Consider the following 140,604-nt stretch of genomic DNA (forward strand, 5'->3'; position numbering starts at 1 on the left):
AGGAAAACTTGCATTTTTGTGGATATTTGATTTCATTGTTTTGCTAGAGTCTGCATATTACTGTGGATTCATTTATTTCCGTGTGTACCAATTTTTTTATGCCCCATTTATGGGCATTATGTTTTCTGGTCTGTGCGTCTGTTAGTCAGTATGTTTGTCTGTCCCACTTCAGGTTAAAGTTTTTGGTCGAGGAGGTTTTTGATGAAGTTGAGGTCCAATCAACTTGTAACTTAGTACACCTGTTCCCTATGATATGATCTTTCTAATTTTAATGCCAAAGTAGAGATTTTCTCCCATTATCACGGTCTACTGAACATAGAAAATGATAGTGCGGATGGGGCATCCGTGTACTGGGGACACATTCTTGTTGTCTACTGAGGAAAACTTGCATTTTTGTGGATGTTTGATTTCAGTGTTTTGCCAAAGTCTGCATATTATCTTGTAGAAAAAATGTAACTCGTTGAACACTTAATTTCCGTGGATAACCTGCAAAATAATAGGTATCCCATGAACAATAATGAATCCACACTATCACATCGCAATTCACCAATAACTATATTCTACACATGATTGGATATTTAGAATCACATTTAATTTACTTAAAACACGGCCCAATAGATCATCTAAAGAATAGGGTAAGGATTTGGATATTTATGTCTGACATGTATGTAATTTAACACATAGTTGTATAGTTAGGCATGTATCTAATCTTAGATATGCAAAAAGCAAGCTGATTTACTAAATGTCCTTGAACATCATTTCTACCAAAAAATCTTTGATTTTGCCTTTTGACTGTAATGGGCATAAAAAAAAGAAGACAAATCCTTTACATTTTTGTATTGCACCTCACTGTTCAAGGAGACAAGTGAAGTAAAAATTATTCCGAAAATCTTAGATTTTTCGCTTAACTGTATCAAAGTGGCAAACACATGTTAGGTGTTCTTTTCATACAATGACAGCTGACAAAAAGTGACTTTTTTAGGGTGTTAACTACAATTAATGCTAAGTGATGACATAAACTCATATATACGTTAGGATCACAAGAGTTACTCCACTGTAAGTGTGACCTTGTATTGTAAAACTATATGTTCTAAAGTATTTCACCTTTGATCCTAGAGATGAAATTAAGTTAAAAAAATGTTTACAAATTAACCATATACAACTCATTTTAAAGTTCATATTATTTATTTATTTCTTTCTCTTTTTCTTATTTCCAAGTCCAGCAAACTCAAAACTTTTCAAAGGATCAGCTTTCCTTTTCTACAAAAGAGAAACAAAAAAAAATGTAATAGGTATAAAATCACAGGCTTTTAGTATATGATTTCTACCAGAATTCTTATAGAAAAAAAGCATCAAGATATTTCTATAAACAAATCATTGCATCTTTATACATAATTGCTTTGTATGTTATATTTTATTCTGTTTGAATTAAAACACATCTGACAAGATGATGATGATGGATGGCTGTTTAACATCCAGTGATAAATTAAAGGAGAAAAAAGTTATATGAACACTCCTATGTTCTAGGCCTAATACAGTGAGCCTGGTATTGAACATGCCATTTCACAAGCCTTACTAGAACACATTTCACATGCCTTGCTAGGACACATTGCTCAGACTTTGTTCTTACTACTTAATGCTGTGTTTTATTCTGAGAAACAACAAAATAACAATTTTAAAGTGTTTGGTTGTATCATACCCATAACCTCCAACACTGAGGGGAACACACTACCAAGCAACCACAAGGCAAAACATGAGAAGAAACAATACGTCTATTAACATAAAACCTTATTACTATACCAAATTAAAAGCAAATTCATACAAACAGGCTAAAAATTCTCTTTCATGGCTCACTACATAGCCATGTATTAATCTATATATTAACATAATATGAAGTTCAGTCATGGCTCACTACATAGCCATGCATCAATCTATAATTTAACAATATGAAGTTCAGTTTTAAATGAAACCTAATCTCACCCTAAATTTCTTTTCAGTCTGTGTAGGGCCTCTGCTAAACTGTTTATTTCCTGATCTAGCTTGTCTACCTCTCCCACTCAAGTTTTTAAGTGTCTGTGGAACTATGTAAACATATAATAAACACTGTGTTACCATTATTTCTTGATGTAATAGGGATTCATAGATTACATTGACACTTTGAATGAATTGTATAGCATGGTATGAGTACTTGAAATTTAATCATTGTGGTTACTGATGGAAGGACCTTGAATGACTAGTACAAATGTAATAATTTTTCATAAAAAATAAAGAAGGTAAAGTTGGGGTTTTTTAGCTTTAAAACTTCTGGTATATGACTCAATTGTGTTAATTATCAGCTCTTAAACTGAAAATGAATATAACAGAATAAATTGCTTAGCCAAGCACAGCTGGATACAACCGCAGATGTCCAACCCTGAACAGTTGGGGCAAAAATGGACACAATATTCACGCTTGATACAGGTCTTAATTTGGATTATAATTAAATATTTTGCACATAATAGGTTTCTGAAACAGAATAACTGTAGTCAAAGATCTTGGAATGGTTATATGATTTGAATTTATATTCAATTTTTTGATGTTGTGCAATACACCATGCATTCGTACAAAAATTAAGGTCATATAGAGATGAAGTTTTTCTTGCATGATCACAAGTCTATATTCAGTTAACAGATTAATTTCATATTTAAATTTATACATTTCTGATGTAAAAAAGAAAAAGTTGAAAGCTTTTGTCAGATTGTGATAATGAGCAATCATTTTTCTTATCACTGCGGATATCATCCATCAACTTTATATCAGACAGTTCACTGTTTTGTAGTGAGCTTTTCTCCAGTAATTTTAATTTTCAATATTTAATTTGTGAGCTATGATTTATAGTTTAAATCCTATGCATAGAAATTACTGGTAATTCATTACTTACTAAGATAATCAGGAACATCTTTTAAATGACTAGAACTTTTTACTGTGTGTAAACTTTTATCATGTCTTAAGACTTGTAAATCTCTTGGATTATCTTCAAAATAAGACTGCAAAGAAAACAAAGGAATTAATTCGTTACAAAATTCTAGTCTTATTGTCTCCTTAAAATATCCATGTACTTTCTTTTATTCCTTTTTAGGCATAAGTAATTCCAAACTTTACAATATGTATCATTATTATCTTCTTACAAACCAACCATTTTGATTTTGACATTGTAAAACTGGAAATAATTTGCTAAAATTAAATTGAACAAATAGTTTGCTTACTTTTACACCAGGCAATGTTTGAGCAACATGACATATTAGAATTAAAAGAAAATATTTGAGTGTGGAAATGTAAAACATGTCTAAATTTTGTAAATATCTTGAAAAAGTTTTTAGAAATCACAATACACTGCTTTAGCTTCTATGATGTGAGTCTCATGAACATTCATTGTTTTATATACAGCCAATTGCAATCAACTTGAAAAATTCTTACTAAAACTTTTACCACAGACTGAACATAATTGTAGATGTAACCGATGAATGCATGTAGGATCACTGTTTTCCTTCCGTGACAAAATGTAAACTTGACAAAAAAGCAAGATATTGTTAAGGTTGTACACCACTGAAGAAATCAATATATCTTTCATTCAATCGAATACAATGTGTCAAATGTAATTCCACTGTGTTGCAAAATAATCCTGTACAATTAAAACTATCAAATAATCTTTTTAAATCTTTTTTATAAGGTAAAGTAGCCTAGATTATTTTAAAAATCACAGAATAGACAATACTGTCACCTACCTTTAATTTCTGTGAAGTTAAAATTTCTATTTTAATTTCTTTTAATCTTGCTTCTCTTATGGCAACTTTGGTGACAGCCCTCATAGCATCCTGTAATATAAAACAAAATATTAGTTTATACTCATATAATTTAATTTTGGATGTAAGGTGTCTTCTGGTTGGCTAATGTCGTTTTGTTTATCAGCCCATAGACATAATTTAGTCATGTTACCATGACTTTATCAACGTTTTTTGTGGTTTACTCCGGTTTAAAATGGAATTTAGATATAAATTATAAGAAATTACTGTAATATTTTATGTCTATTCCAAATAACATAAAAAATGTGGTGCACAATTTAGAAAAACTCACGTATGTTATTTCAAATAGACAGAAAAAATATTACAGTTATTCCTTGAATAATTCTATAAATATATACAGTCCGCCAAAAGTTAAGCACCACCGAAATATAACTGGCAATATTTTTTTAACTATTGCAAAAAAAATATTAATGTTTGGTGTTATGAATTACCTTTAACATACACTAAAAAAATTCATTACGACCAAAAAGATTGCACTCCGATAAAGCAGTCAACCAACCTTTTATCAAAGGTCATATGTGCGTTTATAAATACACTGTTTCTCCAGGTGGTCGTGTAAGTGTTCGTACATTGGTCCGTCGACTTTATAGAGGCAAACGAAGAGCACGTCGTGGTGTATAGAGACCTGTACCTTCAAGCAGGCACTCTACCGTCAGGTTTAAATGGGATAATGAACATCTATGCTTGAACATAAGAACCTGACAAAACACTCATTGGTCAGATGGGAGTCAGTTTCCTTTACTGCCAGAAGACGCCATAATACGAATTTCGCAGGGGAAAAAAACGGCCTATGACCAAAAACAATATTTGCACAAGGACTGCATGCATTGCTGGTTGTGTTCCAGTACGGGGTTGCTTCTTATACCGTTATAAGCTGGGTATGCATATTCTGCAGGGTAACATAAACGGACAGACATACAGAGATTTGGTGCCTTAACATATTGTAGTCCGTCATTTTAGTAATCCCCCACTTGCGTCAACATTGTCAAGACACTTGTACCTGAATGACAACGCTATACCACGCAGGGCAAGAATTTTAACCGAGTCCAAAGAGCAACCAGCCATTTACACTAATTTTTGGCCTTCCTTGACTCCATGCATGAACCCTATCAAACATGTCTGAGATGCCATTGTCGGAAATCTCAATCGCAGAGATTCACCTTTACAAAAGTTTGTCGATTTAAAAGTGGCATTTGTTGTTTAATGCAACAGATTTCCTCAACTAAAGTTTCGAAGGCTTGTACCGAGAAAGATAGGTCGTGTTATGCAACTGTACCGGAAATGAGGTTGTTACACATGCTATTGACTCAAATATTGACATTAAATTTGCCAAACATACCAAAGATTATGTGTAGAAAATTTTAATGGTATTGGGTGATTAATTGTTGTAAAAAAATAAAATCACAGTGAAACTTAAATTCCATTTCTTAATTGTGTAATTTACACTATTTCTATGAACGAAAAACCTATATGCATAGAACCTTCATATGTGACCAAAATTATATTTGTGGTTTGTTTATGGTATACATTAGCAAAATTGCTATATGATTGTTTTCTATTTTTCGAGGAACAATTGATTTTTTAAATTTGAAAAAAAATCGATGCAATAAAAGTAGGTGGTGCTTAACTTTTGGCGGACTGTATATATTTGCACTCCTTTCTAGTAACTTATTTATTTATAGATACTATTTTAAAGATCTGTTAATTGTTGATTAAAACTTTGAATGTAAGATACAGAGCTAATGAACTATCTTACATTAAAATATACCATACATATTCAAGACAAACATAAAGTATTCTTTGAAATTAAACTTAAATAGGCCAAGGTCCTTGATATTGAGTTTCCATACTCGTCCATATATCTTTTTACAGCTTGTACTGTTTAATTGGTAAAAAAAAGTTTTCAAATAGAGAAGAAAATTGTCTGAACTAGTATGTTTTAGATACCCTTTTTAGCTTGCTGTTCGGTGTCAGCCAAGTCTGTGTTGAAGACCGTACTTTGACCTATAATGGTTTACTTTTACAAATTGTTTATTATATGCATATTTATGAAAATTTATATACATATTTATGAAAATTTATATGCATACTTATGAAAATAGTGATGTACTTTATGTATTGATATCAAACCTTTGCTCTGTATTTAAAACCATCAATCTCCTCCATTCTGAAATTGTATGGCTTAAAAACATTGTCACCATCAGCTGAAATACAATAAATTTCTCATTAATAAAATAAATGAAACACTTTTACATTTTACTTATCCTTTTAAATGTGTTTTCAAAGAAATCTTTGAAGTCATGTTTTGCATAAGAAATAACATTATAAAAGTATCGTATCATATACTGAGTCTATAAAACTTCATATCAAATATTTCCAAAAATCAATAAATATTAAACATAACAGTACATAATACATACGAGTTGACTCAGCTAGAGCTTCTTCGACTTCTGCTAATGATTTCATTTCTTTCATATTGACAAATGACAAAGCTGTTCCTTGGTTATCTCCCCTAGCAGTCCTGAAATAATTATAAAGAACTACTTTATATTTATAAGGGCACAACTAGTGAATGATTATAGTGACTCCACTAAAATTAAAACTTGATCTGTATTTTGTGGTAAAAAGCATTGTGTATAAGTTTCATAAGATTTGGTTAAGGCAAACTTAATAAGAAAACAGAAACTAAAAATTTAGCAATTTTTTCCATTTATAAAGGGCCATAACTAACGTTTCAAGTGACACCACCAAAAGTCAACTTGATCTGTGTTTTTGTGATAATAAGTATGGTATATAAGGCCAGACTTTTTATTTTATCTCTTTAACGAGAAAATTTGTAAAAAAATTAGGGTCGAGGGGGCGAAAAAAAAAAAAATAAAAGTGCAAAATTGGTCCAGTCGACACTAAAAATAAAAATAAAACCATTATAAGTGACTTTTTTTTTTTTTTTTTTTTTTTTTAGAATTTATCAAAATACAAGAACAATGAAATGAGAACAGACCAGCATATTAACCCAGAAGGGTTAACCAGAGACATATATAAACTATATGTTTATATATGTCTCTGGTTAACCCTTCTATTAATATAAACTTAAAAACTATGTTTTGATTCTGTATTTCCACTAATATAGATCCATGGCACCACTCAAATATATATCAACCTCGCTGCATATACACTATATATGTATATACCAGTCACCCAGTCAGGAACCTCTTAGTGTATGCAGAGACATATATATACACATGTGTATATATGTCTCTGGTGTAATAGTCCCAGAGTTAAGCAACTTTAACCTATAAATTGAAACAATGCTTATACATCATATGTACATGGAAATATATACATTAATCAAGAAGATCTAACCAAAAGTATGTTAATGCGTGTGGAATGCGTAATTTTCCCTTTTGGGATCAATTTTTGTCTGTCAGCAGTGCCATTCATGCGTCTGTAGTCATTATCGCAAGAATCCGGATTTCGGTCATAGCGGGTCCGTTTCCGATGAAATCCCGATTCCGATCCGTAGTTCTACAAATTCAAATGTCGGATGAAGAAAAATTTACAAAAATAAACGATGTTTGATACGCTATTTGGAAAGGAATATGACGTTTCTAATGCAATACATGGATGACAAGTTTACTTGTGGCTAATTTCATCAAGTTCTGATGAAGTAATAACTGATTTTGCCGAAAGTTAGAATGATTTGATGTACGCTCTCGTGTAACTTGACAAGTATGAAAAGCATGCCACCAGCTTAAAAATCTTTTAGAAGAAAATATATCGTTTATGCCTTGAATTTCTTTACTTTTAAATGAAAATTGCTGTTTCATTGACTTGGTAAAAATTAAATATTACCGATGACTAAATTGACTGAAAGCGAGTATCGTGAACAACACATTTTATTTTTTTCTGAGGATTTCGTAACAGTCGGCGGGAAAAATAATAATAAAAGTAAGAAGCACTACTTTTATTTTTATTCTAAAATCGGGAAAGGTGGAGTCGGCGGATCTCGTTAAACAGATAATAAAAAAAGTCTGGCCTAAGTGTCATAACCCCTAAAAGAAGGTTGGGATTGATTTTGGGGGTTATGGTCCCAACTGTTTAGGAATTAGGGACCAAAAAAGGGGCCCAAATAAGCATTTTTGTACTTTCCAGACAATGACTTGTGTGTAAGTGTATGGATCTTTCTTAAATTGTACCACAGGGTTCCAAAGCAAGAAAGAAATGTTGGGATTGATTTTTGGGGTTATGGCCCAAACCGTTTAGAAATAAGGGGCCAAAAACAATACTTTGTATAAATTTCTTATTCTTGACCAATTTCAATCGGGTTTTATTCTTGAATTCTTGGAGTTCTTAAATATGCTGAATATAAGATTAAGTTTTTGGAAGTTGGTCCCCGTTAGTCCACATGAGGTCAAAAGGGTCCAAAAATAAACTTTGTTTGATATCATTAAAAATTGAATTATTGAGGTTCTTTTTGTCGAATCTAACAGTGAATTAAAATTTTTAATTTGGGTCCAGTTTTCAAATTGCTCTACATTAAGGTCCAAAGGGTCGAAAATAAAACGTAGTTTGATATTAATAAACAATTCAATTCTTGGGGTACATTAATACGCTGAATCTAAACATGTATTTAGATTTTTTATTATGGTCCCAGTTTTCATTTGGTCCAAATTGGGGTCCAAAATCAAATTTTGTTTGATTTCAACAAAAATTAAATGTGTGGGGTTCTTTGATATGATATAGATTTTCGATTTTTAGGCCCTGTTAACAAATTGTTCCACATTGAGGTCAAAAGGGTCCAAAATAAAACTTTGTTTGATTTTATCAAAATTTGTGAATTATTGGAATTCTTGATATGCTGAATCCAAACATGTATTTAGATTTTTGATTATGGGCCAAATTCAAGTTGGTCAAAAATGGGGTCCAAATTTAACTTTGTTTGATTTCAACAAAAATTGAATGTATGAGGTTCTTTGATATGCTAAATCTAACCATGTATTTAGATTTTTGATTTTGGGGCTTTGTTGAGGTCAAAAAGGTCCAAATTAAACTTTGTTTGATTTAATCAAAAGTTGAATTCTTTGTATTCTTTGAAATGCTGAATCAATCTATGGCCATGTATTTAGATTTTGGATATTGGACCATAATAGGTAAATTTAAGTTCATTAGACCACATTCATTCTGTGTCAGAAACCTATGATGTGTCAACTATTTAATCACAATCCAAATTCAGAGCTGTATCAAGCTTGAATGTTGTGTCCCAAACTGTTCAGGGTTCGACTACTGCGGTGGTATAAAGCTGTACCCTGCAGAGCATCTGGTTTGATATATGCTGTTGTTAGTTTGTTGACTCATTGATTTACTCAATGAAAATATGTTTATTGTGACAAATAACCCAGATTTCATTGTATTAATACTTTTTGGTGAAACAATGACAAAGATCATGCATACCTCCCTACTCTGTGAATGTATGTATCAACTGTTGCTGGAAAATCAAAGTTGATCACATTTGACACATTCTGGAAGTCTATACCTCTGGAAACACCATATTCTTTATCTCTCTTTATTTGTCTAAAAGTATAGATACTTAAATATTAGTGTATGCTGTACAAGCTGTACACAGTACAGTAACTGTAGATTCCAATAATTCAGATCATTAATATCTTATCTGTTTTGGAGATGAATACATCCAATTCTTTATGGTAATAATCTTTACAAAGCAAAAAATGTTGGCATTTACCTCAAAAGCTTTCAAAACCTTCAAACAAACTTATTAAAATAGGATATAGTTAAGATACTTTTGTCAAGTCATTACAGAGTGCATATTTTGGCTATAATATTGAATCACTTATAGGGTCTTTGCGTCTTAAATAAACACATTAATTCTAAAACCAGTTGTTGGCATGATATGGGTTGTGTTCTTCTCATATATTTTATGATGATATAATACATGTACTAAACCCCTGACGGGAGGGATTTTGCTTGATATTCATATGATGAAGACATAACCTTTCATCATTTTTATTGAGGTCTGGAGCAGACATGTCAGTAACTGCTAGTAGTCCTTTGTTAATTTATGTTTCATTGTCATTTAGTTTAGTTTCTTTTGTGACCTATTATTACATCAGACTCTGACTTCTTCTAAACTGTCAGAGTTTTACTGTGCATATTATTGTGTGTTTTTACTACATTGGCAAGAGGTATAGGGGGAGGGTCCTGATCTCAAAATCATCTTTAGACCTGCCACATTTTTACGCCTGTCCCAAGTCAGGAGCCTCTGGCCTTTGTTATTCTTTAGTGATTTTTTAATTTTAGTTTCTTGTATATATTTCGGAGTTTATTATGACGTCCACTATCACTGAACAGGTATACATTTTGTTTAGAGGCCAGCTGAAGCAAACCTTAGGGTATTGGAGTTTCTCGCTGCATTGAAAACCCATTGTTGGCCTTCTGCTGTTGTCTGCTCTTTGGCACATTCCACGTTTTACTTTTTATTCAATCATTATTCATGACAAACAACGTTATCATCAAGTTACAATTTTTTTGTGTGAGCGCAAATGTGTGAGCTTTCACCAAGGAAGTAACACAATCTGATGACCCCCTTTTTAGAAGTACCAAGTAATAAGATTTTTTATTTGTTGCAGAGCATTCACTTTACTTGTGAATTCTTTTTGCTTTTTATCTTTTGAAATAGAATTCTTGTTGCCTTTTATTTTATGAAATAGAATTCGTTTTTGCCTTTTATTTTAGGAAATAGAATTCTTTTTGCCTTTTATTTTATGAAATACAAAACTTGCTTTACTTGGTTAATTGATGATGTTTTATGCAAGTTATCTTTATTGATGTCTTCCATATTGTGACTGCATTATACTTACTTATGTTTCTTTTTCGTAGGTTCATTTGGATTGGTTTTTGGATTCATCAGTAACGTTTCATCTGAGGCTACTATATAATCATACAATCCTTCATTATACTGGGTCACAATATGGCATCTGAAAAAAACCCATGAATATAGTATTGATCTCAGCATCAAATCATATTAAAGTTAAACTATTTGAGTGTGTTCACTGTACATTGGTGCATAAAAGTTACTTGCTTGTTTGTCAGGTGAACCATGAAGTCTTAAGAACTTAGAAGCTAATGCAAATATAACAAGAATGTGTTCATAGTACACAAATGCCCCATTCGCACAATCTTTTTCAGTGAAAACTCTAATTTGGCATTACAATCATATCATAGAGAAAATGTGTAATAAGTTTAGAGGTGATTGTTCTTCAACTTCATCAAAAACTACCTTGACCCAAACCTTTAACTTGAAGGTTAAATTCACTATTTTAGTATGCAATGCATTCTGGGTAATATTATCAAAAGTGTACACCAAAATGTTGTGATTTGTTAAAAATGTCATAAACAATGGAAATGCAACTAATCATGTGACATTTCTATTAGGGGTGCAAACAATAGATTTACCCATAGTTCTTCATATTCTGAAACGTCCAATTGACGTGCACTTGTTTCATAAATTAATAACCCAACAGGGATAACAGATGGATGAACAAACTAACAGAAGCACAGATTGGGCATAAAAACATATCCAGACAGGATTTTTAGTTATCCATTTATTACCCATTCTGTGTTTGATTGATAAGTTATAATATATGTTTTTCTATCAACAATTAGTAGCAAAGGTAAAATTCATTTTATGGTCCACCTAACAAACAAGCAAACTTGACTTCATTGTTCTATATACTATGTATTCATTTATTTTTGTGGGTACCAATTTAAAAGGATTGAGGAAACCGTTAGAAAGTTTGTAATTCTTTGAACATTAAAATTTGTGGTTCCCTTGTAAACATGAAATCGACGATAATTAGTGACCAAGAAATATTAATGAATCCACAGTATACAAGTAAAAATTCTGGAAATTAATTAATGCATATCATAAAAGTAAAAGGCTAATAAAGATCGAAAACACTGAGACTTTTCTACAAAATTACAATGGTAAAAGTTTCTTTTACTTTGATGCTAAATGTGACTCAAAGTAACACTCAGGAAAACAAGAATGTGTCCATAGTACACGGATGCCCCACTCGCACTATCATTTTCCATGTTCAGTGGACCGTGAAAATGGAGTCAAAACTTTAATTTGGCATTACAATAAGAAAGATCATATCATAGGGAACATGTATGCTAAGTTTCAAGTTGAAGCGACTTCAACTTCATCAAAAACTACCTTGACCAAAAGCTTTAACCTGAACTTTGCGCTATCATTTTATATGTTCAGTGGACTGTCAAATTGGGGTCAAAACTTTAATTTGGCATTAAAATTAGAAAGATCATATCATAGGGAACATGTGTACTAAGTTTTAAGTTGATAGGACTTCAACTCCACCAAAAACTACCTTGACCAAAGACTTTAACCGGAAGCGGGTCAAACATACGGACGAACGGACCCACAGACCAGAAAACATAATGCCCCTCCACTATCGTAGGTGGGGCATAAAAATAGTATAAGTATAAGTAATAGGTAATAAATTCAAATCTAGACTAACATCAGTGAAAAATGTGTTCTTAACAGTAAATACATGTATTATCATCTATACACAACTGGATAATGTGTTAAGAGTACAATGACTTTTTGATTATTTTTGCTGTTTTGGCTTTTATGTGTTAATGCAATAAGTCATCAGACCATAACTTTTCTAATATTATATATATATACATACTAATTGATATTACTGGCATGTTAATACTGGTATATGGATACAAATGGTTTTTTTCATAAACATTTTATATCAATATCATATAATTAAAATTACCTTGAGCTAACAGGAAGTTCTGAATTCAGCACACAACTTTTTATACCAAAATGGTCCAAAAATAACTTTAATCTGAAGAAAAGTATAAACCGTTAACATTGAATAAAAAATCTTCTAAATTCTAATAATGTTGGTACAATGTTTTATATTCATCAAGATCATAACCTATTTTTTTCTAACATCCTTTAGTGCCAGATGCTCTTTCTTGAACATGTTTTATGAGCATATTCATTTGCTATGTATAAAGATAATGATTGATTGATTGATTGTTGGTTGCTTAACGTCCAGTGGCAAATATTTCATGCATATTCAGGACGAGAACAAGTTCACAATAAATACAATATGTAGGTTGTTGTAATAGAGGAAATCTAGGATGATGGTCGGGGAAATTTGGACTGCCACTGGAAAATGAGGGTATATTGGATAGGGACAGAAATTTTGACTTACAACAGGCCACCTACGGACCCCTCAAAGAGTTGTTGCATGGGTTCTTAATGTGCAAAGAGCGTGGCACTCTCTTTACACGAGGCATCGGATTTAACGTCCCCTTCTGACGGACGTGACTGCCAACTTGATACATCCCGCACAGCCAAACGGACGCCCCACTTCAGCAAGCGTTTTACTGCCGGTCGGGAGAAGACCAAGTGACCATATTTCTATACCCCAGTGTGTATAAAGATAATGTATTTTAGTGTTCCTTTCAGCAAAAATTTCCTCTCTTTGATCAATTTTAAAGAAAACCAAATATAAGCCATGTCCAAACTGAATGGTAATTCTACATATAATTCAAAAACATAAAAAAAAAAAGCAGGTGCTCCACAGGGCACAGCTTTATACAACCGCAGTGGACGAACCCTGAACAGTTGGGGCAAATTTGGTCACAATATTCAAGCTTGATACTGTCTGAATTTGGATTGTGATCAAATTTTTGACATAATATAGGTTTTTGTCACAATATAAATGTGATCAAAGATCTAACAAATCTATTGCACAATACTGTGCAATTGAAAATTTCTTCTTTAAACTTTTGAAAACAAGCAGTGTAAGGGAGATAATCAAGTAATCAAACATATATATAACAGTATTCTTTAAATTTAAATCACATTACCTCCCTTACACTGCTTTTAATATTGTCTAAATTGTACTTTAACAAGAAAAACCCTTGTTTTCCCCCTTTTTGCCCCTAATTACTTAATTATTTGAGCCATAACCCCCATAACCATCCCTTTGTAGTATGGAAACTTGTGGTATAATTTCAGGAAGATTTATACACTTAAACACAAGTTATTGACTGAAAACTACAAAAATGCTTATTTGGGCCCCTTTTTTGACCCCTCACTTATTGAAACCCCCATTCCCACCTTGGAGCAAGAACCCCAAAACTCAATTCCAGCCTTTCCTCTGTAGTAAGAAACCTTGTAGCATAATTTCAGAGAGATCCATTCACTTAAACCCAAGTTATTGCCTGTAATCTATAAAAATGCTTCTTTTTGGCCCTTTTTTGGCTCCTTATTCCTAAATGTTCAGGAATATTAACCCCAAACTAAATTGAAGCCTTCCCTTCATTATATGGAACCTTGTGGTACAATGTCAGAGAGATCCATAGTTATACATAAGTTATTGTCCCGAAACTACAAAAATGCTTGTTTTTGGCCCCTATTTGGCCCTTAATTCCTAGACTATTTGCCCCATAACCCTTAAAATAAATCTCAACCTTCTACTATATGGTACTGTGAAAGTACTTTTATTCGTGGGGTACCAATTTTCGTGGTTTTCGTGGATGACTTTATCCACGAATTTAAGTGTCCAACGAAATAAAACAACCATTGTCCAAATCAAGACATGGAAAGATCCCTATTGGTAGGTTTGACTACTGATATGACCTAGAGAAAATATTGAATAACGTAAAATCTTTCATAGCAGTCACAGAACTACAACCCCATGCAGGATTATACCCATTTAATCTTTAATAACCTAAATTGTACAGCTTTTGATCTTTTAATTCTCTTAAAAATATTTTTGATCGATGAAAGTCAAATTTCCGGTATTGATATGCTTGTATTATAAAGTGTTCATCTTATATCCTCGTAGTTCTCGTACAAATGGGAAATTATCATTTCATGCTGGGCATGATTTTCATAAAAATTATTTGACAATTTAAGATAAGTTTATAGCATTTGTTTATGTTACTGTTTTCTTTAGGTGACATGTTTATGGCCTAATTAACACCTCTGATGGTCTTTAATCTGTTGATCACTTTATCATGGCTTAATTAGTGTTATCACAACGATTAACACATTAACACGGGTCAGTGTTTACTTTGCAATTTTTCTCAATCCACTCTATTTGTAACCTTCGTTTATAAAGGCTTTAATTTTTAATTTAATTTTTTTTTCAGAAAACAAAAATCCACGAATTTAAAAACCCACGAACAAGTAAATATTGCTCAAACCACGAAAATTGATACCAACGAATTAAAGTACTTTCACAGTATGAACATTGTGGTACAATATCAGATCAATTGAATTATTTATACACACTTATTGTCCTGAAACTAGATAAATACTTGTTTTGGGCCCTTTGGACCCCTAATTTCTAAACCGTTGGGACCATAACCCCCAAAATCCATCCCAACCTTCCTTTTGTGGTTACAAACATTGTGTTCAAATATTATTGATTTCTATTTACTTATACTAAAGTTATTATCTGGAAACCATCCGTCTTTGGACGACGACGAAGACGTGATACCAATATACGACCAAAAAATTTATAATTTTTGCAGTCATATAAAAAGCAAAATCTTGTCTTGAATCTTTATTTCTAACGAAGTTTATTTAAGACTGGTTTTACTGTAGTCTAATATGATATCAGTGCTACTTACTTATAACAACGATTTACATTATTTACAAATATAATAGACTTTCCTCGTACAAGTCCTAACTTTAATAAGGCACATATCAATGTAAATTTATCTTCTTCTTCACATCTACAAAAAGAAAGTTTATTCTATCAAATACATTTATTATTACGATTTTGCCATTTTAGACTAAATTTGAATTTTTTGCATAATTGAGAAAAACCCTGTTTAATTCCTTTAAAAAATATGTGAGTTTAAATTATTGCGATTATAACCCTGTTGCATTTTTCGCAACAATTTGTGAATTTACAGTAATTTTTTCTAACATATTTGAGGAATGATGTTAAATCAACAATCAACAAATGGGTTTTTCCTCATCTTTCTACAATCCCACAAACAAAAATTACAGCATTAATCATAAACATCTTTTCAAGAAAAATTTAATGCTTTAAAATGCATTAAAACTAGGAGCTGAATAACAATGGATCCAATATTAAAAGCTTTCCTTACAAACTTAATGACATACATTTTTAGGCCAATAAGTGAAAACACCCAAAAACTGTTTGTAAAGAGAAAACCAACATGGCTTCAATAAAATTAAAGACCGCTTAGCTTTTTTATAACAGAAATGATTTTAAAATAAATGATCTACAATATGGTGTTGCATATATGTCCTTGAAAGGTTTGCAGTAAGTTTGTTATAAATATGTATATGTAGATGATAGTTCTTTACTTAAATTGAAATATGGTATCATAAGAAATCTTGAAATTATAATTCTATAACAAACAACAATTTTCATTTCTATGTTTGGTGTTAAAAATTTCTTTAAAAGGAAATACTTAGCAAACCTATGCCCTATTAAATTTCTCAGGCCGAACTTGTCAGCTGTGAAGATTTAGACCTTTAATACTTACTTTATATGATACTGTGTCAGCTGTGATGATTCAGGTAACTGTGATTCTTCTAACTTCAAAATTACCTGAAACAATTCATTGTTTACTATAGCAAACACCAAACAAGTTCATCATGAAATGTGCTAACATCTTAATGTATATTTGGTGTCAGCCAATGGTTTTATGTTACTGTCTCAATGATTTAAAAGCCCACTTTTCCCTTTAATCATGACAATTCTATCTACGACAAATATAACATTAATATGGTCAGTTATGTAATAATGCATACACATACAAAAATTATCGTTTAATATGTCATAATAATTACATTAGATGCATGTTTCATTTTAATTAGTTATTCTGATTGGCTAACTGCACATCACGTGTTATTCCTTCAGCAATTGCATTACTCAATAAAACGTATCATTCATGTTAAGGAACTTCGCTTGTCATGTTTTGGTATTTTGGTCAGATTTTCGGAATTCTCTGGTTTTATCCATTTAAATGCCTTAACAAATTTTGCCCGGTGACCCCCATTTTTCTTTTTATAATTCTTTAACAAGATAAACTGTCTGTTAAAGTCTTATAATTTTTTTTATAATTTTTTTATAGTTTTTGAGGACTTAAACTTGTCAATGATAAAGCTATGAAAAGTCAAGAGAGAACATTTTCCCACCAAAAATTCAATGGCTAATATTTCGAAAACAAGCACGGTGACCTATATATTTTTTTTGCTCTTTTGATTCCTTTATTAATCCCCTATCAATATATGCTAGTGTTCTGAAAAGTTAATTATTTTGAAACTGAGAAGCCAACTCCCTTAACACAAGGTCCCACAATAAAGTGGCACAGGTGAATTAAATAAAAAGTTGATAAAATTCGTGTTTTCATGATCCTAGCTAAAAAATGTAATTATAAGTATTGAATGCATCTTTTTGTAACTTCATATGAAATATTGAAAAAGTTTTTTATGGGACAACTTTTTTGATTGCAGAGTTCAGCAATTTTTACATATGAAAATAAATTCTGCTTACAATTTGAGAACAGTTTTTTACCAAAGAGTACAGTTTAATCGAAAACAATGAAATTCCAATGCTTTAGGAAACAAAGAGTTAGAAACAAGAAGCTTGGTGACATAAAAAATATAAATTACATATCTACATTATACAACTTACTGCATTATGAAGAACTAATTTCTTCAAACTTAATACATCATCACTGAGCGTAGCTGACATAAGGAAAGCTTGATATATCTTTGGCAGTTGTCTGAAATACAAATACAATTTGTTTATTATTGTGTCTATATTACTAAGACTTCTGCAATGGTATATATAAATATTATAAAGACTTCTGCAATGGTATATATAAATATTACTAAGACTTCTGCAATGGTATAAGTGTCCTTTGAAATGATGTGTCCAATCAAAAACATATCAAAACATTATTATTTCCATGATGTTATCATGCCATTTCGAAATCAGTTTATTGAAATATTATTATTCAAAGACAATGAAGAAAATAGAGGAAACCTTACCTAACCTGTGGTTTAAAACTGTGAGATAGAGAGGCAATCATTCCATTTGTCTTAAAAAATAAGATTTAAAACAAATATTTGGTGTAAGCTATTACTCATTCCAGGGCTTATCGTATCAAAGTCCCCAAAAAGCATATGAGGGTTTTGGACAAATACATGTTACTAAAAATTTACTTTATGATAGCTTTAACATCATCCTCATAACCAAAAGAGAAAACCAGATCTGCTTCATCTATCACAAGCATCTCCAATGTGTCTTTGATACTGAGATTACCAGCCTGTATGTGTGCCAGGATACGTGTAGGTGTACCAACAACTATATCAGGTTTCTCCATCAATTTGGGTCTGTGAAAATACAAAAAAATAAATCTTACATTATTTTGAATGCATATTATATGTTATTCAGGTCTCAGACAGGGTATATACTGTGACATTCCCGGCTTAGAGTTTATATCCCCTGAGCCGAAGGCGAAGGGGATATAAGCCCTAAGCCGGGAATGTCACAGTATATACCCTTTCTGAGACCTGAATTACACATATATTACGGATTACCCCTGACTTAATGTTATTTTCCAGTGCAGGTATTTGTTGACAACACATATATATTGAAAAACCCAACCTGATATGTTCGGCATACGTGAAGGATTTTCTAATTTGCTGTGAACATAATTTTATCGTGTATGTAATAATTTATAATAACACTTTTAACATCAAATTAAAGTACTAAAAGTGTTAATTGCGTGATTTTGTATCAAAAATGTATTATTGACTGAAGCATGTCATTATTTTCCCTCTGTGAACCTCTGACAGTCTGATAGCTTATGACTACGTCACATAGTAACCGGTGTTATGATGACGTTTTTGAGGTTCCAATTGGGGATAAAAACGTCGTATATACCCCGGCAGTTTCCTGAATATATACTGACATCTCTGTGTTGTTAACCAATCAGAAACCTCGACACATTTGTAATCCGTAATATAAGTTTATATGTTGTGCAATATTACTTAACAGAGTGGACAATACAACAGATAAAATAGTTCAATGTTGTCATTATGTTTGCTAATACATGAAATCATGACTCTTTCTAGTAAGGGAACTGCTTAAACTTGCAGAGTACCAGAGTACTCTCTGTTCTTTTTTGTAGGGTTTGTGTAGTGTAATCTTAGTTTCCTGTGCAGCATTTTGTAGACTAATGTTTGTCTTTACATTTATTTTTTTTGATATGGTGTTGTTGTCGTTTTCAATTTATGATTTTTGATTGCCTTCTTCATATCTTCTTATTTTTACAAGAGAGAAAGAAGTAACTTATTCAACACCTTGTACATTGTAGATGTTCTAACCATGATAAAAAAAAAATTGTTTGTCAGCCAGGCATGGTGTTCAATGAACATATACAACTTGTTTTCATCAATGTGTACCTTTCCTTTACATATATGTTGCTGTTTGATAGAGATAGGAACATGTGGTATGAGTGCCAATGAGACAACTCTCCATTCAAGTAACAATTTATAAAAGTAAACCATTATAGGTTAAAGTACACTTAGTTTCAGATGGGTTTTTTTTTGTTACTCAATATGATCACTATCATTTGTGATGTTACCTTTGTGTAAGCAGTGGAACTTTTGGCGAAACATCAACACATTTTATTTCTCTGGAACAACATGATGTCAATTCCTGAAACAGAAAGTAGAAATCAATACTAATGAAATATTTCTATATCCAAATACTATAAATTAATATGTACCAACTGTAAATAAAACTAATATGAATGCAAAATTGACATAACAAGAATGTGTCCCCAGTACACGAATGCCCCACTCGCACTATCATTTTCTATGTTCAGTGGACCGTGAAATTGGGGTAAACCCTCTAATTTGGCATTAAAATTAAAAAGATCACATCATATGGAACATGAATACTAAGTTTGAAGTTGATTGGACTTCAACTTCATCAAAAACTACCTTGACCAAAAACTTTAACCTGAAGCGGGACAGATGGACGAACGAACGGACGCACAGACCAGAAAACATAATGCCCCTCTACTGTCGTAGGTGGGGCATAATAAAATTAAGAAAGGAAATGGGGAATGTGTCAAAGAGAAAACAACCAGACCATAGAGCAGACAACAGCCGAAGGCCACCAATGGGTCTTCAATGCAGCGAGAAACTCCTGCCCTGGAGGAGTCCTTAACCTGGCCCCTAAACAAATATTTATACTAGTTTATAATACAAGTTTTCATAAATACATGAACTCAATACTATATTCTTTTGCATAACATGCAACTTATTTTCTGGTTATTAGCGAGAACTTCTGAAGGTCAAAATTAAGGTAGAGATTTATATAAGAAATATCAATTCATACATTTTTTATCCAATCTTAAGAGTAGAATTTACTTGAACTCAGGTTAAGCTCTGTAATGTTGGTGTATCAAGAATGTCCAAGAAACCAAAACTGTAGAAACGTAATCTAATACATGTACTTCTCTCTTTTTCTAAAGACTTTTGTTACATGATTAGTTTTGTCACACCATCTACCTTATGTTGATTTTTGGTGCTATCTATGAATGGGTTTAAAGAAAGGTCTTCAAGATACATGTACATGTACACTAATGTTACATGTACATGTACACTAATGTTACATGTGTATGTACACTAATGATACATGTGCATATACACTAATGTGACATATACATGTATGTGTTCACTAATGTGACATATACATGTATGTGTTCACTAATGTGACATATACAAGTACACTAATGTTACATGTACATTAATTTTACATTTAACTCTATAAATACAATCTATACTAATTATAAGATTTTTATATATGTACATGTACACTAATGTTACATGTTACTGTATAAATACAATATATACTAACCATAAGTATGTACACTAATGTTACATGTAACTGTATAAATATAATATATACGTACCATAAGATTTTTATATGCTTGGTGACATAGTTCCTTAGAAGGGGTCAGGAAAAGAGCTTTTGTACACTGTTCTTTACTGGTCTAAAAAAGAGAAATTGAGAAAATGTACTGTCTGCAAAACTATTTGTAGTACATACAGTATTCATATCTGTAAAAAGATACTTGTAACACAATGCATTATGAAAACTTGTTTGATGTCCTTATGAAACTTCAAATATGGTTATAGTTTAATTTATCAATGACTAAAACATGATGATTAATTGGCCTTTGCTGAAAATAATTAATATTTCTAAATACATTACATACAGTAAATACAGTATTTGATCTATTTCTCAGTTCAAGAGAATGCAAAATGATTATGTTCCGTATTACATATTCAGAGTAAAACAATTTTCCAATTCAAAGAAAAATGGATAATATTCAGTGTACTAGTATGCATTGTTTTACTCACACTAATATCAGAGTATATATCTTATTTCATCACATTGTACATCAAAAATATTTAACTAGTCAGTTGTTATGCTTTATTTGCTTTGTATTTGAACATGTGACATGTTAAATTAAACTTATAGATTTCAAAGTACTGTGGATTCATTTATTTTTGTGGGTACCAATTTTCATGGATTGCCGAAAAACTTGCCTTTTCATAAATATGTGATTTCATGGTTTTGCCAAAGTCTGTATACCACCAAACAGAAAATTTGTTGAGATTTTAATTTGTGGTTCACCTGTTCCCATGAAAACTGGTATGAAAAGAATAATAAGAATTCCTAGTAGTATTATTTCTTACCTGTTTAGACTGTAATATTTTCTGCACCACAGGAATGGAGAATGCAGCTGTTTTACCAGATCCAGTCCTAGCCCTTGCCAAAATGTCTTTTCCTTCTAAAGCCAGAGGGATTGCTTTTTCCTGAATTGGTGTTGGTGTTGCCCAGCCTAAATTTGCAATTGCCTGTAGTGTAAAATATAAATTAATTTAATACTAACCTATTGGTAAACAATGGGATATCCCTCCAAACTCTATCTGCTGTTACACAGTGCACTCTTCATAAAAAATTTCATACAAAAAATCCATAATCAGTACAGGAACCCACTTATAACATGTATAATCTTGTGCAAAACCAGGATCAAACAGTACATAATTACAAAATAGAAAAAGCAAAAATTATCTACAATGTATAAATAAGGATACAAATGTTTTTCACAAACATACCAGCTCCAGTAATAATCATGATTATAAACTAATAAATTGGTCTATATAAGCTTATTTTTGGTATTGGTTCAATTAAAAATAAACATTGTGTGATAAATGACAAAAAATATTTTCTTTGATAAATGAAAATCTACAACATTGCAAACATCACAGAGATGCATTGTCAAAATATTTGGAAAGCTTTGAGTCTGAAGCTTGTGATGTTAAAATAATCTGTTGTATCCCAATGAACATGTAGCACATAGTACATGTATAGATAGAAAACACCAAAAACCTGACAGTTGCACTACAAAAATGCATAATTTTCAAACAGATCACAGTATTTTAAGCAAAATATTAAAATAAAGACAGAGATGTCCAGTCATATAGAATGACCAAAATAAGAGTGATTTATTTGATGTGAAGTGTTCTATAAGGTTTGTGAATATGGGAATGCAATGGTCACCATTTTGTATTACCCCATATACATTCTGTACCCTTCTGTGAATGTGATTATAACAAATTTGAAGTGAAAGATTACAAGTTTGATACACTGGCATCACTTTAAAACTTAGTTTCAATGACATTTTATTGATATTATCAGACATAATTAGGATAACAGCAAGTAGTTTTTTAACACATGTCTGTTTCTGTATCTTGTTTTTATTTAACTATGACTCGATGCTAAATTCTATACAACTAGGTTGTGTCAAGTCCCATCAATATATATGTTCAGAACATCCTGATTTTCATTAAAACAGATAACTTTGTGATTATTAAACTGATAAATTAATAAAAAGAAAACTAATCAAAACATCAGTCATAGAATGTTGAGAAAACCTGAAACAATGAGATATGTATTCTAATTTTTTTATATTTATCATGTTTATTATATCAAATATTATTGCCTTTTGGATGCCGAATTGACTTATTGACTTAAATCAGTGCAGGTTTGACCAAATGTCAATTTCACCAGGTGATGATTAGAATTTTTGTATGGGTGCCGATATTCTTTTTGTAATGCATATTTTATCTACGAATTATAATATTACTGCAACAATTCTATAATTTTTCCTAATAAATTTATTTTTAACCAGATGCTCCACAAGGCGCAGCTTTATACGACTGCAGTGGTCGAACCCTGAACAGTTGGGGCAAGTATGGACACAACATTCAAGCTTGATACAGCTCAGAATTTGGATTGTGATTAAATATACAATGTATATATAAAGTTGACACATCATACATTGTAGGTTTCTGACACAGAATGAATGTAGTCTAATGAACTTAAAAATTATTTTTTTTGCTATTGAGCAATACACTAAGCTGTTGAATATTAATATCTTAAAAAAAAAATATTTGTAGAAAAATTTGTTTTAATTTCTGAAATCTAGATTTTTTTAAATTTTCAAGCAATGTAAGGGAGGTAATCAAGTAATCAAACATATATATATAACAGTGGTTTTAAAATTTAAATTGGATTGCCTCCCCTTCACTTCTTTTAAATTTTCTAAATTGTCCTTAACCAAAAAAACCATTGTTTTCCCCCTTTTTTTGTCCCCAAATGCGTGATGATATGAACCATACTCTACCCCTAACCATCCCTTTGTAGTATGGAAACTTGTGGTATAATTTCAGAGAGATTTATACACTTATACACAAGTTATTGACTGAAAACTAAAAAATATGCTTATTTGGGCCCCTTTATTTGGCCCCAAATTCCTACACATTTGGGACCATAATCCTCAAAAGCAATCCAAACCTTCTACCTGTGGTATTAAACATTGTGGTACAATTTCAGAGCAATTTAAATGCTTACAGAAGTTGATATCCTGAAAGTAGAAAAATGCTTGTTTTGGGCCCCTTTTGGGCCCCTAATATCAAAACCTTTTGAGGTATTGAACCTTTTTATAAAATTTCATAGAGATCCCTTCACTTAAACTAAAAGTTATTGTTCGACACGAAATGTGTCTTTGGACGAAAACGCAGACAAAGCAGACGACGACATCATACTATTATTTTATTTTTTGCGGTCGTATAAAAACGAGTAGCCGGATTGTCTTGGGTCCAACTTGTTTCACAAAGGATAGGCGAACGGCGTATGCCGTATTTTGACTCAAAACAAGTAAACTGGCATATCATCCAACATTAGGAAAATAATAATTTAGCCTTTAAATCTGCATTACAGTACATTCCGGTTATTTGCATAGCCTATTAGTCAGACGAAATTATGCAATAAAGCGGAGTATGCTTATATCCGAAATGCCAAAATACGGAGTCAAATAACATCGATAGAGGAAATCCTGAAGAAAGATGAACGTCCATAATCCACTTACAACATATTGAATGATTATTTATTCTAATAAAAGTTATTTGTCTAGTGTTGTGCATTTTTATTTCATTGTTTATTCTTTCAATAAAGTTTATAAACACATTTAGTTTTAGTTTATTTATGTACCGACTTTTCATTTACCTGAGATACGAAAATAAAATTGTTCTAAAAATAGTTTTGTTTCTATAACCCGGATGTACAAATTATATTTTTACGCTTTGATTAAAACAAACTGTTGAACAATGCTACACAGTTTATTATCATTTGATACAATAAATGTGTAATGAACTGCCTTTAATGTGCAGTATTTACCGATTGCACAGTGATGTTACACTGTTACAATAACCTTGTTAGTATATGCAAAGCAGTAGGTAATGGGGCCCTGCACAGGTTATTTGCTGGACACGAGTGTTGAAAGTGAGAAAATATAATAATTTTAAGTTAATGTTCTTTTCAAAAAATATTAAAAATGAAAGATTGATGTATGAAATTCTTCAACCATATATAAATGCCCTGTAATATTTAACATAAATGTAGATCACCCAATGCCAAATTACGAGATTGCACATTGGATAATGATCGATAATTAGCAGGCGTTATTGTTTTAAAAATCCACCCAAAATGTAATCTATGAACAATGTTTAAAATGCAATCAATAATTAACACCTTTTGAGATAGAAGATCATAGAATGGTTGTGTTTTTACAACAATCAGCTGATTGACATCTTTATGACCTCGAGGCTTAAAATAGAATATGGGAAACTTTACCTGTGTACACATCGAGGCCTTTTTTATAATCATATAAACACGAAAGAAACTGTTTTAAAACTTTATTTAAATAACACAGAAGTAAATGTGAAATAATATAAAAAAAATATGATGCATTCAAGAAAAATATACTTACCAAATTGCTGTTTCCGGTCAAAAATCTCGTCAGTTTTAAATAAGCATATCTAGCTGGCGATTATTTTCTATGCAATTAACCCAAATGCCACTTGAGGGGCTATGCATATAACCGTACAATTTAACATTAGATGAATGGGAAATGGTTCTGTGCAGGAGAAAAGTATGCAATTAACCGAATTATGCTATTAAGCGGTATGCAATTAAGTGGAATCGACTGTATTGCATAATTACATATTTAAGGAGTTTTATTAAAACATTGACGAAAATATTCATGCTTTAATATTTTTATTATCTTAATTTAATTGTATTTTAGGTTGTCATTGCTTTGTTTTTAAAGAAATTTTCTGTTTCATAATAGGTTTAGAGATTAATTATTATGTTTTAAAAAAAAAGAACGTTTTCTCTTCACCATCTACGAAGTATGAAGATAAATTGCACATAACAATAATATTTTTTCGTTTACTGGTTGTTTTTCAGTATTTGTAACCTTTAGTTTTTCTCACTTACACTCTTTCCGCCATCTTGAAATGAAAATGCACCGCCTTCGCCTGAGTCCTGAGATAGGCGAGGGCGGCGTAAGCCGTTATTGCGCGTGCATCCAAAATTTTGTGAAACAAGTGCACCGGGCGTTCGCCACCGGTGAAAGCCGTAATGCATACGCCTTTTTTCAGAAACAAGTAGGACCTTGGTCCCGAAATGTCCAGATTCAGAAATGTCTATATTTGACCATCAAATTTTAACACCTCTAATGTCATTGTTGTGAATTAGAAGATGGGTATGGGTGTATTGAAACATCAATGAGACAGCAACTTTACCAATCATCATCGGCTATGCCGCTATGCTGTGGACTTTTTTTTATAAATAAATAATATTGAGTAACTTGTGTAAAAAAAAAAGCAGTAGAAAATTTTAAATTAATCATAGAGGTGCGATCTAATATTTCCTATCACATATAAACTTATTGAATATTATCATGTGCACCTTTAAAATTCTGTCATCCAACCCCATCTCATGAAAATTCAAGGTTTTGTCCTCATCTGGTTCTGACATCGTCTTGCTTGTTTTGATTTTACCGGAAGTACAAAAAACATGTGCTTCCTTTACCTTAAGTCTGACAGAACTTTTATTTATTCAAGCGTGACTATAAAGTCATTCTTTTCTCTCTTGGGTTTTCCTTGCATTTTGTTGTAAAACCAAATGTCCGAATGACGTCATTTGCCATACTGCAATATACAGGGTAACAACAAAATGTCGAAAAGACACAGAATCGACGTTGGCGACTCTTTGCCAAAACGCACAAGGTATGACAGCTGTGAAGTCATGCCAGCCTTTGCCTCATTCAATTTATTAAGACACACATTTGTCTTGGTTCATTTCTCTAACTGTAGAATACCTATTACACTATAATCTGAACATTTCCACAGTAGCGCACAACGCATGCCGAATCGGACATAATTTATCCCCCCTTTTCTTCATAAATCTTTTCAGTACTTGTCAGAGGGAGGGACTGTCCCTGAAGTCTTTTAGGATCTCCTGTAGTTGGTGATCGCAATACTGGTATACTAGTATTGTGCAGAATACTGGTATAAAAACTTTGTACCAGTATTGTATTCCAGTATTGTACCAGTATTTGTGTTTTTTTAAATAAATAATAATATGAATTTGGATACCCTGTTAAGCCTGCACAGATCATAAGAAGAATTTCAAATTCTTTGGCACCGTCCCTTGATGATCTTTGCTGGCTGGACACAGAATCTATTATCTTAAAAATATGTTTTTAAAATATATTTTCAATAATTAAGGAGCTTGACTCATCTGCATTAAGTACAAGTAGGGACTCCCCTTTAAGCACCGACTCTTGGTGCTTTCTGCAGATAAGTCATATTAAATATCCTTTATTAAATAAACTTTGTTATTTGCAGTATACCTCATAGTCAAATGTGGGAGTGCTTAATTGCTTTGTTTTTTATTGGGTTCTTTTTGTATTTTTTTGGTTTTTTTTGGGGTTTTTTTTATATATTGACATTTCTCCGCACAAACTACTAATGCCTCATGTTTGTCTTCTCAAAGTAAAGATACACTTACCGGGTGCACTTGAGTCATTTTCATCATAGTATTCATTGAATAATAATACATTGCTACTATTTTGTTGAGTGTATTTTCTGTGTTATATTATTTTATTTTATTATTTTTATAACACTTGTTACATATCTTTTACTGTGTGTGTATTGCATATGTTATTGTTTATAATAATATTGTCTGTATCATATGCCCTTTCTGGGGCCCTAATTTGGTAAATAAAAATATTCTATTCTATTCTATAGGTGATTAATCTTTAATTAAAGGTGTCACATATATGAATGCATAATGAAATTAACATATGAAATGACAATTTTATATGGAATGATTGTAAAAATCAAATCAAATCAAATATTTTATTATAGTCTCACCTCTCTACATGTATCCTCGTGTATTGTATTTTCGACCTACTAACATATTTTTCTGAATTTCCCTGTTATATGTTTGACCATAGACATACCTAATATTTTGAGAGTCGCTAGTATACGTGTGCATAAAATAATTGTATCGGAAATATATTTCGATCTTTAATTAATGTTTTCATTTGAGTTCATTAGATCGATGGCACCTTTGTTGACAAAAACAAGAGTCTTGTGTTTTCGACCTATCTAAAAAAAAACGAGTCTAAAGTCGGAAAAGACATCACGTACATATCCGGAATTGGTTATAAATTTGATACCAAAGTTTATATCAAAGTGTTAGAGGCGATCAAACTTATGACTTAAAGAATTAAATGGTTAAATATACAACTACATGTATAAGATATAAAATATTATTTTGATGTCTTTTTTGGACAAGTTGTACACATTTTAGAATGAGGCACTTTGGAAGCCTTGTATGGTCTTGTATACATTCATGTTTTTTTTAAATACTTTGGTTAATCCATTGTGAAGTGAGGTTGGTGAGTATTGTCTGTAATTTCCACTGACACTGTTTTTTCTGTAAATAAAATTTAACTGGGTATTTTTTCGGTAAAAAGCTGTAAGGAGCATGCGTATTTCTGTATTCAAATTAACTTTATTACAAATAACCACCTGACAGTCATGTGACTTAATGACCTTGAAGTTAACTTTGCATGCAAAAAGACCTCTGCCATAAGTTTAGAAAATTCATTTATTTTAGACCGATTCTTTTGGAAGGTAAAACTAGTATTAGTGAAAAGGGTACAAAAATGTGATATCAAATAAAAAAACGTAAATACTTCATATAATAACTTTATTTGAAAAATCTTCACCCCACATGGTATCATTTGCTATTGTTACTAAGTATAGCAGCCGAATATGACTTCATGCGGGCATGCGCAGCATACGAAAAGTGAAAGTAGAATTAGGTCGAAAACGTCAGACGGTCAAAAACACAATACGAGATGATACATTACAAACATGAATACAATATATACAACATGTTTTAATTAAAAGTACAAAACAATCTTAAAAACATTCGAGAGCCACTCTCAAAAGAGTTATGAGAGACTTTTACAGCTCGATAAAAATAAAAAATATTTTTTATCTATATAAAACATTCTTCCTTTGAATTAAAATATCATAGCAGATTTTGGCAGAATAAAAGCACAAATTTTCATTTGTAAATAAAAATATAAATTTTTCATCATCATTTAAGTCTAAAACATCAATATTAAAAGAAACTGCTCTAGTAAAAACCTCTTGTTTTGCCTGTGAATATAAAGGGCATTTGAGTAAAACATGTTTCTCATCTTCAATGAGTTTCTGTAGCATACATGAATCATTAAAACAAAATCTATTTTCACTTAAAACCCCTTCATATCTGCCTGTTTCAATTCTAATCGGCGCCACACCACATCGAAATTTAGCAAAGGCACTTTTATATTTTCCTGGCATATGAACACTTAAATAATGTTCTTTATAATATTCTTGTTTAAATAATCTATATGTACGCAGTTTACTGCGATCATTTGTGTTTAAATCTTTACACCATTTTCTCTTGTACATATCAAAAACATTACTTTCAATATTATTAATATCATTTTTACTAAAAGTACAGTTTATATTACAAAAATTTTCGATATTAAGTTCTCTAAATTTACTATGTACTCTAAAATTCCAGTTTTTGTCGAGCCTGCAACTTTTGTTGCAGAAAGCTCGACATAGGGATAGTGATCCGGCGGCGGTGTTAGCTAACTTCTTAAAAGGTTTATATTTTAGAAGGTGAAAGACTTAGCTTGGATGCTTCATACTTTGTATATAGATGCCTCATGTTACGAAGTTTCCGTCAGTCACATGTCCAATGTCCTTGACCTCATTTTCATGGTTCAGTGACCACTTGATAAAAAAGTTCAGAATTTTTGTAATGTTCTCTCTTATTATAAGTAATAGGATAACTATATTTGGTATGTGCATACCTTGCAAGGTCCTCATGCCCGTCAGACAGTATTCACTGACCTCGACCTCATTTCATGGATCAGTGAACAAGGTTAAGTTTTGGTGGTCAAGTCCATATCTCAGATACTATAAGCAATAGGGTTAGTATATTTGGTGTATGGAAGGACTGGAAGGTGTACATGTCCAACTGGCAGATGTCATCTGACCTTGACCTCATTTTCATGGTTCAGTGGTCAAAGTTAAGTTTTTAAGTTTTGGTCTTTTTATCTAATATTATATGCCAAAGGTCAACTATATTTGGTGTATGGAAATATATTATGATCTACAAATGTATATGTCAGTCCCGCAGGTTTTATTTGACCATGACCTCAATTGCACGGTTCATTGCACAGTGTTAAGTTTTTGTGTTTTGGTCTATTTTTCTTAAACTATAAGTAGTCTTTGACAACTTTCCAAATCCTGTTGAGAAAAAAAATGAACATGTTGAAGATTTTATATTGATTTCAATAATTCTTAATCAGTTATACACAATTACCTCTTTTTGTCTTTTCTGTCTTATCAAAATATATATTGCAAAGTTTATAATGACCCCTAAAATATGCATTAGTTAAGCTAAAAAACAGTTTTGATCTAATGTTTTTTTCTTCTGGATTCAAAATAAATTATAACAGCTACTGGTAGCAATGTTTTTTAGGTCATATGTAGGGTAGTGAGGGTTTTCTTAAGCTTTTAGGTTGGAAAAAAAATGCAATAAATCATGTGCTGATCTTGGCTTATATAATGTACTCAAATTTTTAAATGAGAAGATTTGATTTATTTATTAAGGCTATTTAAAATGACCCATTTAAGAACCTGATTATGACTTCAATCATTCATTCTTTATTTTACTTATTATTATTCTATTACAGGGAAGAAATGGATAAAAATATGTCCAAGGATGATAAACCTTCAAAAAGTATTTTTGAGGAGTTCAATATTCAAAAACCAACAATCAAGATGAATCCATTTACAGGTAAAAATAAAGATCCTAAACTATTGTATACTGTATCCCTTAGGTATATGTTTCACAGCATTTTGTTTGACAGCTAAGGTTTATAAAGTAGTTAACTATATATAATCCAGTGCAAAGTGGTAATATTGAAGAGAATTGATTACATTTTTACAAAGTAACTAATGGAAATAAATTATAAGTTATAGATTTAGAAACTTTGTTTTGTACAGAGATTACCAGAAAATTAAAATGATTTGAATGAAAAAGGTAATCATAATTATGATTTGTATGTGTTTATTACTGGCTTATTTATATTGAATAAAAATTGTGAATGGCAATAGAGAATGTGTCAAAGAGACAACAACCCGACCAAAGAGTTGAAAAAACAGCCAAAGGCCACAAATGGGTCTTCAGCACAACAAAAAAAAATATTGCACCTGAAGTTGGTCTTCAGCTGGCCCCTTAACAAAAATGTGTATTGTAAACTCGACATCATGATTAATGTTTCTTTTAACAGGAATGCCATATACACCCAGATACTTTGAACTATTCAACAAAAGATCTCTTCTGCCTGTATGGGAATACAAAGATAAATTTCACGATGTACTAGAAAAACATCAGTGTTTGGTATTGGTAGGGGAAACAGGTTCTGGTAAAACAACTCAGGTAAGATATTTCTAATAATCTATTATCAGTGAGTCAGTGGTGATATATGGGCAAAACAGAATGTGCTGATAATATCAGTGAGACAGTGATGATATATGGGCAAAACAGAATGTGTGTGGGTGGGGTTGGGTGGGGAAGTACCAACTAGGGTTAAACTAGGGTTGGTTTGGTAATTTGAACATGTGAATTAGAGTCTATCAGTTACATTTGAATTGTTTAATAATCAAAGGAAATAGAAGTCTTAAACGAATTGACTTTTCTGTGTTGGTCTCTAATATCGATTTTAATAGTTTCAGTCAAGTATGAAAAATTTACATGGAGAAAAATAGTGATGCCATAAATAAATTACAAGCAAATTTTTCTGGTTGCCAGACATGCCAGATGAATCCTGAAATCTTATTATTTCAAAATAAACACTGTGTATAAAATGATATATATTCATACAGATTCCCCAATGGTGTCTTGAATGGGTCAGAGCAAGATTCAATAAGAAGGGTGTAGCTTGTACCCAGCCTAGGAGAGTAGCAGCTATGTCTGTAGCACAGCGTGTGTCCGAGGAAATGGATGTGTGCCTGGGATCAGAGGTTGGATACAGTATACGATTTGAAGACTGCACATCATCAAGAACTTTATTAAAGTAAGAATTAAAGTGAAATTAGACTGGTAAAGAAACAGAAACAGTTAAAAAATGCATACTTATGCTATTTCTAAAGCAATTGCCTGCAGGAAAATATGATTGACAGATATTCTATTAAGCTCCTATTTACTGGACTGGATAGCCAATGACAGACAATATAATTATGTCTGAACTCATCATATCAACAAACGGCAGAGTTGAGAATGAGAGCAGATCTAGTTACCCCTTGACTTTCTGTCTTTCCGCTTGAAACGCAAACTGTACCTGGAACTTTACTAAGTAATTGAAGATTTGCATTCCTATTCATGTCTGCAGAAAAGCACATTAATTACTTTAATTATTCATAATCAAGCAATCCAATAAAAAAAAATATGTAAGTTTTATACTATACAGCCTTCATGATAAACTTTTGAATCCACTCAATTTTACAAAACAATTAGATTCTATTAGCCTGTGGGTATGATTTTTATAAGCCTTGATTTATGATAACTTGGTTTACGTTATATGAAAAAACTATGTAGTTTTAAATTGGATATGTATATTTACAGATATATGACAGATGGTATGTTGTTACGAGAAGCTATGTCTGACCCTTTACTTGAGAATTATGGGATAGTTATGCTTGATGAGGCTCATGAACGTACACTGGCTACAGATATATTAATGGGTTTGTTGAAGGAAGTCAGTAAACAAAGGAAAGACTTGAAGATAATTATTATGAGTGCTACGTTGGATGCTGGAAAGTTTCAGGTATAAACACCCTTTTAAATTTCTGTTTTAGAATATCCAAAACCCTAAAAGTGATTCTAGAAATTTATCACAATAAAAATATTAACGTTCTGTTAACCCTTAGACTGCTGCATTCATTTCTATTGTGTACTTTTGTGTATTGCTGAATAAAATTTTAATCACTGATGAAATAAACATGTTCACTTACAATTGCTGTATCTTTGTAAATATTGAATATTCATCAATAAAAGTTATATAAAAAAGTATTGTTAGATTCTGTATTTTTTATTTATTTTCTTTTTGTGTGAGTCTCTGGTCATTTTTTACCTGTACAGGTGCAAATAGAGAACAAAGGTAAACTTATTTTTTTCCTGTTTTATTAACGAATCCATCAATGTAAAAGTATCCATGACTTCAGAATTGAACTGATATATAAAAATCTCTTAAGAACTAGTTCCATTGTGATTATCAAAAAAAAAAAAGTTTCTTCTAGAACCAACAGCCTTTTTGATGCAAATATTTTCCGGTATTTTCCTCCGACTTTCACTGCGCCGACTTTTACTTCCATGTACAAATATATTTATACGACAAGTTCATTGTTATAGCTTTCATCAATAAATAATCTTGACAAACTTAAAGTTCAGATCTATCGATGTCAGTCAATATTGATTCACATTTGAAAGGCGAAATGATAAACATAGCAAATCCTGTTTCATGTCATCCATTTTGGACAAGGTCTGGGAATCCCGGTGGTTCTCGCTTTAAAAGTCTTCTGTTCGCAGTTTTGATAGAATATTTCTATTTCCATCTATTATATCTTCTGTTCTCGTCCAAATCCTTTTTATGGGCCGCCGCTGTTAAATCGTTATCATTGAAATACTTCTGAACGTGATGGCCATTTCTCCAAATAATATCCGCCATTTTGTCACTTTTTTCATCAAAAATTTTCACTTTCGGTTTTATCGCTTATACCTGATTTAAAGTCAAGAGACACTTGAGAGAACGCAGATTTTTAACCAATCAGAATCCATACAAGTTGAAACTGCCGCAATCTTATGAATATTGACTCCGCCCATTCCATGGTAACTGTGTAAACAAACGAGTTACGGAAAACGACTATAGTCGCGCATAGCAGTAGCGGACTGCTTTATCGGAACGACAATAGTCGCGCGTAGCAGTCTAAGGGTTAACAGTAATTATCAAAATTTATTGCAGGGGTAGTTACAAAACTACAATGGTTGTACTGAAATAATTGAAAATTTTCTTTGATTTTAGAAATAAATTACATATCTGCCTCCAGTTTTCTGAATAACATCTGTGAGAATTCAGAGTAACAAATGTACTTTACTCCTAGGCACTTGGTAAAGCAATGTTCAAATTTATCATGCAATCAGCCTTGTAAGCTATACACATAAAAGTTTACCCATATTGTCTCCTGTACTCTTGCTTCTATTGAAACAATTCAATGGGATTACTGTAATTGAAATCAAAACACAATTTTCAAGTAGTTTGAGAGTTGTTCTATTTATTCCTGACATTGTATACAAAGAATGAACTTTGGAAATGGAATTTTCCATCTCAAGAAGTTTTATTTCCCATACTTGTTCACTCTGAAAAGAACTTGTAGACAGTACCCTATGGATGTGACTTCAACAGATTTTCATTGTCCAAAAATTGATGATTATTCAAAGTCTGGTAGTTCTCATCTAAATCATCTCTGTTGGCAGATATGCTAATAAATCATGAACACACACCTCAGGGGCTCATTTCTTTATGAATATTTAATAAACGAAGTCCTTGTCAACTCTCTGCAATGATGCAATCAGATCATGTTGATAAAAGAACTATTTATATATAATGTCTATTTTATTCCAGCATTATTTTGACAATGCTCCATTGATGACAGTACCTGGCAGAACTCACCCTGTGGAGATCTTCTACACACCAGAACCAGAGAGAGATTACTTGGAGGCTGCCATCAGAACTGTTATACAGATACATATGTGTGAAGAGATGGCTGGTGATTGTCTGCTCTTTTTGACAGGACAGGAGGTATGTTTAATGCCTTGTTCATGATCTGGCTTTATTTCATTTTACATAAAGATATGATAGTATTTTAAAGATAGTTTCACACCTGGTACTTATGATATTGAAGTAAGTATATGAATAAATACCTAACTGCAATTTTTCAAAAATAAGATGGAGAGTTGAATTCAAAGGTTAATACTTGATTGGTTTTTTTTTTCCTGTATTTAGACTATTTTGAGTCTTTTTAAATTTGATTAAAGTTGAATTGAAAAATGCCAAATCTTTTTGATAATTGATTTATTTCAGAATTTTTAAACTGTTATTCGTCAGAAACATGAATGATGTTTTTATTATAAGAACTACACATAGGCTTTCCCTGGGAAAGCTAAACTGCCGGTTTAGAAAAGATTCTCATAAAAAAAAAACATACTGTCATAAAATATCAAGTGCTCCACTAATATTAGAAGAACTGTGGGAAATAATTGCCCATAAGAATGTAATAATAATCTACAAAGTCTTCAATAATTGTTATCTACTTTTTCTTTGCAAATCTGTTGCACAACTGGCTTAGATCTGGTGCTTGCTATAATATCGTGAATATTTGATATTTCTTCAATTGTAGGAAATAGATGAAGCCTGCAAGAGAATACAGAGAGAAGTTGATAATCTTGGACCAGAAGTTGGAGACATGAAATGTATACCTTTATATTCTACACTACCACCAAATCTACAACAGAGAATTTTTGAGCCAGCACCTCCTAACAAGCCTAATGGAGCCATTGGAAGAAAAATAGTTGTGTCAACAAATATTGCAGAAACATCACTGACAATTGATGGTGTTGTTTTTGTTATAGATCCAGGATTTGCCAAACAGAAAGTAAGTGTTTAATAGAAGTTCAGCAAATTGTTAAGATCCATTGTAATGAATGAAAGAACGAAATAGAAAAATAAAAATCAAAAATTGATGAATTATATTTATTTTATTTTTTTTCAAACATAAGAAATCAAAAAGTAACACAATGCTTACTGATAAATAATAGTGTAATCCTTTAATTTTTCTTGATTTGCAATAAAATCAACCTAAATGATTGTTAATGTGTGAAAATAGTTCTAAACATTGTAACTTCTATATATAGGTATATAATCCACGTATCAGAGTAGAGTCATTACTTGTAACTGCCATCAGTAAAGCCAGTGCTCAGCAGAGAGCTGGTAGAGCAGGACGTACAAAACCAGGAAAATGTTTCCGTCTATATACAGAGAAGGCCTATAAACAGGAAATGCAAGACAATACATACCCAGAAATCTTAAGATCAAATCTTGGATCTGTTGTTTTACAGCTGAAAAAGCTTGGAATTGATGATTTAGTCCATTTTGATTTCATGGATCCTCCAGGTAAACTTTTATTATTAAATCTTAGAAAATGTAACTTTTGCTTTTGCACATTATTAAAAGCTTTAATAAAAGTGCTGTTTCTTTGCTCTGCGTTTTTCCATGGATGAAGAATAAATGCTGTTATCTTTCCATACATATTTATTGCTTCAGCCTTTTCAATTTTATTCAAACATTAAAAGTTGATGAAATATATGGCTTGAAGCCAAGGATTATTATTTTTGTATTATATATACAGGAAAATGAGCAATAGTTTATTGACAGGGACTTTTTTTTTTTTGGCTATCAAAGATTGGAAAATAAGATGTTATGTAATAAATTTAGTATTAAATTGAAAAACTTAGTAATTTACCTAACAAAACTTTTTTCTTAAATTTCAGCTCCAGAAACTTTAATGAGAGCTTTAGAGTTATTAAATTACCTAGCAGCTTTAGATGATGATGGAGAACTGACAGAACTTGGGTCAATGATGGCAGAGTTTCCACTTGACCCACAGTTAGCTAAAATGGTCATAGCAAGTTGTGATTTTGGATGTTCCAATGAAATCCTCTCCATTACAGCCATGTTGTCAGGTAGTAGATGTTTTATAATTAATATATTTTATCAATTGAATTCAATGAATTTTATATCTATATTTTTGAATTTGTCTTTGAATTATCATTTTTAAAGCTGATAAAATAATGATATTTTAATTGATCAAAGGTTACAGTTTAGAGTTTTCACATTTATAATATTTCTGGATAAAATTTCGTCCAGGGCACCAAGTTAAATGTTAAAGGAAGCTCTTAGAAACCGGGTGCTCTGGATAACATTCTGGCTTGCTTTTAGTTTTGACTACATGTATGATGATTAATGGCGATGGGGATGGGCCGTCTGGCCCCTACCGCATCCACCCTGTTTAGTCCCACAGTGCTTTGTGAGACCCACTGAAGCTAAGAAGGCAGCTGATGAAGCCAAGATGAGATTTGCACACATAGATGGAGACCACCTGACATTGCTAAATGTGTACCATGCCTTTAAGCAGAGTAAGTTGAAAAAATAGATGAGTTATAATGTTCTTTAATTTATAATTTCATATGAGTTCAAAATTTAAATTCACTTTCACATGATGTATTAAATTTTAAATTCAAATTGTACGAATAAGGGTCAGGGAGAAGGGAGGTGGTTGAATGCCTTCAAATGCCTCTGTCTTGAATAAGATTTTAAGAGCCCTCTGTCGATTTAATTTATCTTTTTGTAATAATTTTTATTTAATTTCCTGAATACTTCAAAAGTTGTCTAAAATTAAATGGAAGAAACAAATCCTTTCTTCTGGAATGGCACATAGTTCACTTCTATAAAGAATCAATTATTTGTCATGCCCTATGTAGTCTCTCTTAATTTTCATGTACTAAATAGTTTGTTACATATTTTATTTTTTTGTTAATTCAACTTGATCTTAAAGCTTGAAATTCTTGTATATTAAGGTAACTTAAAATTTTATAATATACCTGTTACCAGAGCAATACATTGCAGGGAACATTCACACCTTCTTCTGCAAGGGTGATAATGATAATTTATTAAAAATGTTTTTGATGCACTCTGACAGCCCATAATTTGTATTTATTTACATCTTTCTTTTTCTTTAAATAATATTATGATAAGCCATGTGTTATAGCTTTAGATAAAATTGAGAAAGGAAATTGTCAACCTGACAAACAAACAGTTTCAAGAGGAAAAGATCTCTTTGAATTTTAATAGAAATTTATTTCTAAAAACATTTGTTAAGAATATTTGATACATAAATTTGATGGGATTGAATATATATTAACGATTTCAGCTGATTAGATAATTGTCTGTTGTTTCACTATAGGTCAAGAAGATCCACAGTGGTGTTATGACAACTTTGTGAACTACAGATCGTTGAAGAGTGCGGATAACGTGAGACAACAGTTGGCTAGAATTATGGACCGCTTTAATTTACGACGAACAAGTACAGACTTTTCCAGCCGGGATTACTACATCAATATCAGGAAGGCTTTGGTGTCTGGATTTTTTATGCAGGTATAAATTATTTTATTTCCTTTCAAGAAACAAGAGGCAGTTTTGGTTTGTTTATTTAAGATTGTAGTGAGAAATTACCAACCAAGTTTTAAGCAGAACCATTTTTGTTATGCTCCTTTTCCTTAATAGAAGTTTATTCAATTAAAAAAATAAACAAACACAATAGTCAGAAAGAATAATATATAAACTCAATTAAACGGCTTGCTTCGTGTATAATTTAGAACAAGAGTATTTGTAAATCTCATTCATGTATTTATACATTTTCTTCAGGTTGCACATTTAGAAAGGACAGGACATTATCTTACAGTTAAAGACAACCAAGTTGTCCAGCTTCATCCTTCAACATGTCTCGATCACAAACCAGAATGGGTGCTTTACAATGAATTTGTATTGACTACAAAGAATTATATACGTACAGTCTCAGACGTGAAACCTGAATGGTATGGATAATTTATATAGCAAAAAATATTTAACTGATATGATAAAAAATAGAAAGAAAGGCTTGACAATTGATATGAATTCAATGGTAAAATATTTGATAGTCTCAAAACTAAGATGCATATTTTTAAAGCAAAGGCAAAGATGTGACAATCTGTTTTAGAAAAGTATACTAATAGTAAGGAATAAAATTCCAAACAAAAATGCTCTCTTGTTTGGAAAGTGTTTTTCTTGAAAAACAGCACATTGAAATAAGAGACAGAGTGAAGCATTTACATTGAAGCCTTGCAAAAATGTGCCATCTGATCTTATTGGTGGAGATTCACCATAGCTGGTAAACAGTTATCATTGATAAATCTCATAAGAGCAGTTGCATTATTTTTCTTGTATTCTACATTATAATTTTTAAAGTACAATATATACTATTGTAGTGATTGTAATTATTACACAACTGATATTTTTGGTATCTAGTTGAAATAAATCAAGTTTCTTTTGTACTGACATTATATAATCTTATATGTTGCTTATTTAACAATGATTTTGTTCTGTTTTGTAGGTTAGTTGCAATAGCACCTCAATATTATGACATGGACAATTTCCCTCAATGTGAAGCTAAGAGACAACTAGAAAGAATTATAGCAAAGTTTGAATCTAAAAAGTTTCAACAGGAAGGAGCTGCAACGTATTGATAATATTGTGAAATTAATTTTGTTATATGTAAACAGTTATATTTAATGTCATCTGTGAAAGAATCATAGTTATCCTTCATTTTGTCTGGACTGTTCCTTTCTATAAGGGGAGACAACTTTTGAGGGTTGATATGATGCTTAATTGTTACGGTTAACATGGACATTCTTGTTGACTGATGTTTTAATGATTACTAGAACATTCAATGCTGGTTTATTTATCACAAAGTAACTTAACTGAAATAAACAATCATTACTGAAACAGCTTTGAAAGTTCTAGGTTGACATTGTACATTTCATCATATTTTGTCAATTTTATATGAAAGTAAATTATCAATATATCATGGTAAATGTCATTCTATAGTAAATGTATGAGACCAAGGATAGAGGGATTTTTTCTTTTGCATGTCATAAGACAACATTGCCTTTATTTTCTCATACAACCTAGTATGTCTTGAAATTCTCCTTTATGTCGTTTCTGAGGTAAGCCCCTATATTATACAGAAAATGGTAGTTGTGTGTTAATCACACTAGCTGACTCTGACTTTTAAATACTTGAAAGGTTAAATGACATATTCTGTCATATTAAGTCTTCAAATGTCTCAGTTTGCTCAGCATAGTTCGGCTATCATGATTTAGCAGTGTTATACATAGATAAATTCTTCATAATTGCATTATACAAATTTTATGTCGTATAAAAATTGGGGAAACTGCATACATTTGAGAGCAACAAAAACAGAAGAGCAATAGGGTCTCAGAAACCGTCAAAACATCTTAATGTCACCTGCTTTAGAGAGATTTGCAACATTAGTTTATTAAAAACGCCGACCTTGCAAGGGCTGTATAGCCAGTCAAGGTCGTTAAAAACTTCCATCACCATGCCAGCACTGATGCACCTGCAGATATACCATGTGTCAAATTTTGTATCACAAAACTCAAAGTTTAATGGTTTATTTACTTAATGGTAATTTTCCTGATGATTTGGGGAATTAAAGGCTGTAGTTTCAATAGTAAGTATAAATCACTGCAACTACACATTCTTCACATTATTACAGTAGCTAGCTGTATAACTGTTAACAGAAGTAAATAATATGGAAATTATGGCAGAAAGGTATTTGGGAACATTCAAATATCTAACTAGTAATCTTGAATTCACTGATTTAGTATGCAATGCATTCTGGGTAATATCAAATGGGTACACCAAAATGTTGTGATTTGTTAAAAATGTCATAAAAACAATGCAAATTCAACTAATCATGTGACTTTTTTTTCTATTTGGGATGCAAACAATAGAATTACACATAGTTCTTCATATACTGAAACGCCCAATTGATGTGTACTTGTTTCATAAAATAATCCAATAGGGATCACAACAGTGTATTGTATGGACATGCAAGGACATACATCAAAAGAACTTAGTCTAGTCCTATGCAGTTTCGTACAAGCATCTAGAAATTGACTTTTTATGTCTATCAATTTATACCACCATGGATACATTGAGTCTGAAGAAGCATAAGTGTCGGATATTAAGAGGAGGAAGTGATTAAATCTAGTACACTGTGGTGATTCCTGTCAAGGACTAAATAGAAATAAAAATGATAGTTGAAGATATTTTTTTTTTTTAAATATTATATTAGGCTGTGCAGTGGTTTTTTTTAAAACAGCTTTATAAAGAGTATATCCCAGTTCAAAGGTCAATTTTTACTGAAAGATTATGTTAACTCATTTTATATTGTTGTCTGTATGATTAAAATTGTTATAAAGAGAACATGTTCATATTTATGAGATTTATTTTATGAGCTTTTTTAATTTTTGAGGACTTGTTTGCTTTCATTGGTATTGAAAAGATTGAATGTTTTGGGGTTACAAATTCTTGATAAGTGATCAAGAAAAATAGCATACTGATATTTGTTCTGTTTTTTTCTGTTTGCAAGTGGTTTCTGCCTTTTTGTCTCGGGATTGACAAAACTATTCTTGATATTTGGTACAAAGACTTATATTGGTAAGCCATACTGTGGCACATTTTGAGATTCTAATTACATACCACAAAAACAGATCAAATTCAAATTTGTTGGCATCACTTTAATCGTTCAAGAGTTATGCTCCTTTACAACTAGAAAAAAAAAACTATTTTTTTTTCGTTTTCGTTCTCAACTTTAGTTTGCCTAAACCAAACAAATGCTATGAAACTTTAAAACAATGCTTATGACCAAAAAACAGATTTCAGTTTGAATTTGATGGTGTCATTTGATCCGTTCTAAAATTATGACCCTGTACAAATGGAAATATTGCAGAATTTTGTTTCCGTTCCCTCACTTAAGTTTGCCTCAACCAAATGTTATAAAACTTATACACAATTGTTATTACCACAAAACACAGATCAAGTACAAATTTGGGTAGCATTATTGTAACCGTTGTTCAGTTATGTCCCTTTACAACTTTATATGATATGCAAGCAAGTGCATCATCTGTGTCCAATGGTAAGTCAAATAGAAAATGGGATGGGAATGGGCAATGTGTCAAAAAGACAAAAACATGACAAAGCCATAAACCACAAATGAGGCTTCAAGGTAGCAAGAAAATCACTCACATTGAGGCCAGCATGAGCTTGCTCCTACTAGTTGAGCAAAATTAACACTTAACTCCGCAACATACAAATGAACTAAAATGAAATTAAAACTCACAATACTAACAGCTTGAGGTTCCTGGCTTGGATCAGGTGCAAGAAATGCATAAAAGTTGAAAATGTTTTGTGAGCTATCAACACCCCCCCCCCCTTTCTAGGCTCTAACCATTGTGGAATAAACAATTGGCAAAAAAAATCAATAAAACTCAGTCTAAATGTTTGATATGTTGTGTTTCCAGATATATATTTGTCATTACCGGGTTCCAGGAGGTGTGCCTTAATTGGCAGAAGATATTTACAGATAGTTGCCTAAATACTAAAATGTTTCATTAGGGCATCTAGTCTAAAATTGTGTCCAGGGATATATCCATTAACCACAGGGCAGTGTTTGCTTAAAAAAACAGCTCAAAACTGACCTGTTAAAATTGATCTGCAGGTCAAGATCTATCTCGCTTTGGGGTGGTGGGTGATTGGGACAACCAGGATGGAGTTATTGTCACTGAAATTTCAGCAAAACTGTGAAAGAGTAAATGTTAGCAGCAAAACATTTCGTCAGTTTCATAAATAAGGACTATAGATTATGGAGCAATTGGCCTTGAAATGTAGATTTTTTTACAATTTTTTAAATTAATTTGAAAACTGTAACGGATAAAGAGAAATTAAAAAGGTAAAACTGACGACATCAATAAGATTACAAATAATTCAACATGACCAAAATCTTTAATTGGCACTCTATAGTAGGTATTGCTCTTGAAATATAATTTTACCTCGTATTTCGTGCATATGTATAAAAGTTCTGGCTTATATGTGTCAAAAATATGGTTCCTGATACTTTTCTAGTTTCTCCAAAAATAGGGAATATGAAAGTCTTTCCGAAAATTCTGCAAAATTGAAACGAAAGCTTGAATAATGTATTCAAAAGTTTATTGTTGCTAGGTAAACTTTTTCAGTAAATTTACCAAAATTTGAATGATATCCTTTTAAAACAAATTTAGTCCGTGTCTAAATTTGTGTTCTTTTTCCCGAAAATACTTAGTTGTTAGACGTGGATTTTTTTTCAGTTAATATCATGACAGATTTCCAGTATTTTTTAACCCAATTTTGAAATATAATCGTTCAAAATAAAAGCTTGGGGAAAATATTTCCAAACAAATATGGTTGTTATGAACCTTACTTAAAAAATACCACTGGATAAAGCCACCAACCAATCAAAAATTATTTTTTTTTAAATAGGGAAGTTAGGTAAAATTGGAATTGCAAGAGCATATCTTATTTATGAGTACAATTATCGTTATATCAAGTATAAACATGTGAAATATAAATACAGGGATAACTAATTGTAACAATTCGAACATAGACTTTAAATTTTTTCCGTGTTGTATAGAAAACGTCGGCTATACTTTTGTTTCCTTATAATATACCATACACACAGCAAACTCTGAAAACTCTGAAAACCTTTTGGTACAACCACAGACACAGACTAAGCATACGTATAGCTTTTAAAAACATCTTGCTTACGTTTTCCCAGAACTGCAACTGAGATAGAAAAAAGAGACAGCAATACAATGACAATAACTCTATGCCTCTTTGTTTTTAGACCAAACAATGATGGTAGATCATGCATGCTGATCTGTTTGAGGTAATGGATCTATTTCTATACTAGTATCTGATTTGATTTAGAGATATAAGCCATATCTTGGACTAATATACTAATAATACTCCCAGGCCATATATAATAAGTTCACCATATGTTATATTCTATCCGTATATATAGAAATCATGCTTTTGACTATCGGTCATATGCGACGTATTTGTTAAACAAGATATGTTTAGAATGATTGAGGTCAAGATTGTTCGAGTGGTTTCAGGTTTAATGTTTGACGACGACAAACTCCAAGTTAAGATAATACTTCACGTGGACATTTATGCAGCCATTCTGGCATTCGGACATATACCAACAAAGATGTACTGTTGACAACGATTTATCCTGCGAGTCAGCCGACAAAGATTGTAATTTTAAAATCTTCTTAAATAGGACGTTTCTGACAGCGACATCTTATCTGTGTTTCACACAGGCACTTGTCTCATATTCCCTTCACCCTATATACCTTAAGTATTTCGGTATATAGGGGGAACATCTGAAACAAGTTACTGTGGTGTTTCACTATTGTGAAAATGATCAAAAGCTTTGCAAGCTCGATGTCGGCGGTTAGGCATGGTACTATTTCTGTTATTTCATTATATAGCCCCTCCCCCTTTCATTACAATCGAGTATCAGCCATTGACAATACAGTAAAATAGAACCAGAGTTAAATATGTCATTTTTCACCAGATCCCCCCAAAAAAAACAGAGAACCTAATAGAAGATTATAACTTTAATAGATCATTGCTAGCATACAGACAAGTAGTTGGATGACTGAGGAAGCCGACTATTGAGTTTAAAGCTGGACATTCGTAAAATATTAAATGTCAAGTAACACACACACACACACACAGATTTACAAATATATTGCTAGCATACAGAGAAGTAGTTGGATGACTGAGGAAGCCGACTATTGCGTTTAAAGCAGGACATTCGTAAAATATTAAATGTCAAGTAACACACACACACACACACACAGATATATACATATACATATTCTATACATTATTTTTAAAGGTATATTTTATATTATTTACATAAATATAATTCAGCTCTCAATATTTTCAATAACTATGAATAATAGTGCCTACATATATAGTCCGCTATACTTTGGAATTTCTTTGCAAACTCCAGCATGTTGGACACGCTAGCGGAAGTTCATGCTTTAACACAAATATATTGTGTAAATGGTTGTTGATGTTTGGACACATAGTAGATGGGTATATATTAGAAACTTTCGCGATTCCAAGACGTTCACATGTACAGGAGTCGTCTGATTTGACAAAGAAGGCATTGTTCGAATTGACTAGTCTCTGCTTTTTACGCATCTTCTGGTTACTTGAATTTATTCGTTCTTGGCTCTGTGCATTTATTTCCCGGCAGGTATGAGCAGTTAAGCTTGTAAGTTCTAGTTCGTATTCATCCACGTTTCCTATGTCAAAAATTCCTTTTAATCGCCGTCGCTTTTTGGAGTATTCACTTGTGGAGCAAATCTGATCATCGTCCATTAGTCTACATAAAGAAACAGAAAATATATAATTCCTATTATGACATTGAAAGGTGTAATCAGTACATGGCGGAAGAGTTTTTAAGACTTACACCCCCTTTTTGATTGGAAAGTATATCATTATTTTAGCATAAAATTGTTAAAAAAGAAACTCGCATCGCTCCGCTCGGCGGTAAATAATACGTTTTCTAGAATTACGCGCCCTTTCAAAAATTCTGAATCCGTCTTAGTATTTTGATCGAAATTTTCAGAGATGACTATTCATTAGGTGGTCACATATCTACTCTTAACAACATGGGTAGTCTAGATGTTAGGAACGTTAGCTGTATGTGAACCGTCTATATTTGTTAGTTTACTATGATGTGTTATAATGTTTCATTTCTTTTAGAAGGAGCTGGGTTTATTTATTGAAACTTAGACTCCGAATGATGACATCCGGAATATTGTCCTCTTACTGTTTTGTATTGATAAAATTGAGAATTGAAATAGGAATATGTCCAAGAGACAACGACCCGACCAAAGAGCAGAAAACAGCCGAAGGCCACCAATACATGGGTCTCAAACTCAGCGAGAAATCCAGCACCCGGAGACGGGCCAGAGGGTCATGACTTGAGACAGGCTACAAATGCGACGAGATTAACTTATACATGTTTTGTGAGATCACAACCCTCCCCTATACCTCTAGCCAATGTAGACCGAAGAAACACATGTGGACTAGTTGCAGTTACTGACATATTATCTCCAGACTTGAATTAAACTGATTACAAGAGTATGTCTTCATCATATGAAAATCAGACACAATCCCTCCCGCTAGGGGTTTAGTATCATGCCATCATCATTATGATGAAATTAGGAAAAGCACATAACTCATATCAAGCCAACAACTGCATGTCTTTAAAATAAATGTATTCATGATTTCCGATGCAAAGGCTATATATGAGTGAATCAATATATTAAAACCAGCATACCCCATCTATAACGATCTGACAGCAATATCGCAATTATATCTCGGTTTTGAATAAGTCTGTTTAAGTTTGGTTAGCTTTTGAGGTGAATGCCGACATTTTTGTCCTTTTTAAATAAGATAACCGCATAAAAGATTTAGTAATATTTTGATAGTGTGTGATCTCGAAATCCTGGTGTAATATTTTTTCAGTAAAACAAAGATTTCTTTCGTTAAAAGCAAATACGTTGTTACATACACAAGCGAATTGAGCAAGTTGAGATGCATATATAAACACTCTAAGATGGTGACAAGGGAACATCACCATCTAAACTGGATAAATAACAATTGGAAACGAAAATCATCTCTTCCAGTTTATCATATATTTTGGTATGAAGCTTCCCGTTAAGGTTAGATATCTTAGAAAGGGCAGCGTTCAGTGTTTAATATAAGCTTTATTAAAAGTCAGTTCAGCAGGATATATATCTAGTGTACATACTGGAGTCGTCGTTATTGAGAACCAATCAATTTATCATTCAAATATTTAAAAGTTTTTTTTAATAAATTTTTGTATCATATGTTGTTTCGATGGGTTTTTGCTGATTGATTTAAGTCATACATTGTAACTCATAACAATACAGAAAAAAGGTCCGCAATAAGTGATATACGGAATCCTCATAGCAAACAAAAATGTAGTCTACTAAACATCCAGGTATCAAATCGGAACATAGTTCTGTTGTTTGTTGCTACTAAAAAATGACGTAAAAGATTTTGAACCTATGGTAATCCGCCTTTCATGTCGATCTAAACCTCCCGGACGCCTCCCTGTATTTGTTGATAGTTTCATTAGCTGGTTTTGTTATCGTCCTTTGACAAATTATTATCCAGCGGTTGGCTAACTTGATATTCTTCCTCAAACTACAGTAACTGTGATATCCTCACCCGGGTACCTGCGGCACACCCTACTACTACAACTGGACTCTTTCATTTGTATTTTTAATCCCGCAGATAAAGATATTCAAGTTAAATAGAGTAAACAGTTTTGAATTTGTACTGTTGCCTATTTGAGGTTGCCTCAACTAAATTGAACAAGAGGTCGGCCTTCACAAATTAAAAGAAATTCACTCTTCAACCGGGAATTCTATTGTCTGTCCTTCTATGCAACTGTTACCTTAAAGACACCCCTCAGAAAAAAAGAGCTTAACTTAAAAATAATATTTTATGACCAAAAATTATATCATCATACCTTCAGTTGATTGTCCACTCTTGTTCCAACGTTTTGATATTTCAAATAATGACGTCACAGTCAACCAGCAACATGACGTCCATATAGGAATGCATTTCATTTGCGCCAATTAAAAATATCTTCATAACTTTGGTTATATATCCGGCATGTAGCAAAAGTTGCGAAGGCGAGTCGTTGTTTCATTCTGGTTTCCTCTCTCTGTATCTTGATTCCATTTTATATTAATAAAAAAAAAGGACGATGTGGTATGATTGCCAATGAGATGCAACTCTCCACGAGAGACCAAATTAGCACAGAAATTTTATAGTTCATCGTACGGCTTCAACAATGAGCAAAACCCATACCGCATAGTCAGCTATAAAAGGCCCCGAAATGACAATGTAAACAATTCAAATGAGAAAACTAACGGCCTCATATGTTTGTATTCTGGCTCATGGTGCATTTTTAAAATGGTAAAATATTTGCTTTGCTATCTATACAGTGTATATAAAATGCGAATCCAGACTCGAGTACGACAGTGAAAATAAAATAAATGCAGTACTATTTTCGAATAAAGGGTCGTGGGAAAACTCTTTTTTTACTTTATGAAAATACAAAATAATTGATTTGAATGTATGTTTTAACACTATTTCGTCAGAAATTATAACTTTATAATGTATTAAATAACAGGATTAAAGTCCAAACAAGTGTAATTGAAGCAGCGGAATCCATAATATTGATTACTGAATTCGATTCATTTTATCTGTAAATGTTCAACGTTAGTGCGATAATTTCTTGTGAGTAATTTTAGGAGGTGCGATGAATTATCTTTGTGGATTTACATAATCTTTCTACATGCACCAACTTAAAATAGTCTTTTTAAAAAAAACATGACTTTGATATTGATGATTTTTTAAATTTAAAATGCAAGCTAGTAGTAGATGCTTACCGTTCAATACACACGTTTATAACCAAAGTATGGTTGATCCCGGACGTTGCGCGTTGTTTACCATTTGTCGATTTTTTTTCTGTACGATTGTTGTGTGTTTTCGTCAGACTTCTTTACTGTTCTCATATGACGTTTCATTACTATGTGATGTAGGATTAAGACCAAAATCGAAAACTGTTTATTGATTCAGTGACATGGATTGGTCTAACTGTCCAAGATATATGAGGGTTTGGATGGGGTTAAATGATTAAAGAATAATGCCCTTAAAAATGAAGAATAGAGATTAACGGGCAAAGGAGAGTTATGTTTTTGAAGATTAGAGAAAACAGGGGTTAATTTTTTGAAGATTAGAGAAAAAAGGGGTGAAAATGAAATGTTTACAGAATATCAGAACCCCCCCCCCCCCCCCACCCAATCCAGACCCTCATATATGTATCCAATGATAACATGTCATAGGAATGGATACATTTTATCCTACATATTGTTCTGGGCAAATTATTAGAGACTATAATAGCAATAAATGCTATTTTTACGAAATTAATTGATATTTTTATCTCAAGCTTCCCTAAAAAGAACAGTTTTCTAAGCCCTTCCTTTTGGAAATATTCTTTAAAATTCGAAGAAAAATAAATGGTTTTTACAGAAAAAATACATGTCATTAGAGTCGACATGACTATAAACCGATAATGATAGAAGTTTGATGCACTGTAAATCACACTTCTGGTTATCTGGTGATTAATTTGAGCCTTAACCACATCTGTACGATGAAACAAGTCTAAATGCCCCCCCCCCAAAAAAAAAAATAATCTTAGAATTTGCTCTACCGGTAAGTTGAGATAGTCAGCATATCCCTGCACCACTGGCATCGTAATGAAAATTGTTGAAATTTAAGTACTTAAATCTACTACTCAAAAGTGAACAAAAACACTTAAGAAGATCCTCACTCAGTTTGCTTTCTTTGAGAAATTATGTGTTCAAATGATATATTTTTGTTGCTAAATGCATGATTTTTACGCAAATATAGGAAGAATCAACTCCTTAGTCTGTCGTTTTCCCATTGAAATATACATGTTCTTTTTAATATCTGAACAAAAGTGTTTTCAACTTTATCATACCCCAACACTTACGAAACTCTGTTTTTGTTACATCTATTTCAACTTTGGCCAAAAAAATCAGGACATTTTTGTGATTTTTGACTCTTTTACCATAAAATCTTTAAAAAATTACTTCAAAGTTTTAGCGTATTTCAAGTTTGCGTTTGCGCTGATACACTAAAAATTACATTTTAACTAGTGTACAAGTCAGAAGTATTAATTTCATTTACTATTCTTCAAAAACTCACTAAATATTTTCAAAAAGAAGGGCTTAAAAAAATGTTCTTTTTATAACTTTTTTTTAATAATTGTGCAGTGAGTTTTTGAAGAATAGTATGTAAAATTAATACTTCCGACATGTACACTAGTTAAAAATGTAATTTTTAGAGGTGGCCCCAATGGCGGATCCAGAAATTTTCATAAGTGGGGGCCCACTGACTTACCTAAGAGGGGGCCCGCTCCAGTCACGCATCAGTGATTCCCTATATAAGTAACCTAATTTTTTCTTGGGCGTAAAGGGGGGGGGTATCTGCAGGGAAGAACTCGAAATAAAATTGCCATTTCACGATGAACGAACAATTAAAAATGTCTTGCACGTTGATCTTTTTACAGATTTCACGAAACACGTTGAATAACAAACCGGCCTTTTTTCACGTCTGCACGTGAAATAAAAATGGCAAAACATGTTGCACGAAAATAACCCTTTCGTTACCACCCTCTGTTTAGTGTAACAGCGCAAACGCAAACTTGAAATGCGCTAAAAATTCGAAGTATTTCTTAAAGATTTTATGGTAAAAGAGACAAAAATCACAAAAATGTCCTGATTTTTTTGGCCAAAGTTGAGATAGATGTAACAAAAACAGAGTTTCGGAAGTGTTGGGGTATGATATAAAGTTGAAAACACTTTTGTTCAGATTAAGGAACATTTATATTTCAATAGGAAAACAACAGACTAAGGAGTTGATTCTTCCTATATTTGCGTAAAAATCATGCATTTAGCAACAAAAATAATATATCATCTGAACACATAATTTATGGTCCGGTCAACTTTATTTGCTCAAAAATATTTTTTTCACTTTTTTTGTTTGATTTTCAAAAAACATATTTTAAGATCTTCAAGTTCTACAAATATCTAATAAAATATATCGAATAACAAAAAATTTATGACTATTAATATCTCGTCCGGTCAACCGTCATGTCACTATCCGGGAAATCGTCCTGTCATTAGTGCAACCCGTCCTACCGACATGCGCATGTGTGACGTGTCACTTCCTTTCGGCACGACAACAAACTTGAGAAGATGGAAACACACGTTTCATATTTTATTTTTGTCCTTGTCATATCTTTCACAAATGCTCTTTACTTCCACATCGGTGAAACAGAGAAAAAATGCTTCATCGAAGAAATTCCAGATGAAACTATGGTTGTAGGTGCGTGCAAATTGTAACATAAGTTTAAAATCTGTCACACATAAAAAATATGGACTTACGATCCCCCTTTTTTTCATATCGTGCAGTTGATAAACTTTGAATACTTTATACAACGGTCTACTCAAACAGTAAAAAATCATCACCATCAGTTAAAGATGATAACAAAGAAACATTTATTTGGAATTCATTTGATTTGTTTCTCTCACATTCAATGATTCATGTATATTTGTCAGATAAATTATATGTTTTCGTATGTCTTTTGAATTTGTTCTATGCATGCAATTTCAGTGGAAATTGTGATGTCATGATGCATCCTTAATAGAACAAATACCCATCAAACAAGTATACCCTCGTCTTATGTGAATCCGGGTTCGTTCGCGCCGATTCACGTTCGCATCCACTCATGTTCGCCCCCTTTCACTTTCGCACCCTACATGTTCGCGCCCAATTTTAAAATTGTCTTAAAATAAAGTGAGACAGCATTATTTTTTTGTGTTGAATAAATCTTAATCATGTTTTGGATAGTGTATTGCTATAACTTTGTTACATTGACTTGTTTCAAAACAACTAAGTGAGATTCTGACTAGGTTTTTTGTGTGTTGAATAAATTTTATCATGTTTTGGTTATAATAGTGTATTGCTATATTTTATTGTTTAATTGTTTCAGATCAAAGTTACCAAGCTGTCAAGACAATTATCTTTTGTGTTTTTCATTTAAAATCTTCAATGTTTTACTCATACCAAGCTGTAATTAATACATTCAATATTTACACCAAGGTAATTTAAAACATTTATTCCAATTATTCAACTGGAATGTGAATTAAAATTGGGCGCGAACGTGTAGAGTGCGAACAGACCTTGGGTGCGAACGTACGAGGTGCGAACGTGTAGGGTGCGAAAGTGTATTGGGCAAGTTGAAGAGTTCAACTGCTACCATTCACCAAGAATAATGTATTCTGAATGGGCGTGACTTTAATCTTCCGATAGATGACAACAGTGTTACATATTGACACCACAAATGTTAGCTCAATCTGCCAAGGGTGAAGAGAACGGGAATGGATCGTAACCCTTGGCTAGCGAAGATGGGTCATCCCTTTAATGTCATATTATTTCAATGAAATTACTATCATTCTTCCTGTCATCATGTTTCTGACAAGTTTGACCTTCAGCTACAATGTAAGCAACATTTACATCATGTTTTATAAATTGTGATTACAGATAATCAGCTTATCAACACCTGATTGGCTACTAACCTCATAATTGGCTATAATAATTATTTTCAACAGGAAAATCATTTAATTTTAATATTTCTCAGAATACCACAATTTGCAGTTTGATAATCCATAGATTAGATCTTATCTTGGTTTTCTCAATTGAACAAAATTGTTTCCCATACATGTGACAGAGTTGTCAAGCCACAACTGGAGATTTGGAAATTTTCAGCTGGAGTTTGGGCCTCATTACTGGAGATTTTTTATCGACGTACGCAATGGTTTTTTCGTGTGTGTTTAAACTGCATATTTTCCTTTTTTGTTAAAAAACCCCCAATGATTTCATACCTTCAAGCACCTGCATAGCCATTTTTACTTAGTAAAATAGAAGATAAAAGGGGGGGGGGTCAAATATTTATTCATCATATATAGTTCAAAGTTAAAGTGATCAGCCATCATATATAGTTCAAAGATAAAGTGATCAGCCATCATACATAGTTGGCAAAAAGTACTTCTGCTTTAGCCACATTGTCAACTTTAGTACCACTACTGAACATGTTTGTAAAAGAAGGTGTTGAATTGATAGAGTTGTGGGCTTTCTGGTGGGTAGCTGTCTCCATATTTTTGGTCAAGTAATTAGGTCCCCATAGTCAGCTTTGCATGAAGTGTAGTAAGCATTGTCTTGACCCTTGGCACTGGACTTGCACCATTTTTAAATTTGGCTAGATACTGCATCTTCTTTAATATTATGCTGGGGTACATGTATTTCGTGGTAACATGATACAGGTATAGGTATTCCATTGGCCTAGATTGAAGACAAGACATAAATATCATATTTGAGTTGATTTTATTGTCTTTGAGGTTCAGTATAAACATAAGTCTGTTCCATGTTTTCAACAGCATCACAATTTATAAAGTCGATGTTTATACAACTGTTCCATTGTCAGTATCACTGTAAATCATCCAGACATGTATATTTAACTAGCTAGTTGATTACTAGGTAAATGCCAATCATCTTTTATTGTTGTATATACAGTCTATAATCCTTAACACCTTCATTGATTACATGAGGCTATTTTCCTATTTACTTTTTGACACAAATTCCATTACAGGAAACTTCCGTTTTTCTCGGACTTTTCCCATATCAATTTAGAGTTTCTCAGACTTTTCCCCTGTCCGTATCTATTTTGTAAACAGAAATGTCTACTGAAATTTTTTCGAGATTGACATTTTCAAAAAGCGGAAGATTTCAAATTTTAACGGGAGGGACGGAAGAGGGTCTGAAAAGCGGGAGATTTTAACTCCCGCCGGAAGAATCACATGTATGGTTTCCCCCGACTGTTCACATTTAATTTTCAAAATATCTAAAAATTTCTGACTGTTTACAACTGGTTTTGTCATGAATGTATTCACTTCACACTTTATATCTAACTCAGGGTTCTCACTAAGGATTTTTGAAGGTGAGTCCTGGGACTCATCACTTTTGACTATGGTGAGTCCCAGCAGTAAGATGAAGATTTTGTTTTGCAATATGATTTATTAATTTAGTCTCCATACCAAATAGAGCAATGCATTGGGATTAATTTCAGGTTACTTTTAAACTTTTGCTATCAAATTATAATATTTGTGTTCAGTTTGTACAAACTTTTACAAATTTTATGCATCTTTGGACTCGCAAGTTTTGAAAATGATGAGTCCAGACATATTTTCATGAGTCCAGGACTCATGGACTCGCCTTAGCGAATTGAATTAAACTTTTCATCAATATTTTTTCCACAATTTCGATGAAAAACATAAAACTTTATGCAAAGCTTTAAAAAATATTTTCACAAGTACAAGTCAAAAAGATGCTTTCTCTGCCATGTACTGTGCATGCGTAATAGTTTTCAATATATTTTACATAACTTTTCACCAAAAATCTCAAAAATTTCCTTTGTCCCAAACGTTCAGAAATATTTAGTCTAAATCCTTAGTGACAAACTGTTGGTCCATTACACAATGGTATATTTATTTGTCAATATACAAAAAATGTATGTGGCTTACTTATTATTATCTAGTATGAATTACAGGTCATTATAAAGTGGAAGTTTTTGACAAGAATACAAATAACTATGTCCCATCTGTGCCTGGATGGGGCATGCATGTAGAGATACAAGATCCAGATGATAAAGTTGTTTTATCAAGGGTAAGCCAAACTGTCTAATAAATACATGCACAAGGACATTTTCTTCATGGATTCACCTTAATTAATTAGAATGCCAATGAATGCAGAGGACTTCAGACGGTGAAGAAGTGTAGAAAGTGTCCTGTTACTATATATTGGTATCATCAAACTGGCAACTTAGTTTATTTGTCTCAGAAGAAAGATTTAGAAAATAAAAAGCATTTAGAATGACAATGAAATCTGATTAGATTCAGATATATACTTATAATGGTAGTTAGAGGAGCAAATGTATGATTGATAAAATCATAAATCTTTTAAATCTGCTTTTTAACTGCATAGAAAGCAGTATTTTATATTTAAATAAAAACTTTAGTTGTCAGTTACTGTAAATTCAGAAATTAATGCATGTGTTTATTATTGCAAAGTCTGTTCTATTAAAGCCCAAATATATATGAAATACAAGATAAAAATAAAAATAACATCACAAAAAATTAGTTTTATTATCCCACTGATACTTTTTCAGTTTTGCAATTAATCAAAGCATCGCAATAATATCTGAATTTACAGTATGTAAGATGGTACAGTTAATGTTAATTCTAAGCGGCATGTCGCACGTTGCATTGTGTTACAATTACTGATTACAGGAAAGTACAAAGTTCAAGTGTATGATTTTTCTGTGAAGGAATATCATCCCTCAGCACCAGGGTTTGGTATGTTAGTGGAGGTCAAAGACCCTGAGGAAAACATTGTTCTGTCCAGGGTGAGTCGATTGTCCTAGTGGTCAGATTATTCTGTGTGGTTTTAAAGAAAATATCAAGATTGAACATTGTAAATTATGTTGGGCCATTTTATTTGTTAGAATAATTTTCATTTTTTTAAAAGCAGATTTAAGCATAAATACAATGCAGTTTTTCAATAGGTTTTCATTTGTTTTCCGACAAAGAAATCCTGTCAATTGTTGTGAATCAACTCATTTATAGATGAAAGGGTTTTGATGGAAATTACGTTTAAATATGCAAATTTTTATACTTGATTAACTACATTGTGCTGCCTTTTTTTGCACATCTGTTCTAAATCATTTTATACATTTACAATCTTGATGTTTTCAGTAGTATACTACACGCTCACACAGAAAATTGCTTTTTAACTGACCATTCTAGGACATGGTTGATTGGCATTATCTCCCTTTGTTTGGATCTGGACATTTTCACTTCTTAAAATTAGTATAAACATTTTATTAGTTTTTTAGATATTTTCTTTCATTTAATGTAATAGGTAATAAAAATGCCCTTTCTCTGTTTAAAAACACATACAAGGTTTATTGTATGTATAAGTTTAATGATAAATGTGTTCTTATCTATATTTGTATATTGCTGGAAATCGACATTTTAAGCTCTTTAATCAATGTCATTACACTGAAGTTTAACCTCAAAATTACTGGGTGACCAATACAGGCTCACTGAAGCATATATCATGTTTAGTTTATTAATAGAAAGACATAGAAGAATGTATTTTATTTCATTGTATGATCACTTGAAGTAGTCTAGTACTTAAAGAGAAAAGTTTGTATGCATGCATATGAGGATATTTTTTTTTATTGCATAAACATATATAAGCATGAACCAGATATTATAATTTATTGTTTGATATTCATGTTTTGGCTATACATGTACCAGTTGCTTGTACAGGTACATATTTTTAGTTCACTTTTTTTTTTATATATTTGTATGTAAAATATTGTGTTTTTTCCTTCAAAACTTTGTAATTAAAGGCAGGGGTATTGTAATGTTAAACAGAAATTGTACTTCATAAAGATTATAAGAAAAAGTTTAGAACAACTCTGCTAGGAACTTTAAAGGAAAGAAAAAATAAGTAGTTGTGATCTAGTTATATTTATAACATTTGGTTCAAAGGTTGTTTTATATTTAGCTTAAACTATATCATGATTGCAACTGCTAAAGCAAGCATGGGAATCCAGGATACATGGATACATCCATCGTATTAAATGCTAATTGATAAAGTATATTTTTCAGAGACACTTGTCATGTCAGATGAATACATGTACCTAAACATACATGTGTACATTTCATTATTTATAATGATGAATGTACATGTACATGTATTTACACTTACAATATTGAAAGCAAATGACTCTGCCAATTGAACAAGAACCCATTAAAAAAATGAAAATGTTGGGTGTCATAATTAAGAAGTGGTCTTTCTGATGCCATAAGTTTATTGAGAGACAGATCTAGGGTTATTTGAAGACATTTGAAATTCAGCTAAATAGCAAAAGTGTAAATACATTCAATAAATGTACATCTATTGCACACACTTCCAGCTGTTTATAATTACAATTCTGGTACATGTATGACTTATCATTGTATGCTGTAAACATTTTAGCATGTGTATTTTTTATTATGTCTCTTTGCTGATTGTTTAAAAACATTTGAAAACAGTCTTGTATTTCTATGCAATTTCCAAACTTGTAGTATTTATTGGGCAACATTTGTAAAAAGAAAATGTCATTTGAGCATTTAAGAGGTCAAAAGTTGAAAAATTGTCTGTTCATTCGATTCTAAAGAATGTAAACTAATTAAAAACCTGTTCTTGCTGTTGGATGATTTACTTTTAAAGAGGGAGGTGGTTGATTTGAATTGGAATTAACTATAGTTTAAATTTGTAAATTAAAACATGTAGATTGGACAAACTACAATGTAGCTTAATGATTGGTTGAGTTGAATTTATTGCATGTTTACTGAAGTACTGTATGAATTTATAGTTGCAGTGATATTGTTTTTATTGTAAAATTTTTATTTAAATCAATCTTAAAAATTTTATCATATGGATGTAGGAACTTTAGTTTTTCTGGCTTGCATGTTTGCTTCTATGCAGCTACCAATAGAAATTAATTAGATGGTGCATAGATCTTGAATTGGTTGAAACAGACTTGTACTGGTTTGTGTAACGTAGATGATCAAATACTGCAAGATGTTTTCAAATGTTTATTTTGATATATTTATTTAGGATTCAAATTTGCAAAAGGCAAGTTATTTTCCAATGTTATTTTTAATTCAGCATAATGTTGTTGGTTCTTTTCCAGACCTATGCAGCAGAGGGACGATTTACCTTTACATCTCATACTGCTGGTGAACATATTATCTGTTTACACTCAAACTCGTCAGCATGGTTTGCTAGTGGTCAGTTGGTAAGTAATTTCATGAAAGAGGATAATTATTTAAAACATCAAGTTTTAATTTGGAATTTTGAACGGGGAAAATTATTTTATTACATGTAAATATCTGAAAAAGTAAGGGTTTCTTACAGCCTGTTCATGTATGGTGACAATGATTTTGGAAAAATCTCATATAAATAAAATCTTAGATTCACTCTCAGACTTTTTAAAATGTGCTCCAAAATACAATTCAATTTCAATTTGTTTGTGACATTTTTATACGACCGCAAAAATTGAAAGACATTTGGTTTTCACACTACAACTTTAGTAAAAGTAAATAGAAATCTATGAAATTTAAACACAAGATTTATGACCATAAAAGGAAGGTTGGGATTGATTTTGGAAGTTTTGGTCCCAAAAGTTTAGGAATTAGGGGCCAAAAAGGGCCCAAATAAGCATTTTTCTTGGTTTTTGCACAATAACTTTGTATAAGTAAAAATCTATGAAATTTTAACATAAGGTTTATGACCATAAAAGGAAGGCTGGGATTGATTTTGGGAGTTTGGTCCCAACTGTTTAGGAATTGGGGGGCCAAAAAAAGGTCCCAAATTAGCATTTTTCATGGTTTTTGCACAATAACTTTAGTATAAGTAAATATAAATCTATGAAATTTTAACACAAGGTTTATGACCACAAAAGGAAGGTTGGGATTGATTTTTGGAGTTTTGGTCCCAACAGTTTAGGAATTAGGGGGCCAACAGGGTCCAAAATTAAACTTTGTTAGTCATCAAAAAATGAATAATGGGGTCTTTGAGATGCCAAATCTAACTGTGTATTTAGATTCTTTATTTTGGTTGTGGTTTCAAATTGGTCTACATTAAGGTCCAAAGGGTCCAAAATTAAATTTAGTTTGATTTTAACAAAAATTAGTTTGATTTTAACAAAAATTGAATTCTTGGGGTTCTTTGATATGCTGAATCTAAACATGTACAGTGAAACCTGGGTAAACCGAACCCTGATAAAACCGAATTTCAGTTTAAACCGAACAATTTTCAAAGTCCCACAAAATTTCTCTATCAATTAACGTTAATCTAACCTGAAAAAACCGAACCCTGTCAACACCGAATTCCGAACGCTTTTTAAAGGCTCGTAAGTAAATTTGTATCTAAAAATTACCTGTCAAAATCGATCAATACCAATCAAAACAATAAAATATAATTAATTATTTGCATGATTTAATTAAACAAACACAGGATGGCAGAGTATCCCCGAAGGTATTTGAGGTTTAATGAACTTGTGAGTTGTTATTACAAACTAATTAGCATGTCTGTGTCCATGTATAAAGTGATTTTTTTGTAAAGAAATGTTAAACTGGTCAGCTACCCCCATCGCCGATAATGACAAGAAAGGACCTTTCCCTCAGATCAATTAAATGCACCTTACTCAAATAATTACGGCCACAAAATCGAAACTGCCATTCTGTAGCTAAACTGTTTAATTAAATAATAGTTTAAAGCCTTTCACCGGATTAAGAAGTCGTGCAACACAACAAGGTCAATGGATTTCGATTGCTGGATTCCCTGTAGAGGCCCTATATATTATTTTTTTTTATTCGAATGCTCCCGAAGACTTCCGTTAGCTATTTAGCAACGATAAAGTCCGAGAATAAACTGGACCCTGCTGTTGTTTCACTGTTATCATGTGACGAAGTATCAATCAGCGGGTGACCAGTTTAGTCCGAGAACTCGTGTGTACAATGACATTCCCGATTCAACTACGGAATCGTCATATGACAGTGACTGTGAATCTGAATTGGACAGTGAATTAACGGATGAGAAAATAATTATAAAAAGCAAAATCGCTCCACGTCGGACATATTCCAACGACGAGCGTGATTGACGGAGTGGCGTTTGATTTATAAACAAAAATGTAGCAAAACGTCTATCTTTTATCTTCTTTTATTTTTACATTTACATCTAAATCAACACAAAAATAAACTGTCGGCTGTTGTGTCACCTATTATTCCTGCCAAAATTATTTTGGTGTCGACTTCCGTCTACCTCTACAATCCGAACACCTGTGAAAACCGAACAAAACGCAAAGTCCCGTGGGTGTTCGGTTTGGACAGGTTTCACTGTACTTAGATTTTTGATTATGGGCCCAGTTTTCAAGTTGGTCCAAATCGGGGTCCAAAATTAAACTTTGTTTGATTTCAACAAAAATTGAATATATGGGTTCTTCAATATACTGAATTTAACCATGTATTTAGATTTTTAATATTTGGGCCCCGTTATCAAGTTGGTCCACATTGAGGTCTAAAGGGTCTAAAATTGAACATTATTTGATTTCATCAAAAATTGAATTCTTGGGGTTCTATGATATGCTGAATCTAACCATGTATTTAGATTTTGGATATTGGACCATAATAGGTAAATGTCTAATTTAACATTTTTAAGTTTTTATGTTTAAGTTCTTAGACCACATTCATTCTGTGTCAAAAACCTATGTTGTGTCAACTATTTAATCACAATCCAAATTCAGAGCTGTATCAAGCTTAAATGTTGTGTCCATACTTGCCCCAACTGTTCAGTGTTCAACCTCTGCGGTTGTATAAAGCTGTGCCCTGCGGAGTATCTGGTTTAATGTCGAGGTAGGAATACATTTTTCATCAAAATATTTAAATTTCAAAAATTTGGTTTGCATTATTTCTGGCAGGAACATACACTTGTAAAATTTATTAGTGGACTTAAGCAGTTAAAAAATAAGTATATGTGGAGAAAGTTCATGTACTGAAATAGAGGAAGATTGGTAATCACACAAAAAAAATTGTGCATTCATTATATAATTATGTTTGAATTATTACATTAATTTTTCTGTTATAGAGAGTACATTTAGACATCCAGGTTGGAGAGCATGCAGTAGACTATGCCCAGATACAAGCTAAAGACAAATTGTCAGAATTGCAGCTTCGTATCAGACAATTGTTAGACCAAGTAGAACAAATTACCAAAGAACAGAATTACCAGAGGGTAAGTAAGGTTGTGTTTGTTGTCAGAATTACAGTCACTAAAACATACGGTGGTCATAAAACAGTACTCAATTTTAAATTTCCCTACATATGTTAATTATAAGAACAAATGGTAAATTCATAGATATAGAAAGATGTGGTATGAGTGCCAATGAGACAACTCTCCATCCAAGTCAAAATTTATAAAAGTAAAACATTATAGGTCATGTTTTTTCTGCACTGATAAAAAAAAAAATGGATAACAAAAATACTGAACCTCGATGCAAATTAAAAAAAAAAAAGAAAAAATGACATTTTTGTGTTATATTAACACATTATGAGGTTTGTTAGATCTTGTTAGGGCATCAAAGTTTCAGAGTTTTAATACATGTACATTGTCTTTTGAAAAAAATTGCATTATCCATGTTAATGGGATCTCTGCATACATGGTTAGAATTTAATTTTACTTATAAAGGCTTCAGTTTTGCAAAGAGGTTACTAATAGGGATATTGTTAAACAAATAAAATAAAAATGCTTTAATGCTATTGAAACAACAATGGCTGTGATTTATATGCAACTTGTCTGTTATGATTCATTTACTTTGAAATTTAATCCTCATTTGCATAATTTGAATTTAAAAAATTGAATTATTTTACTTTGTATTTTTCAGTACCGGGAAGAGAGATTCAGACAGACAAGTGAAAGTACTAACCAAAGAGTATTATGGTGGTCAATAGCTCAGACTCTAATTTTACTGGTTACAGGATTTTGGCAGATGAAACATCTTAAGAGCTTTTTTGAAGCTAAAAAACTTGTATAATACAAAACATTTTAGGGAGTTTAAATGATTAGTTTAACAAATATAAAAAAAATACCAGAAAGACTGAGTTTTGGGAGATCATAAATTATGTTATAGGATATCAATAGAGTTTTGGGATAAAAATTGGAAAAAAATAATAGCATAACCATTATTGCTCACCTAAAGAAATCCATTGATTTTTTTGTAAAGAAATATTATTGGGCAGGGATTATTTTGTCAAATAAAAAAGACAGAAATAACAAAATATTTTAAGATTTAAAAGAAAAAAAATATCAGTAAATTTATTAGTAATTTAACAACATTTAGGGTATGTTTTAAATAACTCATCATGAAATACATTATCATGTGTTTTTGACATTTTTTTTTATGTTCTTGTGTGAAAGAAATGAATGGATGTGTGTTGGAGAATGAGAGCTTTAACTTTATATTTTATAAGTATATTTTTGTGAATGATACTCTTGTTAGTTATACAGGATTTGTGTGTTGATGACTAGTTTGTTGTAAAATATACATCCTTGTCAAGGTAATAGCCAATAAGGAAGATATACAAAAGGAAACAATAAAGCAGAAAATAGGTCGAATGTATAAAACAATATTTATCATTCTACTTCAATTTCTACTTAATTTCATTACTATTATTTTAAAAAAATTAACACTTACAATTCTTTTGTCTATTTGGGGATGATCTTAAAATTAAATTCAGTTATGATTAATATGAACAGTTTGTTATTTTTTCCTAAATCTTAATAATTCTTTTTCTCTGAAGTGTGCACATTTTTTACAGGAAGTTTAAATTTTATAAACAGAAATATATGTTATCTTCTGTAATTGCCAGATAAAAGTATACTCAAATTATAGAGTTGCCACTCAAATTTTACAGTTATTCTTAGATTTTATATAGCAAATGTTCTATAAAGCATTGAAATCTTCCAAAATGAATCATTGATCATGTTGGTGCTTTCATTTTATTATTGTTTCAAAGATTTTCGATTCTCAAGATTTCACTACAGATCTCTCACATCTGACTTAATCTGTGAGTTCTATTTTAGATAGAAAGGAAAAATAGTTCGGATGAACATTTATGTTTGAAATAAATAACTTTTAAGTTATTTTGTATCTAGGTTAGTTTCAATATTTTCTGATAATTTAACACATTTAACTATGGAATATCAATTTGATGTGTTAAAATTTCTATACTGTCACAAAAAGAAAGCAATAATATCATATTGATTCATATTTTTAACAATGTTGCATTCAGGTTAATCTCACACTTAACATTTGTCCATTGTCTTGCATGATAGTAATGAAATAGTATGTTTGTTGATAAGTCTAGTCCAATTATATTTTAAAGTAAGAAATTGATTCATTATAACAATCACAAGGAATTTGCTATTCATTGTATTTGAATTTTATGGTTTAAAAGACATTATGTTTATATGAGATGAGTAAACAATAAATAGTGCTTTATGCCTAAAGATTTTTTAATGTAAATAGGGATTGTATTTATTTGATAAGTATGTACTAGTTAATTAAGCGCTTTATTATAATTTAGCTGGTCTGGTGCACTAATTTTTTTTGTCTTTTACTGAATATATGGGAGGTATTACTGTTTAAGTTTATAGCACTTTATATATATTGTTGTAACTTATGTTTGAGTACACATTGTGTGGTTAAATTTTAACAGTCAGACACGATCGTAATAATTTTTTAATGCAACCAACAGCCAGTCAATTTTTTCATGTTGAATAAAATTGCAACAAGGCTGTTTTTCAAAAAAACCCAAATTGCCGCAATTGAAAAGAATATGCATTGTACTGAAGTAATAACCAGAAACAATTTAGGTGATATTTTGACAGATTATTGTAACATTCTATTTGTATGAATGAAGGTATGTGGTTATATTATTTGGTTTTTTTTAAATCCGTACTATGGAATTAAGCTGTGTTAAGTATTTTGATTATGTTCTGTTCTATGTGTGCAAGTGTTTTCTTCACCTTCTTTTTTTGTTTCTGGATACTTGTATAAGAGTATCTTAAAAAATAAATAACTTTAACTACAACTTTTGTGTTTTGTAAATTATGCCTTACCTTTACACTAACGGAATAATAGAAATAACAAATATGAATATAGAACAGGAAAAAACCCGCAGAAAACATCTCTGAAAAATATATGCAAATAATTTACAAGTTATTCAAGAACACACATTACAATATATGTACTAAAGAACAGTTGACCAAATTGAAACACAACTTTACAGATATGTATTTCTTTGAAGATCCTAAGATGTATTGCTACTTGTGAACCTATTAAAAATTAAAAAATGACCACTAGAGGAGATGTTGAAATGTACATGGAGAATGACTGAGACCCATGCAGTTATATTATTTTGTCAATGTTGTTGAAGTATGAATGGATTTAGTTGATTGTAGTAACTTCATATTTTCTCATATTGAAAAAAAGTTGCATAATGTTTGGCAAAGTAATACAATTGTTTCCGAGACTATCATTTTGTATCTTGCTTCCATCTGCCTTGAACCTTGATATGATAAACAGTTATGGGAAGCCTATGCCATTCTATTCATTTTATGGACAGATTGATGGTACAAAACATCAAAATTCTGGAATTCAAGCATTCAATCTGGATTAATCAATGAATTGTAGCTGTATTAAGGACCATTAAATCTAAATCATTTAGCTTTAACACTGTATATGAATAAAAGGTGATGTGAATTTTACATATAATTAACATGAAAGCATGGTAGTGACACAAGAAAACAGTCAAAAATGATATTTAATAATGATAAAAATCATTACCACAGAAAGCTTCACACAGTGGTGGATCCAGAGATGGAGATGGGGTTAGCAGTGGCGGATCCAGAAATTTTCATAAGTGGGGGCCCACTGACTGCCTAAGAGAGGGCCCGCTCTAGTCACGCTTCTGTGATTCCGTATATCACTGGTGTCAACGTGATGATCGTAACTGTAGTTACGATCTTCCTAATATGGCGGACACAAATATAGGGAAATTTTATAAGGCTGATTTCTCCACTTTAATAGCTTATTTTCAGATTTATATTATGTCGAGAAACAATTTTTATAAGTATTGCCTTTGTAATATTTTTTCGGATAGGATGGAAAATCAACAAGAAGAATGAAAATAGAGATACAAAACATCACGATGATCGTAACTTTTATTTATTTTTATCAACGATGATGGTAACTTTTACTTAAGATGATCGTAACTGTTTGTTCCAACGAAGCATATTCTGATAAATTAGGACAAATAAAGCTGTCTAGTATGTGAAAAAATGTATGTTATCAGCTGATATTGTGATAATAATGAGGAACGATCACTTAGGGGAGGCTAACGTCCAATTGGTAAGTGCAAAAATGGTTATGACTTCGTGAGTTTTCGTATTTATTTTTATCTAGTTCAATATTAAAATGCATTGGGGTTAACAACTTTATATTGATTTCATATATTTTATATGAATAAGGTATTGGATAGTTCATATTAATGACCAGTTTGTTAAAATTGGAGATTTTTTTTTCATTTGTTTTCCCTTCACTTTTATATAGGGACAATAGTACATTTGGAGGATCTGGTATTTTTGGGGAAATCAGACTTTATAGTTCCTTTTATTAACAGATTTACACTTTTTGAAGGAGAGGTTGAAAAAATAATGCATTTAGAAGTGTAATAATATCTGTTGAATGAAAAAAAACACCAATGAAACCGTCAATAAAGGGAGCTACTATTCAATTTTTATTTGGGGATGGGCTTGGATGAATAATTTTGTCCTGCATTTTTTATGTTGAAATCTCTATCCTGCGTTTTTATTGTTACTCTATTCGGTCCTGCTTTTTTTTCATCCTGATTTTTTTTACATAAATTGTCATCCTGCCTTTTTGTTTGGCCAAGATGTTCATTCAGCCTTTTTTTACTCAAATCTCCTGTCCTGCCTTTTTCCAAATTTCATCCACCCTTATAAAAATAAAATGGTATATCTTTTATTGATATGTTTGGCTGAAAACAACTTCTTCGACTAACTTCAATAATACATGTCATATATACAGTATAAGTGTAAGGATTTGTAGCTTGAAAAATCTAATATGAACGTGTATACCATCTATTTCAACTTTTCCTTTTTTACATAAATAGCCAAACCATGGTAAATATAGGTAACAGTAGTCCAGTGGCGTATCCAGATATTTTCATAAAGGGATGGGGGACTGACTGCCTAAGAGTAGGCCCGCTACAGGCATGCTTCATTGATTCCCTATACAATCAACCAAATTTCCCCCACAAAAAGGTGATGCCAGCACCTTGACCTTCCCTCTATGTCTGCCTCTGTAGTCTATCAATGTTTAATAGTCATAGTTCACTTTGATTAAGAAAAAACAAGACCAGGCAACAATTTAAAACCGATAGAAAATTCTTTAAAATAATGTAACTTCATGCCTTCCTTTACTTTATTCAGTGAAAGTTTTGGCCTGTATACTTAAACTGTATCATGAAAATGTTTATATCAACGTCATATAAACGTAAATCCATTTTGAAAGTCAACTAAATTACTCATTAGAAAAAAATATTGCGGACATTTGCTTATAAGTCTGCTAACCCTCTTATGTCATTTCTTTTTAGAATAGCGATTTTCATTATACCCCCGCTTTAAAAAAGGGGGGGTATACTGTTTTACCTCTGTCTGTCAGTCCGTCAGTCCGTCCGTCCATCAGTCCGTCAGTCAGTCCGTCCCATGAAACTTTCGTCACATTTTTCTCAGGAACTACACATCCACCCTTTCTGTAATTTGGTATCAACATTTATATATGTTAGCCATACCGTGTGATGCGTTTTCAGATTCATCACTTGACAACTTCCTGTTTACCGAACACTTGTATGATTTTACACATGATAGCCAAGTTGAAAATTTTCGTCACATTTTTCTCAGCAACTGCAATACAAGGATTTCTGAAATTTGGTTTCAGGATTTATATAAGTCAGCTATACCGTGTGATGCGTTTTCAGATTCATCACTTGACAACTTCCTGTTTACCGAACACTTGCATATTTTTACACTATTAATATTATCCACTTGCGGCGGGGGTATCATCAGTGAGCAGTAGCTCGCAGTTTCACTTGTTTATTCTTTGTTTAAAATCATCTTATCTTTTTTTTTATCGTGACTGCTAAATAGGGTGTTCATTTATTGAAAAAAAAAACATTCTGAGTTACGATCATCTTTCTATTAAAACAAGTCAAAGTTACGATCATCTTTGGACAAAGTTATGATCATCATCGTGATTTTTTGAATCTCGATTTTCGTACTTCTGGTTGTTTTTCTATAATTTATGAATAACACATTCAATGGCAATGCTTATAAAGATTTTTCTTGATATAAAAAAAATCTGAAACTAAGCTGTTAAAGTGGAGAAATAAGCCTTATAAAATATCCCTATATTTGTGTCCGCCATATTGGGATGATCGTAATTGCAGTTACGATCATTACGTTGACGCCAGTGTTATATAAGCAACCAAATTGTTTCCCAAAAAGGGGGGCCCTGGTCTCCCCCCCCCCCTAAATCCACCTCTTGTTAGAACCTTCACCCTTTTTGTTTGACAGCTAATGCTTTTAGATGGACATGTAGATCCTCTTTTACATATGACTTGCATGTGTTGGAACCCCCTTTTGAAAAGTGGCTGGATCTATGCCTGTTCACACTTCACACGCTGTTTGGAAACCCTTTACTGAACTGGGTGGTATTTTTCGTAATTTACATACATATCTATTAGAAACTGGAAAATCAATATAAAAGATTATTGTTTTTAAATGAAACATGTAATCTACTGTACATAACATTAGGCATTTTTATTTACCAAACATAGGCCCTTGTCAGGCAAGATACAAAAACATTAAAATACAATAAATATTATAAATCATGCGAGGTTTTAAGAGAAAATTTACATTACTCAAAGAAACAAATATGGGCTATATAGGATATTTGATATTACGGTATATAAACTATTCACAATAATGAGGTCATTGTAGCCTAAATAACATATAAATAACAGTATGCAGTGTTAAGTTTGATTAACTCTGACATGTCCTTGGCCTTAAAAGATTTGAAAATTTTAATTGATTTTAAACTTTTTTACTTTGTGTTTCACATAAAAAAAAAAAAAGTGGAATGATTGTAGGGTCTATGTCTCTCTGGCAGGTTTCATGTGACCTTGGCCTCATTTGAATAATTCATTGGTGAATATAAAAGAAGATGTGGTTGCCAATATGACAGCTCTCTCAAAAGCAAAAAAAATGTAAGGGTAAATATAAGGGCAAACACTACAGTCACTGTGACACATTCTGCTGCAAATGTTCATTTTCATGATTTTGTCAGTTTATCAGATACTTAGTCATTTATGTCAATTATAATATAAATATGACCTTGGCATTTTGTTCATGCCTCATTGGTAAAAGTTCATATGAGGTTTGGTCTGTTTTCCGGGTACTAAAAGTAATAAGCTACTATAATAGTGTATTCATTAATTACATGTACCAGTATATACATGTCTGTCTTGCATGGTTCATGTGACCATGACCTCTTTTTCATGGATCATTGGTAATGTTCCGTTTATATAACCATTATAGGTTAAGGTACGGTCTTAAACCACAGGCTATGCTCACACCGAACAGCAAGCTATAAAGGGCCCCAAAAATTGCTAGTGTAAAACCATTCAAACGGGAAAACCAAAGGGGTAATATATATCAACACGAGAAACACTTATGAATCGCATAAACAAACGACAATCACTGAACATCAGATTCCTATTAACATCAATTTTATCAGCAATCAGAGTTACCGTTAAACTACCTACTAAATATGGACACTGTGAATCCGATGTTGATACTTAAAAATTCCAAAGATCTGTAACAATACGATAAAATCTTATTCTCTATCCTTTTGCATTAATATAAAACATTTGACTTCTCTACCCTTTTCATTAATATATCATATTATAAACTTAAACATATTGAAATAACTATCATAACAAAAGAATGGTCAAGGTAGATACAAATATCTCGCTTTAGAAACGGATAAATCAGCCTATTTCAAGCAAACAAAAAAGCTCTGAAAGAGGTTTGGCTGAGAACAAAACTTTACGACAAAAGGAAGATTTCAGCTTCACAATTGATAACTTACTATGTGTATGTATTGCAACATTCCAGCAGTGCCTACATATGGAGTTATACAATTGAGAATATAAATGGGGAATGTGTCAAAGAGAGACGACAACACGACCAAAGGACAGAAAACATCATAAGGCCACCAATGGGTCTTCAACAGTAGAGAGAACTTGATCCTGCACTCGGAGGCGATCTTCAGCTGGTCCCTGAACAAAATGTGTATTAGTTCAGTGCAAATGGACGTCACACCAACCTCCAAATCAAATAGATACATACAAGTCTGAAAAATCAAAAACTTATGCTGCCAAGTTTTATCCCTCGACGGGATTTGAACTCGCAAACTTGATACACTACAGCACCAATTACTTAACCTCATGACCAGCTTTCTAGACCACAGGGACTCGCTTAGCTTAGATTTTTTTATCTATGTTTTTTCAATCTTTTTTTCCATATTTCCTATCTATTTGTAAATTTTTACATTATTAACGTTTTTAACTTTGGCATCAAGATTTTTTTCTAGCAATGTGCAGTTTACTATCCATATCCGTATACTGACTCGGTTACCAGACATTTTTTTTCATCTATGTTCTTTCAATCTTTTTGTTTGTATTTCCTGTCTATTTGTATTATATAATTAACGTTTTAAACGTTGGCATTAATATATCTTGTTTTCTAGCTATGTGCAGTTTACTATCCATAGCGCCATAGACCCCTGGACCTCCTATAGGCTATAGTAAAAATTTAGGTTCCGGTGGTCAATGTATAATGCCTTTTCTCGTCTGCTTGTCACCACCATTCAGTTCTCTTTCCTTCGATTGTGACATCACAGAACTTAATTGTATCTCCGGATGTGAACTTCTTGCCACAATGAGCAACACGACGGGCGCCACATGAGGAACAGGAACTGTTGACCCTTCTGGAGCACCTAAGTTACCACCCGTTTTTTTGGTGGGATTCGTGTTGCTTAATCTTCAGTTTTCTAAGAAGCTACTTCTGGGTGTGTATTTCAATTCTTCGTTTGTCGTTTTTTTTTTCAGCCATGGTGTTGTCAGTTTTTCTTTGCTGCTTTATGAGTTTTAAATGTCCGTTTATTTAAATGCTATTCTAATGCCAAATTCAGTTTTTTTAATATGTTTGCTGAGCCATTTCATGAAGGTATTGTGCGTTTGTACAGTTCTTTTGAAGTTATATCAGGATCTCAGTTCAATATGGAAATTGATTTTCTAAATTTTCTAGACGGTTCAAAAATATTAGCATTGACAGACTGTATTGACAACATAAAAATGTGTGGGGGATTTTCCTAGTTGTGATATTTTTTACCTGCAACCAAAAACAAAATTTACAAATTTTAACCTGCAAAGCTTTACATTTCAAAGTTATTTTTTTCAAATAGATTTCCTCTAAAAATAAATCTGATCCTAGACTGACTTTTTGTTTTCATACGGATTAAACTAGCCGAAATTACCACCATATAGTGATATAGTCAAATTTTGAATTAAAATATTTGGATGGAGATTTTTGGTGGATGACCTTAAGCAATGTACATGATTGTAATCTTTATAAAATTTGAAATCGACTCGTGAGAACCTCCTGATCAACACTGACGTGCTGCTATTGACTGTATCGGAGAAGATTAACGTTTGACTCAGTCAAAAGTCGACATCCTGCTGGCCCAAATATAATGTTTAATTTTTTACGGGTTGCTTCTTTTTCAAGAGGCATTAGGTACCAGAATGACGTAAATAAAATTTAAAAAAATGTTTTATTTGCTGACTTTGCGGTATGGGCTTTGCTCTTTTTGAAGGGCGTACGGTGACCTATAGTTGTTAATTTCCGTCTCATTTTGGTCTCTTGTGGAGGTTTGTCTCATCGGCAATCATACCACATCTTCTTTTTATGGCCCCGCAACGAAGTAATTCCGAAATTCCGTAATTCCGTCATTCCGCAACAAACCATTATACGGAGTTTTTTTCTAAATAATATTGGCCTGATTTTTGGTATGTGAGTTAACCATGATGAGTTACAGATCAAGTTTAAGTTTCGTTCCGCTCCACTAATTTTTGTCGAACGGGCTATGGAATTTGATAAATTGTTGAAAATCACAGTTATACGCACTTTTTTCCTAAACACTTTCAGATATTGGGCTGATTTTTGGTATGTGAGTTACTCATTGTAAGTTACAGATCAAGTTTAAGTTTCGTTCTGCTCAGCTAATTTTTACTGTAATTTCGGGCTTTGGACTTTGATAAATTCTTGAAAATCACATACGGACCTTGTTTCTAAATGCTTTCAGATAATGGGCTGATAAATTAGGTGTGTTTACTTACTCGAAAAGGAATTAAAAGAATATCAACATTTAAAGTAAAACAGGATAAACCATTTAAATTGGCTGATTCGATCCACAAAAACTCAGTCTTATACAGTTAAAAACGATGATTATTAACCTATAATATGAAATCAAACAAACCAAAAAAAAAATCCAATTGCACAAGTAATTAGCGGATCTATTTATCTCTAAAAAAAAATCTTTTTTTTTTTTTGTTATATGGCTGTCGGCAGCCTCCAGAGGTCACCTCGATGGTTTTTAGATGGCGTCTTCTTTAGACTCAAATTATATACACATGAAAGATCATGAAATGTTGATACATTTTGTCAGTCGAGCCAAGTGCATTGTAAATTATGACTCGAGTTCATTATTTTCATAATTTGGATTAACGTTTTACTATGTTTTAAATCAAATCTGTGGATTTTAGTCAAATTTAGAGTGAACATTTATTTGACAGCTAATGCCCCTTTAACTTTTTATTTTTAAATGTTTGCTGTAAATTTTACGCATCGTTGTATAAAGGCTATAAACTTAGCTGAGCGCGAAGCGGAAATCACGTTTACGTCCCCGATATTGTTCCCGAAATTACACGTCATCACCTGAATGTTTACTTTCTGCCACATGTTGTCTTTAGTCCACTAGGAATTATTGCGTTATTTAAAGGATTTATGAAGTTTGTGACCTTAGGACAATAATGTAACTTTAGAAATTTATTAGATATATCAAACTGAAAGACTTTCATACTGTGATATGGACGATCAAGACCTGTATGAAAGTTTACCACCAACTAGCACCAGCGTGGATCATATGGTGGCCGGTGCTGCCGCTGGTATTCTAGAGCACAGTGTTATGTATCCGGTGGATTGTGTAAAGGTGTGGATTAGTTGTTTGCTTGTATTTATTTACAGGATGATGATAATTTTCAGAAATGTGCAAATCTCTCATTTATTTTCATATCTATGTCAGTAGGACGCTTTAACCTTGTAAAACGTGATTATTATGTTGTAAGGTATTTTGAATTACCTTGAAGTTTTTGACACCAAAAAAATAATTTAGATATGAAATAACTGATAGCCTTATTTATCATAAAGTTGTGAGTGTTGTTAAATAACTGAAAAGTAATTAGGTTTACTCAGTTGGGTTAAGTAACAATAAGGGAAGTAACTCAGATGAGGTTAAGATATAGGAGATAACATTTTTACTTGAGAATGTTTATTTCTATTAGCTCACTTATTCTATTGACTTTTCTCATTTATATTAAAGGTCAAGCATTTATCATTGGGAATAGATTTATGAGTTACTTGCAGTCTGCATGACAAACCAGACTGAATCCAAAGTTTTTATTTCAGAGGGTTGTAAAAGGGGGTGGTGGTGGCCATGGGGGTGCTGGAAAAGACATAAAAAAGTAAATTTCTTAAATCAAATGTTTATTACCTAATCAAAGGGTTCATTTAGGCATATCAATTACAAACAAATAAAGCATTATAGACAAAAACATATATAGATGTTTAGAAATAATAATGTATTTAGAATTAAAAATATAACTTTAAAGTTTTTTCATTGCCATTCTCATAAAACACAGCAAATAATGAATTAATTGCAAGTAAATGATGTAAAATAACAAATGTAAATATTGCATGTATTCATTCACTGCTTGCATTTTCCACTCTTCAGAAATGTTGTAAAAAATCAACCATTAATCACTGGGACTGTGTTATTCATTTAAATACAGATGTACAAACTCCCAATATAACAAATTTTGCATATACAAATAATATCAATAGGGCTCCCACTACTCACTGGAAAATCAATGGGAGAATTGACTTCTTCTTTTGGAAAAAATAAGGAGAACTGATAAGATCTAAAACATTAGTGCTAGTTCACTTTGGTTCTAATTTTTGGTTTTCAATGACATACTGTATATATCTTGATATTGGTATCCTGTTTATTTATTCTTTTTTAAATTGGCCAAATTTTATTTCAAGCCTGAGAATATCCTTTATACAGTATCAGTTTAATAACATTGTACATTTGTGCATGATGTACATGTGTATGTCTACAATTGTCAGATATAGAATAGTTCTCTATAAGTGGTGGTCCTAGGATTTGACCACCACATTTTGGAAAGGACCACCATGCAAAAAAAGATTCTGAGAACTGTTAAACATGCAGCTCACAATTATAATTTTCAACTGACAGCTACATGTACACAATTATAATTTTCATCCGACAGGCAGTAAAATGCAGGAAATTTCCATCAATGAAAACTATTCCAGTTTATTTGACTTACAATGTATAAACATTGTACATGATATTGTACAATTAAGGTTTCTTTCAAAATGTTTTATCTAAATTCCATGTTGTACTAGACATGCCAGAGAAGCAAATATTGATAAACACTATATACTGCATGTTTTAATTTTCGTTCATAAAATTTGTAAATGTGTATTAAAAGTATCAAAATTTTAGAACTGTGGACTACATGTGGCTATAAACTATAGATAGTAAATGAAAATTCAGAAATCAATGTGCTAATTTTAATTTGAGTTAATGCATTATTTTTCATGACAAACTATATTTATTTTATTTATTTTTCGCTAGTAAATAAATACCCATTATTTACTAATAAGAGAAAAGTTGTTGTCATTGAGTCAGTTATATTATTACAATTAACATGAACACCTTGTACTCAAAATAGATAAAGACTTTGAAGTGTACATAATATTGAGAATGGAAATGGGGATTGTGTCAAAGAGACAACAACCTGACCAAATAAAAACAACAGCAGAGGGTCACCAACAGGTCTTCAATGTAGCGAGAAATTCCTACACCCGAAGGTGTCCTTCAGCTGGCCCCTAAACAAATATATACTAGTCCAGTGATAATGAACGCCATACTAATTTCCAAATTGTACACAAGAAACTAAAATTAAAATAATACAAGACTAACAAAGGCCAGAGGCTCCTGACTTGGGACAGGCGCAAAAATGTGGCGGGGTTAAACATGTTTGTGAGATCTCAACCCTCCCCCTATACCTCTAACCAATGTAGAAAAGTAAACGCATAACAATACGCACATTAAAATTCAGTTCAAGAGAAGTCCGAGTCTGATGTCAGAAGATGTAACCAAAAAAAATTAAACAAAATGACAATAATACATAAATAACAACAGACTACTAGCAGTTAACTGACATGCCAGCTCCAGACTTCAATTAAACTGACTGAAAGATTATGATTTCATCATATGAACATCAGGTACAATCCTTCCCGTTAGGGGTTTAGTATCATACCATCATAACATATATGAGAAGAACATAACCCGTGTCATGCCAACAACTGTTTTTAGAATAAATGTGTTTAGTTCCGATGCAAAGACCTTATCAGTGACTCAATATTAATGCCAAAATATGCAATCTTTAATGACTTGACAACAGTATCGTAATTATATCCCTTCTTAATAAGTCTATTTATTTGTTGAAACGCCATGCTTTTTGTTGAATCAATTTCACACACACACCATGCACACTATTTGTGGATTTTGACAAATTATGTATTTATCCATTTTTTTTGCTGACATAATGACAAATTACCTTTACCAGTTTTCTTCTTGTACAAATGAATCAATTTATTACAACTACCCTACATACAAGATGACATGTGTTTTGTTAAATGTACATGTGTTAAGTACATTTATTCTTAATTATAAATCTACATGTACATTTTGTACATCACTTTACAATGAATCAAATAGAAAGAAGAAGGTACAAATGTATGCATTTTGGCAGATTTGACCCCCCATGTTCACCTTAAAGTTATATAATGTATTCACTGACATACTTTGGGATTGATTTATCTAGGATGATGACACACAGGATATTCACAAGATTATATTTATAGAAAGAAAAACGAAGGTTAAATTTTAGGAACAGTTCAGTTTAAATAAACACAGTACTCAAGAGTTTCCCAACATATTTGGTTAGTCATGGAGTTGGTTATCACAGAAAACAGATATATTTTGAATATCCTTGTCTGCTAATTTTTTACAAGTACTTTTCCCCATAAATGAATTAGTGTATTTTCTAATTTCTTTTTACATTTATGAATACTGTACTGGAAAGAAATATTTATTAAAGCAATGTATACATATGCACAGAATGATAAAGTCAATAATTAATTCTACAACTTGAATGTAGAGGGAAATTTTATAAACATTTTATGACCAAATAGTACAGAAGAAAATGCCTGTACCAAGTCAGGAATATGACAGTTGTTATCCTTTCGTTTGATGTGTTTGAGCTTTTGATTTTGCCTTTTGACTTTCCATTTTTAATTCTCCTTGGAGTTCAGTATTTTTGTAATTTTACTTTTTTCTTTGAATAGAATAAAATCATATTTAAAGCAGTCTTTTGGGAGAGCAAATTTTGTAGATCTATGGATTAAGGACAAGTATACACAGGAAATCAATCATGTTACAATATTTATCATGAACAAGTTTCAAAATTGAAAAAAAAAATTGTTATAGGTTTTTAAAGAATCAGTTTTAAAACAATATTTAAGGAAAACATTAAAATTTCCAAAATTTCATTTTCTAAGACAATACAACACTCATTAACACTACGATATACTCTTGATAGATATTCTTCATAAAGTTTATCATTAGAAATAAGAAGAACAAACTTTAAAGAGATTGTAAACTTCAACATTGTTTATTTAAGGTCATTGTAAAGTGAACAGTGTTGTCTTGCTTTGTCTCAATGAGTATTTCTAAGATTTGTACACCTGTTCAAGTAGGAGATATTAAACCAATATCCAACCTTACTTTAATACAAGGACTCAAGTATATTCATGATGTTTCAAATTTTTACACATTGTTAGGTTCCATGTGGATAAGTTACCTTTTGATTATGTTGATATCTTGATCAGTTGTTCCAGTGGAATGCAAAATTCATTTTTAAAAACTAGTCATTTTTTTGTCTCACTGACTACATCTCAAGTATGCTATCACTAATTCATATGAATTTTTGTGAACCTATCACAACTATATGAACTAATAAAAGTACTAATCTATAATTTCAAAGAAAATCAGCACTGGTGATAAAATAAGGAGATGTGGTATGATTACCAATGAGACAACTATCTGTCAGTGACCTATTGATGTAAATATAAGCACATGATATATATAGATCCCAGTACTGCCTGCAACATGATCAAAACCTTGGTCATGTTTCACTAGATTGAAATCAATTTAACATCACGAACATATCATGCAGGAAAACTGCAGGCCTTTGCCCTATTTGCTGATACATAGTAATGATAGAGCATGTAAAATTCAACTAAAGGGAATGAATAGAGGACTTATCTGATTTACTTATCAATAGCTACATGGTTCATTTGTTAAAGATATATTTTTTGTTGTTGTAGACTCGAATGCAGTGCCTCATACCAGATCCTAAAGCTGACTACAGAAGTATTGCTGATGCCTTTTATAAGATTGTAAGATATGAGGGAGTACGCAACACTGTGCGAGGTGTAAGTGCTGTCATAGGTGGCGCTGGACCTGCTCATGCACTGTACTTTGCATGCTATGAAAAAATGAAGAAAATAATTTCAGGTGGTCACCAAGGAAACCATTTTGCTCATGGTAAGAGACATATTTTTACTGATAGTTGTATTTTTTAATTACTATTCCATCAGAAATTAAAGATCCATTATAATAATAAGCTCCAGTTTAAATTTCTTAACAATGTGGCATATTGTTTTACTACTCTGAAACAATAAAAAACATATTTGTCAGGTCACTATTCATTTGTAATTGTAGCTGCTTACATGTTCCTCACTTGGCATTTACATGTATTGCTGCATTTTTAATTTTAACTACAGTTGTGCATAAAAAGTAAAGATTTCCAAAAAAAATTAAACATCCATGACATCTTTTCAATTAGGTTGCTTAAAGGGGGTTATCATTTAGGTACTGAAGTAGTCGATCAATAATCCTGTCTTTAAACTACAAGGAAATCCTCTACTTTAATGATCATAGGATTTATTAAGCTGATAGGGCTAAAGAAATACTTCACATTGCAATGTATAAATGAAGTAAAAGATCTTTTTTGATACATTTCTAGATATATTCCGATTGAGCTAGAGTTACTTCCCTTTTATTACCATTTTGGAGGTCTATGTGTACAAATTCCTTAATAGATAAGCCAAATACAACCTGTTGCATGCTGACTGCAAGGCTAAATAATTGTTTTCTTAACATTGGAAATTTCTGTTATCCTTGCTTGATTCATCACTACAATCTAGTAAGGATCTCTTAACATACTTGGTTGAACTGCATGTTTAAATTTGGTTAGTCAAATAACAAAACCTACCATATATCCCTTCCAAAAATGGCAGCAAATAGAAATAACCAAAACTTAAATTAAGTCATTTGGAAACCCATTTATTTTCTACAGCTTATTTTGTGATAAGAAAAAACCAAATGTTAAAGTTGAGCACTGCAGACTCTCTAGATAATTATTAGTTACAAGTAATATATTTAATACTATGTAGGCATATATTATAACATATAAATCACTCTTAGTTTTTATATGGTATTAATCATTATTATAAGATTTTCAGGTAAAGATCACATGTCCATGACAGAATCAGATTGTGATGCTGATTTAATCAAGAAACAACTGACAAAGTGCTGCTATTCAAACAGGATTGATTATTTTATTTTTAAGTCAAAAGATAATTAATTGTTACTTTGCATTTTTATTGAGATTTTTCATTTTCATAGAAGATAATTCAAGATTGGTTTGCACTTATCCTTAAATGTCAAAACCTGTTAAAAAAGAAAATGTGTGTTAAACACCTACTGTCAACAGATTATAGGATATTATTAATTAAGGATGAAATATTAAAACATTTCATTTACATAATGAGAAATGGGTAGATGTGACCATGTCATGTCTGTTTGTAATACAGTATAAGAAGATGTAAAAATGAGAGAGAAAAAAAACCCAGGATTTCCCCATGTATGACTTTTTTCAAGGTAGACAACTCTTGTGAAAAAAATGCATAGGAAAGCATGAAACGGTATGAAATATTATATTTATATAGAATTCACTGTTTCAGGATCCTTCTTAATATTTCATAAATTTAACCAAGACTACAATGTATATGAATGGTTATCAATCATGTCAATACTGACCTTAACAATTGATTGACAACAAAATGAAATTAACCAAAATCATAAGATTCTGAAACAGAAAATTTCTTGAAATCTGTTGAAATGTTAACTTTTCAACGGTAAGTATGTATGTTTTAAATTAAGGCTATTCCAGAAAAAAATGTAGGGGGTTGGGGGGTTGGAAGGCACATTGTATTAATAATACATGGGTGATTGGTATCAGAGCAACTTTTCACACTATAATTCTCAATTACAATTGTCTGGGTGGAGGGTGCTGACAAAAACTGCCTTCCAACCAGACTTGGGGTAATTGTAATTGTAATCGTTAATCAGCTGTAATTGATTACAATTTTTTAAGTAATCAGTGTAATCATTAATCAGCCAAAAATCTGATTACATGTAATTTAATTTAATCAATTACTTTTCAAAATACCCTGTAATCATGATTACTTTTTTATTACATTCTGATTACAATGAAAAAAATCTCTTTGTTATCCATATTTGATAAATTTTAAACATACTAAAATGATTTGGTTACTTTAAGCATGTCTACTTCAGTAAAAAATAAACTGTTACAGTATTGAAAAGTCATCATTAGCCTAAGCAGAGACATATAATACAATTATATACCTTTTATCTTGGTTAAAGATATTTTACATACATGTATATTCATCGTTTTATAATGATCTTCATATTAATATTTGATAATAACTGTTATAATATATATTCAAGTAATACTTTTCTTTAACCCTGAATTATAATCTATTGTTACTTTTTGTGATTTTTATCAACTTTGAATTGACAGGTAGGAGACTAATTAAGGTTTGTTTTTATTGCAATTACCAATTGAGTATAGCTGTAGGGAAATATATATGATAAAAGATAAATCAGACATGAACATTTATCTAATTAGCACAAACTAAATTAAAAGATGGACAAATATGTTGTTTAAATTTTTTTTGTATTTGGACTGGACATGTAAAATGCAATGATTTTTAGTACTTACATATTGTTTACAATTTGATTAAACACTTCTATTAAAATTTAACATAGTTTTAACTGGTAACTTTATTTCATCCATACTTAAACTTCCATAGACTGCAACTTGGAATACATATAAATTATGAAAGAGGTCAGAAGACAAACAAAAAACTCTTGATTATGATTTATCTTTATTAAATTTAATTCAAAATAATTCAGAGATCATTGATGATAAAATGTAATGTATAAATATGTAGTGAAATTTGGTGTTTATTTAAATAGATAAAGTTTAATTTGAGGTTATCATTTTATAATTGAACCAATTAAAATACTTTCTCAAAAATGCTATAGTGTTATTGAACGTTTTTTCATTCACATCATTCAAAATGTTTTGTTTTTAAATTCATTGTAATCAGATGTAATTATGATTACTTTGCCAATGTAATCATTAATTTAATCAGATACTTTCAGAAATGATGTAATCATTAATTTAATTTAATCAATTACATTGAAAGTAATCAGACCCATCTCTGGTTCCAACCCCCCCTTACATTTTTTTCTGGAATAGCCCTTATCATGATTGTATGTAAAAAAATGTGTGAATATTTGATATTTGTAAAATGTTTTATTTCTTCTTTTAACAGGTACAGCAGGTTTGGTGTCAACATTATTACACGATATGGTGATGAATCCTGCAGAAGGTATTAGATAAATCTTATATATATATATATATATATATATATATATATATATAAAAGGATGTTTACTACTCTGTTTCAAAAAAACAAGATTTTAAATAGACTGTTATAGATTAATAGTATATAAAGAAAGGAAAAAATAAAGAAGAAAAAAAATGAAGGGTCCATGTACTTGTTTTGTAGATATAAGTCATTGAAAATTTGGCAGGAAATAATTCTCCCTAGAATTTTCATACATTTAACATTGGCACCCTCTATGTTTAAAAAGATAACAGAAAATAACAAGGATTTTATAGCATTTTCAAATATCACTTTTTATTAATCTATATGTAAACAAATTATAACAAGAAAAGTAGTGTTCAGTGGGGATATTTATTTAAGGGGGCTCGCGGGTATAAATCAAATTTTTAATTTAAAATAGGATTTCGCTATATTTTTCTATAAATGAACTTTATCTTATACTAAATAGAAAAATGAAATAAAAAAATGGGGTCACCGTTCATTTACGCTTACAATCTTGCATCGAAAGAAGTATACATTTTTGTTAATGTCCTTTTTTTCTGTTGAACTAATAGGAGAAAAAGCGGTAATATCGAAATAAAAAAAGAACTAAATTACAGAAATCGCTAAAATTTTATAATTATTTAGTTTATGTACAGCTTATTCGAAAACAACAATAAAAAATATAGGTCACCGATGCGTTAAAAAAGATATTTCAATTTTAATGCCAAAAAATGTCATTTTTCCACCAAAGGGAGATAATTTGGATCTTTTTGAATGATATCTGCATTTTAAAAGTCACCTGGGGCCAACACGAATTGATTTTTTGGAATGAGTTTTGTACAATATGACAAAGTAACAACTACTAAAGGTACTTAATAAAATTTGTAATGAAAACTAAATGTTTAATTTTTTTCTGAAAATCTTATACCCGCGAACCTCCTTAATGGCACAATATGGATAAAACTGGAGAATTCTGAATATCTGGCAAAAAATAAAAAAATAAGGGGAGTGAACTTCCTCAATGTAGAAAATAACAACTATATGTTATCATACAGCCTTCAATAACGAGCAAGTGTATTTCTTATATGGGGACAAAGTCCCCAATAACAGTAGAAAATTCAGTAAAAAAAAAAAAATTCGGGAAAATTCTCCCGAAATTTTCATTGTACTAATGAACTCAAAATCGTTCAATTTTTTGGATGTCATGTTTTGAATTCCCGCATCTGCGCAGAAATCTACAATGTACTTCCTTTTTCTGGTCCCGTTTGTATGAAACTTTGAGTAAAATATATATTTATCAGTCTAGTATAAAATAGGAAGGAACGCAATACCAATTTCATTTTTAATAATTCCTTGATATGAAAAAACGTTACCTGATGATAGCGTTTCTTTGTTTATATTGCATATGACGTCATAACTTAAATAACGTCACAACTAAAATTCCTAACAACAGAACCAAAATCGGAAATGTTACGGTATTTCCGTTTCTTTTTTTTAACAAATATTTAAGTTACAAAAAAATAATTCATACAGACTTCGTCCCCATTTACAGGTAATGCCTGCCTCATGTTATCAAAACATGTATATTCATATGTTACATATGAAGTGAGAGGGTTGATAAGGTTATTTTGATTGATAATAATATTTGTCAAGAGACTCCAGACTGATATTGAGATAACGCACTGAAGAAGTGATATGTTATATCATGAGGTCTTTAATCTACATGTGAATGATAAAAGAAATGTACATGTGTGATAAATATTTGTGCTTTACAAATCAAATAAGATCATTTGAATATTGATGACATGTTATTTTTTTTGAATGTCATGTTATCAAACCTACAGGATGTTATTTTAAAAAAGGTTAACCTTTGTTAATTAGTAAACAAATAGGGGAGTAGATTGCAAAAAGCAAGTGAGCTTGGTTAGTAAAGGTGTTATACATTGGAGATGCACAGCATGGTCCTTGTATGAACAACAAGTATACTTACCCTTGTAAATGACATAACATTCATTCATTCATTACACAATATTATATCACAAGGGACCTCTGTGGCCAAGTGGTCATTCATTACACAATATTATATTACAGGGCGCCTCTGTGGCCTAGTGGTCTTATAAGTAGTCATTACAGGGGGCCTCTGTGGCCTAGTGGTCTTATAAGTAGTCATTACAGGGGGCCTCTGTGGCCTAGTGGTCTTATAAGTAGTCGAACAACATTCATTCATTACACAATATTATATTACAAGGAGCCTCTGTGGCCTAGTGGTCTTATAAGTAGTCAAACTACTGAAGCCCTAGCCTGTCAACACTGAAACTGTGAGTTCATATCTCACACATGACAGATGTTCCAAACTGCTGTAGCCCTAGCCTGTCAACACTGAGACGGTGAGTTCAAATCTCACTCATGGCAGATGTACCAAACTGCAATCTTAATTGACTAGGATTGTCAGTTTTCTACCGTAGGTCTGTGGTTCTCTCTGCCAAAAAAAGACAGACTGCGACTAAAATAGCACAATAGTGCTAAAGGTGGTATTAAACATCAATCAATCAATCATAATATTTCTATTTAGATAGCACCACATGTATCATTTGATTCTGTTATGGTTTTATTTAATATATAAAACATGTAATGTGGAGAGTTTGTGTAAATACACCAAAATTTGGCAGCTAGTACTGGTTTCAGCCTACTAGTGGTCTAGAAATTTTAGAATAAATAATATACATTATTATATTATTTATTTGGCTAAATATTACTTTACATTACCTCAATGGCTCAAATGATTTTAAACTACCTAAATTTACTAGTGCATGAACTCAAATTGAGATATGGAACCAACCTGACTATAAATAACCTAACACGTGTCAACTACAAACAAGCCACATTTTGTAAAAATGTTCAATTTTTGTACAACTTTGATATATACATACATACATGTACATATAAGATATGGCATCATAATATCTCAGATAAATATCAATTCAGAAAATATTGGAAAAAATTTTGCATACCATGCTGAGGCCGCTAATTCAAGGGCAGCTAATGATCAAAGTATTGGCTTCCTAATAATAAGTGCTGCCCTTTATGTACATTGTCTAATTTTTTTTTTGATTTTTTTTTTTGCAGTGGTAAAACAGAGAATGCAGATGTTTGACAGTCCTTACAAATCATGTTCGAACTGTATCAAAGTTATCTACAAGGAAGAAGGTGTGATGGCTTTCTACAGAAGTTTTACAACACAGTTGACTATGAACATACCTTTTCAGTGTATACATTTTATGACTTATGAAGTAATGCAAGATATAATGAACAAAAATCGTGGCTACGATCCATCATCACACATGATCTCCGGTGCAATCGCTGGGGCAGCGGCGGCTGTTGCCACTATGCCACTGGATGTATGCAAGACATTATTGAACACTCAGGAATGCTGTTCAAGGTCGCGAGTTTCTTATGTGAATGGAATGACTTCAGCATTTAGACTTGTTTATGAATATCAAGGACTGCAAGGCTATTTCAAAGGTGTCCAGGCACGTGTGATATTCCAAATGCCGGCAACAGGCATTTCATGGTCTGTTTATGAACTGTTTAAGTATTTACTAACCCAAAGACAAAACATGGAAGATAAGTACCCTAGAGTGAATGGACTTACAGTTAAAGCCGTGGAGAGTAGCGAAGTATAACAAAGAAACCCTCAATCTGACTACCAACCGCCTCACAACAAAACCAACTTTTTCAACTGATTAGAAGAAGCTGCATGTGCTACACACATTTTTAGCTCACCTGGCCGAAAGGCCAAGTGAGCTTTTCTCATCACTTGGCGTCCGTCGTCCGTCGTCGTCGTCCGTCGTCGTCCTGCGTTAACTTTTACAAAAGTCTTCTCCTCTGAAACTACTGGGCCAAATTTAACCAAACTTGGCCACAATCATCATTGGGGTATCTAGTTTAAAAAATGTGTCCGGTGACCCGGCCAACAAACCAAGATGGCCGCCATGGCTAAAAATAGAACATAGGGGTAAAATGCAGTTTTTGGCTTATAACTCAAAAACCAAAGCATTTAGAGCAAATCTGACAGGGGGTAAAATTGTTCATCAGGTCAAGATCTAGCTGCCCTGAAATTTTCAGATGAATCGGACATTCCGTTGTTGGGTTGCTGCCCCTGAAATGGTAATTTTAAGGAAATTTTGCTGTTTTTGGTTATCTTGAATATTATTATAGATAGAGATAAACTGTAGACAGCAATAATGTTCAGCAAAGTAAGATCTACAAATAAGTCAACATGACCAAAATGGTCAGTTGACCACTTTAGGAGTTATTGCCCTTTATAGTCAATTTTTAACCATTTTTCGTAAATCTTAGTTATCTTTCAGAAAAATCTTCTCCTCTGAAACTACTGGGCCAAATTTAACCAAACTTGGCCATAATCATCATTGGGGTATCTAGTTTTAAAAATGTGTCCGGTGACCCGGCCAACCAACCAATATGGCCGCCATGGCTAAAAATAGAACATAGGGGTAAAATGCAGTTTTTGGCTTATAACTCAAAAACCAAAGCATTTAGAGCAAATCTGACAGGAGGTAAAATTGTTCATCAGGTCAAGATCTATCTGCCCTGAAATTTTCAGATGAATCAGACATTCCGTTGTTAGGTTGCTGCCCCTGAAATGGTAATTTTAAGGAAATTTTGCTGTTTTTGGTTATTATCTTGAATATTATTATAGATAGAGATAAACTGTAAACAGCAATAATGTTCAGCAAAGTAAGATCTACAAATAAGTCATCATGACCAAAATGGTCAGTTGACCACTTTAGGAGTTATTGCCCTTTATAGTCAATTTTTAACCATTTTTCGTAAATCTTAGTAATCTTTTAGAAAAATCTTCTCCTCTGAAACTACTGGGCCAAATTTAACCAAACTTAGCCATAATCATCATTGGGGTATTTAGTTAAAAAAATGTGTCCGGTAACTGGGCCAACAAACCAAAATGGCCGCCATGGCTAAAAATAGAACATGGGGGTAAAATGCAGTTTTTGGCTTGTAACTCAAAAACCAAAGCATTAAGAGCAAATCTGACAGGAAGTAAAATTGTTGATCAGGTCACAATCTATCTGCCCTGGAATTTTCAGATGAATTGGATAATCGGTTGTTAGGTTGCTGCCCCTGAATTGGTAATTTTGAGGAAATTTTGCTGTTTTTTTGTTATCTTGAATATTATTATAGATAGAGATAAACTGTAAACAGCAATAATGTACAGCAAAGTAAGAACTAAAAATAAGTCACTATGACCAAAATAGTCATTGACCCCCTAAGGAGTTATTGCCCTTCATAGTCAATTTTTAACAATTTTCTTAAAATTTGAAGATTTTCAATAACATTTTCCACAGAAAGTACTGTTATAGATAGAGATAATTGTAAGCAGCAAGAATGTTTAGTAAAGTAAGATCTACAAACACATCACCATCACCAAAACACAATTTTGTCATGAATCCATCTGTGTCCATTGTTTAATATTCACATAGACCAAGGTGAGCGACACAGGCTCTTTAGAGCCTCTAGTTATTTTTATGTATTTTGTTTGTTTTGGTTATCATGCATATCTATGTTCATATTTTTTTGTCACATCTCTTTCTAGATCATGTATAATTGAGAAGCATTAGGTTAAGCAGTTATGGTCTCTTTAAATTTTACATACACTTTAACTTTTTGATTTGTTTCCTAATAATTACATTTTTTCATACTGCTGTATACAACCATCTTTTAGTTGTATGTAGTAGTGAATTTTTCTTCTTCTATTTCTTTTAATTACAAAAAAAATATCATGGAAATCATTGATCAAACTGTTTTAGTGTGATCATTCTACATCATATTAAGAAGACGTTTATATAATTGCATAAAATACAACATATAGATCACAATTGATTTTTCAAAACTAAAAACATAGCATTTAAAACTTTATAGTATTATCAGTAAACAGAATTTCTTAAATTAAAATCACTCATCCCTCATATGTATCCATTGATATTGTCCATCAATAATTAGATTACATAAAAAATTCTGAATTTACAGTATTCACTAGAGAAATAACAAAAAGTTAAAATTAGAATTATTGATCATAGATTCAAGCAGGATCAAGATAAATTAGTACATTTTATTAAACCATGTTGCCGTAATAAAGTTGCAAGAATCCTTGTCATTCTCAAGATTAAATTTATCACCAGTTATATCTCTGTTATGCAGAGTCCAGCTAGGGTCTAGACTTCAAAGTAATTGATCAAGATGATTTTGATATGGTTGAATGTTATAGATGTCTGGATTGTCTTATTAGAAGACAAACATAACACTGCATGGCTTTTTTACTTCTATATTTTGCATTTTCTTCAATCATACTAAGATGATTTTGTTTTTAATGAAACCTAGGAATGTTTACTGTTTAGATTATTCATGTCATTAATAATTACTCTCTAGTAGGTTGCTGTATTAAACTACAGGGACACAGTTAATACGATTTTGTTTTTAGGTTTCTTAATCGTAGTAGCATCAATGCAGTGGACACATGTCGATTCCATAAAAACATTCTTGCTGGTGTCAATTAAAACACTGATTTGTGGTGATAACATTCTGATTTGTGTCCTTGTCATAACATAAATATTTACAGAGAGAAATTTCGCACAAAATCACCAGCATTCACCAGCAACAGGGATTTTTAACTGAATCACCTTGTGAGCTATGTTAGCTGTTCATGCTTTTACATGTAATTGTGTCTTTTTGGAGGGTAGTCATCTTGTGATTCTATACATGTAGTGTATTTGTTTCATTCCATTGAAATCATATCTATGCAATTTAAAATGGTTGATTTGTGTATTGATTATAATTTTCTATAGATTAACTAAATGGCTTGATGGTCTCACTATTTAAAATATGTCATAATTCATAGGAGGAGGTATGGAAAAAACATTATTTAGCTTCTTTGGTCAAAACAATAAATGATTTCTTTTTCAAATTTTTCATAAAAATTGATACTTTAATTAATGTATGGATGGTATACACTTATTCTGGTTATTTGAGTGCATGAATGTAATTTCTGGCACTCTGCTGTAATTTAATATTGTTATAACATAACTGACATATTTGACACAAAAAAAAGGCAACTTTACTAAATTTCTCGGCAAAATTAGAAAATAGTAATGATAGTTATTTACAAAAGGATGTTCTACATCTTTATTTGTATAAGACATCTTGTGTCAAAAAATCACACAAATTTTTGTGCTTTGTGATTTTTTTATTTACACGCTACCGTTAAAGACTTGAGGCAAACATGTAAAAAAAAAAAAAAAATTAAAAGGACCAAATTAAGTTTATTTATATCTTCTCCTTTTCATTCTCACTTTTTGCCATGCTTCTTGTTGTTAAAAAAGATATGTTAAAACCAGTTTTTTGTAGTAGGATGTTGATCGATGTACATGAAGATTTAAGTAAAGTCAAGGTACATGGTTTTTTCCTCCTAATTGTATTCTACATTTAAAGATTTTTCTTCAAGAGAGCCAACTTGTCTGGTTTTCAATGATGTTTTTGAAAGTTTAAAATCGATTTATCTTTAAAATGAAAGTAAAATTCTAATATGTTTTTGGGTGCTTTCTTTAAACTAAATATATTTTGTGTTAATGAAGGGTTCTGCATGTGTTTAGTTTTAAAAGATACAAATTCAAAAAAAGACTGAAAATTATATCTAAATTTGATAATGCTTATTAATTTCCAATACATGTTGTTCTAGGTTTGAAAAATATCAGGGTTTAAATGATTGACACTCTGATACAGTAATTGATGCAGATAAAAACAGAGTTTCAATAAGGTCCAAACTGGAAGGAGGGAGAATGGGCTTTAAACATTTAAACACTTATCATTTTTTTTTAAGCAAAAGTTTTTTTTTGGTTGAGATATTCTTTTTATCAGTTATATATTTTGTGCTCGTTTATTTTCAATAAGAGGTTGGTTGTGTCAAATTGAGGAGATTTACACAGCTTTTTGTTTTTTTTAATATATTTATTATGATAATTTTGTATGTTTGAAACTGTGGTTTGAGTGTTACTAAGCTTAACTTCAGATTGTGTGGGTCATTATGAATGCTACACATGTGTACATACTTTCTGTATGGGACATAAATATCGCTGTACATAATGTGTGAGTCATGTAAAGTGCTACACGTATTTGTAAATATTGTGTTTTGATTTTATGTGAGACATGAAAAATGTTTCACATTTGTAAATAGTCGTGAACAGTGAACCCAAAATTGTGATGTATTATTCAAAATACTACAGCTTGGGTTAATCTTTATTTTATTTTTTTCCTCTCTTAATTTTTTTTTTTAATTTGATGAATATTAAGGAAGACTTCAGATATACTGAGGTATTTTTTTATTGGTTGTTATTTTGAATAAAATATTAAAGTTAATTTAAAATTTTCAAATAATGTTCATGTTATCAAATATATATCTTAAAATTAAACAGACATGAAGTTCAAAACATTTAAATATTTGATCAGATATGTAATTGAGAATCTTTAGTGTTGTAAAATGAAATGTGTGCCTTTCTATGGGTAGGGAGAATTCATGTACAAGTAGTATTCCTACTAAAACTGTACATTAAATTATTAAGTGGTGCATAATTGTGTATAAAATATAACATCTTCAGACGAAAGCATTGTATTAGAAAGACAAAATTTTCATTTGTGATATCAATTGAACTCTTTATTTCTGAGTCCATTCCCACAGTAAATTAAACTTAGTATTTAGATTATTCTTTTGTCTTGGGTGATATTTAAGAAACTTTTTTTCTCTTTATATTTTATATTCAGGCCTAATAGAATTTAATGCTGTTTTTTGTTGAGGATTTAATTTAATGTAAAGATTAATGTGTTCTTTATTTTTTAAATGTTTCTTATTTCAAATAGCAAGGAACACAACTACAAAATACAATTTCCATTAAATTTTTTTATGATAATAACCAAACTTTTTTAGTTTAAATGTATTTTTTGATACAGTGCTTTCATTCCTATGTCAAATCTTGTATGTGTTAAATATGTGATATTTAAGTTGTCATGTAAAATACTCAAATTTCATACAGACATTGTACTTGTTTATGTAATCATGGTAATTCTGATACGACTTAAGGAAGTACCTAACACTACAGGGAGATAACTCTGTAAAATTTCTACCAGTGAATATAAATTAAAGTTGTCATTCATTTAGCAGTCACTACTGGGACACTGACCATTGAATATACTGTAAATTCAAAAATTATTGCGAGGTTTTTTTTATTGCGAATAATGCAACTGAAGTGTAAACGCAATAATTAGTACTCGCATTTTGTAATATTTTAACTGAATTAAGCATGACTTTTCTCAAAATCGTAAAAATTAAAAATCGCATTCAAGTGTAAAATGACATAATCGCAATAATAAATGCACACAATTATTTCTGAATTTACAGTAATGTCATGTGCATTTTTAATTCTAATTGAATGAATTTCTTACTTATTATAAAGGTGAAGACCCAAAAGCAAAATATGTATGAACATCATTCATAAGATCTAATTTAATGTTTTTAGGTTGATTTCTTTGCCATAAAAACTTTTTACTTATTTTTCCATTGTTGTTACTGCTTCATGTGTTAACTTATTTTATTACAATATGACAGACTTGACAAAAACCATGTTATTGATAAGCAGTTGCTTTTTTCTATCACAGATTAGAAATAGTCAATTTCTCAGAATTCTTTATTTATAAAACAGAAATCATTGTAGACATGATCTTGTGGCCATCCAAAAAAATCTGCTGACCATGATTTTGTTGGCAAGAAACCCTAAACATTGCTGTATTCAATTTTTAAGATACTTTTAACCCAGGCAATTTTATCCAGTTGCATAAAATGTTTCTAGAGGAAAGAAATCCCTGTTACATTTTTAGCTCACCTGGCCTAAAAGGCCATGTGAGCTTTTCTCATCACTTGGCGTCCGTCGTCGTCGTCGTCGTCTGTCGTCGTTAACAATTTTTCAAACATCTTCTCCTCTGAAACTACTGAATGGATTTGAATGAAACTTAACATGATTGTTCCTTAGTATATCCTGCACAAAATGTGCGCTTCAATTTTTGATCCGTCAAAAAACATGGCCGCCGTTACTTAAAATAGAACATAGGGGTCAAATGCAGTTTTTGGCTTATATCTCAAAAACGAAAGCATTTAGAGCAAATCTGACATGGGGTAAAAATGTTCATTAGGTCAAGATCTATCAGCCCTGAAATTTTCAGATGAATCAAACAAACCATTGTTGGGTTGCTGCCACTTAATTGGTAATTTTAAGGAAATTTTGCAGTTTTTGGTCATTATCTTGAATATTATTATAGATAAAGATAAACTGTAAACAGCAAAAAAGATCAGCAAAGTAAGATCTACAAATAAGTTAATATGACCAAAATTGTCAATTGACCCCTTAAGGGGTTATTGTCCTTTAATGACAATTTTTCACAATTTGTTCATCATATTTGCTAACTTTAAAAAATCTTCTCCTCTGAAACTACTGAATGGATTTGGTTAAAACTTAGCATGATTGTTCCTTAGATTATCCTGCACAAAGTGTGTGCTTTGATTTTTGATCCGTCAAAAAACATGGCCGCCGTTACTTAAAATAGAACATAGGGGTCAAGTGCAGTTTTTGGCTTATATCTCAAAAACGAAAGCATTAAGAGCAAATCTGACATGGAGTAAAAATGTTCATTAGGTCAAGATCTATCAGCCCTGAAATTTTCAGATGAATCAAACAAACCATTGTTGGGTTGCTGCCACTTAATTGGTAATTTTAAGGAAATTTTGCAGTTTTTGGTCATTATCTTGAATATTATTATAGATAAAGATAAACTGTAAACAGCAAAAAAGATCAGCAAAGTAAGATCTACAAATAAGTTAATTTGACCAAAATTGTCAATTGACCCCTTAAGGGGTTATTGTCCTTTAATGACAATTTTTCACAATTTGTTCATCATATTTGCTAACTTTAAAAAATCTTCTCCTCTGAAACTACTGAATGGATTTGGTTAAAACTTAGCATGGTTGTTCCTTAGATTATCCTGCACAAAGTGTGTGCTTTGATTTTTGATCCGTCAAAAAACATGGCCGCCGTTACTTAAAATAGAACATAGGGGTCAAATGCAGTTTTTGGCTTATATCTCAAAAACGAAAGCATTAAGAGCAAATCTGACATGGAGTAAAAATGTTCATTAGGTCAATATCTATCAGCCCTGAAATTTTCAGATGAATCAAACATCCAATTGTTGGGTTGCTGCCACTTAATTGGTAATTTTAAGGAAATTTTGCAGTTTTTGGTCATTATCTTGAATATTATTATAGATAAAGATAAACTGTAAACAGCAAATATGATCAGCAAAGTAAGATCTACAAATAAGTCAATTTGACCAAAATTGTCAATTGACCTCTTTAGGAGTTATTGCCCTTTAAAGACTTTTTTCACAATTTGTTCACCATGTTGACTTACTTTAAAAAATCTTCTCTTATGAAACTGCTGTATCAATTTCAGCCAAACTTATGCTAAATGAGTTTCAGAGTTTCAGAGTATCTAGTATAAATTTTATATTTCATTTCCTTGTATGTCAAGAAACATAGCTCCTATGGCTAAAATAGAACATAGGAGAAAATGATTTTTTTTTGCTTTTGAAGAAAAAAGGACGATTCAAAGAACATTTAAATAAATTGAAAAGCCAAAATAATCATTGATGAGAGATTAAACCAAAAAAATTCAGGTGAGCGATTCAGGCTCTTGAGAGCCTCTTGTTATATATCTGGTAAAATTGAAAACAAAATTTTCTCCTGATACTCTTTCTTGAAAGTGGTCAGAGGCACAGAAAAGGCAGATCATAAATTTTTAATTTTCCATTGTTGATGCTGCTAGTAGTTGCTAACATTTTATATTTTATGAATACATTCAAAATTCTTTCAGTATGAATTGATTTTAGTTGTGATATAAGGAAGTATTATCGATGATACATGCATGTGTTGGGAGATAAGACTTTAATAAAAAATTGAATTGTAACCTGACATACTCTTGTGATCAGATGTTTGAAATTTTCATATATTTCCTATACATCTGTTTGAAAACTTACATACTTTACATTTTTTTTCTTTTAAGCAATTGTCACAAAAAACAGCATATTTAGAAAGATTATAAGACTTCTATATAAATATTTAAGTAAGACCATATTTAGTTTTGCTACTTAAAAAAATCCTGTATAATAAATATTATGTTCTTAGATGACATTGTTTCATTTCTTTCAGATGGTTTAAATGTTCAAAAGAATAGTAAGATACATTTTTTATTTAGTATCTTAATATTGTCAGTTGAAATCTAATAATTTTTTAATCTCATAAGATTTTTTATACTTGTTTTTACTTGATGTCAATGTCACAATATGAAATTTGAAGATTTATTATTTTCTTTAGAAATTTAATAGATTGCCCAATATCTAATTTTGTTTTGAACAAATGTGCTGAGTCACAAATTTGTACATTTTAACTTACTTTTTATTTTGAACAATAACCTGGTAGGACATAAGGCTTACATGTCTAGTTAAAATTTGATTTTACTGTAAAACTGAAAACTCATGTTTAATGTTCAAGTGATTGGTTTCTTTTTGAAAGACTGTTTCTTGTGTCTGTGTGATGTATTTGTATTTTACAAGATAACTTTGCATATTTGTTGAACTTATATATTAAATAAAAGGAAATGTTATTAAAATACTTTGTTTGTTCATATCATTGCCTAAGGAAATTATTAAGATGCCAAGGTGATCCTCTCTTAAAAGTCTTAACTCATCATCAAAAGTATATAAATACAAATTATTTCAGACAATTTTTCTTTTTATATACAATTAAAGATTGAATGGAAGAGATGTATATATAATTGCAAAAAGAGAATGAAACACCTATTTTTATACAACTGCAAAAAAAATTTGCAGACCAATATTGGTATCAAGTCGTAGTCCGAGGACACTTAATTTCCAGACAATAACTTTAGTTTAAGAGAATGAATCTCTAAGAAATTTAAGCACAAGGTTTGAAACCACAAAAGGAAAATTGGGATTGGTTTTGGGGGTTATGGTCCAAACAGTTTAGGAACAAGGGACCCAAAATGGCTACCATGGCTAAAAATAGAATACAGTGATAAAATGAAGATTTTGGTTTATATCTTAAAATCCAAAGCATTTAGAGCAAATCTGGGGGAAAGGGGGTTAAATTATTCATCAGGTCAATTTCTATCTGCCCTGAAAATTTCAGAAGTATCAGACAACCTGTGGTTGGATTAATGCCCTTAAATTGAAAATTTTGCAGTGTTTGGTTTTTATCTTGAACATTATTATAGATAGAGATAAACTGTAAATAGCAACAATGTTCAGCAAAGTAATATCTAAAAATATTTCAAATGACCAAAATGGTCAATTGACTCCTGAAGGAATAATTGCCTTTTAAGTCAATTTTTAACAAATTTTTGTAAAGTTTTTGTAAAGTTTTTAATCTCTGAAACTACTGAAACAAATATAACCAAAGATAGTCACAATCATCATTAGGGTACCTATCTTGTTAAAAAATGTGTCTGCCATCCAAGATGGCTGCCATGGCTAAAATTTAACCTAGGGGTAAAATGCAGATTTTGGCATCTATCTCTTAAACTAAAGCTTTTATTGCAAATTGGACTATGGGTAAAAATGTTCATCAGGTTGAGATATATCTGTCCTGAAAGTTTCAGATGAATCAAATAACTTGTGTTGTTGCTGCCCCTGAGTTGGTAATTTTAAGGCAAATTTGCAGTTTTTGGTTATTATTCTATATTATTATAAATAGAAATAAACTAAACAGCAATAATGGTCCGAGACCACAAATGTCTTTTCTTCGTTGTTCTTTCTTTGTTGTTCAAGAATATAGTCCCTAGTGTTGACAGTGGGTTACTTGCCAATGTTTTCTATACCCCTTACAACTTTATTTCTCCATGTTTTATGTCTCATATTGCAAGTAGAGGGGTGAAGTTACACTGTTAAAAAAATGGGTCCAGAATTTTAAAGGAAAGTAGTGATTTGGTCCAGCTGAAAAAGGTTAAAAATTAGCACTTTGGAAGCTGTCAAAAGATTTCAAGACACCCTAAACATAAAATTGTCCTTATTTTGAGTTAGAGATGATGAAGTTTTCTATAATTTTGATATAATTTGTCCCAAAAGTAGTACAACACAATAAAAATTTCATTGAGAAAGCGCAGTTGGGATTTTGTTAATTTTCATTTATGTTCTAAAAGAATTGCACTACGAAATAATTGTGGTCACGGACCTAATGTTCAGCAAAGTAAGATCTACAAATAGGTCAATATGTCCAAGGAGATATTGTCTTTCAAAGTAAATTTTTAACAATTTTCATAAATTTTTGTAATCTTTTACAAAAGTCTTCTGTAACTAAAGCAATATCAATTGTACAATGTATATAAAATATCAGGTGAGAGACTTGCTCCTTGGAGCCTCTAGTTCTAGTTTCCAGGCTATAACTTGTGTGCAAGTGTATGGATCTTTCTGACAAAGAATCCAATTTAACTTCAAGGCTTCTTGAATAGCCCATGCTCTGGCGTAGTCCTTAATATACTCCATAATTATTTTGAAGTTATGGTTCCAATTGGTGTGTTAATGTTCTCTAAATTTAGGACTATGATAAATCACTTTCGGAGATTCTCATGTTGAATTATATTAAGAGCTCTAGTGGGGCTTTAATCATAAGGCAAGTGGTAACAGTCAGTCACATGTCAAAGGGCTTTTTAAGCGTTGTTCTAAATCAAGGTCCTGCAATGCTTGTTTAGCTAAATATTTTGAATACAGTGGTTTTGGTGTAGGGCACAATAGGAACAGACCGTGGTTTTGAAATTAATAGGAATTTTAGATGTTACCTCCTTGTGATGCAGAACGTTGCTGATGTTGATTGCACCAATTCCTCTATTGGTAAACAGGAAGGAATTCTTCTTTTACTCATGCAAAGGTTTCGATCTTTCTGGCTTCAAAAGGCGGAGAAGAGCACTCTCTACTACTTACTAAGGGTAAATTAGTTATAGACTTCTTATATTCAATTTCCACTTCCGAAACTCCAATAACAAGTTTGTTTTTTAGATCATTTTCTTGTAAAAGATGTTGGAAGAGACAGAAGAGTTTACTTTTCTACATTGGCTAGAGGTATAGATCTCACAAACATGTTTAACCCCGTCGCATTTTTGCACCTGTCCCAAGTCAGGAGCCTCTGGCCTTTGTTAGTCTTGCATTTATTTTAATTTTAGTTTCTTGTGTACAATTTGGAAATTAGTATGGCGTTCATTATCACTGAACTAGTATATATTTGTTTAGGGGCCAGCTGAAGGACGCCTCCGGGTGATGGAATTTCTCGCTACATTGAAGACCTGTTGGTGACCTTCTGCTGTTGTTGTTTTTTTTCTATGGTCTGGTTGTTGTCTCTTTGACACATTCCCCATTTCCATTCTCAATTTTAAAGATATTGATTCACTTTTTTGGGCTAAAACATAAAATAGAGCTTGTATATTTCATAGTTTAAAAGAGGGACGAAAGATACCAGAGGGACAGTCAAACTCATAAATCGAAAATACGCCATGGCTAAAAATGAAAAAAAGACCAATAGACAAACAATAACACGACATAACATAGAAAACTAAAGAATAAGCAACACGACCCCACCAAAAACAAGGGGTTATCTCAGGTGCACCGGAAGGGTAAGCAGATCCTGCTCCACATGTGGCACCCGTCGTGTTGCTTTGATATGTAATAAAAATCCTGTAAATAGTCTAATTCGGTAGGTCACATTCATGAAAGGGAAGGGTATTGTAGTTACGACGTAAGGAACATATCCTATATCATTTGTGAAACGGTTATTCCATAACGGTCAACCAAGTCGTGATGGCGTCTGTAAACTATGATACGAAGGGATGATTTCAACTTCACCAATTGGAACTCTTGGTTTAATAGCTTCCTTGTGAGCATCAACTCTCTATCGAGTAAATTATGATAGGAAAATTTAAATGCAAGCACGGGAGTATCGTATTAATTGGGAGATATATACCCCGTATGCAGGTGCTGCTGGAATGCTGCTACTAGAAATGGAAAGTTCACAATTGGAAAGCTGAAATCATTTCTTTTGTCGTAAAATTTTGTTTCCAACCGACCCTCATTGTCAATGTCTAGGTGTAAGTCAAGATATGGTGCAGACTTTAACTGTAAATGTAGTATCCTTAATCTCTAGTTCGATGGGATAGATGCATTCCACATAGTCACCAAATTTTGCATTATTTAGTGAAAGAACATGATAAATGTCAGGGTTTGTTATTTTTTATGTCGAATTCTCTCAATTTATTGTCTATGGTATGTGAAAAAGATTGTATGAATCTTAACAGCAGTAGACCAATAACAAGAAATTCCAAATTCTAGGTTATGAGACGTTACTATACATTTAAATAGTTCTAGGACAGGATTTTATGAACGGGAGGGTTCCTTGTGAGCATCAACCCTCTATCAAGTATATTTTGAAAGGAAATGCAAGCACGGGAATATCGTATCAATTGGGAGATATATACCCCGTATGCAGGTGCTGCTGGAATGCTGCTACTAGAAATGGAAAGTTCACAATTGGAAAGCTGAAATCGATGGGATAGATGCGTTCCACAAAGTCACCAAATTTTGCATTATTTAGTGAAAGAACATGATAAAATGTCAGGGTTTGATATTTTTTATGTCGAATTCTCTCAATTAATTGTCTATGGTAACCGTATGTGAAAATGATTGTATGGATCCTAACAGCAGTAGACCAATAACAAAAAATTCCAAATTCTAGGTTATGAGACGTTACTATACATTTAAATAGTTCTAGGACAGGATTTTATGAACGGGAGGCGTAATTCCGGTAGCCCTGTCATAGGGTGCATGGGGAGGGTCAGAAGCTGCTGGATTTCAACAATTTAGCATCAAATTATGAAGTATTATAACAGACTCCATGATACAAATTGATGACTCTGAAATAGTCTGCCTTCGGATCATTCAAATTATGTATAATTGCTTAACATATGGATATCAAATCTTTGCAAGAAGTTGTAAATTCAGTAAAAAAATACTAGTATATGTAATGTGCATGAAAAATGAAAAATAAATCTTTAACATAGCTTTTTCTGAACTTGTGATATATATAAACAACGAGCCTTGGAACACACCGAGCAGCAAGATATAAAGGGCCCCAAAAATAACTAGTGTAAACCATTCAAACGGGAAAACCAACGAACGGTCTAAATTATGTAAAAAAACGAAAAAGAGAAACAACACTTATGAATCACATCATCAAATGAACCACATCATCAAACGACATGCAATTGCTAAACATCCGATTCATGACTTAAAGGACTGGGACTATTATTAGTATAATAGTTCCAACTTAGGACAGGTGCAAACAATTGCAGCGGGTCTAAACGATTTACATGTAATGATTTACCAAACATTCATCCTCATCTAAAACATAGTATCTATAATACCCCGTTCTAGTTAGACTAGTCATATCTGATCCCTTCCAATGCAAGGCATATAACCACATTTCAGACAATTTAGCTAAAAATATAACCCCGTTTGTCAGAACATATATAGCCGGTATCATATATGGCTGAGAGGTGTGTTCCAATTTCGCCTTAGCTGTGAATTCCAGGTAAAAAAGGTATAAAATATACTAAGGCCAGATGGGAATTGAACTAAGGCGAAATGTGAATTTAGATAAAAATATTAAATAATCAAATTAAACCTTTGTGTTTTTATAGCAATTTGAACAACATGTAATTAGGGATTTGTTTCTCTTTAATTATTTTTTTAACAAAAGTGACCATTTTTATGATCTCAAAAGTTGTGAAATCAGGAAAAATCTACAATAAAATGAATGTAGTTGGAAAGTTGCTTCTCTTGAAATATTGTTTGTTGATATTTAATAAAAGTTGCAATTTTTTTTTAATTCATGCAGTTAGAAAAATAAAAATAATTCAATTATCCTTTACATTATGCAACACAAAAAGTTTAATAGAAAGGGAAAAAAAATACTTTCCCACAGACTTGTTTAATTACATGACAGAAACTTTGATAAAAAAATTATTAAAAAATCTCCAAAACTGTGCTTAATATATATATAAAGCAAAATCCAGGGTATTCAATGACTTGACTTCTTCAAGATTTGAACACATTACCAATGATTAGTTTAATATGAGATGTGCAGACCAATGAGACTGCACAAAAACTGCCTTCATTCAAAAGCAGGAGATCAGCACTCTACCAGACAAAACTGCAATCACGTTTACCAAATACTTAACCAAGAATACACACCTTGGAAAACGCACCACAGACTAAATTAATGCCTGTACCAAGTAAGTTTATAACGTATAATAGTGATATGAAGAGAGAAGATTCTCCACTTTAAAGGAAACCCTACACAATGGTACAACTGACTATATTCAGTATGGTGATGCAGCATCTTACATCCTCAAACTTGGAAACTAAATTAATCTTGAACATTCAAATATGTATATCAGTGCCTTGTAGAATGTACTTGTATGCTATTTGTCTTTATTTATTCATTAAAATATGAAATGTTCATATCCAATTTGTCATCTCTAATAAGACTTTATTTACAAAATATAACACATTAGTAAAAAAAAAAAAAACACTTTCAGGGAAAAAAAAGAGCAACTATAAAAAGTGGGACACCAAAAATGAAAAAAATATGATTCCTTTAAAAAGTATTTCATGGTAGAATTTGACATCAAATTAACAAATTTCAACTAATTGCAATACTAACAAAACATAACTTTATTTATTGTTTACAGAAGCTCCCATTTCGCCTTAGTTAATTCTTGTGTACCTGAAATTTGTACTAAGGCAAACTGGGATTAATTTTATATATAAATTTTGACAGCTAAGGCGAAATGAGAATATATATATAGTAAGTGTCCACCGGGTAGATGTAGAATGGCCTTTGGGGAAGTGTCACACAAAACAACCATTTCATGTATAGATTTACTTACCGTTTTGGTTGTATAATAAAGCCGGTGTCCAAGTCAACCATCGGATGGGGGAATCAGTATAAAAAGAAACCAGAATATGTGTATATATGTATCTTATAAACATGTTTAACCCCTCCGCATTTTTGCGTCTGTCTAAAGTCATTAGCCTCTGGCCTTTGTTAGTCTTGTATTATTTTTAATTTAAGTTTCTTGTGTATAATTTGGAGTTATTATGGCGTTCATTATCACTGATCATCACTGAACTAGTATCATATATTTGTTTAGAAACCAGTTGAAGGACGCCTCCGGGTGCGGGAATTTCTCGTTGCATTGAAGATCTATTGCATGGTGACCTTCTGCTGTTGTCTGTTCTATGGTCGGATTGTTGTCTCCATTTCATTCTCAATTTTATTAATTAATGAATATGATAAATTGTCATATTCAATACAATAAAGCAGATGACGGTATTATTTTGTTACTTTTTTTTAAAGGGGGAGGGCGTACACCCATTACGCCATTACCTGTCATGGACCCGCCCCTGGGTTTACTATCCATACGATAGGGGCTCGTATGGATAATTGTAACAAGCCCCTGTGCCCTGGGTGTGGTTGAAATTAGTCTAGTGGTTTTGGAGGGAAAGGTTTTTGTAAAAATTCACCAGCGACAGACAGAAGACAGACATAAGACGCTGACAATAGCCCACACGATACATAGCATTAAGAGTAAGCCCCAAAATAGATTTGATCAATTTACAAGTCATAAGGGTTCTGTGGAACCCAGTGTCTCGACTACTTTTACTGTTAATCGCAGGCTCGACAAGAACGAGGAATCAAATAATAGAAGTATTCCTCTAAATACTAGATTTTCGGCTATATATTAAGAAGATAAGAATTTTATTAATCTAATCAAGAACCCATAAAGGGCATCATTTTACAACAATATTATGACAATATGATTGGAAAAGCAAAACAGAAAACAAACACCATACTATAACGTTATGGAACTATAAGAAGCTTCTGTCCAAATTTTGTAGAAACCCAGGATAGTTAAAGAATGTGTTTCAAAAGTTTAGAAACTTAAACCACAGAGTTAATGTCATGTTTCCTGGCAGAAAAACTAAGCCTATTTATAAATAAAATACGGAAAAATAGGATTTGTTTTACAAAATATATTTATGTACACTATCTTATGATCGCAAACAAGCTTCTGTCCAAGTCTGGTAGAAATCCAGGATATTTGAAGAAAGTTTTAAAAAAAAATCGAAAAAATTTAAACACAGAGTGACGCCTACGACGGAATGTAGGATCGCTATGTCTCGCTTTTTCGACAAAAATACAGTAAAATAAGCTTGATCTTAGGGTCTTGAAGGTCTCCAACATAAAAAAAGGAACCAATGACATTTGGCAAGATCAACGAAGGATCCTGGCGGTCACTCTTTTCTAAATTATATACTAGTTTTATAAACAAGAATACTAGATAAATGACATACAAATCTGATGAATATGAATACAAGGCGATGTTGGTTAACATCAATTAGGGTACAAACCCAATAACAAACATAACCAAAAGACCTCATTTTGGGAAATATAGTCTGACGTGGTTATACTACAATAGAAAGTTCTCAATTGCCTTTGGTAAAAAAAAAAGAATCTTGACAAGGAAAAATACATTTGAATTTCTTATTTTCTATAAAAAAAAAAGTCGCCGTCAGCTGAAATTCGTAGCGGTTATCGGTAAAAATAATCTAAACTATCAATCGCGTTCACTCGAGATATAGTTTTTCACATTCCATTCATAAATCGCAAAAAGAAAAACCACTACTGACCTACCTTTTAAGTGATCGCACTGTAATAATCCTGACCTTCACTTTTCATAGACGATTTTGAATGGTGGAATCAGCCATTGTTTTTACCGGAAGTGTTTCCGTGGAGTTCAATTTCATAAAATTTGCATAAAGCGCGGGAAACCTTATCACATCAATGAAAGGAACATTTCAGGAAACTGCGTACAGTGACGAATGTCATATGTAAACAAATGATCCTCATAGAAACGAAGATGGCGGAATTACAATGGAAAATATTCTGGAAAATGTGAAGGTCAGGATTATTACAGTGTGATCACTTAAAAGGTAGGTCAGCAGTGGTTTTTCTTTTTGCGATTTATGAATGGAATGTGAAAAACTATATCTCGAGTGAACGCGATTGATAGTTTAGATTATTTTTACCGATAACCGCTACGAATTTCAGCTGACGGCGACTATAGTTTTAAAACTATCTGGTGTCAATGCACAGTGTGTCAATGTTGTCTTGGTCATTACATGTATTCAAGCCGAAGACTTTAGACATCTGTTGCTTAGCTATATTTTGAATAAGCTAAATGCATTTTCGACCTATGTTAAAGGTTACTATGATAAATTTTCAACAATTGAAAATACCAGAAGAGAGACTCCTGACTTATTTAGTATTGGGACTAACATTAGGTCAGTCGTTATTTTCTTTAAGAAGGTACCATTTGATATTTAGGGGGGCTAAGATGAAAAAAAAAGTCCTGCATTTTTTACTTGTAGTCTCTGTCATGCCTTTTTATTATTAATTTTTGTCGGTCTTGCCTTTTATAAAAGTTTTCTTATTGCCTTTTTATGAGCCAAAACTCATGTCTTGTCTTGTTTTAAAATTTCATGCTAGCCCCCCCCTAAAAATCAAATGGTAGCTCCCTTATTGACAACACAAATGGCCGATGTCTAAACTGGGTAATTATTTTTGTTTACACATTTACATTATGAATGTTTAACTTTAATGACGAAAACGAGTTAAAAACACCAGACGATTATGTATGTTACGATCACTTTTAAATATATTAAGGGTACGACATTTTGTTTTTCTGGTGAGGGAATTTCATTTTCGCCTGTTGCCTGGCCTTGGCTTTGTTCAAATTGTTTACTAGACGGTATTTTGTTCGGCAGAATATGCACATCCCTCCTGTTTATGGCTAAATTAATGTCTTTTATTGTTAATACCAGTCCACGATGTCCAAAATCCTCTTGCCAAAAATTAAAACATTTAATGAGCAAAATATCATTATACAGTTATATGCTGGTCGAGTACACCGATAATTGTGTAAAAAAAAATTGCATTTGCACCAAATCCACTCTGTTTAGAACATTATATTTTTATTTATTTTAATTTATCTTTTATTTTATTCATGTATGTTTAGAACATTATATTTTTATTTATTTTAATTTATCTTTTATTTTATTCATGTAAAATACCATCATATATACTATATACTAAGTTATTAGAGTGGGGTCCTTATATTTGCCAGGGACACAATTTTGCTGTTTTGTGATTTTGAGGTGTAAAAACTATAAAGGATGCATTGGCGGGTCCTGGGGGAGGGTTCCGGGGGTTGGAACACCCATTTGTTTGGAAAATCAATGCATTTGAATGGGGAAATAAAGTTGGAATCCCTCCACCCTGAAGATGATTTATAGGCTGTTGTCAGGGCCTCCCCCTTTTGAGGGAAAAACTTAGTTGATTATTTAGAGAATCACTGAAGCATGACTGAGGCAGTCCCCCTCTTGGGCAGTCAGTGGGTGCCCTCTCATTAAATTTCTGGAATGGCCACTGCCCCTTTTGCCCTGGGCTGGGACCCCTTTTTAAAATGGCTGGATCTGCCCCTGGGATGGCTGAAATGAAAGAAATATGCTGATAAATTATATTTTTAAAACAAATAAGATTATTATTTAAAGGTCTTTAAACTTAGTCAAAATTTCAGCAATTACTGCAAAGTGCAGAAAAACAAACATTGAACAATTTTAGGAAAATTTCCTGAATATAAAACAATGATTTCATAGAAGTGTTTCTTAGCCATATTAGACTGGTTACCCTAAATTTCAGTTCTTTAACTTTTCAAATGTCTGCTATTCATCTATAACAAAATTGATTTGATGAATATTGTGTAAAGCTGCAGCTATTTGGTTTTAAATAGATGTATAAAAACGGTAAAAATGTGTCCCCTTTGACAAAACATCAGGAAATTTCAAATAAGGTAGCATTTAATCTAACGTTTGAGATGGGTTTTTTTTCAAAGAAACACTTTTTTAAGCTAAGAATATTTTGCTTTTGATGTTATTTTCATACAGAAATATCAGTTTACTTCAAAAACATAAAGACCTGAATATAAACTGCAGAAAACATGGAAAACTATGGCGAAAATGAGCACCCCACTCTAGTTCTGAAAAAAATAAAAAATGTAGTTATATTTCTAAGAATATTTATAATAATATATTTTGTGCAATGTTTCTGTCAATGTGCCTTTTCGTACGGGTGTGGATAGTAAACAGCATATTGACAGAAACAAGTGCCTGTGGTTCTACTAAGTTTTAATCATATTGTACAATATTTATGCCAAGCAATATGTGACTCAATAATAAATTTTATGCCCCCCCCCCTCCCCCCCCCCCCCCCCCCCGCTAGAGGAGAGGGCATTAAGTTTTACCCATGTCTTTCTGTATGTATGTAAGTCTGTCCATAAGTCCCAAAGTTCAAAAGTTGGTTTCTGTTCTTTACTTTATATTAATAAACCAAATGTTATGAAACTTCAAAGGTCGGATTATTCATTTTGAATTTCTGAATTGAAAAAACAAAACAAAAAGGTGTGTGGGGTCTGTGGGTAGGTGTGTGTTAGCCCTCTATGCTCCCTTCTGGATCCGCCACTGCATAAAATTTTCTAAAAAGGGGGTATTTTTGGTTCATGGTCAATATTTATGTATTGATATTTTGATGCACAAACTTACTATTGCTATATAATGAGAAAAAGTTTTGAAAATATACCAATACAGAAGGACATGTTTTTATTCAACTGCAAAAATTTGTCGTATAGTGCTTTCATGTCGTCTGCTTCATTGTCCGAAAAATGCACTTAGTTTCCATATAATAACTTTAGTTTTAGTAAATGGATCTCTATAAATCTTACTGAAAGGTTCAATACTACTAAAGGAAGGTTGGGATTGATTTTGGGGATGAAGGTCCCAACAGATTTGGAATTAAGGGCCAAAAAGTGGAAAAAAAACAAGCATTTGTAGTTTCTTGACAATAACTTGTATATAAGAGTATTGATCTAGCTGACATTGTACAATGAGGTTCTGTATCACAAAAGGAAGGCTGGGATTGAGTTTGGGGGTTATTGCCCCTTCAAGCTAAAATAAGGGGCAAAAAAAGGCCAATAAAGGCCAAAAACAAGCATATTATCTAGTTTCCAGATAATAACGTCTTGTGTTTAAGTGTATGGATTTCTCTGAAATTGTACTACAAGGTTCAACCCTTCAAAGGAAAAACAGGGATTGAGTGTGGTGGTAATTGCTTGAAGGGGAGTTTACAAAGTTTTTGGGGGGTTCCAATTTTTTTAAGGGGTTCAATTTTTTTCTAACTTTTTCAAATTTCAAATTTTTATTTAGTTTCAAGAAGAAATCTTGAATTGCATAGTATTGTGCAATAGATGTGTAAGATTTTGACATTTGTTTTGTGTCAGAAACCGATATTATGTAAAAAATATGATACCAATCCAAATTTAGACAGTATCAAGTATCAAGCTTTAATATTGTGCCCAAATTTGGAGTAGGGGCTATAATGGCCTAAAATGGCCCCAGATTTACAACAGAGTTGGGGTAATTGTAATTGTAATCGTTAATCAGCTGTAATTGATTACAATTTTTCAAGTAATCATTGAAATCATAAATTAGCCAAAAATTTGATTACATGTAATTTAATTTAATTAATTACTTTTCAAAATACCCTGTAATCCTGATTACTTTATGATTACATTCTGATTACAATGAAACAAATCTTAAACTGTGTTTATGTTCAATAAAGGAAACTTTTTGTTATTCTTATTCAATTTATATTGAACATGTGAAAGATAGTTTGGTTTACTTTTTTTTATAAAGCATGTTGATAAATATGTATACTTCAGTAAAAAATAAACTGTTACAGTATTGAAAAGTCATCAATAGCCTAAAAAGAGACATATAATACAATTATATGTTTCTGGCCTTAGTAAAAGATATTGTACATATATTCACAATTTTAAGATGTACATATATATTTGATAATAACTGTTATATTCAAGCAATACCTTTCGTTTAACCCTTAATTATAATCTTTTGTTAATGTTGTGATTTTTGTCAACTTTGAATTGACAGGTAGGAAACCAATTAAGATTTGTTTTTATTGCAACTACCAACTGAGTATAGCTGTAGGACAATATGTATGGTAAAAGATAAATCCGACTTGTGATCATATACTAATTAGCACAAAATTTATTAAAAGTTGGACAAATATCTTGTTTAAAATAGACAAATTTTTGTATGTATTTAGACTGGACATGTAAAATGCAATGATTTTTAGCACTTGTATATTGTTTACTATTTGATTAAACTGGTAACTTTATTTCATCCATATTTTAACTCCAATAAACTGCACCTTGAAACAAATATAAATTACAGTATAGAATATGTCAGAAGACAAACAGCCAACGCTTTTTAAAAAGCTATATTCAATTGAAGTCAAAATAATTCAGAGATTAATGATGATTAAGTTCAATGGGTCGACATAACCAGTGACACAATGTTCATGTGTATGAAGTGAACTTTTGAGGTTTATTAAATAGATGAAGTTTGAAGTTATCATTTTATAATTATGATATTTTTAGTGAACAAACAATACTTTCTAAAAAATGCTCTAGTTATATATTAAAGGTTTATTCATTCACATCATGCAAAATGTTTTTGTTTTTTTTAATTCATTGTAATCAGATGTAATCATGATTACTTTGCCAATGTAATCATTAATTTAATCAGACACTTTCAGAAATGATCTAATCATTAATTTAATTTAATCGTACAAATGACAAAGTAATTGTAATTTAAAAGAGTATTTTGCTTAAATTGGCAAGAAACACGAAATTTATTTTGAAAATGAACTACCTTTATTCCAAGTGGATGTTTCTTTGTTGGTAATGAGCATGGAAACCAAGTTCTATAAAATTTGATGGAAAGAGAATGGAAACAACATAATGTAGACTGTCAATATATCCGTATATACATATGTATATATACTAGTATATGGATATTTGACCTTCCCATGCATAAAAAAAGTGCCTGAAGTCTAAGCATTCTACATGTCTGTAACCTTTTAAAACGTTATGTTTTGAATAGTTTAATAATCATGTGTAAAATAAAGTTTAATTTTGAATATGTGTTGTTACGCCCCATTTGTGAGCATTATGTTTTCAGGTCTTTGTGTCCGTTTGTCCGTGCATATGTTTGTCTGTTCGTCCAATCATCCTTGTGTCCCGCCCACTTCAGGTTTAAGTTTTCGGTCAAGGTAGTTTAATCTGACATCAGACTCAGACTTCTTTTGAACCAAGTTTTACTGTGCGTATTGTTGTGTTTGTTTTTTTCCTTCTTTGGTTAGAGGTAACGGGAGAGTGGGTTTGAGATTTCAAAATAACATGTTTAAGACCGCCGATTTGTGCCTATCACAATTTAGGTTTGGGCATCCATGTACTAAAGACACATTCTTGTTTTGGCGTGAATTTGGCAAAAAATGTGCATTTAATTATGTAATATTTAAATAGTATACAAATGTAAAGTTTACTACATGCTAAACAGGTTTAATTTCAAATATAGATATATTAAAGCTCTATAATAATCATGTTTTATGACTTTAACTCCGCCATTTTATTGGTTGTTAGGCAACATATTAAACGAGCTAAACCCAAAATTCAATTATTTTCAGAAGGTCTATGGTATAGACTTACAACATGACAAATTAGATAAAATTTGGGTGTGGGGCCAAAAATGGCCTTATAGCCCCTAGTCCTTTGGTCCAACTGTTCAGGGTTTTACCTCTGTGGTCGTATCAGGCTGCACTCAGCAAAGCATTTTGTTATAGTTCGTTCTTATGTTGGTTGGGATCCCGCTAACTTGTTTAACCCCACCATATTCTCTATGTCTGTGCCTATCCCAAGTTAGGAGCCTGTTATTGTATATCAGTGCTTACTCGTTTGTTTATGTGTTACATGGTTCATTTTATATGACTTTAGTCGTCCTTGTCAGTGTCATCCGAAGATGCTTAGTTTAGGGACAATAACTTAAGTTTAATTGAGTGGATCCCTATGAAATTTAAACACTAAGTACAAAAAGGAAGGTTTGGATTGATTTTAGGGGTTATGATCCCAACAGGTATGAAATTAAGGGCCTTAAAAAAGGTCCAAATAAGTTTGTTTTCTAGTTTCCAGACAATAAGTGTATGGATGCTTCTGAAATTGTACCACAAGACTCCATCCCAGAAAAGGAAGGTTAAGATTAATTTGGGGGTTATGGCCCCAACTGTATAGGAATAAGGGGTGACAAAGGGGCAAAAAACAATACTTTTCTAAAATTTGTATAAATTGCTAAAAATATTTCTTGACCAATTTCAATTAGGTTTAATTCTTTGAATTCTTTGGGTTCTTTGATATGCTGAATCTTACTGAGTATTGAGATTTTGGAATTTGTACCCCGTTTTAAATTGGTCCACATGTCTGTGGCTAAAACATTTTTGGTCGTATAATGGTATCTCGTTGGCTTGGTATCTGCGTTGTCGTCGTCGTTGTCAACGTCATTGTCGTCCAAAGACTTTTGGTTTTCAGACTTTAACTTTAGTATAAGTAAATAGAAATCTATGAAATTTTAAGACAAGGTTTATTACCACAAAAGAAAGGTTGGGATTGATTGTGAGAGTTTTGGTCTCAACTGTTTAGGAATTAGGGGCCAAAAAGGGCCCAAATAAGAATTAACTTGGTTTTTCACACCATAACTTTAGTATAAGTAAATAGAAATCTATCAAATTTAAACACAAGGTTTATGACCATAAAAGGAAGGTTTGATTTTGGGAGTTTTGGTCCCAACAGTTTAGGAATAAGAGGCCCAAAATTAAACTTTGTATGATTTCATCAAAAATTGAATATTTGGCTATGATATGCCGAATCTAACTGTGTATGTAGATTCATAATTTTAGGTCCTGTTTTCAAATTGGTCTACATTAAGGTCCAAAGGGTCCAAAATTAAACTTAGTTTGATTTTGACAAAAATTGAATCCTTGGGTTTCTTTGATATGCTGAATCTTAAAATGTACTTAGATTTTTATACGACCGCAAAAATTGAAAATTTTTTAGTCGTATGTTGGTATCACGTTTGCGTCGTCGTCTGTGGCGACCGAATACTTTTAGTTTTTGCACTCTAACTTTAGTAAAAGTCAATAGAAACATATGAAATTTTAACACAAGGTTTATGACCACAAAAGGAAGGTTGGTTTTGGGAGTGTTGGTCCCAACATTTTAGGAATTCGGGGCCAAAAGGGCCAAAAAAAGCATTTTCATGGTTTTCGCACTTTAACTTTAGTATTGTGCAATAGCAAGAAATTTTCAATTGCACAGTATTGCGCAATAGTAAGAAATCTTCAATTGTATTTTTATAATGTATGGATATTTCTTTTTTATATATCCCCCCAAAAATTTTTGGGATCATATAATGGTTTGATGTCGTTGTCTGCGTCGTCTGTGTCGTCTGCGTAGTCTGCCTCCGAAGACACATTTGTTTCAGGATAATAACTTTAGTTTAAGTGAATGGATATTCATGAAATTTATTCAGAAGGTTCAATACCACAAAAGGAAGGTTGGGATTGGTTTAGGGGATGATGGACCCAATCTATTAAAAATTAGGAGCCCAAAAGGGGCCCAAAACATTTTTCTAGTTTCAGGATAATAACTTACGTAGAAGTATTTCAATTGCTCTGAAATCATACCACAATGTTTGAAACCACAAGTAGAAGGTTTGGATTCATTTAAGGGGTTATGGGGCCAAAGTTTAGGAATTAAGGGCCAAAAAGGGGTCAAAACAAGCATTTTTATAGTTTCAAGACAATAACTTATGTGTATAATTGTATGGATCTCTCTGAATTTGTATCACAATGTACCATATAACAAAAGGGAGGCTGGGATTAAGTTTTGGGTTAATTGCCCAAAATATATAGGAATTAGGGGCCAAAAAAGGACCAAAAAGTAGCATGTTTCTAGTTTCCAAACAATCATGACAATAACTTGTGTTTAAGTGTATGGATTTCTCTGAAATTGTACTAGAAGGTTCAATACTGCAATGGAAAGCATGGGATTGAGTTAAAGGGTTATTGCTCCAAGGTGGTTTCAAAAAGTTAGGGGAGGATTTTTTGTTTACCATTTTTTGAAGGGCTTCCTTTTTTTCAAAATTTTTCAAATTTCAAATTTTGAAAAGTTTCAAGAAGAAATCTTCAATTGCACAGTATTGTGCAATAGATTTGTTATATCTTTGACCACATTTATTTTGTGACAAAAACCTATATTATGTCAAAAATTTGATCACACTCCAAATTCAGACAGAATAAACTTGAATGCTAACGACATTCTATACCAGCATTTCAATCAGCCTGATCATTCCATCGTTTCTATGACAGTTCGCATTATCGAAAAGATATATCATAGCTCTAACAACCCTAATCTTTCAACGACTCTCCGTAGACAAAAAGAAGACTACTGGATTAGACAATTGGGACCTTCAACACCTTATGGCTGCAATGACAAAATTGATGGTATAGGTATTCTATCTAGTCCTTCGTGTAACTCGGTGAATGTGATGAATATTTTCAACTCAACTCCTGGACGTAGACGCAGTCATGGTCATCGTCATTATACATCACCTTCTCTGCATGATGTCTCTATTAATGACTTGCTGCCATTCATACAAAAGCCGTTAGGTATTCATCACATTCGCACGAAACTTTATTCATTACCTCTTTCAAAATTCATTCTCTGTTCAATTTATGTTTGGAATCCACTGTTACAAACCCTCATTCAAACCAATACAAACTTCAAGCTTAATTTCGGATATTGCAGACTTTTCAAGCCAGTTCGCATTGGAAAAGATGAAAAAGAGAAAACATCTTTTCTAAATCTTTCCATTGCCAACAAAGGTCTCGATGGCGTCAACCTAGGCAAATATCCTTCATCATAAATTAGTTCAATCGAAAATACCTCTTTATTTCAAAGACCAGTCTGTACCAATAATTTCTTATACCTATACCAAACCTATTGCAACTGAAATTTTCAATTTTAAACGTGTTTTGCAGGATCTTGATATTGACGACTTCAAGTCTAAACCTCCTGATTGCACTTGTGCTAGTTCCCTATTCACACATAATCCTGCTGTCCACGTTATTACCGGTGACCTTAACATTGTTAATAACACTTCTCTACGAAATGTGTTATTGAAAGGTCCGAAATATCGTCAGCCTAATTCTATCAATTGGAAATACAACTTTAAAATTTTGATGGATTAAGTTGAGGATTATGCCAGGCAAATGGGCTCAGCGCGAGAAGGAAGACGTAAACACTCTTTCCGAATGGATTAAGGCAGTGAGGTCGTTGATCCAAATCAGAATTAAGAAACTGAATGGGTCCATCAATTCCCATGCTACGTCAATCTTTAAAGACCCAAATGTTGCAAAAGACCTATCCGACCTCCATGACAAATATGTTGTTGTCCCCGCAGATAAAGCCCCAAATAACATCGTTTTGTGTGGAAAAGTCATTACATTAACTGCTTGATAAACGAATTCGGTATTGACAATTCACTTGGAAACTCAACATATACCCTCACAACACTTACCAAAGAGGAAATCCTGGATAATCATAGGTCTGTTCTTATATGTTCCTTTGGAATTTCAACCAAAGATGAAGAACTGGATCTTCGAATCACTGTATTGGATACCTAAACTACATAAGTGTCCTTACAAACAGCGGGATATTGCTGTGTCTTCCAAGTGCTCCACGAAACCTCTTTCTAAATTATTTTAAATATCTATTTTATCAGCAATCAAAGATGGGCTTCAAAGTTATTGTGAAACTGCCTATTCTAGATTTGGCGTGAATCAGATGTGGATACTTAAAAATTCCAAAGGTCTTTTAGAGTACATACAATCTAACTCTCTTTCATCTTGTAACAGTATTAAAACAACAGTATATTGCTGGGTCTTGCAAGTGCTCCACGAAACCTCTTTCTAAATTATTTTAAACATCTATTTTATCAGCAATCAAAGATGGGCTTCAAAGTTATTGTGAAACTGCCTATTCTAGATTTGGCGTGAATCAGATGTGGATACTCAAAAATTCCAAAGATCTTTTAGCGTACATACAATCTAACTCTCTTTCATCTTGTAACAGTGTTAAAACATTTGGCTTTTCTACTCTTTACACAAGTATTCCACATTCCAAACTATAAGACAAATTGAAAATGTTGGTATTACTTTGCTTTATAAAAAAGAAATTACTTTGTAAAGAATCACTCGGATTCAAACAAAAAATTCTCTGAAACTGATATTATCAGAATAAGAATAAGAATAAGAATAAGAATTTTATTAGTTTGAAATCCAAACAAAAGGATTGTTACTAAAATACACAACAACAAAAACAAACAAACAGGCATATTAAAATTACAAAACGATAGTCAATAAACAGTTACACTAGAAACATGTAGCATTGAAAGAAAAACAAAAACATAGATTAATAGTATTAAGGTAAGTCATTTGAATACCACCGCGCATAAAACTTGCGCAACTACGATCCGAAGACTGTCAGATATGTTGAAATATTATTTCGGGATTAATTTATGAAAATGGGTTTTTCACTATGAAAGAGGTAATTTATTTATTAATAAATGATCAAAAACTCAATCATTATTTTATAAAGATCCTTTTCCGACGCATTTCATATTTACGACTTTGTACCGGAAACTCGAAATTCTTCAGCGTCATTCAGCCGCAATCGGAACAACTCGGCCTTTCTGGTTGCACGAAGACGAGAATGGCCGAGTAGTTACGATTGATTCAGCCGTAAAGATGTAAATATCAACACTGCAACGCTTTAAAATGGTATTTTTGAAATGTAAAAAGGGTAAATTTTCCACAAACAAATTAATCAACAAATCTTCGACTTTTAAAAAAATCAGGCATCAAAAAAATCAGTGTAATTCAAATTTGGCATCTGGAATAAGAGAGCACGATTATTGTGTAACTGTCAGTGACAATTTACAGTCAAGTACCGCCGGAGGCAGAAGTGATAAAGAAGTTGAACTTATTTATGATAGAACAGATATTCTACCAGACAACCTGGTTCCTTTAAATTTTTGCAGATTTATTATAGAAATTGATCTGATAATTCAAGGCCTTGAGTCCTGTTCAAATTGTTTGAAACCCCTTCATCTGAAGGATTCATTAGGTGTTTTACCTAGAGGTTTAGGAGGATGGCTGTACATAGAGTGTAAACAATGTATTAGAGTTAAAAAAATACCACTGTCCAAGCGTCATTTCACAACACCGAGCAAAAGGGGTCCAGGAGTTTTTGATGTAAACACCAAAATTGCAACAGGTACATGAATGGCACTCTGAAAAATTATAATTGTATTTTTGTGTTGCTTTTTCATTTTTGTTATATATGTGATCAATGAATGATTTTTTTTCTTCAGGTTTAATTCAGTCATGATTTGAAGACAGAAAAAAATATTAACATGCATAGTAGCTCGTTTCTTGGTGGGTCATGGAGAAATTTGGCTTTGAACAGTTACCCCATGGATTGTAAATTGTGTTTGACATAAATCTGTTTTAAAGGCCAAAAAATTATTATAAAAAAAGTTATATACATGTATGACATTGACAGCCAAAAAGGAAAGGGATGTAAAAAATTGATTTTGGTGAACTGATTAAAATGATGCATCCACATGTACAATAAAAACAACATGGTGCACGTGGATGTCAGCAATTATAGGCAACCATAATACCTTCAACAATGAAAAAAATTATGTCATGGCATAGTCAGCTGTTTAATACCTGACATGAAAAATATGAGACAATTAACAGAGGCGGATTTAGGGGACCCCCCCCCCCCCCCCTTTGGAAAAATTTGTTGCTTACATTGTACATGGGAATCACTGAAGCATGACTGGAACAGGCCCCCTCTTAGGTCAGTCAGTGGGCCCCCACTTATGAAAATGTCTGGATCTGCCACTGATTCAATTATGAAGACTATAGTCAGACTAATTTATAACCAATAAATTGATAAAAAACCTATATGACAGACATGAACCAACAGCAACCACTGAACTTGACTGAACAGTCTCCTGACTTAGGACAGGCACATTAAGAATGCTGATGGGTTAAAGAGTTTGTGAGTGCTCAATTCCCCTAACAGCTAGGACTGTGCATTAATGTGAAAGAAACTAGTAAATCAGTTGATTTTCTTTCCTTGCCATGCTGGTTTCCATGTCAAATGGTGGAATCTGAAGAGAATAATGTACCATTTGTTTATTCTGTAATTTTAAATTGAACTGATGGAAACCTGAAGAGAATGATGTACAATTTGTTTTGCATGGAAATATCAGAGAAGACTGTTGATTGTTTTATTTTCATTGGTAAGCAATTTTTGAGATCAGTACATGATATGTTTAAACTAGTGTCAAAGATTACAAAAATATTTTGTAGATACAGAAGTGCTGTCTACTTGATTAAGGACTGCTTACTAAATTGTTAATTACAATCAGCTTGTTTGTTATTTATGTCAACTGTTTGTAATTCTTTGTTATTAAGCAGCTCCTATAAACACTTCATAAAATTGGAATGGCTCCATGTGTGGCAAATGTTTGATAAATTTGGTAAAGTATAAATAGTATAATAAACAACAAACATGCATAATTACAGCTATTTCATGTACTGATGTCAGAGGTCTTCCAGATTTGTGTTAATTTCATTATACTTCTTCTTTTTCTTTTACTTAAAAGTATACTAGTTCAGTGATAATGAACGTCATACAAAACTCCAAATTATGCACTAGAAACTAAAATTAAAAATAATACAAGACTATAACAAATGCCAGAGGCTATTTACTTGGGACAGGCGCTAAAATGCAGCATGGGTTAAACATGTTGATGAGATGTCATATATTCATGTATATATATATATCTATCAATAAGATTTTTATTGAAAATAATATTAATATTAAACATGTTAGATTAACTACTTTACACTTTACTCACAAGTTTTAATATAGATTTAAAGTATAAACCTACTAAATACACTATATACATGTACTTAATATACACAAATTATAATTTATTATATACATGTATTAACTTACTTTACCCTCAGTCTATACACACACCTTATACTTTTTTAAACATTTTTTTGCAATACAATATATGTATATACACGAGTTATACTACTTCTTTTGTCTTCAGAAGAAGCAATATATATCAGTGCTCTTTAAATCAAATATTTATTGCTGTTACTAAGGAAGTTTTTATTTTACTCAATTTTTAACATGTACAAAAAAATGTATAATACAAATCACTGCTATAATTTCATTTTCAACAGGCATGCTTCACGTAGGCCTTGGTGAGACCCAACTGAATAATCTGTTGGCCTCAGTGAATCTTCACTATTTGAGCGTATCTGGGTTAAAGACGAGAGAAGAAGAAGTTGGGGCAGCATTGGAGTCATATGCTGAAGAATCCATGACAAAATATCTAAATATGGAGTCTAATTTACAGGAAAATACTCACGGTTTGTTGTAACTTAGGGATGTTAGAAATGATAGGTCACAATATGGCCTTCAACAATGAGCAAAGCCCATACCACATAATTAGGTAAAGACGCCTTGAAATGAAAATGTAAAAACAATTCAAACAAGAACAGTGGGACATCTAGAAATTTTCATAAGTGGGGGGCCCACTAACAACATAAAAGGGGGCCCTCTTCATTCATGATTCTGTGATTCCCTATATAATCAACCAATTTTTTTACCAGAAAAAGGGGGCCTAGGCCCCCCACTTAGTCCGCCTCTAATGAAAAACTACCAGCCTAATTTATGTACAAAAAAATGAACGAAAATAAATATGTAACACCTAAACTAACAACAACCACTGAATGTACGGCTCCTAATATGGGACAGGCACATACATACAGACCCCGCCGCAATTTTGCGCCTGTCCCAAGTCAGGAGCCTCTGGCCTTTGTTAGTCTTGTATGATTTTAAATTTTAGTTTCTTGTGTATAATTCGGAGTTTAGTATGTCGTCCATTATCACTGTACTATTATGCATATTTTAGGGGCCAGCTGAAGGACACCTACGGGTGCGGGAATTCTCGCTACATTGAAGACCCATTGGTTGCCTTCGGCTGTTGTTTGCTCTATGGTCGGGTGGTTGTCGCTTTGACATATTCACCATTTCCTTTCTCAATTTTATAGAATGTGGCTGGTTTTAACATGTTACAAACGGGATCCCAACCATCCCCTAATCTGGGACAGTGACAGTGGTATAACATTATAATACAAGAACAAGTGGTGTAACAGTACAATATAAGAATGAATTATAAAAATCAGTTGTAAAAGCCTTAACTCATCAGATTGTTAAAAATACAAATATATATTTACATTGTCTGAAATATAAAATTTATTTGTACTGTCTACAAAAGCTGGAAAAGCTGAACAAGTCTCACCGTTTCTCCAGTTTATAAAGCTCATACAAGTAAACTAATTCATATTTTTTTCTCATAATGTACGAGTAAATATTGTATATACCTTGGGATGACTTTGCTATTCTGTGAAATTTTTTGTATACATGTTCTTTTTGTTATTTTATCAAAAGATTCTGATGACAATGAAGAAAACAAAGGGATTGCAGTATCCACTGATACCTGTTGGCAGAAAAAAGGCTCCGGGAAATCCTATAATAGTTTGTCTGGTATAGTAACACAAGTTAACACTATATATATTAGTATTTGTTATGTCAGTGTATGTTTAAAAAAATGAAGAATATCATTTTTAAGTATCAATTGATGTTCAACTCAAATAATAAGTTTAATACAAATTTTTAGTCATGCTTAGAGATAGTAATTTGATGATTGGTATGTAGTCTTATCGTAACAAGTTACAGATCAAGTTCAGTTTTTGTTTGGTCTAATAATTTTGTAAAGAGTTATGGTCCTTGCAATTATGAAATTCACTCACTTAATCAGTTTTCCTCATCTTTTCTTCTTGCTTGAAGATATTTATTTGAAAATTGGTATATAGTTTTATCGTGACAAGTTAAATATCAAGTTTGAACTGAGTTCCAGGCTGATTATTTTGTTATGGTCTTTGGACATAAAAAAAATCACTAATAATAAATGTTCAAAAAATTTTTGTTTATCAGTTTTGAATACAATAATAACTTGATATTTGTTATATAGTTTACACAATGACAAGTTATAGTTCTGGTTAACATTTTATTCTAGTACAATGTAATTTCAATCTGTATGTGGACTATGTATCGCAAGGAAATGCTCACAGAATGCTTGTTATTATCCTATTGATAACATGCACAAAACATATCATGTTTATATACAAACAACATTAAATCTTTTGATATGTTACGCATGTTTTAGGATGTGCATCACTGATTGGACAGAAGACAGGGAAGGTATTGAATGTAAAAATAAAATCCAAAAATTGCAGAACATGTGATGTTGCAAAAAGAAAAGGTATAGTTCCAAAAGAGCACAAATGCAGCAAAAACCATACAGGCTCATCTAAAGGCATGGAGCCAGCTTTAGTGGTTGACATGATAAGAGATGTAATAGATAAGGGTGTCAATATAAAAGAAATTGCTGGTGATGATGACACGACAGGTTTCCAAAGGGCACAAAATGTTCTTAAAATAAAACTTAAGAAAAGATCAGACAAAAACCATATAAAGAAAAACATCTCAAAACAGTTGTATGCCATAAAAAAGAATTACAAAGAGTTGTCACAAAGGGTCATCAACTACATCATGCAGAATTTTTCATACATGGTTGCACAAAATAAAAAAAACACAGAAGGTGTAACAACTGGCTTGAAAGCCATGGTAGGACACATTTTTGGTGACCATAGCTTTTGTAACACCAAGTGGTGTGTCTTCCTCGAAAACCCATTGGCAAAATTCAGTAAGTTACCATACGGCAAACCACTACAAAATCCAGAGCTGAAGAAGGAACTGGATAGAATTTTTATTAAAAAATTATCAATTCAAGCAGAAAAACTTGCAAATCTTGCTAGCACTCAAACAAATGAAAACCTCAACCAAATTTTAGCAACAAAAGCACCTAAATATAAACATTATTCTGCCTCTAAAAGTCTGAGTTACAGGTTCAGTGCAACAGTGGCACAGAAAAATGAAGGCCACAGATATGTGCATGAGGTAATTAAATAAACTATTTAGAACAACATCTTTTATTCTTTATTAAATTTTTCTAAAGTTGTATCCAGACTTTGACAGAACCACAAAATCACATCCACATAAACATGATAAACCCACGGTTTTAGAAATTACAGAACATTGATACCCATCAAAAGAAATGAATCCTCAATATTATTATAGTTTAATAATATTTATGTAGAGTCAGCAAGGTATACAAACAGAGACATATATCGTCTTCAAATTTTAGTCATAACATTTCAGTCGGTGAGTGCGTACAATATTAAAATTAAAGTTGAAAATGGCACATGTTTACAGTTGTAATTATTAAGGTACCTAACACTGCAGGAAGATAACTCTGTAAAGTCATCTAAATGTTTTAAAAATAATTTTTCTGATATGCATTTTAACAGGTTCATGAATCAATGGGGCTCTCACCAGGCAATTTTACCATAAAGCGTGCTACCTTAATGGATAAGATCAGAAAAAAGTATAGTAACTTACAGAAGACAAGGAAATATAAAAGGAGAAGAATTGAGCTAAAGTCTGAGAAAAGTAACAGTAATGGTATAGCAGAAGTTCTAGAGGGAACAACTTATGAAAGCAATATTGGTACATGCATCTTCTTTCTGTTTTTAAATATCATGTTTGACACAATTACAATCACAGGAGCATGCCACTTTTAATTTAAAGGTCACCTTGCTGGCTGCAATGGTGAAGTGATACCGTCACTTTGCATTCATGGTCATTTTTTATTCATTCACTACTCACAATCAGTTTTTCCTTTGAAAAGAAACTCATGCCTTACATTTCAACATATTTTAAATCAAATTTTCTCATTCATGTCACAGTTAATGCAAATAAGCTCTAGCAAACTCCTGAAAGCTTCTGGTTATAAGCCAAATATAATTCTAATACAACATCATTTGTAACAAATATATAACAGTTTATAATTGTCAATGAGACAACTTTCCACAAGTTACAAAATGACATAGAATAACTCTTTCTTTAACTATTATCCTCATTAGCACAATTAACTAACAAAAATAAACCAAATTTTTAGCAATAATTAAATAACAAGTATAATTATCATGATTTAGAGTAATTTCTCACAATTTCATTACCTGATATTGTCCTTATAAATTTCAGTACAATTTTCTATTACATAAATTGGAGTTATCTCCCTTATACCATTGAGATTATGAAAAAAAAACAAGAAAAATTAGTGGCTTCAAATTCCTAATACTTAAAGATTAAATTAAATATATTTTGTTAGTATTGTCCAAATAATTGAATATGAATATAATAATATGTAATATAACAAAATCAGGAGAAATTCGTTACACATGTGCAATTGTCCTAATATGGAATTTATTTTGTGAATAAAATTCATATCAGGTTTTGCATTGCCTCAATGAATATGAATTTTATTCACCCGTTAAATTCTTGTATTAGGACAACTACACAATGTGTAACTAATACTATTTTGTAGACATTGAGGATGATATAACTGACCAACTAGAAGAAATTCCAACTTGGAAACAGATTACAGCTGAAGAAAACTTTCCAATTATAGTATTTGATCTTGAAACTACAGGCTTGTGTAAGTATTCCTATAGAGAAATTTATGTGTTTCTGAGACATAATCAATCAAAATTTATTAGTGTAAACAGCTTCATTTTAACATGTAATTACATTTCTTAAAAATGTATGCTTTTGCTGGCTAACAAAAATCACAAAAAATTCCAAAATATCTTTCTTTTCTTCAAAAAAATACAACATTCATAAATGTGTGTGCTTCCTATGACAATGTCACAATGATGCATGGGAAATGAACGAAATCGGGATATTATACTCATTGGGTGGTAGCTTAATATTATAATTACAAGATTGAATGCTTCTTTTTTGTGATAGTATTGGGTATATTCTCACAATAAAATATTCTAATTATTATTTGATTCCCCAATGAATACTAAATGTGCCTAAGTCATTGCTATTACACGATAATAAAACTCTTGATATATGCAGAACCGTCCTTGGCATTTTCAATTGTTCCTGTTTTGAAGTTATCATAATGATTATAAAATAAGAAGATGTAGTATGGCTGCCAAATGAGACAATTCTCTACCAGAGACTAAATAGCAAAGGGGTGGTTAACTATAGGTTACCGTATAGCCTTTGACAATGAGCAATACTCATACCACATAGTCAGGTATGGAAGGCCACAAAATGACAAAACCAGAAAAAAACTATCCACCTGATGTATGTACAAAACAATTACAGAAATACAGAGCTTATTATTTTTTTTTTTTATTAAATTAACATTTTATTTCATAAATTAAAGAACAAATTCATTTACCTGATGTTCCGAAGTTGTCCATTGATGATGTGGTATATAAGTGTTTCTGGTTAATCATTTTTTGTTTATCCATTTATATGGTTTAACAATAGTAATATTTTGGGACCCTTTCTAGCTTGTAGTTGGATGTGAGCTAAGGGTCCATATTAAAGGACGTACTTTGATCTACAATAGTTTACTTTTATAAGTTGTGACTTGGATGAACAGTTCACTCATACCTCATCTTCTTATATCTTTTGAGTTTGATTAACAGATCATTTTAAAAATTTCAGCTCGTCAGTCAGATATTGTACAAATAGCAGCTGTTACTGAAAATGAAACTTTCTCAGCCTATGTTATGCCATCGAAGAAGATAACACCACAGGCATCTGATATAACGAAACTTGCATTCTTTGATGGGCAAATGTACTATGATGAAGTTCCTGTGGAAAGTTCACCACCATTTGAAGTCTTCACTAATCTTATTGCTTTTTTGTCCAAGTTTCCTTTTAAACCAACACTTGTTGGACACAATATAAAAACGTTTGACTGCCATATACTGTATAATCAGTTGAATAAATTAAAGATGTGGGATGAATTTTGCCTATATTTTAATGGGTTTATTGACACAAGAATGTTGTTTAGGAGTGAATATTCAGGTCGTCAAAGTTACAAGCAGTGTGATTTAGTGTCAGATTTTTTAGGGGAAAGCTATGATGCACATAATGCTTTGTATGACTGTAAATCTTTATTTAAACTGGTGCAATTACATGGAAATTTAGCTTCTCATTTCTGTAAGCATACATTTGATGGAATGTACCCAAAATATTGCCAAAATGACTTATCTTTCAAAGCTCTTGTTGAAAATAAAGTAATGTCAAAACAATTAGCCAAAAAGGCAGCTTCAACTGGGTTGTGCAAGAAGCACTTTATTTTGTCAATTCAAAGAAATGGTATTGATGGACTGAGGGCACTTTTGTCTCAAAAAAATAGTTCAGGTGTAGTACGTGTTACAGCATCAAAATCTATAATTCAGAAGGTGTATGATTTTTGTTATGTAAAATGAAGAGTAAATTGTTTTAGATTCCATATGAATCTAATTATACATTGTAGAATCTAAATGATACAATTATAGTGAATGCTACTAGAGATTAACAGAAATTTCAATCTACAGGCATACTATGTCTTGCTTCTGTAACCATGCTTCTATTATATCAATAAGCAATAATTGTTATTATCAAAGAAACTCATTTCTTATGATGCCAAATCTTTGACCTTATGGCGAATCAGGTCAATATAAATAATATAAAGATTGAAAAATACTACATTGCACCATAAATGTTAAAGTTAATGTTTGTTTGTGAGCTAAATATTTGGATAAGAGTTTAGAAAATTTTGAGTGGTCCTGTAGTCTACTACACATACCTTATTTTTAGCAATTTGATTGATCTGTCCATGCTGAATGTCAGGAAATAGAATTTTTAGTAGTAATTTTTTTTGTATTTTATAATGTTGTCGATTATAGTTCTTTAATAATATGGAGGATTTAAAGTCAAAGGTGACATTTTGTTTTACCACAGTAAGAATGATCATATTGTGTACCACACATATGTTGTGTGATCCATATTAGACTAGTGAATGTAATTTGTTAGACAAGATTGATTGATTGTTGGTTGTTAGACAATAAAAAGACCACTTAAACTTATATCTACTGTATATATATAGTTTATAACATCATGTTTCTATTAATTTAAAATGAAATATTCTATTTTATATGACACTTGATGGTAAAATTTTATCCAAAATTAACATGATTATTAATGAAATTTGTAAGATAGATATTTGTTCAGAATAATAGTATTAAAGAATGACTTGTGAGAATGATTTGTTATAAAAAAAAATGTTTATAAAGAAAATTTATGGAAAAATTATATGAGAAAATACAGGTACATGTGAGTATCTTGGTTTGTTATTTTACCAATCTTGTACATGAAGGGTTATGATGTAGTACTGTTCCTGCATGTATGTTAATATGTGCTGGAATTTATTTTGCCTTTTATCAAATAAAGAATTCAAACACTTTGCAAAGATCAATAAGAGTTGATATGGTTTAAATTTTATACAGGTTGCAAGTATTTGTCTTTTCATTAACACATTTTTTCAGATTATCTTGACTGATGGTTTTTAAATTTTACTGTTCCTACTGACATTTTAGTTTTCAATATGTAATATTGAAACTGAGGAACATGTCTTGTTAGAGTGTCCGTTGTATGATGATCTGCGAAATGAACTTTTTAAAATTATTTTGTCAGAACACTCAAACTTTTTTAAATTTTTCTAATCTGGATAAATTGTCTATTGTTCTAGCCAGTAACTGTGATAGTATTATTATTTATAGTGCCAAAATCTGAAAATTTATCTTAGATAGAAGACATTGTTTTTTTATATCGTTAAACATTTTGTCTTAAGTTCTTAACTGTAAATATAAATATTTTAAGGATTTTTTTTTAATCTAGCTGTACAGTGATATTTAATATTCAATATATATACATATATATATTTTAATCCCGTCTCTCATAATTCTTTTTAGAATGGCATCAATATTTTATATTATTGTATGTATTCGTGTATTATGTTATGTATTGTAATATTGATGGTGAGACGTAAATAAACTATTTGTATTGTATTGTATAATACAATAAGTGTTTGTTACTACTGTGATAAATTTTCGTGACAGATAATAAAATTGCAAATTTTTTATGTTAATTTGGAGTTAAACATTATAATTCATATATATATATATATTTATTTATAATATGATACTTAATGGACTATATTACCAGTCTATTATTTTAATAAATAAATATTGCTTATAGTTCGTGCTTGTATTTCTTTTTGTATATTGAACAGAATAAGTGCAATCTTATATATCTTGGATACATAATACAGATCCCTTTCATCAGATTGAGGTCATGTGTTTTCTTCAATTAATTTTATAATTTTTTTTTGACTTGGATGCAAATGGAATAAAAGTCTACAAAGCCAATTGACATCTCTCTTTCTGATTAACATATAGAGGACCATTTCAAATTATTGATCAACCTGTAAAAAAATGTGTGTTCAGCAAATTGGTACACAATATAAATACTCATTTATTTTCCAGCAGAAGTTGTGAAGTGAATGTTGCCCAAACACGCGTCTTTATATAACTATATCTCAGAGCAAAAATGTAAAAAAGATGTGGTTCAATTGCTAATATAACAACTCTCAACCAGAGGACAAATGACACAGAAACAGAAACAGAAACAGCGATTGGTAGCCATAGTCTTCAACAATGAGCAAAGCCCACAACACATGGCCAGCCACAAATCTTTGTTTGCTTTCTTTTGTGAAAATGTTGAAATGTAAACATTAATCAAATTTTTATTGTAAAAATAAGAATGTGATATTTTTGACAATGAAACAAATATTCAGGTGTAGTTTGAAGTAAGCAACAATAGGTCACCTTATCTTATGGTATTATCATTAGCAAAATGGCTTCCACTAAAATCTGTAACATGGTAAAAACGGTAATTACAAGTACTCAAGACATTGATAATTGATTGTTGGAACTGTTTTGGTCAATTGTTCAGAAAGAGATGCTAATCCTCAAAATCCACAAATAGTACATCAAAATTAGCATTTTCCCTCAAAATACATGATAAAAAAATTGACATGAAAACAAGGTAAGAAGACGACAAGTAGAAAACCACTTGCACATTTTTATGAGACACACAGAGAGATTGATGCATTGCAGGAAAAAGGGGCGGTGTAGGTGGTGGTAGTGCTTGGGGGGGGGGGGGGGGGGGAGGAGGGGGTTGATTATGTAGGGAATCCTCGAAGCATGACCGATGCAGACCGCTACTTCTGGATCATCCAGTGAATGCAACTCCAATTCATGGGGTCAAAAAGTCAGTTTTTACAACATATTTAAAATTTTTGATAAATATCTGGATATGATTTGGAACGCCCAACACTACCTTTACATCATTTTTCAAAATTTGTGATTTTTTTTTAAAACGAGAAGAATCTACAAGATCGAATTATTTTTTTTGTGTATAAAATCAAGTTTTAATAACATTTTCTAAATTGTATATAAATTTGGTTGAAATTCAAGTACAAAAATTAGTTTCTCAAAATTTGGGATTTTGTGTTAAAAAAAATGGATTTTACCCAAATTTTGGTCCAGATATCTCAAAATTACTCATGAGGCTTTCCTTCAATATAACACAAAAGTGTTTCAAATAATAATTAGGACTGAAAATTGACTTAATTTAGTTCTATTAGTAATGAGTATTTACATTAATCTTTTTCCGGGAAATCTGGGTACAGTTATCTCCCCTTTCTGAAAATCCGAAAATATTCAAGCAAATGATGAAATATTTCTTTAAAATGCACGGTGACCCTATGTTTTTTTATAATTTTTTTTTAGATCTATATCTTTGCTACAATTTTAGAGAAAATAAGAAAAATCTGTCTCATGGAATTTTTTTCTCAACTAGGGAAAGATTACAAATGCCGATTTCCCTGTAATATCTATGTAAAAAACCTCGAAAATACACAATACTTTGGATGAGGGTACTGACCAAACAAGCACGGTGACCCCCATTTTTTATTGTTTTTTTCGAAAGAGTATTTTATAAACTGCATTTACATAAAATATAAAAAAATTCTGTCTCAAGAAATATTTAGTGTTGATCCACCTTAATTATAATACTATTTTTGACAGCATGCCTCCTCTTTAAAGTTATGAATTAAAATATTATGCTTATGTATCAAAAAATATGTTATAATATACATTACACAGTTCATATATTGACATTATAATTGTTTCTCTCATTATACATTTCACTTATGTAGTTAACAATGATAAGTAAAATATCACATTTGCAGGAAAATATAAAATCAAATTTGTTTTCTTCACTCATGGAATTAAAACAGGGGACAATATTAGAAATTTCATTAAACATTTTGATCCTAGTTTTATTAATTTCTGAACATGTAATGATGAAATGAAATTCATCTTCCAACTCTTTATGGCATAAAGGACATTCTATTTTCTAGAGCTGTTTTGTTGTATCTACCACGTTCTCAAGATGGTTGATTTCTTGATTGACAACATATTTGTTTCAGACGCAGGGAGCCTATGGGAGGATAGAAGATAACAGAAGAAGCCCATTGAAAGTTGAGAATGCTTTTCTTTAAATAGGCCCCTACCCCCTCTTTTAAACTATATACTAATGCATGCACTTTGTTTTTCTTTCAGATGCAGGGAGCCTATGGGAGGATAGAAGATTACAGATGAAGAACATTGAAAGTTGAGTATATTTTTCTTTAAATAGGCCCCTACCCCCTCTTTTAAACTATATACTAATGCATGCACTTTGTTTTTCTTTCAGATGCAGGGAGCCTATGGGAGGATAGAATATTACAGAAGAAGAAAATTGAAAGTTGAGTATATTTTTCTTTAAATAGGCCCCTACTCCCTCTTTTAAACTATATACTAATCCATGCACTTTGTTTTTCTTTCAGATGCAGGTAGCCTTTGGGAGGATAGAAGATTACAGATGAAGAAAATTGAAAGTTGAGTATATTTTTCTTTAAATAGGCCCCAACCCCCTCTTTTAAACTATATACTAATCCATGCACTTTGTTTTTCTTTCAGATGCAGGGAGCCTATGGGAGGATAGAAGATTACAGAAGAAGAAAATTGAAAGTTGAGTATATTTTTCTTTAAATAGGCCCCTACTCCCTCTTTTAAACTATATACTAATCCATGCACTTGGTTTCTTTCAGATGCAGGGAGCCTATGGGAGGATAGAAGATTACAGAAGAAGAAAATTGAAAGTTGAGTATATTTTCTTTAAATAGGCCCCTACCCCCTCTTTTAAACTATATACTAATCCATGCACTTTGTTTTTCTTTCAGATGCAGGAAGCCTATGGGAGGATAGAAGATTACAGAAGAAGAAAATTGAAAGTTGAGTATATTTTTCTTTAAATAGGCCCCTACCCCCTCTTTTAAACTATATACTAATCCATGCACTTTGTTTTTCTTTCAGATGCAGGGAGCTATGGGAGGATAGAAGGTTACAGAAGAAGAAAATTAAAAGTTGAGTATATTTTTCTTTAAACAGGCCCATACCCCCTCTTTTAAACTATATACTAATGCATGCACTTTGTTTTTCTTTCAGATGCAGGGAGCTATGGGAGGATAGAAGATTACAGATGAAGAAAATTGAAAGTTGAGTATATTTTTCTTTAAATAGGCCCCTACCCCCTCTTTTAAACTATATACTAATCCATGCACTTTGTTTTTCTTTCAGATGCAGGGAGCCTTTGGAAGGATAGAAGATTACAGAAGAAGAAAATTGAAAGTTGAGTATATTTTTCTTTAAATAGGCCCTTACCCCCTCTTTTAAACTATATACTAATCCATGCACTTTGTTTTTCTTTCAGATGCAGGGAGCCTATGGGTAATATTTCTACCTTGTTTTACATATCCTTGTATGTTAAATAGACCTTGGAAGCATCAGTCTCCAACTTTTCAATTTCACATTCACTTTGTTAAAAATTCATATCTGCACTCACGTTGCTTGGATTGTTACACGAGAGTTTTGTTTTACTTACATGATTGTTAATTTCCAACGTTGGTGTGGCCAATTTGCAGGCTAGAATATGATCATCCAAAATTTCATCACAATCAAACATTGTCGTACAGTGTAAAGTTGTCATCAAGGTCAGGTGTTCTTCATTATCAGGGTCATTTGTTTAGAGGTTCATAACAGGAAACCCAGGATTTCGAAAACACAATGTAAATTTTTTACTCCGTCATTTGATATGAAATATTCAAGTTGCAACGTAAGTCCAATCTGAGATATATTTGGCATGTAAAATATGTAAGAGTTTGTTTTTGCAGTTCATTTATCATAACATATTTTTGCATAACACACAACATGTTGAATGGGACATAGAAATACTATTTGTCGTTTCTGTTTTTCTGTTCAGTCTGACTATTGCTCACAGTCACATGCACAGTTCATGCCAGATATTTATAAAACTTACATCATAGGTTTATAGCAGGAATGTCTAGGACAAGTTCAAAAATCAATTCTGATCAACAATTTCGTTTTAAATATTTGCCCTTTGGAAAAATTATTATATGGAAATTTCATTGTAACGCCGCTTTTTATTTTTTTTAAGAGTTTGATTTTCCAGTATATTAATCATCCATAACATATTTATTAGTCTATAAGCAGTGTTTTTTTCTGTTCAGTCTTGTTATTTATTGCTCAAACATGTACAATTTTTGACAGATTTTTTTGAAATTTATATCAAAGGTTTACTTTTTGCAATGTCTTAGAAAATCAGTGTCAATTAAATATTTTTGAGTTATGCCCCTTGGAAATATTAATTATATTAGCATTTGCATTGTATTTGCTTTTTAGTCTTAAAGATATTTATAAAAGTTTTAAAAAACTAACAACTTTTTTTTAGTTATTGCCCTTTGATAGATAAAAGGGAAGTACAACATGTGGAACATAGGATTTCTGTTCGTTTACTAATACCAAATGTATATGTTTTTGTCATTCAATAACAGCGTAACCTGCTGTATTCTTTTCCATAGTAATAGGGTTTAATACTTGATGGGTAATAATTCGAACTTTTTCAAGTTGAGAATTTAGTCATCAACTTACACCTTACATTTATTTCTGTTAATTTTTTAAATGTGAACGACCCTTAATCTTTATATATCAATCATTCATTTCAATATAAGATATTTTTTTCTTTTATTTTTTGAGTAAATCAGATACATTTATAATTCAGAAGGTTTATATATATCCTTTTTCAATCTTTGCTTCATATTACATTGATAGATATTTTACCCTATTATCAGTAAGGGGAGATAACCTAACATATTTATACATAGGATCTATGGGAAATACATAACAATGTCTTCTATTAGAGAACCGGTGAATGTAATGAAACCAAACATGGCATGCATGTTCCTTATGAGGTGCTGATCAAGTGTTGTGCAATGCTTCATTGCTGAGTTATTGACTTGTTGACAGGACGACTCATTTTTCTAGTTCATTTAAAACATCAAGATGAGAAAATTAAAAAAAAAAACATTGATGATATACTAAAAATGTTAGTGTTCAGTCAATCAAAACACGGTGTTACATCAAAAAAGAATTTATTTACTAAGCACTATGAAAACACAAGACTGTCTTTGTTTGAATTGGTTAGGGGAGGGTTATGATCCCGCTAACATGTTTAACCCCGCCACATAATGTATGTTTGTGCCTATAATTCAATGGTTGTTGTTTGTTTATGTGTTACATATTTGTTTTTCGTTTATTTTTTTATGCATAAAAAACAATTATACTTTTTTAAAATTATTTCCTGTAATCTTGGTAAAGTAATGATGACACTCAAAGTTGTATATAACAACTTGCTGTTGATGTGGAACCATTCTATCTGCAAATTTCAAAGAACAAGTATCATATTAACAACCATGTCCAAGTAACCATCAAAGAAACGTCGTATTACTAGCCCAACTTTTCTGACAAGTTGGTTTGAGAAGTCTACTCTTCGTCAAATAGTAGTCCGACAGATCATGAAAATCTTCACCTTGAGCAAAGCCCTGAAGTTGAAATTCAACCATCTCCAGAATGCATTGAAAGTCAAGATGTACAAACAGAAACAAGTAACTCTACCAGTACACTGACCATTGTATCCCTGAACTCAGAAAATACGATAATCACAAAAGATCAAAAGAAAAGAAAAACAGGAGTTGACAAGAAATGGCTGATAAAATTCCCTCGGTTAAAAAATGTTAATGATGGATTTGGTAAGATTTTTATGCCCCACCTACGATAGTAGAGGGGCATTATGTTTTCTGGTCTGTGGCTCCGTATGTTCGTTCGTTCGTTCGTTGGCAGGTTAAAGTTTTTGGTCAAGGTAGTTTTTGATGAAGATGAAGTCCAATCAACTTGAAACTTAGTACACTTGTTGCTTATGATATGATATTTCTAATTTTAAAGCCAAATTAGACTTTTGACTCCAATTTCACGGTCAACCGAACATATAAAATGAAAGTGGGATTTTCAGGTTAAAGTTTTTGGTCAAGGTAGTTTTTGATGAAGCTGAAGTCAAATCAACTTGAAACTTAGTACACTTGATGCTTAGGATATGATATTTCTAATCTTAAAGCCAAATTAGACTTTTGACCTCAATTTCACGGTCCATGGAACATGGAAAATGATAGTGCCAGTGGGGCATAAGTGTACTTTGGACACATTCTTGTTTTATTTAGTTTCTCTATTCCAAAAGTTTTAGGCAATTGACAACATCAGACCAAGATATATATACACTTATGTGCAGCATAGGTGACTTTATGGTGCATTAAAAGACTGTATATTTTAATTGTATTCAGTCTTGTGTTATCATGTTTTGTAAATTTTAGAAATATGTAAAAAAAAAAGTTGAGTTTGGTACATATATATATATGTGATTATCTGACTTGAAACTCTTTGGAATTTTCTAATAGAAAGGGGGTACTTAGCTTTAAGCACATGTTTTTATATACAGCCTCTTTTCCAAAGAGCTGCTGAAGGAAAAACAAGTACAGAAATTTGGGGACATTCAATTTCATAAAATATTTTAATCCTCCCCCTTTCCCATTCTTCCACCATGAAAAGAGGTTCGTTAAAGGTTGATTCAAAGAGCGGTATCTGCTCCTAAAAGTTGAAATGTTTCGCTATTATTAAAAAAAGTTATAGTCAAGGGGAGATAACTCTAAATTAATTGACTTTAAAAAAAAATCAATTTCAATAAGTGATAACATTTGTCTTTTCATTTATTTCAGAATTTTGTCATTAGTTCATATTGTAATAAAAGTATATTGTATATTTAAATTCACAATTGGTACTTATAATTGTAGTGTATGCAAATTTTATACATGTATCTTTTGATATGATTGATTTTGAAACATAAACTGTCACATCTGTGGCCTGCATCATCATAATATGTGTTAGTTGTTATTTTGACTTTAGCGGACCATAAATATATATATATACTAGAACACACCCGTGAAATCGCGGGTCCGTGATTGAATTAAAGTATATAACCATGCGTAAGTCTTATTGTAGTATTGGTATTTTCATCAGATAAAGTCATGCCGATTATAAGATGCACAGTTTTCTCTGCTTTCAAAATCTTTCTGCTTGAACCTGTCGACCTGGAACTTATCAATTAATATTGGTAATATTAATTATTTGGAGATCAAAAGGTCCTTGAATGGAGTATTTTTTAATCAACAGCATTGTCCTACATAAGTTATAAAATTAATACAGTTGAACTCTTTGATTCGCTGTTTTACGTCATGCCCGCTAACATATTGAAAACTACGCCTTACAGATTTTTAGTATTCGTATGGTCATCTTAGAAAGTCTTACTAATTAAATTACTACAATAGGGAACAAATTGACAATGATTGAATTTAGTAGTGTCAAGCCTGTGATTATGACCGTCTAATTTATGTAGCATCCTAAATATTACTTTTGGTGGTGCGCCTGTCAGATGCGGAACGTACAGATAAGGTAATAGGTAACAGGTGAATATATATTATAATATTGGTATCGGTATCGGATTCGACCCGGAATTTGATAATTATTGGCAATATTAATTGTGTGGAAAACAAAAGGGTCTGGAGTAGTGTAATTTTTAATCAACACTATAGTCCGATATTAGTTATATATAAAGTTGAATTCTTGGATTTGTCGTTTTTACGTGATGACGGCTGACAAATTGGACCTCGTAATTTTAGTATTATAGATGTTTAGACGAGTTGCATACATTTATTGTCGAAATCCGAATCTGGTGTACTAAAAAAATATTGACACCTTATGTTTGTGGCATAACATCTTGGCCACAAATATTTTTTTATCTATTTAGTATTAAATTTATATTAAGATCCATTTTCTTACATCTTGTTATCAATTTTATTTGGCAATTGCCAATGGCAGTCAGCAGGGTTAAAGAACCTCAGTTGTCCAACCTGTTAGTCAAATGCGTTTTGTTTAAATATACTTTTTCACTTTTTTGGTCTTTTGGAAAATGTTGTTTGTGCTGTTTTTAGACCCTTCTACAACGAAATTTGATTTACATGCACACGTATAAAAATTGAGGTTTTTATCCAACGCAATCATAGGTTTGAACGTAGTTTTCAATTTAGACACGTTTATATATATATATACGAGGGTTGTCCGTAAAGTTTGAGGACAATCTCAATAAAATATTATTTACCAGTCTGAAAAGAATAAAACAAGTATGTAACACATTTCATGATTTACTGATTAAGTGTACAAAATTTTATTTCAGTACCTGCTAGAATAATTGTATTTTCATCACTTCAAAGATCATAAGCAACTCTCACCCGGAGCACCAAAACAAATATTTCCGACGTTCTGACGTTTGACGACGACAGCATTTAAACTTTTCTCAACCTAGTCTCCTTTCAAAGCAACACATTTTTACATCTTTTTACCCAGTCATCAAATATTTTCTCAAACTGTCCTTTTTTTATTTTTAAGATTATGTTTATAACATCCCATCTCAGTTCAGATAAATCGTCAAACGTTTGTCCACGGAGAAAAAAATCCATTGGCGCTAAGTCAGGGCTATAATGTTTTAGACATTTGAATCCAAGTAAATCAATGTCTAGACTAATTTTTAAAGAAGTGTGGGTCGCTGCATTGTCTTGCTATATTTCTCAGACTTTTGAGATTTTTTGTGTTTCTGTTGGCGTTTTTCCGATGTCTACACAAAAGTTGAAAACTGCCCATTGCTCCACCTTTTCCGTAAACGTCATTCTTTCAGTGATGCCGATTTTGGATTCAATACTCCAAATCGAAATTTCGCTGCCATTTCAAAATTTTTACCATTCAATTTTTATGTGTAACGATAAGACTATTGCAGACGTCACAATGCAAGTGTCATGCATTTTTGGCGGATTTTGAAACTAAAAATTACAAAATTATGAAAATGCAAGCCTGTATGTAATGTGATATTTTCGCCGTGCTCTGGATCCCTATTGCTAATATCTATATGAAGTAAGTGTTATTATTTCGCATTTAAAATTGGACAAATATTGATATAACGGAACTAGGATATAGTACAGGATTACAAATATGCATAATGAATTCCCCTGAAATGCTATTTTTAAGCAGACTGTAGCTTGTCCACGAACTTTACGGACAGCCCACGTATATATAAATATACAAATTACTTTATTTATTCTATAAAATTTCCATTGCAAGCATGCATGCAGCAACATCACTGCAAGGTACAAAATATTTACTATAATTATTTTGAACAACTGTTTTAAAGATTTTTGACCAACTAGATCTATTATTTTCTATAAATATAATATAAATTGATCTATTTAATTAAATTTTAAAATATAATTTCCAGGTCTGTTGTACAATATCTGTATCACCTTCAATAAGATACCAATGAATGGCAGCCTCATATGGACATGTAAGCCTTGTATTACTGTCACCCTTGAAAGTATTAGTAAGCATGCCAAATCTGATGCCCTCAAGGAAGCAGAACAGTTGGAAGCACAATGTATTCTGTCTGGGAATGGTCAAGGACTAGTGCAAGCTGTAGCAGCTCGGGTATCTCTGGAGAAGACTGCCTTGATTGGAGCATTTAGAAGTATGTATTCATTGGCCTGAGAGGAGATACCACACACTACCAAATACTCAGGCTTCTCTGGCTTGATTGGGGCATTTAGGCAGCAACTATTTGATTTTCTGTAGGGGGCTATGGATATTTTTCCAGACAAACTTTTTTTCCATCTTTGACGAAACAATTTTTTTCTTTCAATTTTAGCATTACAAATAGTGGCAGCTGAGGCTGAAACAAACAATTTTTTTCTCAGGGTCAAAAACTGATTTTTCTCTCTGAAAACTGGAAACAAACTTTTTGTTTGTTTAAACAATTCACCATGCATGATACTTTTTTAATGAGACCTGTTTAAACTACCGTAAATAATTCAAACAAAATATTTTTTTACTTCAATTTTAATTTCGAAAAAAGTGGATCATACTATATCAAAGTTTCTTGATGATCACTTTCTAAAGTTTTTTCTCCCTCAGCTCACTACTGATGACCTCCATTTTTCGGCTGGTGACCCAAACAGGAAGTTATATAAATTACTGTTTTTCCCAGAATGGACTAAATAGTGATAAGGTGTATTGCAGAACAGATTGCAGCCCCATTACTGCAGGACATATGTATATCACGTTATATTACAGTATCCTGATTTATGAAACCACTGGATCAAGCAAATGACCATCCTAGCCAGATATATAACAGAAAATAACCAGGTCAGTAATTTTCTTATAATATACTTATTTGTTATACATGTACACCTTTAGGTAATATTAATCAATCGAATTCAGACATAAAGAGGGTGTATTCATAAATAAACATTCTAAAATAAATTGCATTAGATAAAATATTTGTGATAGTTGATGTAATTGAGTTTTTTTATTTTTGTGTAAGGTAAAAACTTCATTTCTTGGTTAGACAGGTGCCAGATGGGAAAGCAGAGACAAAAATGACTGCTTTGGACACATCTCTAATTATCTTTATCTGCCAACAGAGCATTTGATAGGTCTTGGATCTTATGGTGCCTCTATTATGGTGGGAAGAAAATCTGGGGTAAGCAGAGATATAAAACATTTTTATCAGATATTAATTTATATTTATAATAAGAAAGCATCATTGACTCTTATAGATAAATAAAGGACTAGGCTATGTTAAAATTCTTTAAACAGTATACAGTATACCTGTTAGTAAAAAGATATTTTAGTAAACAAGTAAAATGGTGTTTCTTCTGTAATCGTGTATCATCCAAAGTTGACTTGCATATTTTGGTTTTAATATTGAGTCACTGATAAGGTCTTTGCGTCAGAACTAAACACATTTATTCTAAAAACAGTTGTTGGCATGACACGGGTTATGTTCTTCTCATATATGTTATGATGGTATGATACTAAACCCCTAACGGGAAGGATTGTGCCTGATGTTCATATGATGAAATCATAATCTTTCAGTCAGTTTAATTGAAGTCTGGAGCTGGCATGTCAGTTAACTGCTAGTAGTCTGTTGTTATTTATGTATTATTGTCATTTTGTTTATTTTCTTTGGTTACATCTTCTGACATCAGACTCGGACTTCTCTTGAACTGAATTTTAATGTGCGTATTGTTATGCGTTTACTTTTCTACATTGGTTAGAGGTATAGGGGGAGGGTTGAGATCTCACAAACATGTTTAACCCCGCCGCATTTTTGAGCCTTTCCCAAGTCAGGAGCCTCTGTCCTTTGTTAGTCTTGTATTATTTTAATTTTAGGTTCTTGTGTACAATTTGGAAATTAGTATGGCGTTCATTATCACTAAACTAGTATATATTTGTTTAGGGGCCAGCTGAAGGACGCCTCCGGGTGCGGGAATTTCTCGCTACATTGAAGACCTGTTGGTGACCTTCTGCTGTTTTTTTTTTATTTGGTCGGGTTGTTGTCTCTTTGACACATTCCCCATTTCCATTCTCAATTTTATATCAAATGTTGTCTTTGTTTCTACAGGTTGCTGCAAGACTAAAACAACGTAATCCTGAGCTTGTAAATGTTCATTGTAAATTGCCCATCGATTGGCACTGGCTACAGCTCAGGCTACAGACAATATTCCATATTTGATGAAGTTCAAGGACTTATTGCAACAGATATTTAAATTTTATCAACACTCAGCAGTGAGTTAGAATGTCTGCAGGACTTAAGGGAATTGAGGTAATAATGTTTTATCTACATGCACAACACTTATAATACATCTTTATGGTAGTCCCATTGTTACTTAATTATATTTCTACTTAATTATATATATATTTTTAGATGAATACTAATAGTAAACAGAAAGTCATTACATATTACAATATTTTATTAACTAATAGTTATTTGAGTAGCTTAGTTTGACCATACAATCCACACATTATTCCTTTATTCTATATTCAGACAATATTAGTTTGACCACAATTAAAGATGAAGGAAGTCCTTGATACAAGATGGTTGTCACATGCCTCCCTGCACTAATATTGCTAGTTTAGAGATTGAAGCCAGTGAGAGTTCAGATGCAACAGCTACTGGTCATGGTCTTGCAATGTTTGTTAAGACAACTAAATTTGTTGCATTAATCCATATGATGTCAGACCCCTGGCAAGATAGTCAAAAAAAATCCAAGTAAATTAACAATTACTTCTTTTTTTAATTCATTATCTAAATAGAATTGTTTATCAAACTGAAAAATAACATGTCTGTGCTTTATTACTCTTAACTATATGCATATATTTAAAACTATTCATCAATTATGGGTCAAGAAAGGCAACTCTTTCTAAAATGTGAAAGGGAGATAACTTGTGGGTTAATAGAAATTATGTATAACAATTGCAATTTTGTTAATGCCTATAGATATTATCTATAGGCATTAACAAAATTGCAATTGTTATCTTGTCCTTTATCTGATAAAGGAAGATGTGGTGTGAGTGCCAATGAGACAACTCTCCATCCAAATAACAATTTAAAAAAAAGTAAACCATTATAGGTCAATGTACGGCCTTCAACACAGAGCCTTGGCTCACACCGAACACATTCTATGCTTATATTAATTAATCTATTAAGTTAAATTCAATGGTTGTAGTGGAATTCCATTTCTTTCATATTTATCTTTGCAGAAAACAGATATAATGACTTCACCTTAATTGAAACTCTTGTGTCAGCAACACAAATAACCATCACAAAACTGATTGAGCAACCTGGACACTACATGTAGTCATTGCCAACTATAGTCTAGACAATCTGTCAGAGTATGGTGTTAGACTGAGGAAGTCGTCTAACATTGACAACTTTAAAAGGGACATATACCAGCCCTACCTGGAAAATGTGGTCCAGAACCTACATGACAGATTTCCAGACAACCTAGTACACAGGATGCACTATCTGTCATGGAGCCAGACCTTTTAAATGCAGATGACTCTTCATTGAATGAACGGGTTCAACACATAAAACTGAAGGTATGTACATAGAACTACTCAATATATAACTAGTTATGAAATATATATTTAACATACAAATAAATCTTACTACTTATTGTCTGAGGATAAATGAAAAACTCGAAAACAATTACTGGTAATAGTAAAAAAAAATTATTATACCCCCGCTTTAAAAAAGGGGGGGAATACTGTTTTACCTCTGTCTGTCCTTCCGTCAGTCCGTCAGTCCATCAGTCAGTCCGTCCGTCCCATTAATATTTTTCGTCGCATTTTTTTCAGGAACTACAATACAAGGATTTCTGAAATTTGGTTTCAGGGTTTAAAATTATCTAAGTCAGCTACCGTGTGATGCGTTTTCAGATTGATCACTTGACAACTTCCTGTTTACCGAACACTTGTATGATTTTTCAGGATTTATATAAGTCAGCTATACCGTGTGATGCGTTTTCAGATTCATCACTCGACAACTTCCTGTTTACCGAACACTTGCATATTTTTACACTATTTATATTATCCACTTGCAGCGGGGGTATCATCAGTGAGCAGTAGCTCGCAGTTTCACTTGTTTATCAAGCTGGACCATACACATACAGTATGATACTTTAATTGTAGTTTTTGACATATAAATACCTGCACATCAATTTTATTATACTCTAGCCAAACATTTCAAGGACTGGAGCAACTTTAAAATCAGCTATACGAAGATCCATAAATCAGGGAAATGATGTACTAAATGCATCTTCAATGAAAAAGGTATTAATTTTGGCCAATTTATATGATGTGTTTTTCCTAAGTTTGCTTTGACTGATATTTTTAAGTGAAGACTTTTTTCACAACAATAATAAAGACATCTTACCAGAGTGTATCATTTTCATGTAATTGCTGAAAATCAATAGACAAGTGACAAAAAAACAGGAAAACAAAATAGACAAGCTCTTTTATAAACATGAAATATTTACTAAAGGAAGCACACAGAAAACATAAGTAGACATATATTACTCATGCTCATAGAAAAAAAAAGAAATACATGATTATTTTGAATTTCTGACAGAGTGAAATTATTTTTAGAAAAGAAGTTGATCATGATGCAACTGTTTACTTACGTTCCTTCACATATTTTTAACATATTTATGAAAATAGACATGTCACAATATTTATTTTAATTTTAGGGTATAGAGACAATGATGAAGTCAGTGAAGTACAAAGTAAGTGTTGTGGAAAAGGCACATGTCAAAGGAACTCCTGGTATTGGTTCCTACTCAAATTTCTCTTTTGAAGAAGGAGGCATATGTGTATGGATAGCTCATGGCATTGGAGAAGGTATATAATGCATGTTATTAATTCCCTTCAGTAACCATGGTAACTAATGTTTTGGTTGAATATTGTAGAGTTAATGTCAATCCATTTTATGCCATGAAGACACATACTAGGGTGTTGTAAGCTTGCATACTTGTAAATCTATATCAGCCTGTCAGCAATAAAGTGTAATAGTACACTTGGATAAGGTTAAAATCAGCCTCAGCTGCATCTCAAACTCGAACAACTTTAATACTGAGCTTATATGACAGTTTGTCAGCATCGGGATTACATTGACTTTAAAAGTGTGTGCTCTTATATATGTGTATTATTACTCTGACCTATGTTGTATGATAACTCAAGTTTCCTTTGACAAAATTGAACAAAATTTATTCACATTATTATTTACTGTAAATTCAGAAATTATTGCTTGCATTTGTTATTAAAATTTTGTCTGTTTTGACTTTAAGATGCGATTTTAATTTTTACGATTTTGAGAAAAATCCTGTTTAATTCAAATGAAATATTTCAAAATGTGAGTTTTAATTATTGCGTTTCCCCAATAATGAGAACCTTGCAATAATTTCTGAATTAACAGTAATTTACATCAATTCCTCTTTTCTAAAGGAGCAATTTCGATATTCATATTTAGAGTTAATGACCATACTTGTCAACCTGATCAGGTCGTTTATAACTTGTCTTGCCTTGATTTACCAGTATGTTAAAATACGATTACGGGGTAATTGGTCCAATAGTTTTAATTTATTTTGGCCGATTTCTTGTGTTCATGCAAACTTAACTGATACATGAATGTGCATTTATGTTCCTTTTTTTCAGGCTTGTTGATAAAGAATAATCAGATTCCAGCAATCAACATCAGATATATATCACAGTATTCAAGGAACTTGATGATATCACATTTCACCAGTTGCCTAAAAGAAAATCAGACACAGAAAATTTAGTAATACAATGCTCAAATGACGGCTGCACAAAAGAGTTTTCCACTGAAAAGAGCTTCTGAACCACCAGTTAGTTGCAAATGGAAATTGAATTTAATTCTTGTTTGAATTCTGACATTACAAAGAAAAAGTATAATGAAAAACTATCATATAAGTCTTCCTTTCTGAGAGATGTGTTAAATTTGTCTGCTGAAACTAAACAGATGCATGAAAGGGTCAGAGAATAGCTTGACACATGGTTGGGCTCTCAAGTCAGAAAGAAAGTCCAGTGCTTTAACTAAAACCAAAAAGACTTCTAAACTGAAAAAATTGACAAACGGGAAGAAAGGAAGATCCCTTCAATGTTTCAGAGAATATGCTACATGTTAAAATTCTGATGACACAAGGAGGTTTGCTTATGATGAGATATTGTCTGTATAGCAAGTAACAAGCTGCTTTTCTAAAATGTGTAAACAAAACAAACACCTAGAGGATGACCTAGAAGCATGGAGGGAAACCTAAATCTATACCATTAGACAGGAAATCTTGAATGAATGAACAGACTTCTTCAAGTTTTGAAATATTTTTAGTTCAACCACCTAAACAATTTTTGTATTTTTTATTAGAAAGACTTGACATTTGAGGCAAAATAGTCAAAACTTGTGATTATATAGGGGGTCACCTCAAGTATTATCATATTATTTTTTCGGCAAGTAAATGTACAAGGGTCATGTAAAATTGAATACAGGTATATATATATGCATTATTGTATTTTCTCAGCATCCATGTAGAATAGGTCATTGTGACCTTAAATAAGGTTGTTGAAAATGTGACCATGTTGGTGCCAATTTCAAAATGTAGATAACCTATATACTTTTTACATGCTGAGTAAATATTGTAACTACATGTACCTTTACCTTGTGTAATCTAAATATCATATAGACCTTAGCAAAACTCTTATTCAGGTTTTTAATTCAATTAACTCTTGGCCTCTAGGGATATTCTTTCAATTATTCAATATGAATAAGTGCTTGTGATTTATTTCTAGATTCTTTATGCTTTGACCACATAGTGAAAAGTTTAGATAGATTTATTCTTATCCATTCTTACACCTGAGTGCCTTGATTTTTTGCATGTAGGTTCACTTAAATGAACCCAGAAAAAAATCCCCAGAAATCTAACTTGAGGAAAACTCTAAATCAGCATTTTTAATTTCTTATGAAAATTAACATTGGAAAGGGACGTAACTCTGCAAAAATTAGTCTTTTTTTGTCGGTTTTTGGTTGATTTTCTTCAAATTCATGTAAAATATGATACTTTAATGGGGTTATAAGTTCGTATTTGACTATATAGTATAATCTTCTGCTCATGAAAAGTACAAAATCAAAGTGTTATGGGAATTTTTTTTTGTTTTGCACATTTTTCACTGAAGAATTTGTAAATTTGTGACTTTGTGACCATTTTGAAGAAAAAAAATGTGAATATTTGGTATTGTTTATATCTCTAAATTATATTTGTTCAGCATCTATCTTGTTTAAAGAAAATTTAAACCACAAAAAGAAGAATATAAACTTTATCTGTTTAATTCAATTTGACATTCTTTTCCTTGACATGCTGAAAAATCTAATAAATGGTGAACTAATGAATTATGAAATCTATGTTATAGGTTGATAAAAGATATGAAAACACCTCTAGAGTTGTTTTTTATGCCCCACCTACGATAGTAGAGGGCCATTATGTTTTCTGGTCTGTGCGTCTGTTCGTCCATCTGTCCGTCCGTCCGTTTGTCCGTCTGTCCTGCTTCAGGTTAAAGTTTTTGGACAAGGTAGTTTTTGATGAAGCTGAGGTCCAATCAACTTGAAACTTAGTACACATGTTCCTTATAATATGTATTTGGCTTATGGCGTGATCTTTCTAATTTTAATGCCATATTATGTAATTTACCCAATTTCACAGTCCATTGGACATGATAAATGATAATGCGTGTGGGTCATCCCTGTACTTTGGACACATTCTTGTTTATACTTTTAAGTCAGCTGAAATATCAAGAATCAATACATTCTGTTGATGACTAGAAGTGGTAAAGTTATAATTTTGTATCAATTTTTATTGATATTTCTGCTTTTTTTTTGCAGAGTTATCTCCCATATCAATACAAATCTCCATAGGAATTTTAAAATCATGATGTTTAGTTTTTCTCAAGTAAGATTTAATGGGCCTTTTCATGTGTTTATTTGGGGTATATTGCTAAAGATTAAAACTTAAAAATCTTCTGTTGTTATTACTTCAAGGTAAGGGTAAAAAAAAGGTAAAAATTATGCTAGATTGACTGGACTAAATGCAACTCATGTATAAATAATGTGACATACTAAATTTGCTATTTAGTTACATCAAATTAATAAATTGTTATATCAAATAATCATATTCTGGTTTATCAAATAAATATTCTGTTATATCAAATTATTTGTGTTATATCAAATTGTAAAAAAGTAAATTGGCATGGCCTTAAAAGGCTTCAATATAATTTTAGTTTTTACACTGATATTTCCTCTTTTTTTAAATGCAAACTGAGTTGGTATATTGATAGATACAACAGAAAATTGCAAATTATCTAAATTACAATTAGAAAAATAAGTAAAAGGAAAATATTGTATTAAATAGAAAACATTTGGCCCTGAGGTCTTATAATATAGGACTTTTATTAATATATACGGTAGTATTCCAGAAATCATAGAATTATGATACGAAAAAATTTGTACCCATTATTTGATAAAGTAAATAAATATTTACGCGAATGCACCAAATACCGTGGACGTCGTACATGTCAGTATTTATGCTCAAATCATGTATATTTCTGTCCTTTTTAACTTTTATGTAAAAAGTGAAGAAAGCACTA

At 31.8% G+C, this 140,604-nt stretch overlaps 5 protein-coding genes and 1 long non-coding RNA gene across 8 annotated transcripts; 4 read left to right on the plus strand and 2 right to left on the minus strand.

Moving 5' to 3' along the window:
- Positions 1 to 1,166: 1,166 nt before the first annotated feature.
- LOC143072245 (putative ATP-dependent RNA helicase DDX56) lies at positions 1,167 to 26,446 on the minus strand. Of its 2 annotated transcripts, XM_076247101.1 has the most exons (17): positions 26,297 to 26,446; positions 21,676 to 21,837; positions 20,886 to 20,966; positions 19,548 to 19,621; positions 18,121 to 18,291; positions 17,588 to 17,678; positions 16,434 to 16,498; positions 15,543 to 15,647; positions 12,662 to 12,733; positions 10,718 to 10,834; positions 9,294 to 9,413; positions 6,263 to 6,363; positions 5,973 to 6,046; positions 3,765 to 3,854; positions 2,921 to 3,026; positions 1,981 to 2,081; positions 1,167 to 1,260 (listed from the first exon to the last, which is right to left on the minus strand). In XM_076247101.1, the coding sequence occupies exons 1-17, from the start codon at positions 26,363 to 26,365 to the stop codon at positions 1,189 to 1,191; spliced, it is 1,671 nt and encodes a 556-aa protein (XP_076103216.1). In that variant the 5' UTR covers positions 26,366 to 26,446; the 3' UTR covers positions 1,167 to 1,188. The 2 variants fall into 2 exon arrangements, with proteins under 2 accessions (XP_076103216.1, XP_076103217.1); XM_076247102.1 differs by lacking the exons at positions 20,886 to 20,966; positions 21,676 to 21,837; positions 26,297 to 26,446 and adding an exon at positions 20,762 to 20,770 and having other exon boundaries at positions 19,548 to 19,622.
- Positions 26,447 to 26,508: 62 nt separating this feature from the next.
- On the plus strand, positions 26,509 to 39,750 carry LOC143072244 (putative pre-mRNA-splicing factor ATP-dependent RNA helicase PRP1). The gene is made up of 13 exons (XM_076247100.1): positions 26,509 to 26,616; positions 30,663 to 30,766; positions 31,263 to 31,411; positions 31,858 to 32,048; positions 32,597 to 32,798; positions 34,653 to 34,829; positions 35,428 to 35,682; positions 35,942 to 36,200; positions 36,578 to 36,769; positions 37,100 to 37,222; positions 38,050 to 38,240; positions 38,511 to 38,680; positions 39,235 to 39,750. The coding sequence occupies exons 1-13, from the start codon at positions 26,564 to 26,566 to the stop codon at positions 39,365 to 39,367; spliced, it is 2,199 nt and encodes a 732-aa protein (XP_076103215.1). The 5' UTR covers positions 26,509 to 26,563; the 3' UTR covers positions 39,368 to 39,750.
- Positions 39,751 to 44,679: 4,929 nt separating this feature from the next.
- Positions 44,680 to 47,389, minus strand: LOC143072249 (uncharacterized). The gene is made up of 2 exons (XR_012977091.1): positions 47,329 to 47,389; positions 44,680 to 45,144 (listed from the first exon to the last, which is right to left on the minus strand). It is a non-coding gene; the product is annotated as an uncharacterized LOC143072249 (long non-coding RNA).
- Positions 47,390 to 50,600: 3,211 nt separating this feature from the next.
- LOC143072250 (transmembrane emp24 domain-containing protein eca-like) lies at positions 50,601 to 63,217 on the plus strand. Of its 2 annotated transcripts, none has more exons than XM_076247107.1 (5): positions 50,601 to 50,780; positions 54,800 to 54,915; positions 57,259 to 57,363; positions 60,213 to 60,359; positions 61,009 to 63,217. In XM_076247107.1, exons 1-5 carry the CDS (start codon positions 50,651 to 50,653, stop codon positions 61,156 to 61,158), a joined length of 648 nt encoding a protein of 215 aa, XP_076103222.1. In that variant the 5' UTR covers positions 50,601 to 50,650; the 3' UTR covers positions 61,159 to 63,217. The 2 variants fall into 2 exon arrangements, with proteins under 2 accessions (XP_076103222.1, XP_076103221.1); XM_076247106.1 differs by lacking the exon at positions 54,800 to 54,915 and adding an exon at positions 54,061 to 54,176 and having other exon boundaries at positions 50,604 to 50,780.
- Positions 63,218 to 71,252: 8,035 nt separating this feature from the next.
- LOC143072251 (mitoferrin-2-like) lies at positions 71,253 to 87,434 on the plus strand. The gene is made up of 4 exons (XM_076247108.1): positions 71,253 to 71,541; positions 76,089 to 76,308; positions 79,470 to 79,526; positions 82,653 to 87,434. The coding sequence occupies exons 1-4, from the start codon at positions 71,419 to 71,421 to the stop codon at positions 83,207 to 83,209; spliced, it is 957 nt and encodes a 318-aa protein (XP_076103223.1). The 5' UTR covers positions 71,253 to 71,418; the 3' UTR covers positions 83,210 to 87,434.
- Positions 87,435 to 117,007: 29,573 nt separating this feature from the next.
- On the plus strand, positions 117,008 to 120,457 carry LOC143072252 (uncharacterized). Its single transcript, XM_076247109.1, has 3 exons — positions 117,008 to 117,595; positions 118,476 to 118,586; positions 119,615 to 120,457. The coding sequence occupies exons 1-3, from the start codon at positions 117,409 to 117,411 to the stop codon at positions 120,385 to 120,387; spliced, it is 1,071 nt and encodes a 356-aa protein (XP_076103224.1). The 5' UTR covers positions 117,008 to 117,408; the 3' UTR covers positions 120,388 to 120,457.
- The last annotated feature ends 20,147 nt before the right edge of the window (positions 120,458 to 140,604 follow it).

The sequence above is a fragment of the Mytilus galloprovincialis genome, chromosome 4 (assembly GCF_965363235.1).
Source record: "Mytilus galloprovincialis chromosome 4, xbMytGall1.hap1.1, whole genome shotgun sequence".
Lineage (NCBI taxonomy): Eukaryota > Metazoa > Mollusca > Bivalvia > Mytilida > Mytilidae > Mytilus > Mytilus galloprovincialis.

Bases quoted from the DNA above. Each gene is read 5' to 3' on its own strand.
- LOC143072252 (XM_076247109.1), top strand. From the start codon at position 117,409: ATGGGGCTCTCACCAGGCAATTTTACCATAAAGCGTGCTACCTTAATG. The intron at 117,596-118,475 runs GTACATGCATCT...ACTATTTTGTAG, and splicing joins AACTTATGAAAGCAATATTG to ACATTGAGGATGATATAACT. The intron at 118,587-119,614 runs GTAAGTATTCCT...TAAAAATTTCAG, and splicing joins TCTTGAAACTACAGGCTTGT to CTCGTCAGTCAGATATTGTA.
- LOC143072251 (XM_076247108.1), top strand. From the start codon at position 71,419: ATGGACGATCAAGACCTGTATGAAAGTTTACCACCAACTAGCACCAGC. The intron at 76,309-79,469 runs GTAAGAGACATA...TTCTTTTAACAG, and splicing joins AGGAAACCATTTTGCTCATG to GTACAGCAGGTTTGGTGTCA. The intron at 79,527-82,652 runs GTATTAGATAAA...TTTTTTTTGCAG, and splicing joins GGTGATGAATCCTGCAGAAG to TGGTAAAACAGAGAATGCAG.
- LOC143072250 (XM_076247107.1), top strand. From the start codon at position 50,651: ATGGAAACACACGTTTCATATTTTATTTTTGTCCTTGTCATATCTTTC. The intron at 54,916-57,258 runs GTGAGTCGATTG...GTTCTTTTCCAG, and splicing joins AAAACATTGTTCTGTCCAGG to ACCTATGCAGCAGAGGGACG. The intron at 57,364-60,212 runs GTAAGTAATTTC...TTTCTGTTATAG, and splicing joins GGTTTGCTAGTGGTCAGTTG to AGAGTACATTTAGACATCCA.
- LOC143072244 (XM_076247100.1), top strand. From the start codon at position 26,564: ATGTCGAAAAGACACAGAATCGACGTTGGCGACTCTTTGCCAAAACGC. The intron at 26,617-30,662 runs GTATGACAGCTG...ATTCTATTACAG, and splicing joins TCTTTGCCAAAACGCACAAG to GGAAGAAATGGATAAAAATA. The intron at 32,799-34,652 runs GTATAAACACCC...ATTTTATTCCAG, and splicing joins TGGATGCTGGAAAGTTTCAG to CATTATTTTGACAATGCTCC.
- LOC143072245 (XM_076247101.1), bottom strand. From the start codon at position 26,365: ATGTCAGAACCAGATGAGGACAAAACCTTGAATTTTCATGAGATGGGG. The intron at 19,622-20,885 runs GTACGTATATAT...TTTCTGTTTCAG, and splicing joins AAGCATATAAAAATCTTATG to GAATTGACATCATGTTGTTC. The intron at 6,047-6,262 runs GTATGTATTATG...ATTGTATTTCAG, and splicing joins AGCTCTAGCTGAGTCAACTC to CTGATGGTGACAATGTTTTT.